The sequence below is a fragment of the Lacerta agilis genome, chromosome 4 (genome assembly GCF_009819535.1).
Source record: "Lacerta agilis isolate rLacAgi1 chromosome 4, rLacAgi1.pri, whole genome shotgun sequence".
Lineage (NCBI taxonomy): Eukaryota > Metazoa > Chordata > Lepidosauria > Squamata > Lacertidae > Lacerta > Lacerta agilis.
The window spans coordinates 54,603,284-54,726,151 of NC_046315.1; the positions used below are offsets into that span (position 1 = coordinate 54,603,284).

At 41.0% G+C, this 122,868-nt stretch overlaps 2 protein-coding genes across 3 annotated transcripts; both read left to right on the top strand.

Annotated features, from left to right (window-relative positions):
- Positions 1-726: 726 nt before the first annotated feature.
- On the top strand, positions 727-61,491 carry AGPAT3 (1-acylglycerol-3-phosphate O-acyltransferase 3). 2 transcript variants are annotated; one of them, XM_033147115.1, is made up of 9 exons: positions 727-851; positions 42,765-42,991; positions 49,499-49,668; positions 50,599-50,760; positions 52,296-52,449; positions 54,572-54,674; positions 56,770-56,845; positions 58,965-59,163; positions 61,188-61,491. In XM_033147115.1, the coding sequence occupies exons 2-9, from the start codon at positions 42,814-42,816 to the stop codon at positions 61,274-61,276; spliced, it is 1,131 nt and encodes a 376-aa protein (XP_033003006.1). In that variant the 5' UTR covers positions 727-851; positions 42,765-42,813; the 3' UTR covers positions 61,277-61,491. The 2 variants fall into 2 exon arrangements, with proteins under 2 accessions (XP_033003006.1, XP_033003008.1); XM_033147117.1 differs by lacking the exon at positions 727-851 and adding an exon at positions 10,349-10,445.
- Positions 61,492-77,677: 16,186 nt separating this feature from the next.
- TRAPPC10 (trafficking protein particle complex 10) lies at positions 77,678-120,670 on the top strand. The gene is made up of 23 exons (XM_033147118.1): positions 77,678-77,883; positions 92,568-92,649; positions 93,217-93,352; positions 93,708-93,904; positions 96,704-96,899; positions 97,309-97,420; positions 97,667-97,914; positions 98,595-98,741; positions 99,670-99,784; positions 100,621-100,697; positions 101,405-101,496; positions 103,534-103,674; positions 104,909-105,021; positions 106,389-106,903; positions 110,142-110,283; positions 111,600-111,758; positions 112,303-112,529; positions 113,039-113,139; positions 113,567-113,693; positions 114,905-115,075; positions 115,838-116,015; positions 116,364-116,558; positions 117,996-120,670. Exons 1-23 carry the CDS (start codon positions 77,730-77,732, stop codon positions 118,232-118,234), a joined length of 3,864 nt encoding a protein of 1,287 aa, XP_033003009.1. The 5' UTR covers positions 77,678-77,729; the 3' UTR covers positions 118,235-120,670.
- Positions 120,671-122,868: the final 2,198 nt, after the last annotated feature.

Genomic DNA, 122,868 nt, shown 5'->3' on the forward strand with positions numbered 1-122,868 from the left:
TCTTTAGATGGTGTAGTGTTGTCAAATCTTACTGCAGAATTCAGTGCCGCAGCTAGCCAAGAATGTACCATATTCCAAAAACTTTGATTTTGTAGACCAGGGGTCCCCAAACTAAGGCCCAGGGGCCGGATGCGGCCCAGTCGATTCTCAATCCGGCCCGCGGGCGGTCCGGGAATCAGCATGTTTTTACATGAGTAGAATGTGTCCTTTTATTTAAAATGCATCTCTGAGTTATTTGTGAGGCCTGCCTGGTGTTTCTACATGAGGAGAATGTGTGCTTTTATTTAAAATGCATCTCTGGGTTATTTGTGGGGCATAGGAATTCGTTCACCCCCCCCAAAAAAATATAGTCTGGCCCCCCACAAGGTCTGAGGGACAGTAGACCAGCCCCCTGCTGAAAAAGTTTGCTGACCCCTGTTGTAGACCTTGATATGCTAGATACATATGAAAATGTGATTATTTGTGTCTTGTTATAGGACATGATGGTTATTTTCATGTATAGTCACCAAAACCACTTGACTGTTCTGCACCTGCTGCGAGGCATTAATTTTTTAAAGCCCACAGCGTGTGTACAAGGATGAAGTGGTTACATTTAGGAAAAGTTGCTTAAGGAGTCTTTGATACACATATTTAAGTTTTCCCAAGTCCTGCTTAATGACCCAGCTCCCTGGTCTCTTTCTGTGAAATTAGAGCTAAGCCAATGGCAAAGTGAGTCTGTGACACTCCTGCCTGTAAAACTCCACTGTGACATCAGAACAGATCATCAGATCGGACACTGGCATCAGGAGGAGTAGGAGAGAGGGTGGCAAGCGCTCAGAGGGATGTGTTGGGGAGAGCAGGACTGTGACAAAGTAGGTTTAACAGTAACTGCTAATGGACCTTTGGCTATTTGTAGAATAAGTGTCCCTATTGTTTCTTTTTAAGTATTGAAGGTTATTACTTTTCCTTTAGATGATAGGTGTCGCTTTTGGTACTGAAAGAGCCATCACATGCCTTAAGGTCTAATGGAGGAGGCCCTGCTACCCAGGCAGGCAAGATGAGAACAGGGCTTATTATTATTTTTTACAGGGAATTGCTGCATTTTACAGAGGGGGAACCTAAACTGAAATCAGTGGAAAATGTAAGGAGCCATGTCATGGGTTGGTTACAATATCATCAGTTACGGTACTTGAAATGTTTAAAATAGACATGAAAAATTGTTTTTCGGACTAAAGCTCACAATTTGAAAAAGAACTTCTACAAAACAAAGAAAAGCTTTTGTCTAAAATGTACGATCTGTTATTAGATTGGGAAACAAAAGATGAGCTTGTCAAAGCCTCTATGACACACTGGGCAATAGATATGGGACAAAATATAGATTTTAACCTCTGGGGGAAACTTTGGAAAAGCGATTTGCAGTTTACAACATGTTATTCTTTGAAGGAGAACAACTTGAAAATGATTTACAGATGGTATTTAACCCTGAGTAGGCTTGCTAAGATGTGTAAGACTGAATCAGATAAGTGCTGGAGATGCAATGAGGTTGAGGGAACGTTCTTTCATATGTGGTAGACCTGTAAAAGGGTAAAAAAATATTGGGAAATAACCCATAATGAATTGAAAAAAATGTTTAAAAGTACTTAAAAAACAAAACGAAACCAGAGTCCTTTTGGTTGGGGATAATTTAGATGGAAATTCCCAGGTGTCAAAAAAGGTTTTTATGTATGCCACTACTGTGGCCCGTATTTTGTTAACCCAAAAATGGAAAACAAGTGAGGTTCCACCTAAAGAAGAATGGCAACTTAAGCTGACAGAATATGTTCAGTTTGCAGACTTAACATATAGAATAAGACAGGGGTCAGCAAACTTTTTCAGCAGGGGGCCAGTCCACTGTCCCTCAGACCTTTAAATAAAAGGACACATTCTACTCATGTAAAAACACGCTGATTCCCAGACCTTCCGCAGGCCGGATTGAGAAGGCGATTGTGCCGGATCTGCCCCCCCCCCCGGCGTTAGTTTGCCTACGCATGAAATAAAAGAACAAGAACATACATTTAGAGAAGATTGGAAGATGCTTATCGAATACATGGGGGAAAATTGTGTACTTTTGAAAATTGGCAGCATTAAGATAAATTCAGCAGTGTAAATAAGTTTTGATGGATATAATAATGGAGTACTGAATGGTTTAGTTTTTGTAAAATATGCAGGGATTTATGATATGCAAAAGGAACCATGGAAAGAGAGGAACAGAAGTCATTGATATTTTAAGGATGTTTAAATGAGTATTCTAAACTGTAAAACAGAAAATTTAATAAAAATTGTATATTAAAAGAGAGAGAGAGAGAGAACTGGGGTTTTCGGAGTGTGCCTAGTATCATGGAATACCTTCCAAGACTCACCAAAGTGTGCTATTTCTAGAAAGGATGCAGAACATTATTGCTTCTAACGACTCAACTGAACAAAAGTAATTGGCCAAAGTGGTTTGTTTTGTAGTGCATGTTGATAGTGGATTTACTGATTTTTTACAATCCGGTTTGAATCTCTGGAATTTAAACATTGTAGGGTGCAATAAACCAGAAGTTCAGTGTCCTTTTGATTTTGCTGAGGGAACTAGCATGTACTTTAATTCTCTTCCTTTGAAATCGAAGGAGTTTATTTTTTGCCTGGATTGCACTCCTTCTTGTGGTTATTTATTTATACCCCACCCTCATTCCTGCCTTTATAGACATTAATAATAATCTTTGAGCTGATGGGTGAAAATGTGTGGGTGGCAGCCAGGAACTTTTTTATCTGAAAAATGGACAGGCTACCCATGGGACAGAATGGCAAAGTGTGCAGGATTCTTCTTCACATATTTTACTGAGGGAGCAGTAGGAAAGTACTGTATTAGTGTTGGTAGAGTGCAGACTCCCTGTGTGCAGATATGTACACAAGTTGCATACAATAACTTAAATGGAGCACTTAACAGAAATGGTTAGGTGTGTAGACTGTTAAAGTGGGGGGGGGGGAGGAGTTGGAAATGCATTTTGAGGTTGCCTAACTCTTTCTGTTGCTAAGATGAAATTTTGTATAATGCATCACAAGGAATCTTATTTCACATCTGTGATTGCCCATTTTGAAGTATGGTTATTGACTCATGCTTTCACAGGTGTATGAATACCTAAGGTAAGACTAGGAAGGGTTCCCAGCTAATTACTTTGATAACTGGCAGACTGAATTCTGTCTTGTGATTTTCAAGTGGCCTGCAGACATAGGAGTAGATGCCAGAGACAAATTTGGAGGTGAGAACACAACTAATAAAATCTCAGTAGCTCATAAAGTTGAACTTTCTGCTTGCAATCGAAACAGCCCAGAGTTATTGAGATTTTGGGGGGGAGGATTGCCCAGAGTTGTTGAGCTTTTTAAGCCTCCTATCGCCCGCCCTATTGCGGCAGCAACAGCCAATCAAAACCAGCCCTTGCCGCAGCCACAAATAACACACCAAATAGCCACTGACAATCTCTGGTTCGCGGCAGCAACCAGTCCCACGTCACCCCTATGCATAATTTTTTACTAAAAAAACCAAAAACCCTCGTCTTATACACAGAAAAGTACAGTATATATGCCAATCAGGTATGAACTGTTCAGCTGATTAATTGGCTGTATTAATTTACTAAAACACTTGATTAAAAAGATGCTTCCCGATTAATTGGGGCAAAAACAAAATCTTCAGCGGGCGTCTGTTGCTTTTAAGGTGGTAATGACACATACAATTCAAACTAAATAATAAAATCTGAATAAATCCAATCCAAATCAAACCAAATAATTGCTCCGATCACTGTTCTTTATAATATGAGGTAGTATAACTTGTATCTTTATTATGGTATTCCTTTTAATGTTGTCATGATGTTGTCATTGCAAGCCACCTCAGATGAAGTTAGGTGGGAAAACTAAGTTGCTGTGGGGCTCAATCCATCAGGTGCCCCCTTTGGTGCAATTTCCGTAGGTTTGAGTGAAATTTCAATTGGAAGATGGCGGCACTGATTGTTGTATTCTATATTGGTTTTGTACCACTTTTTTCTATTTAAAATGCATCGGACACACCATGCCAAAGGAGACGTGCTCATACTCTCTCCTCCACCTCCCCACAGTCTACTTAGTTATTCCTTGGTTTCCATGTCTACTTAAAATTCAGTGAGACTTGCTTCTAGATTAATGTGTATAGGATTGCAACTGTGCTACTATTTTACACAGTTTCCTGGGAGTATGCCTTGTTGAATTAAGTAGAACCTCATCTCCAAGTAGACATGTCCAAGATTGTGTCGTAAATCTAAAGTTCACTGAAGAATTGCTGTTGATAGACCCTATTTTGTTCTGGCGCTAGAAGGGTAATAGGACTAAAGCTTTATTTGTAGAGTACCTGCAATACCCATGCAGTCCTGGCTCCAGTCAAACCTAATCTTTTGCTTTTGTGAGCATTAAATTCATGCTTGAAAAGAGTCTGAGTAGTTTCCACTGATTAATCAAGTGTAGCATTTTAAATCTCATTGCCTGGTAGAAGTAAAAAAGTGTGATAAAGAAAACCAACATTTCTGTCCCATGTTTGGCTAGTGAATCATTCTATTTAAGTTTGAATGGTGGCATTTATCAATAGGAGTAGGCTGTCAGGGTTGCTTGATATGCTAATAATTTGAGTTTTTCGTTGGCAGCAATTTATTGGATATCTGTAAATCTGTCCCCTCGCAAGGCATTTCGCTCACTGGAAATGCTTGTGGTAGTGGATCTCAGTTAATTTCACGCTGCAGAATATCGGTGGAATCTTGTTGGTGTTTTTAAGTTTATGAGAAGAGTTCAGATCCAGTGGATGCCTCCACAAACAAAATAAGAGTGGCGGTAATTTCTGTTGATTGATTCCCTGCCCTGCCTCCTCCCCCCCCCCCCCGGCTATCTCAGCAGACTTTGAAAATTGGCTCCAGAGAGATGGGGAAACCTTTCAGAAGGGTGGTGGTGGTGTGGAAGGCTTTAGTGGGTGGAGGGGGAGTGGTATAGGCAGAAATCAGCTCCTTTCCAGGCAGTTTTTTGATCAGAAGCCCTTCTGAAAGTGGAAGGGCAGCAATTGGATTCTACCCTCTGAAGGAATCAAGACTTTGGTGATGTGAATGATTTTTCTTACTCTTCGTTCAACCTACCAACAGTGCAGTGAGCACTGGTGGCTGATGCCCATTGAGACAGATAGGGCAAAAGGCAAGGAAGGTAGCAGCAGGTGGAGGCAGAACCAGTGACAAGCAGAGCCAATTCATTCTCGTTTTGTTCCCATCCTCCTGATTTCACATTTTGTTTCTTCATGAATCTTCCAGAATACAGTATTCACCAATTACAAGAGCCACTGGATAAAGAACAGCGAGACCTCCATGCGGGGGGGGGGGAGGTTCCGTTACCGAACAATAGTGAGGCAGGATGGAATATTACAAGTACTGTAGATCACAAGGTGCAGTGATGCAGGTCACTACCTCTCACCTCATAATATATATGCAACACTTGAGTGATCCATTGTCCTGCACCAGCGCTGCCAACTCAATTTGATTATGTGTCCTTGCCAAGCAGCATAAGAGCTCTTGCAATATCAGCATATTTTGGAGTGGTGTTTTAAACCCCTCCCCCCCCGGAGCCCAAAAAGTCACCATATACAGTATTTCTTCCATCCTCTCTCCTACAAGTGTCAAATTGATACTAGAAAACAAACACACACACCAGCAGACTTATTCATTTGTTTATTTTATTGAGAACGTTTATAACTCACCCTTCATCGTGATGGATTCCCATGGCAGGGTTCAAGCTACAGATTCTATGAAACTACATAAAACAGCCATAAATCATCAGAACCAACCTAGCAATAAGAGCAGCTAAAGTCAGAAAGCAATCTATCTGCCAGAGTTAAAACCCTAAAAACGTTAGCCTTAGATGCTAACTAGTTTATGGAAGCTGTGGAAAGCGTGTGTTCTCTGGGGTGGCGGCAGAGAGAGAAATGTTGCAGACTGTGGATGTTTAGAAAGAAAATCAATAACAGTTTGTTTGTGGGGCAGGTCCCAAAGAATCTTTAGTCTTAACTTGAGGTAATGCTACTGGCTTGTGTCGTTGCCAGGGATACCCTTGTCATGGTTGTCTAGGGCCTGTGATGGTGTCATTCTTCTAGTCTTTCACAGAGAAGGTCTGCCAGCTTGCATCAGTACAATACAGCACCTGCTGTGTACATCCCCATTGCGTTACTTACTTATCCCTGCACCGAGAATGATGGTTGTGGAGTTTTTGTCTTTTGTTTACACTTCTTTCCACCAAACATCACAGTCATTTTCAAATGCAGAATACAATACTGGCCTGCAGCTAGGCTTTTTGTTTTTGAGAGCCGCTTTCGAGAAGGGAGCTGGGGTGAGGGGTTACTGGAGCCCAATTATTTGGAGACAAACACCCTTCTTTCACCTTGAGGTTGGCTGTGTGTGTGTGTGAGAGAGAGAGAGAGAGAGAGAGAGAGAGCGCACATCATTCTGTAAGAGGCTTAGTTTGGCCCAGGAGTGTGTGTTGACCGATCTGCAATGTTTGACCTTATGCTAACAATCTACATCTCTGGCTCTTGCTCTGTGCCCTTTGTCTACCTGGAATGTGGTTCCAGGAACAGTAGAATCATAGAGTTATAGAGTTGGTAGGAATCTTGAGGATCATCTAGTCCAACCCCCTGCAATGCAGGAATATACAGTTGTTCCATACCGGAATTGAACCTACAACCTGTAGTTCTCTTATGGGGCTGCTTGGATAGAAGGAAGGGATATACGCTGTTCAGAAGGGCATTTCTGAGCAGCCTAGGAATTGCCTTCAGTAATTAAAGAAAACTGACTTGGACTATTCACATGTAAAATAACAGCAAAGTTGACAGGGCTCATTACTGGGGTTCAAGAATCACAGGTACTTCTTGTTGTGTTTCTTCCCCTTCACTCCAAGAAAAATCGAGTTTGTTGTTTGTTTGTTTTTTTAAAAAAACAACACTTCCTGTTGATCCCTTTTATACACGAGTTGCTCCTTTTTGGCTACGTAAGCAACAGCATTCACACCAGAAAATAAAAGGAATGGTTACGTACTGTGTCATATTGATGATGCTTGATCTGAAAAACAGGTTCTTTCCCCATGATTCCTTATTTGCAGAAAAGCAGTTTAAAAAAATATATATATAGTTTTATCCTGGTTTTCTACGGTCACGGAACCCAAGGTGGTCTACATGTGGTTCTTAGATGACCACCCATCCAGTCACTGATCACACCCAGACTGGCTTAACTGAGTGTGTTTTCTAGGTCGTCATTGAATTATTTCAAAGCAACCTATAAATATAGGTAGGTTTTACATATCTGTATTCAAACTTAATCTGAACCAGGTGATTTAAAAAAGTTAAATCTGATTTCTCCCCCCCTTTTTAAAGTTGCCCTGATTTTTTTTGGGGGGGGGGGAGTTTGAGAATCATTGACTTAAATAGAAATAATTTGATCAGAATTAGTCACTGAAACTTACTGCTTTTGTCCATTTCCCCCCATATAATCCTTCAGCCAATAATATATTTCTGTTGGTTAAACGGATGTTTCCTCATATTGCTGGCCTTCTAATATTTGCTGCCGTTATCCCCAGCAGGTTGCAAGGACTGTATCAGGTTCCCTCCCCCCTTGTTCTTAATTTCTTTTTCCTGGCATTGTTTCCTTGTTCTTTATTTGCTTCAAATATACAGAACTGGATCAACTCTAGATACTAATAGGAAATCTGTTCTCCATGCATGGGCCCTTTGTAGCTAAAACATTGCCATTCACAGACATGATGAGGGTATCAGCAGCTTTGAGGGAAATGTCAGGGTTTGGAGAAGTACAAGAAATCCTCAGGGGAAAACAGCTACCACCCAGTGAGCCTGGAATGCAGACTGATTATTGCTATCAGGGATGGGACCAGGAGGTGTGGAAGGGAGTATCATAGAAATGGGTATGGCTGCAAGGAACCCTGAATAGGAGCACTCCATTCTGCAACATTTTGCTGCAGTTTCGCTTATAGCATGCATAATCTAACCATATTAATGACAGCAGTTGCTTGTATACATGCTTTTATGAATCTTCCAATTAGTTTGGGGATGGTATCTTCCAATGCTGCAATTAACTCTTATTCTTCATTTTTTTTCCATTTCAGAACTTACATTTAGTATATGAGGTGATGAGGGCAACAGCATGATTTCTATATCAATCTTTTAAATCACTTTCCCCTCTTCTCCAGATTCATAATTTAGTACCTGCCATTAAGTTAGCCAAAGTTCCCCCAAGAGGCTGATCTGATGGTCTTGCTATGCTGGGCGGCTGATCTGCCAGCACTGCGCTAACAACGCAGTGTGGCCGAGAAACGTATACTCTCCCCAAGCAGTGAAGTCAAAAGCACAAGAACAGAATCACAATAATGCTTGCTAATGAAACCTCTACTTTAGCCATGCGTGGAAGGCAGCAAGCATCACATAGCAAGGAGTGGAATGACAGAATGGTGTTGCAGAACTTTCCCCACACAATGTACAAGTTAGAAGAGCCCACATATTTTTCCTGGCAGAGCTGCCTATGAGCCAGTAATCAGTAGGTCTCGTTCATGCAAGATGGAGGGCAGGGGAGGCAAACAACAAGGGTACCAGAGACACCACTGTGACATGACTAGTAGTTCCAGTGGGTTAAAACAATGCAATAGTGGATAGGGGGTTCGAATTGCAATGTAATTGTGGCCTTCACAAGGGACACATACTATTTAGCAGTGATAATTTTGGGTGGACGAAGGAGAAGCAGTTCATTTATTCATTGGTGACATTTTGATGACTATCCACCAACCAAGTCTTCAGGATGGTTTAAAAAACCTATGAATCAATGAAAAATGTTATCTGAAATGTGTAAATTGACATCTGTGGTTGTGTTTTGCCATGTAGGTTGAGCATGGCCATTTATTTGGCGATGCAAGTGTGTCATTGCTTGACCCCATATCTCCCCAGAACCAGCTGGGGCACCAGCTGGGTATTTTTCTCCCTCAGTACATGTTCACTACTATGGCCATGACCAAAATTTTGAGGTCTTTCTGCTGGTAACCCTTTAAGATTAGTCCTGTCATAGGTAGTTAAATGGCTGGTAAGATCAAGTATTAGAGTTGGTAGCAAAGCATTCTGCTTCCACAAATTTATGCACATATTTAGAAGACGAATACTGAACAATCGTTTGCCAAATTCACAGGCATATTTATATATACAACCTCTTTAAGAAAAATATTGCTGGGAAGGAAAAGGAAAAGTCTCAGATATTTTTGTGCCAAAATACGTTGGGGGAAAACTGGAAGAAGAGTCTCTTCTGATTGGCCATTGCCTTTGTATGCTTAAAGCTGAGTTTCATAGAGCACAAAGTGGCTTTTCAAATAAAAATGTAAACCTTTTTTTTTGAGGAGTAATCTGAAAATAGCAATGTAAGATGCTCGGAAGCTCAGGGGATAGCCGTAATCCAGTGCATATTCTTTATTTACTTATGGAAGTACTAAGAGTGTTAAGTGTGACACATTTGCTGGGGATTTGTTACTTTTCATAAAATTTAACTACATATCTATGTGAGTTTAGGGTCACACCCACACCCACCCGGCAGTGTTTCGCAGGTACGGTATGCCTGTGTGGTAAAAGCAGGAATGTGAATGGGATGAATTCTGCAGTGGCCATGTTTACACACTGTGCTAAAATATGGTTTAGTACTTTGTGCATGAGCAGGAAGAAGCTGATGCAAACCTTGGGAACTTGAATTCCACCCTCTCCTTTCCTGTGTGGTTGGGAGGAAGGCTTCACCAGAGTTTCCTTTCACTTTTCACCAAACTTTGATTGTCCTTATGTATGCACTAGAGATTGTGGTTTAGAACAACCCACTTCATACATTGGGGTTTGTCTTAAACTATTATCTCTGGTTCATATAACATGATAAACCAAGATGAGTGGAAAGTAAAAACAAAACCTAGGAAAGTCCTTCTCCTGGCCATATGGGAGCAGGGAGTGCATGATCCCAAGGCTTCACTTTGGCTCATTACAGCTTGTGCACCTAGGGCAAACCATGGTTTAGCATTACATGTGAACTGGGCCAGTGACTCTGCTTGAGGTGAAAGAGCTCCACTTCAGCAGTGCATAAAATGAGGTTCTGCAGAATATTATGGGAGGAGGAATAAATTGATTTCTTTACTCAGAATTTTCTGGCTGCTGTTGCTCTTGTTCTGATTGTCCTTTGCAGAGGTGTCAGGGTTCCTTTTTCTTTTCAGTTTAATTACAGAGAAAATAATTAACTTGAGCATTAAGTGGAGGATTTGGGACTTGTAAAAAAACATTCCAAAGAAAATCCTACTCTGTTCTGTTCCAAGAATATACTAGCCTCGGTTGAGAGACAGCAAACCCAGAAAGCATCTGTACCAAGGAGGTACAAAATTCAATTTTTAATGAAATTGTCTATTTCTTTTAGAATATTTACACCCTTTAAAAAACCATTGAAAGTGAAAGACATATGTGTAAAACGAGATGAGAGGGGGGAGAGGAGGGAAATGAATTTTGCTTGAGGAAAAGGTTTGTGGGTTGAGCAGTTCTGAATAAGTGAGGGGAAAGCTGGCATGGCTTGTACATACTTGCATAAAACACTTTCCCTTGTCTGAAGCCTCTTTGCATAATACCTTTATTGCCAGCGTAACAACAGTCAAACTTTGGAATTTCAGGGAAACGTAGAATATAGCAAGTGCTTTCCTGGGAATTTTTTTTATCTATATTTACAGAAAACTAAATTCTGATTTGACAAGAGAGGCATGCCTGTGGTGAGTGGTTACGTGTGTGTATGGGAAAAGACTAGTTTCTTCATCTGCAAAGCAGCGTAGTTGCTATGAGAGCAGGTTGGTGGGCCCTCTATTCAATTGCCACTTCAGCTTCCAGGTGGCTTTAGGCAAGCCACTGTCTCTCTGCCTCAGCCTTCCCTTCTTCAACAACAGGGTTGTTGTAAGGATAACAAAAATGATATCTCTGAAGCATTGTGTCAAGTTTAGGCACTATATTCATACCTCCCACAATATATTTTCTTATTTGGCAAAAGACAAAATCCCATTTATTTTCACAGGCCTTTTAAATCGTGTTTTTACTCTCTAGTACTATGCTGTGTTTCAGTGTGGCTGATTTACTCTGTGAAACTTGTTAGGCCTTGTACTGTGGCTTCTGATATTTAAGGTTCACCCACCTTTTTGCTTGACCCATATTTTGATTGTATTTCGTACCAGTTAGTTCCCCTGGGTCAGAGAGTTTTTCTCCTTGTTCTGTGGCTGTGCCTTGCGAAAATTCTGTCTTGCCCACCAAATCGAATTCTATCAGATGTGTGAAAAATCCGAAGGGACACTTTGCTTAGCTGAACTTTGATTCAGCAGGTAAGATCGAATTTTCCCAAGGCGCCAGCCATGGAACAACAAGAAAAGCTGTCAGACTCAGGGGAATTAATCAGTACAAAATACAATCAAAATACGAAAGTGTTGATGAAACCTTTTAGACCTCTCTGATTTAATAAATAAATAATGCTGGTGCTGCTGTATAGAACTTTATTTATATGTTTTTAATGAACTTTAAACATTTTGAAATCATTCTGAAGCATCACCCAAAGGAGCCTTTCCCATTGTGATACCCTCCAGATGTTCAGCATCAGCTCCCATCAGTTGCAGCCACCATGGAATGATGGGAGTTGTTGTCCAACGACATTTGGAGGGCACTACCTTAAGGAAGGATGGTTTGAAGATGGATTGTTATTGAGCAACTGATAAATAGAACGAGCAAGTAAATAAACAGATTCATGATGATTCGCACTATGTTATGCCCTAGAGACTTTGGGTGGGATCTGCTTTTCTTTTTGCATCTGTGGCACTTGCCCCTTTCCTTCAAGGATGAAGCATTTCCTTGTGATGAGGCTTGCACCACTTTGTTTAAAAAATAGAAAATAAGTTCCTGTGATAGTCTATACTTATGATTCATCAGGTCTACTAGGAACCTGTTGCTCACGTTAGCTTAAATGTACATATGCTTAACTGCGTCTGGCTACTGAGTTGAGACTTACCGTAGTTTAGTTTACAGATTATATGAATCCTGCAAACTTTTAGTAGACTATATGAAAGCAATGTAGAAACTAACAAGTAGTAGCTTGGTTTCATACATCTTACACTCTTGTACTGCAACACCCACAGTAATTCAATATCTCATTTCAGTTGCATAGACCTGAAAACCTGCCTTCACCTGATCCCTGTATAATAGCAGTGGCAAGGTAGAGTTTCTCACACTTTATTATATTGCTCAGCATAGCAATATGTCAGTTTTTAATGTCCAGAATTATATAGGAGAAGGTTTGACATTTGAAAGTTGCTTCACTGTTGGCATAATGTAAATTATGAATGCTTATTGCCTGTGAAACATTATTTGCATCACTCAGCTGTCCTCTGCAAGTCTGGATTCTGTTTTCATGCTGAAAAATAAGCTCTTCGTGTGCACATCTTACATAAGGTTGTGATATAGAAATTAATGAAAACACTTGTGTGCCTTTAAGGGGAGTGCCCGATGTAGAGAGTTTTGGGCTCTAATTGGTAGGATTACAGAAAACAGAGACTGGCTAGAGACGAAGTCGAAGAAAAGGTGATTATTTCAAGTTTCATACAACAGCTGTATCCAACTAAGTTATATTTGGAGTAGACTTGAAGTTAGACAAGTTCTGAGTACCAGATGCTAGGCACAAATAGCAGGGATGGACATTGCTTTCACATCCTGCTTTTGAGCTTCAATAGGATTCCAGTGTTGCAACACATTGGAAACAGGCGCGAGACCCTGTCAGCATATTGCATCCTTGCTCAGAGATCCCAACTGGCCTATTTATTATGGGACAAACTCAATGTGTTTTTCATTGTGTATGAAGCTTTTACAAATGCCATCTAATGTTGGTTCTGCCCTTAGTAGGGATATTACCTTTTAGTCCAGCACCACCTATGCTCTGAATGCCTGCAAAAAAACTTGTTTATTTAGGCACCAGGACATGTAATTGTATTATCGTTACTGCTTCTTGAGCTCTGTAAATTTCACCTATATTTCAAGGAGCTCTGACTTGCCCAGAACCTCACCCTGCATCCCTAGCAAATGTAGGAATCTATTTCCCAAAAGCTTCTTTCTTCCCAGCTCTTCTCTCCCCACCTTTCAGCTTAATGTTTTTTGTCCTTCTGCTGCTTCCCCATTTTCTGCCTCTAACCCCACTTAATCCCCCCTCTTTTTGCTTCAGTTCTTCCTCTTTCTTGCTTTACAGTGGTACCTTGGGTTACGAACAGTCCTGCTTACAAATGCTTCGGGTTACAAACTCCACAAACCTGGAAGTAGGTGTTCTGGGTTGCGAACTTTGCCCCAGGATACGAACGCAATCTGCTTCCGGGGCCGTGGGAGGCCTATGTAGGGAATGCGCGCCTCGGGTTAAGAACGCTTCAGGTTAAGTATGGACTTCCGGAACGAATTAATTTCGTAACCTGAAGTACCACTGTACTGCACTGAGGTTGGAAACAGTAGCAACAGATTAACACAGGCCAGGGTCCTGTTTCTTTACCAATGCACTGCTGTGTCAATCATGAAGATAGCAGTGTAGTCTGGCAGCATTTTTTTTTTTAGATTGATTTCACGATATAGCCAATTTTCATAGTTTTAAATACCCCAAAACTGAAAAACAAGCCTGCACTTCTGGAAAAAACAACACCCTGTAATAACCAATATTATTTTAGATTTTAAGATGAACAACTTAATTTCATTATTTTTTTCTTTTACAGATATGGATTGTAGGAAAGTTGTTCCCAGTAGCCATTCCCCCCCCCCCATGATGTCCAAAAAACGTAAAATTTTGTTACAACGCATAAGAGACCCATACATTTTATTCTTTGTTGAGAAAGAGCATGTCTTTGCAATAATTTTCACATCAAAAACTTTTGATTGCATCGTGCCCTAATGCTGAAAATTTTAGGTTTTCTAAACCTAGTTTTTCCACCAAAAAAGCTACATTTATACATTTTTTTAGGCATTTATAAAATCTTTTGAGTGCTCGTGTATTTTTTTCCTTGAAATCCTCATCATGTTATTGATCTCTGTGTAAAATTTCAAAGAGATCTGATCATTGGTTATGGAGAGAAAAAATAAAATGCACACAAGGCTGAGGATCTCGAGAGGGACAGAAACACAGATTTCACGAAACTTTGAAGTGCTATAAAATTAAAACCGTTAGAGATAGAGGGGAAAAAATTAAGGGGGTCTCTTTCAACCATAAGGGAAGGGTGTACACCAAGTTTCATCAAAATCTGAGGCGGTGGGTGGCGAAACCCTTGTTTTTTGCGTTGATTTGATGTGGAATGACCCTAAATCGCCTCTGGTGCAATGAAACACCGTGACAGAAACCAGAGCGCATGGAAACACCGTGTACCTTCTCACCGCAGAGGTACTTTTCAAACTGCTAGGTTGGCAGTTCATGTGCAGCATGAAGCAACTTGACAAGACTGCTTTCCCTTCAGCATGACGAAGTTCTGCAGTTGCTGTTTCATATGGTGGAATCTATGTAAAAGTTGGCTCTTTCATCACCACATGCTGGGCAAACTTTTTATCATGAGGGTGTTTATAACGCTTCTTTGATGCCCACACCATACCGCAAACCGCTCACGGAAACACTCGGTTACAAAAGAATGAAGAGCTTTTCTCATGGGAATATGGATCTAGGCTTTTTGGTGTAGGTGGACTGAAATTAGTGATAAAACTTGCAAAAGAGCCAACAGTCATGTCACCACCCAAAATAAGTTTAAATTTTTAAAAAATGAGAGAGAGCTTCTGAGTGTGGATTGATTGAAATTAGTGATGAGGCTTACAAAAGAGTTAACAGTCATGTAACCACCCAAAATAAGTTTAAATAAAGAATGGGAGAGGGAGAGAGAAGATTTCTGGGAATAAAATGAATATAGTTGGGATTCACCCAAGTTTTCTTTATTAATCATTTATTGGATTTGTTTGTTGCTTTATTTAACTAATGTAGTTAAATGTAAAAGCATCTCAGCCACTTCTAAAAGGCCACAGATCGTATAAGGCCATAGACCTGTTTATAGAAGAAAGTTTTTGCCTGGTGCCTGTAGATATATAATTATGGTGCCAGGCAAGTATCCCTGGGGAGAAGGTTCCACAAATGGGGAGCCACTGCAGAAAAGGCCTATTCTTGTGTTGCCACCCTCCAGACCTCTTGTGGACATTTGTATGTGAACAGAGCTTTCTTCACTCCCTGTGACATTCAGGAGAACACGCACAACAAAGAGTGACAATTGTTGCATCTGATAAGCTTGCACAGACTGATTTTTTTTTTTAATGGCTCAGAGTTTGAATTCCACCCGTTATTCTCTAATATGCACAGCAGTGTCATATTGTTCCCAACACTGAAGCTGTAGAGTTCTAGAACTGATGTGCTCTTTTTGTTTTGATTTCCAGAGCTAACACCATTTTAGTAGCAACACTTGCTGTGTTCTAGTCTCAGGAAAGCAATAGCTTCAGTTTGATTAAACATGTGCTTTGGGAATATAGTTGTGACGCATGATTAGGATAAAAAGCTGTGCTTTTCGTAGTCTCTTGAAACTTAACTGTTTGCTTTGTAGTGAAATTAAAATTCCCATTAAGTATTGCTGCTGCACATTCATTAATGTTGTTCCAGTAATTATTTCAGATGTATTTGTTTATTGTTCCAAGAGGTATCTGCAGGTCTCTTTATATATAATCACAATTCCCTAAAGATGTACATGGAGATGCTGGTTTTGATCCCTAAAGCTCTAAATAGCTTGGATTATCTTTAGGAATATTTTTTCCCGATACGAACACTGCAGGCATGCCCATTGACATTGCTAAACAATAACCTGCTCCACTTAGTTTGTGCTCCAGACGTTCTGCTAGGCCTACTGTATGCCTTTGTTTCCTGAAAAGTTTTTAGTTACCTCTTACGCACTATCAGTTTTTTCATTTGCTGTTGGTTATTTAGTCATTGGCTTGATTTCTAAGTAGGCTTCTGCAGACGGAAGAGACTGAGATCCTGCAGAAAATCCGACCAGTGGGTGAAGCAATTTTTTTTGATGATTTCCCTTCCCCTTTTAGCCCCTTGCACCACATTTCATCAGAATCTAAGAATAACCCTGCTGGATCAGACCAAATGCCCATCCAACCCAGCATCCTGTTATAACAAAGGCCAGCAAAATGCCTATGGGAAACCATTTTATACACAGCTAGAGACACTTTTGGTTGGCTGGTTATTGCCATGCTGGCCATAATCTCCAAAATCAATAAAAAAATTGCTTGTATGGACCACTGAATTCCATATGTTTCTGAAAAAATATTTCTTTCTCATTGCCAACTTACTTTCTTTTTTGGGGGGAGGGGGATACTGCACAACAGGTAACTAAAACCTCTTCAGAATACAAAGGCATACATACATACCTTGAGATTAGTCCAAGCTAATCTCTTCACCCGTAAACAGGCTGTGATATTAGCAGCAGGCTTATTATTAGCAGGGTTCTACTTTTAGGTCTAACTGTTCCCAAATGTCTGGTTCGGGGCTAAAGTCTTGAACTGGGTGTATGAGAGCTTCACAATCAAGTACTGTAATTCATCTCCAGTTGGCATTCTTGAAAGTGTGATTCCATTCATAGTGCGCAGCCCCTCGTGACAGAGTTACAGGAGCTAAACAGTGCAGTATATCGGTGCACCATCTGCTAAATTATGCTCACAGTAATTGAGTTCACACATCGCATAGGGGATATTGTGTGAGAGGAAAAGAAGTTTTAAAATATTATTTTACCCGTGATTCAAAGGAGCAAAGATTAATATGCAGCACCTGCAAAGTCTCTGTGTAGCTCATGAAATTTAATAGATTGCTTTTCATTAGTAAATAATTATGAGGAATGGTGTTTTGGTGTAGTCTGCTGACTAAAGAAAAGTAATTGAAATTTAACAATTCTTAAACTCAGCTATAAATCTGCAAGCTCTTGTTTTGAGTTCATTCTTCATCATAGTTTTGCTGCAGCTGCTGTTAAGCAGCTCAAGAGAAGATTCAAAGTTTGCCTGGCTTTGGCTACTTGAATTTCAGTCCGTTTGGATAGAATACTTCCTTAGGTTGTAAAGATAGGCCCTTGTAGATGTGTCTCTACTGCGGAATGTCTAGCTGTACAGAATGTTCTTGTTCACTCAACTTCCAATAGATGTTAAGCACCAGATAATCAAAGATAGTTTTAACACTCATCAAGAATGTAAGTAAAATATTAATGAAAGTTTCAAACACAAAGAAGGCAAAACTTAATCATTGTTGTTGTTGTTAAAAAACCGCCTCGTCTGTAGACTAAAGAAAGGCCCTAATTATACTTTCAGTGCAAATGTTGCAATGACAAAAAGGATGCGTAAGAAAATAGAAGAAATTAAGTTACTTAATGCAAAATATATTAATACTTGCATGTAATCAATGAAGTTACTTGATATAATTATACTTTGATTTTGCACTGTGTGAAGAATAACTTTCTTTTGTCTGTCCTGAATATTACAACATTCAGCTTCATTGGCTGTCCCTGAGTTTGCGTGTTATATATATTCCTACAACCATAAGAATGTGTACAGTTTGATACACATTAAAATAATGAAAAGAAATAGATTTTTTCCTACTTCTCTACTCATAACATTACACTTTCTCTTCCTAGAATATTTTTTGGCCAGTTTGTGGTCCTTTAGCAGCAGGTGTCCCTGCTGAGTGCATTACAGATAGTGAGCCATTCATCTGCAAATGCATACTCTTTTGAGCTATAGATATTATAGATATGTTATAGCCAACACTTTGCTTCAGTTTCCTTGCGGTACCTGTGCCATTTGAGTAAATGAGGCACGTGCAGTGCAAAGTTCAAAATGATTAAGCTCACAAGGATAGTTTTCCATATGAATTTGTGCCCCCTATCATTCAAAATAGCACTCTCCATTTCTTTAAATTTCAATTTATTATTAGCCTTTCTCTGCTTGTAATTACATATTTTATTCAGATGCAAGACAATTATTTGTTGCAGATCATGGGAAAAGTGACTTATGGGAAGATCAGGTAGCTTTTAAAAGGTTACTTGAGTAAAACATATTTTGTTGTTGAAGAAACATCAAGAAATAAACAAACAATCTGATTTAAGTGCAGACTGCATTAGGACCCAAGAGGCCTGAATGCAGAATACTAGGCTATTGCTATGGATGATTCCATGTAACTGGTGAAGATGGGAATGATGATGGGTCATTTATGCTTTACACAAGTAATATTTTAGATAAAATTTCTTTAAGCAGAAGAGGGTATACCCTGTGTCTCTGCTGAGGGTTTTTTTTTAAAATATATATATATATATATAGTAAAACTGTTCTGTAACCTCAGAGGTATTATTTGTTTCCCATGTGGGCTTTCAACTAATTAACACAGGGAAAACACAACCTCAAGTGGGTCTCAAGAGGACTATTATAAAAATAAATATTGTGGTAAGAAACTGTTGATGCATCTTGATCTGCAGCCACACAACCCTGGAGTAATTCACTCAGAATATCCTCTTCCACCTGGTCCTGTGCTTAGAATTATTAATTCTGAAAGAACACTCTGCACATACACTTTCACTGAGAGACTGGGAAATGTCTCTCTTGCTTGTCCTGGTTATGAAGTTATGGAAGTGTGGCTACCGGTAAATAAAGGTCACTTGGGTAAACGCTGGTGGAGCTGTGGTCTAAACCACAGAGCCTAGGGCTTGCCGATCAGAAGGTCAGCGGTTCAAATCCCTGTGACGGGTTGAGCTCCCGTTACTCGGTCCCAGCTCCTGCCAACCTACTATTTTGAAAGCAAGTCGAAGTGCAAGTAGATAAATAGGTACCGCTCTGGCGGGAAGGTAAACAGCGTTTGCGTGTGCTGCTCTGGTTTTGCCAGAAGTGGCTTAGTCATGCTGGCCACATGACCTGGAAGCTGTCTGCGGACAAACGCCGGCTCCCTCGGCCTATAGAACAAGATGAGCACGCAGCCCCAGAGTCATCTGTGACTGGACCTAACGGTCAGGGGTCCCTTTACCTTTACCTTAGGTAAATAAGACTGCAGTGCAAATGAGAAAGGCAGAAGGAGAAGAATGCTTTTGTAAACAATTATTTTTCTTCATCTCCAAGTTGCCTCCTTTCTCTTTAAGTCTATTGCATAGGCAAAATGTTTGCTATTGTTGGATATCTCACATGCATTAATACTGGATCCTTTGGGCCATTTGGGTGGTATTTGTGCATTTAAGTTGTTGCTTTTTCTTACATTGGACTTTGTTTCTCCCATCAGGCATTTAGACATTCATGCTGTGCTCATCAGATATGTTCTTTGTCGTTTTTGTTAAAATCCTATATACGTTGCAAAACGGTTGTGTTTTGAAACTTCTTGTGTCATCTGATTTCACATGTAAATGGATGTGATTGAAGCATGTTGGGTAAAAGCTGGTGTTCCATTCAATGAAGGATGGAACCACATGCAGGAATTGGTGGGATATATTCGGGGGGGGGGGGGGGTTGCTTGACCCTTTCTCCCCAAGCTGATTCTCTCTGCACAGGCTCCACAGGCCACACATGTGCCATCAAGTTCATTTTCATTTTTGTTGCCCAGTTTGAGGGGGGAGCAGTTCAAAAATAGCTTGAGGAGGAAATGTGCAGGAAACTAGTTACTCATCATATTTTAGAAATTGTATAACATACAATTTATGAATAATAATTGAATGTTTTCAGAACAAGTTGCCCTGGCTTGTTGAATTTTTTTGGGAGGAGGATTGCCCAGAGGCTAACAGCCCCATGTATCAGTTGGCCACAGCGATTGAAGATATCTCTCCCCTCTGTGCCCTACAGGTAGAGGCTGCATGGGGGAGGCTGCGTGTGTGATCTGTTTTTTCTGCGCAGCGTCTTCACGTGGCTCCATTTGTGCACCGGCGGCACAATGTAACACAGGAGGAGCACAAGGCGCGATGTTTCGCTGATGTTAAAGGCGCAGAGGGTGGATATTACTACAATCGCCGCGCTCCTGTGTAACATTGCACCACCTGCGCACAAATGGAGCTGTGCGAAGACACTGCACGGCAAAAATGGAATGTCTACAGCCTCCCTCTCTGCTCTAGGATGGGCAGAGTGGGAGGATGCAAGCAGACTATGGAGGCCGCACGGCTCGCCACTGCCAGGAGCTGTGACTGCTAGAGCAAGTTCCGCATTTATATATTTAATTGCTATATTCCACGGGTAAGACGACCCACGTTTTTAAACCTTTAAAAATGGGTAAAAAACCTCATCTTATAGACGGGAAAATACGGTATTTCCTCCAAAGCATCCATGGAGTGTCTTGTTGTAAATCCCAATGCTTGCTTCCACTTCTCTTGTACAAAGCACTATATAGTCTTCTTGCAGCAAGCTTTGTCAATATGTAACCTCCAAAGATTCTCTCTGCATATTCCATGAATCACAGTTGCTGTTGTTTTGTAGCAGTGGTTTTAAGTTGATAGCACTCGTTATTTCATGAAAATGTCTTTGCAAAACATTCAAGGGTCAGAAACCAGAAAGCAAGATAAATAGAAGTTCAAATTATCTCGCCTGCCTCCTGGATTTGCAAATAATGGTGAGTGATCCAGGACTGATAAAGGATGAAAACACTGGAGAAGTAGAGGCCTGTGGTAGTCATCTGTAATTTGTCATTTGCTGTGTTTATTATATTTCTTACCTGCGCTTCACTGTAAGGTCCCAGGAGGGTTACGACAATTTTAAAATACAGTATTAATGAAAATGGCCTGCAAGTTGTGATAATTGCAGCACTGTGGTTCATATTTCTGATTGTAGCCCTTTGCATTGAATAAAAAGGCCAAACCTGCATTAAAGTATTGTGGTAAAGGAAGTCATCATGTTAAAAATGCAACAGTGGTAGTACTTCTCTATTGTTGTTACTGCTTGAAGTTTACAAATGGAGACAAAAAGTCTGTTATTTCTGGTAGAAGATAAATCATTCGATCTCTGTTCTTAGATTTTTTTCCTTGGCTTTACCAAACTTAGTCTTTATAAAGTTATTTCCCTAAGTAATACCGGTATGTAGAAAAGGCACATGGTTCAGGAGAATTCAAAGCAGTCAGTGCTCAGTCTTGAATATAGGAATTAAAATTGCATTTCTGATCACTGCTGCTGTTGCTTTTAGAGAACCAGGACTGTAACTGTATCCCCTGCTGGAAAACACACACACACACACACACACACACACACACCCCATTGAAATCTTTTACAACATTTAATGAAATCAAAAGGCTGGCTAAATGGAAGTCCAGTGCACTGAGAGAAAACATTGAGATGGCTTTTTCTTTCAGTTTACACCAAAGCTTGTACATACATTTTCCTACAGATTGTGGAATTGAACTATGAAACAAATCCTGGACTTGCATAATTAGTCTTCGTCATCAGCATTATGCTTACTTGCCTTACTAACAGTCCAAAACAGTCTCCTCAGTTTAGCATTCAAACTACTAAGGCTGCAATCCTAAGCATGCTTCCTCACAAATCAGACCTGTGCTGTTTTGTTAACTCTCATGTCAGCTGATCTGTACTTTAGCGCCTGGTCGCTCAAAGGTTCAAAGCTGCCTTTTCACTAGATCCCTTCTACTGTGTGAGAAATTTCTGCTCACTAATAAGATTATGTGTTAAAGCAAGAATTTGGTCTGAATGGTAGTCTCAAACAGTACTTTAGTCAGAGAAAACAGTTGTTGGGAAATGCAGTACTGTCAAAGAAACTTCGTTCCCAGAGAGCTACAGAGCAATCCTTTGTGGGTTGTTACAGAATTGAGGAAATAGAAATTCTTTGTTTCCATTATTTTCTTCCATTATTGTTGTGTGACTTTATGGGTACTGATATTGCCCGAAGAAAGAGCTTTCAGTGAGATGAAGGCTGGTAGGAAGGTGTGATCCTTAAAAGCGTTACACATTTTAATCTTATCTGGTTTCACTGTGTTCTTCTAATCATATGTAACCAATGTAAGAAGTGCCCATCTTTTGGAACTTCTTGTTGTGAACTGGGTGTTTTTTAGGACTTTAGTCATATTCATTCATAAGAGAAGAAGAAGAAGAAAAACCACCTCCAAAATCCAGTTGGGGACCAACCAAAATATTACAAAATAGTTACAAACTTTAGAACTCTTTGTCAAGCAAGAAGCTACAGAAAGGAGGTGGTAGGATGAGGAGGAATAAAAAGCAAAGGAGTACAAGTGTCGTACATAGAGTCATTAGATAATGTTCTTGATCACTTTATTTCACAATGTGGTGTGAGACTGAGGAAATTGGCTTGAAAGGCATGGTAACATTTCTCACATGTATAATACGGAAATTAAGACTATTTAAACTACAGTAAACCAGTGAGAAAGATGGGAACGGTTGAAACATGTATGGGTATTAGTTATACATGAATATGCGTTATGAAGGAAATTACTCATAATGATTTGCCTAGAGGGCCATCAGGGGTTTGCTTTTTTTGCACGCAGCATTTTATATAAATTTATTTTGGAGTGGCTCATAAACTGGCCGTCCTTTAAAAAAAGACATTTGTAGTCATAAAAGTGCATTTTATGGGTTCTTAAGTGTTTGTATATATTTGAGTTTCACATTTCCTAAATATTACATATTCTAGTTTATTGCTTATCCTTTTGAGGTTTGCTGTTGTGTTTGATTTCATTTTGGGTATTTTTCCTCATTCTTTAGTGCACCACCAAGTACACAAAATTTCTGTGCATGAGAGCAAGTGTCCCTTTGTTCTTTGCTGCCATTAAGAAATAGGTAGTGGTTCCGTATTTTTCCAGTACCGGTACTTCAATATCTCCAGTCTAGCTGCTGATAAACAGTATGTGATCCATGTCTTCACAAGAGTAATAATCCTCATTGTCAGAAATAGGCTGAGGAAGCTGGCACTTGCCCACAGACAGCTTTCCGGGTCATGCGGCCAGCATGACTAAATTGCTTCTGAAGTAATGGAACACCATGACAGAGACCAGAGCGCACAGAAACGCCGTTTACCTTCTCACCATAGCGGTACCTATTTGTCTACTTGCACTGGTATGCTTTCGAAGCTGGGCCAGAGCAACAGGAGCTCACCCCGTCGCACAGATTCGAAATGCTGACCTTCCAATAGGCAAGCCCAAGAGTCTCAATGGTTTAGACCACAGTGCCACCTGCGCCCCTGGTGTCAGAAATGCCTAGTGCTTAAGCATGCATAATATCCTAATTCATTACCTGTTTCTTTGATGCCACTAATAAGATTGGGCATTTTATAAAAGTGCCCACCATGGCATATGACAGAGTACTCACACTCCCATAGCCTTTCCAACAAAGTTTTTAATTAAGGAAAAAAGGAAGATACCTTTCATTGTTTCCATAGCACAGTCTTTCTTAGTCAAGAGTTGTCATTTTTTCCTTTTTTTTCTTTTAGCTATTGACTGGTGAAAACTCAAGACAGCATAAGCTTCTGCGATGGTAACACTCCACTTTCTTCATAATTCGTTAATTTATTAATTTGTTACATTTTAGGCAACATTCAGTTTCACAAGGAGCATTTTCAGGCTATAGCATCGTTTGGGGGGCAAAGTCACAGAGCAAGACGTGTTTTCTGTCACTAGATAGTTTTATATTTTATTTATCTTAATGGACAGCACTTCTAGTTCCTTCCAGTTAGCATAATGTATCTCAAAGAATTATTTTGAATATGGATAGGTTTGAATAATGGTCTTTTATAGACCATGCACAATTTAGTTTTGTGAAGGAGCCTCTGGGAAGGGAGAAACATTTGTTGTTCAAGAACAAACTAGACAGCTCCCCTCTTCACAGGTACGTTTTTAGGTAGAATAGTTTTCTTGCAAGGCACAGCATATGGAGCTACCTTCTGTGCCTGAAAGAGAGGTCATGAAAACTCTGTTTTTATGGGCAATGCAAAGGTATCAGCTGAGAGCTCAACATCACATCTGTGGCTTTTTTGGCAAACTGAAGTATGCAATGGAGATTATGAAAATCTGAAGCAGAAATTCAATGACGTGCTCATACGGATATTGCCCGGAAGATTTGTGTAAATGCAGAAAACTTCCCAGGGGCCCATTTTGCCCCTTTTACAGATTTAAATGCTAACTTGTTGATCTGGTGGTTGCTGTTCTCTCCTAGTTGAGGGAAACAGGCCCAGTTTGATGTGCATATCCAGAACTGCATAGACTTCTGGTACTTAATTTCTTGACATCATTTACATACCGTACTTGAACTTTTACTAAATAGACTAGAAAATGCTGTTTCTTGGACGCATTCCTGATTGCACAGTTTATATTCTCAGTTATAGTAACAGCTCTTCATTTTCTTTCTTTCTTTCTTTCTTTCTTTCTTTCTTTCTTTCTTTCTTTCTTTCTTTCTTTCTTTCCCCATACCCTACCAGAAGAGTAAAGAATTCTGCTTAGTCTCAATACTGTGAAGTCAAATTATTATTGAGAACATAACTGGCAACACAATATAGTTAATATTGATGTACTTTTAAAAAAGTACATCTGATACAGAAGCCAATCTATACTAATAGCAGCTTTTTATTTTAACTCCTTTCCCCTTCTGCTATCCAAAGGTTTGGTATTACAGAATCACTATTAAATGTACAGTACTGTGATTTTAGACTTCTTAGAGATGTAAAATTTCCCCAATGTCCTTGGCAAACTCATTTCATTTATTGACTGAGTCCAGGGCTTGATGAGCTTCAGACCCAGATTTGTCTTCTGGGATGTCCACTCCAATGTCCAGATTCTGAACAATGTAGGCATTTTAACAGGCAATGCCTACTATGTTTGAAAACAACTGGCACTGACTGCAGTTGATCACGTATTTTGAAAGTGTACATGGCAAACATCTGGTCACAGATGTCTGCAACACCTTTAGTCTCATTATAAAAAAATAGAATGGTCACAGGCTTCAATTTGTTGTTTGAAATTACGGCATCTTTATATGTTGAAGAAAGGAGAATAACTATTCTTTTCCTTCTTTGGCAGATAGCTTACAAGTCTTGAATCATTTTCAAAACAAAACATGTTGTGTTCATGCTTTTGTATTTGTGGAAACTCTGAGGGGTTTTCTGGTATTTTTCCCAATCGTGTCAACCAGTCAGGTTGCTTACTAGCTGATCTGTTGGCTAGTGTCATGCTGCCGAAAAAGTAATCAGTTCTGTTTAAGCCAGAATCCTGTAAATGCAGCATTAATGTCTTAACCATGGTTTGGCCTAGGGTTTCAGCTGCTGGGGCACCTTTTTCCTCCCCACCCCCCATATGTCTGCATCATAAACATATGTTGTTTTGGAATTGCAACACATCCACAATTCAATGGAGCTTACTTCTACATAAGTGGATAAAGGATTGCAGTCTTAACCAATAATGTGTGCATAACTACTGCAGAAGATAAAAAAAAATCCTGTTAATGTTAAATGTTTATAGTAGGGCAGACTGTGTGTGGTCCTGAATGAAATGGGGGTAGGTATGACTGCATGCACACCATCATCTTTTCTGGGCTGGGGAACAACGAACCCTTGCTCTATCCAGTCTTCTCTACAAGACAAATCCCTGATGCAATTTAAAAAGATAGGCTACCACTTACATAAAGACATCTTGGGCTCATGGAATATCTGACCATAGTTTGACCATAGACAAATAATAATGCACTAGGCAAATAATAGATTTCCTTTGACTCACATCCCAACTGTACTGTTCTTTAACATAATAGAATATTATCCTTCTGTGTTCTTTGCTTATCCTGTGGTTTATCCAAGAAGCTCAAGTAGGATTATGTTTCACCAGTTTATAGGACTTAAGAGTTATTCCTCCCTGTTTTTTCTCTTCTGCTTTTTCTTATGCCCTGTTTCACTTTATCATAATACTAATAATAATTCTGTGTGTGTATAGCATTTAATATTGAAAGAACTACAGCTTTCAAGATTTCTGTTACTTTATTTTGAAATAGTAGATTTCACTTTTAAAAATGTCTGGGATATGTATGTATGTATTTTTGCAATCCTCTGCCATTCCTCACCACCATACAATGTGATATATTCTTGTGCATGGCAATTGGCCTTAAGGCGATTATTGGATTAGGGCAAAGACTCAGTATGTCAACACTGACACTATCATTTATTGCAAGGTATTTACAATTTTATTCACTTATGCCCATGTTACATTAATTTCTTATGGTGCTGGAGCTTTAAGAACTTGGGTGCTTTAACAAGATGCCTCTGTGACAAGAGGAGAAGATACCAGCCCGTCTCTCGTTGCCGAGGAAGCAGCTTTTAAGTAACAGCAATGTTTCCCGATTTACCACAGTGTGCTTTTGTCATCATAATCCTTCCTTCTTGTCAAGACTGATTTGTTCTTCAAGCAAGGGACTGTCATCTTCCTGTTTTTCCCCGTTGCTTTCCCCCCCCATCCCCCGCCACCACTTACTTGTTTTGTGGAAGCAAAAGTGAATTTGAAAGATGTTGGCAAACCAGTCGGGAATATGTTTGTTAGCTGGAGTTTGTGCGACGCTGGTTGCCCTGGCTTTAGCCTATTACCTGTACTGGTAAGTAGCAACTTACGCAACAAGTTCTGTGGGTTTCTTTTCCTCTTCATAAGGCTGGGATCACATGTCTTTTTGAGAACTTTGCTTGTATCAAATGTGGTTTTTAGTACAGTACCTTGTAACTTTAGATCAATCTTCCCCTTCTTCACAGTGGTACTTAGTATTTGTGGAGCTCAGGTGTTTTGAGAAATCTTTTGTGATGAATAGGTTCTAAAATATCATAGAAGAGGTCTGGCTTTTTAGCTTCCTATTGCTATTTACAGATTCTTATATCCACACTGGCCTTGAGTCTTTTTTGTTTACTACTAGCTACATAGGTGAACTGTACTATCTGCCTTAGGATGTTTTATAGGGATGAAGGAATTTGGATTGCTTTTATTCTTCTCTGTAGGGCTCCTTCTGTATCTAACCAAAGTTATTGATGTTGTAGAGAGAGAAACTATTCCAGTGCATATTGTGGGTGTAGAGAAACTGATAAAATGGCAATCCAGTAGGAATGGGAATACCTTCGTTCTCCTGAAGCTTGTAGGTGTACAGTTCCACCTAAACTGTGCCCTTAGACTTTGTCTTCAGGGAATGTGAGAATGAATTTCCATATTTAGTGACCTAGATCAAACAGTATATTGAAAAATACTGAAAGTAGGGCATCGTACAGTATTACACTTTTAAGCTTTACTTAAAACAAAAAATGGGAAATGTTCAGTTGTCTGTAAGTTTAATAAAATTAAAGCAATTTTAAGTGGTAGTCGATACATTGGGTGGTATCTAATGTTAGCCATAATCAGAGGAAACCCAGTGAAAGCAATGGACTTAAATAACCTATTTCCATGAGGCATAATCCAAGGATGGGCAAGTAAATTTCCACTCAAGCAACACGATTTTCTTTGCCCCTCCATACCCTCCTCCCAAATTTGTTCTGGAGGGTCCCCCAACATAGGGACAATGTCTGGGAGGCCACAGAGGGGATGAAAGAAAGGCAAAGGCCCACTGCATGATCAGAAGCTCTTCCAGTCACCTATGGATAGCACCAAATGCAGCTCATTTATATCCATGTGTCTTCTGTGAGCATGGCTTAAGTGGATACCTCTAATTATTTCAAGCATTATATACCTCAGAACATGGAGACAGGAGACAGCTTTTGTAAGTACTCTTTGATTCTCAATGTTTAGATTCAAGGGAAACATACAATGCTGTTGCCAAGTTGTTGTTTTTTTATGTTACCCCTAATGACCGGGCAATCCAACAAAAGCCATTCTTTTTATAGCCACCAACTTTGGTAGTGTTTCAATCCGAAACCCTGATAACCCAGTTTCTACAGGAACGCTTGAGCGTGTGTGTTCCTTTTTAAACATACCGGTACTTGAGATTTTCTGCCCATGTAGCTCTCAGCTCTTTTCAGTCAGGATGAACTGATCAGATGACACCAGAGATTGCTGACTACCAGCTTTGCATATTGGGAGATTAACCTGGTTTTGCTGTTATTCTGCCAGTGGTCTCTTGCTCTCATTGAGGTCAAAGCAGCCTGCTTAACTATAGGCAACAACTCTCAAATAACTGAGATTATGTTAGGTAAAAATATGGATCTCACAGTTTCTCAAAAAAAATGAGGAAGGCAATGTTATATGTGTGAGCCTCTCCATGCACTGAGCGTCTTGCTTCTTGGATGCAAAAAGAGTCTTGATGGTGTTAGTGCTGCAGTTAGGAAATAAGCCCTACTCTGGGTCTTGCCTGTTGCTTACTTTTGCAGTCCTGGGCAAAATATATTTCTATTCTCTTAGGCCTTTAAAATAGGGTTGTGAAACCTGTGGCCCTCCAGGTGTGATTGGACTAGAGTTCTCATCAGCTGCAGCCAAGGTGCCCAATGCTCCTGGATGATGGAAGCTGTAGTCCAGCAACACCTGGAAGGCTATAACTTCCCCACCCCCAATTAAAAACACGGCATTATTTTTAATTATTGATACTATGTCGCATTTTATCTGCTGATTAACTTTTCTCTGACATTTTATTATTTGTACGTCTCTTTGTGGTTCTGATATTTCATTGCAAGCTGTCTTGGGGAAGTCATTTGGAGAATGGGGTGTAAATGCCACAAATAAATGAATACATTTTTAGGGAATGGACTATGAAGCACAGGGCAGAAGCTGTATTGGGTTATTTTCTAGAAACGAGGAAAGGTACTGTGGTATTCTTCTAGTTCGAGAGCAACAGCCAGGTTTGGGCTATATATTACACGGCTGGAGAAAGCTGCAGCCCTCCAAATGCTGTTGGACTCCATATCCCATCTGCTTCATGTGGCCTGTTCAGTGAGCTGATAGATTGATAGCTCAGTCGGTAGAGCATGAGACTTTTAATCTCAGGGTCATAGGTTTGAGCCCCATGTTGGGCAAAAAGATTTATGCATTACTGGGGGTTGGACTAGATGATCCTTGTGGTCCCTTGCAACTCTACAGTTCTCTGATTACCTGTGGTCAGGGTGGATGGAAGTTGAAGTCCACCAACACCTGCAGGCCCATAGGTTCCCCAGCCCTGATTGATTGTATCCATAAGAGAGGAGCAGGAGGAGCAGTTGATAAGGAAATGCTCCTAATTCTAACAGCTATATGGTTGTCTCTGACTACTCTTGGAGAGCAGCCCTGTAAGTAATGGACACTAGGAAGATGCTGTGAGGAATCTAGTAGGGCTTTTGCTCTGCAGAATCTTGAAACACACAAGGGACACAGAAAAGGTCACAAATCGGAACTGGCACTTCACACCTGCAGAGGTTCTAGTTACAATAAGGATCTGATTCAGGGAGTTGATGGTGTCCTGTCAGCTTGGAACATGCTGAAACGCCTCTAGGACTATCCAAGTAGTTGACAACTAGATTAGTCTTGTTCACATTGATCAGTTACAAATGGGAACAATTCCAAGAAATGGTACATGACCTAACCTTCCATTGAGGGTTGTGCAGAGCATCGGAGGATAACTAAATTAAACCTTTTTCAGCAGTTGGTTTGCTTTCTGTGCTGTGTTATAGACAGCAATTTATTATTTGCCATTTTGCAAGTGTTTTCCCACTTCCCAAACCCATTCCTTTATAGCAGGCATGGCCAAACTTTGCCCTCCAGCCGTTTTGGGACTACAATTCCCATCATCTCTGACCACTGGTCCTGTTAGCTAGAGATGATGGGAGTTGTAGTCCCAAAACAGCTTGCGGGCCAAGTTTGGCCATCACTGCTTTATAGACTGAAAATTACTGCATTTTCAGATTGCAGTTGGAAGAAATGGGGAAGGAGTTAGAGAGAGAGAGAGAGAGAGAGAGAGAGAGAGAGAGAGAGAGAGACTGCAGAGCATCATATAGAAATATTTTAAAATGATTACTTGTTTGCATTTTGTATAAGGGCAATTCATAGAGAGCATGCATTTGTTAGTTTTAGGTGAAGACCCTTAACAATTCACATTTTATCTATGCTTGTATTTCCAGTTTGCATGCTTGGAATATTTTAAGAACTCTTAAAGAGGAGCACAGTTTGATTGGATCAAATGGTTATCCTATGTGTTGCTTGCTAACCTTTATATACTTTATATACTCTGTCAGATGTACACTATGTGTATCCAGGCAATCACTTGCCTTGTTTCTCCCACTTTATCAAATTTTGTTTGACTCTCCTTTTTAAAAATAAAAATCAAAATCATTTATATACAGTAGTTGCCTCTCCCTCAAATTGAAAAGCCTTTGTAGTTCTACAGAGAGTAATTGAGTTTATAACCTCTTGGCTTATATATTCTTTGGGCCAAGGAGTATAATTTGTGCACATTTTTTACTGGACTTGGAGAAATGAGGGCTTGGCCAGATTTGACCTCTGAGTTTCTGCACCGTGTGAATACTCTTGAATATATGACCCCCTTTTAAGAACTTGTTATTGCCAATGATAGCCTTTTAACCTGTCACTTAACAGTTAAAATAAACCTTCCTGATAGTATTTACAGCTTGTTCCTTCCAAAGGTTGATAACAGTACTAAAGTCAGAATTTGATGAAACGTGAAAATATAATTAGAGAATTATTGTGTATACACATGCACACAGAGGAATTCAGCGTAATGGCATAGCAATCGTTCTATCAGCACAAGCATTTTACCTCGACAGCTAGTACAATCCCCCCTTTCCTTCCTTCACATACTGTTCTGGGGGTTCTTCTGACCTCCCCAGAGCCAGTTGGGGGCACACTGGGGGTGCATGGGATGAGGAGGGGGGAAATCCCTATTACCCTACTGGAGGGCCTTTATTTTGTTAGTTTTACTGGTGATAATGCTAGCACTTTTGTTCCGATTTCTAACATCACTTTTACACTGCAGTTCCTATTGCATTATGGAATTGTGGATTTTTGATGGATATATTGCCTTGCTGTGCTAAATTTTAAATGGTGGGAAAGTACTGTATGCCAGAATACCACCCCAAATGTCACCATGTGAAATTACAGTGCAAAACTCCCATGGTTTTCTGAGTTAATAGGGTTGCAAACAGCCGCCGCCCCCCCCCCCCCCGAAACAAACAAACACAGAAACTAGTGCTAAACTTCCACTAGACTTCGTGAAGCAGCTTCTAAATCTTGAGAAATATAATATAAAATTCAGAAATTAATAAGTAAGGTTTGAAGTTGGTTTGATTCAAATACTTGACAAGGTTAACCACAGGTTGTTTGGTTCAGTTATCATGACAAGCTGTGTTTAAACAGATACTTAGGAACTGAAGGTTCCGGGCTTTTCCTGCCTGTGCCAGAGAGAGGCTAGGCTCATTCCCATGGCTCATAAACCAATGGTTTATGATGATGTCTGAATGCATCTAGTGTGACTTAATTCTGAGCAGAGATGCACTGAATTGTGGTGGGGGGAAATCAAACATAAGGCTCTCTCTGGAGCGAAGCCTCACATAAGCCTCACATAAGATTTATTGCCCATCAAACCATTCAAATATAACATTTACAAAATATCTTATGATAACTGTCCATTTTTTTTAAAAAAAGTATTGTCTTGAGTAGCCATTTGTGGTTATGTGAAGCACAGATTTCTGTATCTCTTTATAGTCAGGACAGATGGAGATGCTGAATAAATGAGCAACTTGCTCATTCAGTTGGGATATTGACAGCCCCAAATGCAGTTGTAGGTTACCACAGAAGACAGTGCAACTGTACTGCTGAGGACTGTTCTCTTAATAGATTTGGCGGGAACTTGAATGCTTTGAACTAGATGATACTGTGCCTTGGCTTAAACACACACACACACACACACACACACACACACACACACACACACTGGTTTGGTGCATATAAGGCAGCCCAGCTGCCAAGAAAACCAGATTCTTGGCTACAATGAGCCTTACTGATTTTCCAAACATACAACTTTTGGTACCACATTTGGATCCCTTCCAGTCGGGATTCAGGCCTCATCATGGGACTGAAACTGCCTTGGTCGCACTGGTCAATTATCTCCGTTGGGCTATTGACAAAAGTGAGAACTGTTTCCTAGTTCTGCTGGATCTCTCAGCGGCTTTTGATACCATCAACCATAACATCCTTCTGGACCGTCTAGAGGGGCTGGGAGCTGGGAGCACTGTTATACAGTCATACCTCTGGTTGCCTTTGCTGCAGGTTGCGTTCGCTACGGGTTACGAACGCACCAAACCCAGAAGTACTGGAACAGGTTACTTCCAGGTTTCGGCATGTGTGCATGCGCAGAAGCATGAAATCGTGCTTTGCGCATGCACAGAAGTGCCAAATCGCGCCGCGCAGATACAGCACTTCAGGTTGCGCTCTTTTCATATTGTGAATGGGCCTCTGGAATGGATCCCGTTCACAACCAGAGGTACCACTGTACAGTGTTCAGAAAGTGGTGGTGGGGGGTGAGTGTTCAGACTCCTGGGCTCTCACTTGTGGGGTGCCTCAGGGTTTTGAGCTCTCCCCCATGCTTTTCAACATCTACATACAGCCACTGGGAGAGATGATCAGGGGGTTTGGGCTGGGTGTTCATCAATATGCGGATGATACCCAGCTCTGCCTCTCTTTCAAATCAGAACCAGTGAAGGCCGTGAAGGTTCTGTGTGAGTGTCTGGAGGCGATTGGAGGATGGATGGCTAACAGATTGAGGTTGAATCCTGACAAGACAGAAGTACTGTTTTTGGGGGACAGGAGGTGGGCGGGTGTGGAGGATTCCCTGGTCCCGAATGGGGTAACTGTGCCCCTGAAGGACCAGGTGCGCAGCCTGGGAGTCATTTTGACTCACAGCTGTCCATGGAGGCGCAGGTCAGTTCTGTGTCCAGGGCAGCTGTTTACCAGCTTCATCTGGTATGCAGGCTGAGACCCTATCTGCCCGCGGACTGCATCGTCAGAGTGGTGCATGCTCTGGTTATCTCTCACTTGGACTACTGCAATGTGCTCTATGTGGGGCTAGCTTTGAAGGTGACCCGGAAACTACAACTAATCCAGAATGTGGCAGCTACACTGGTAACTGGGATCGGCCGCCGAGAGCACATAACACCGGTCTTGAAAGACCTACATTGGCTCCCAGTACGTTTCCGAGCACAATTCAGAGTGTTGGTGCTGACCTTTAAAACTCTAAACGGCCTTGGTCCAGTATATCTGAAGGCGTGTCTCCACCCGCATTGTTTTACCCAGACACTGAGGTCCAGTGCTGAGGGCCTTCTGGTGTTTCCCTCACTGCGAGAAGCCAAGTTACAGGGAACCAGGCGGAGGGCCTTTTCGGTAGTGGCATCCGCTCTGTGGAACGCCCTCCCACCAGATGTCAAAGAGAACAACGACCAGACTTTTGAGGCAGCCCTGTTTAGGGAAGCTTTTAATGTTTGATAGATTACTGTATTTTAATATTTTGTTGGAAGCCGCCCAGAGTGGCTGGGAGAGCCCAGCCAGATGGGCTGGGTATAAATAAAAAATTGTTGTTGTTGTTGTTGTTGTTTGTTGTTACCTACTTCTTAGATGGATGGGATGCTGGTGACGCTGTGGGTTAAACCACAGAACCTAGGGCTTGCCGATCAGAAGGTTGGCGGTTTAAATCCCCGCGACGGGGTGAGCTTCCGTTGCTCATTCCCAGCTCCTGCCAACCTAGCAGTTCGAAAGCACGTCAAAAGTGCAAGTAGATAAATAGGTACCGCTCCAGCGGGAAGGTCAACAGCATTTCCATGCGCTGTTCTGGTTCGCCAGAAGCGACTTTGTCGTGCTGGCCACATGACCCGGAAGCTGTACGCAAGCTCCCACGGCCAGTAAAGCGAGATGAGCACTGCAACCCCAGAGTCGTCCATGACTGGACCTAATGGTCAGGGGTCCCTTTACCTTTACTTCTTAGGTGTATGCCTTAGACTGAGGCATACCACAGTTGGAAGGAAAACTGATCAGGGACGGTGTGCATCTTATTTAAGGAGCTGGCTTTCTGAAATTCCCTCTTCTACACAACTGTTTGGGGGTGCAGGAGCTGTCTCCTCTTTTGCACCTGGCCACTTTCTTCTGTGTTTACAAGAAGATTTTGTGAGCACCACAGCTTCTGAACAGACTGGAGCAAATGGGAGTATAATATTTGTTTGAGGGGGTAGGGAAGAGGAAACCTAAATTCAGACACATAAATTCTTACTAGTATTTTTATCCTAATTTGGATAGTTGCAGTGTAATTCTATCCATGTGTATTTTTGGCAGTGGGACTTGTTTTAGGACTGCAGTTCTAAAACTGCAGAGCAAGGTGTAAAACGTAGGCTACTAAAAATTGCATCCTTTACCAAAAAGGTGTCTTAAAGAGCAAAATCTAGCCTCTGTCTCAGGTGGAGGTGATCTCCTGAGTAGTACTGCTCAGCCAACAGACACCCAAATCCATGGCCAGCCAGATGCTCCCTTCAAAGTAGGTAAAGGTTTCTAACCTTGTGTGATGCCAAACTCCACAGGTGTATCTGAGCCAACAATAAGCAATTGTTTGATATGCATTTGTTAGCAGGGTCCATTTCATATGTAGATGAAATGCAGAGAGCAACAGCCTGGTTGAAATTTGATTACTATGTAGTTAGTTGCCAGGAATGCTAAACTTTCTGGCACAATAGGCATAGCTTGATCAACAGGGAAGTGTACAATAGAGGTCAGTGTGCAAACTACAGAGAATTTAATATGTCCATTTTTGCTCATCTGCATGGGCTTCCTATTCACTTCAGTGCTGGTGATTTATCTTTAAAATTTTAAATAGCTTAGATCTGTGTATCATAGGGAGTGACTTTCTCCCTTGCATTCTTCCCCTTGCTCTGCAATTTTCTGTATACCTTCCTATTGTGAGCCTAGATTAGGGAGGAGAGAAGTATTTTTCCTTTAGGGGGACCCACTATTGTGAAGGGGGGGGGAACCCACCAACCACATTTCTACAGCTGTTAGTATTTGCTATATTGTCATTTTGAGTTGGATCCAGTCTAGTTGGTTGACTTTAGGTCCCACTGAAATCAATTACCGGCAATCATTTTTGATACTTTGTGTAGAAAAGGATTTTGTAAGTTGGAAAGGTTCAGGAAAGGGCAACCACAATGATCAAGGTTGCAGGAAAGGTTGTAGCATTTGGGGCTTGTTAGTTAAGAGAAAAAGTGAGTGAGAGACTACATGATAGAAGTTTGCAAAATTATGCATGTCATAGGGAAAGTGGCTAGAAGGAAGTTTTTCTCCCTCTCTCATAAACCCCTGAACTCATGGACATCCAATGAAGCGGAGTATCGGAAGATTCAGAACAGATAGAAGTACTTCTTCATATGGCACATCGTTAAACAATGGAAGATATGGCTTTAAAAGACGATGGCTTCAAATGAGGATAAGATTAATTTAGCAGCCACATGCCATGATGACTGCTCTGCCTACACAGACAGAGGCAGTATGCACCTGAATACCATTTTCTGGAAACAGCAGCAGGAGAGGATGCTGCTGTGCTCAGGTCCTCCCTTGCAGATGGGATACTGGGATAACAGGATGCTGGACTAGATGGACAGCTGATCTGATCCAGCAAGTTCTTCTCATGGTCTTATGGATTCTTTTTGTTACTTCAGAAGCATATGAGGCCTCACTCACACTGGAACATAAAGTTGTGCTTAACTGACGCAGTCTGTGCAGGTAGATCTCATCATATACGAGGGTTACGTTTGCAGCTAAAATGCGTGTAAGAAAAATTGCACAAGGCCAGAACAACCCCTGGAATGGCCCTGCATGACCATCCCTACCTGTCTGAAGCTGGCGCTGAATGGGCCTTGTCCCATACACAAAGTGGAGAGCTTTTAAGCCATGCTTTCCAGGCTGTGGGAAGGTAACATGAGGCCTCTGGGTGGGCCTGCAAGTTTTAAAAGCCCCTGTGTGGGGTCGTCTTGTGAAATCATGGGAGCTTCCCTCAGAGTCTCATGTGGCCTTTCCAGCTCTTTCCATGGCATGAAAGCACTATGTGGAAACAGCTTTTTAAGCCCCTTCTCAGCCTTGCTTTCCAGGCTTTTGGAAAGTCACGTGAGGGCTTCCACTAGATCTCAGACAGCCCTTTCGGCGTACCCCCCTGCTCTCCGGACCCTTTTTAATTTCAAATTTTCTGAAAAACCATTTCCTGTAAAATCAGCATAAGATGAGATCCACCTCTATTGTCAAATCACTTTGAAATGTTTTATATCAAGCAATTCATAAATAGAATTATATATATATTTTCCTATCTGTGTTTGCAACTCTTTCACAGCATATGAGAAACAAAGCTGTTTTCTTATGTGGAACAAAATAGGCACCATTCAGAATGCGTGGCTTTAACTGCAGTGTCTTTTTATGTCCTGTCTTCTACTTTGTCTTGTTGCTGTAATCCGCAGGAGGGGAGAGTAGTGTTTTGCTCTGGTCTTGCTTGCAGGTGTCCTGTAGGCATCTAGGGCAGTGTTTTTCAACCTTTTTTGGGCAAAGGCGCACTTGTTTCATGAAAAAAATCACGAGGCACACCACCATTAGAAAATGTTAAAAAATTTAACTCTGTGCCTATATTGACTATATATAAAGTAATTTTCCCACGGCACACCAGGCAACATCTCGCGGCACACTAGTGTGCCGCGGAACAGTGGTTGAAAAACACTGATCTAGGGGGCCACTGTGAAAACAGGATGCTTGATTAGATGGGCCATTTGGCTTGCAGGCTCTTCTTATGTTCATATTTGCCTTCAAGGACTCTCTCCCTGACCCGCCTGACCCTGTGCAGCTTGGCTTTGTCTTCAGCCTGTCAGCCAAGCACACACAGTTGGGTTGCTTGGTTTTGATTGTTGCAATTCAGCCCCATTCAGCTAATTGTTTGAGCTGGACATATTTGGGTGCACCGCTGTTAATTGATGCAATAGCATTGAAAGGGGAGAGCAGTGTCCCATCTTAGATCTTACTGTACGTATATGGAGAACAGCAGCTCAGAATAAAATTTGGCATGGTCTAAATTGCCTGCACGCTGGTTTGAACAGGGGAAAAGTCAAGTTAGGTGGAAATTGTAATGTGGAGTGCAATTTCTAAATTGTAGACCAAGGTCAAACATGTGAATTATTGTAATCCCTTTGAAGATGCAATTTAAAGAAGAAAAGCAGAAGATTGTTATTGTTGTTATTAAATTTATACACTGCTCTTCATCTGAAGATCACAGGGTGATTGTGATTTTAAAGAGGAAATAAATAATATGGGAAAAAATGAGAAATATATTTGTGGCAAAAAATGGGTAATTTGTCAGCTGTGTTGACATTTTCCTTTGCAGTTTCTTTTAAATTATCAGCTTTCTGGGTAAATCAGTTTTAGTGTTAGAAATGAGGCCATTGTTATTGATTGGCTGCCTAATAAGATACCTGTGAAGGTAAACCACCCTGAAAACAGATTTAAAAAATAAATTTAAACAGCAGTGGTATAATTTAAAAGACAGCTATGTGATTTGTACAGTTAGCTTTCCTTACCACAAACGTTCCTGCTTTGAGCAACATGTTAAAGGATGTCTTCAATGGTCATGGATAAAAGCATGCTCCAAAGAAACACGTCAGTTGGCAAAGTTTTGATGGGCTCGTTTTGACTGTCTGGTTCTTTTTTGCCTAGATTTTCCCCCCTTTTAAACCACTGAATAGAATATAAAATAGATATTAGGTTACTAATACTTGCATTCACTTACCTGGTAAGTTCCACTGAATTAAGTGGAGTGCTGTGATAAAATTTTCTAGAATTTCAGATTTGTGTGCACTATCTATGTGTGTGTTCAGTTTTGGAAATTGTAAGCGAAATTAAGCCACTAAATAAGACTAAGTTTGAAGCAGAATAGGGAGATCCTGACATATCTAACTAAGATGTCAAAGCATAAACATTACGGCTGCTGTATAGAAATATAATAGTGGCGGCTTCACTGTGCATTTGATCACATCAGAAATGCCTTGAATCCTGTTCCAGTTTGATCTCTTCACAAACGTTAGTTCAGAAGATCCTCAGACTGAAATTTAATATTGGGTTCATCACATTATGAGGCTTGTGATTTATAGAGCAGAACCACCTTTTGTTACTGTAACTGGTATCCCAGAATGAAACTCATTATTACTTTTGTATTTATTTTAAATCACACATGCTTTAGTAAAATTAACTTTTCTCAATCCACTGTTGCGATATCTGCCTTCTCTTTGTACTGTACTTCCTTAGGTTACTTTTATCTATCCCCATTGGATTCAATTGAGGCAAATGTAATGCTTTTTCTTTAAAACCTGCCCCTCCCCACATCCCCTCAGTGTATGTACAGTACTTTGAACCACTTTCCTTCCTATAAGAAAGGAAATAGGATATTCTCAAGTATTATTATTTCCTGCCCATTCCAAAGGGCTTCTTTAGAACTTTGAAAATCAACAATAGTAATATTATTTTTCCATTAAAAACACATATTACTTGATAGAGGAAGCACTCCAAATGTACCACTTTCCTTAGGTGAATGAGTTGTTTGTATACAGCCACTGACTCTGAAGCAAACCTCTTAACTTGGTTTTAGCAGTGCCTTGCAAGGTGATTTGAAGTCTTGACATGAAGACTTCAAAGTGCTTTACGCCTGATGTCATTGTGATGCCTGTTTTACTAAATGTGCTTTTTTGTCCCTTTTTATGTCGGCATGTACTCTGTGTTCTCAGCTCTTCAAGCCAGAAATATTTGGAGAATCTATGTAAATGGCCAGTTGCTTGGTCAACAGTGAGGTTGATATTAGTTCATTCTTTGTGGATCATTCATAGCCTTATCCTTCCAACTCTACAATTCTATCTTGAGTACTTGTCGTGACGTCTATATGCTGAAATAGAAAAATCAATGCCCAGAAATTACAGCTTAATATATGGCTTCAAGGACTTAACCTATTAGACTTCCTCCATGATTTGATTTGAACATTATTGACATTAACAAGAATATTTCTTTCTAAGCTAGCGGCCAGTTCATCCTCTGCCCTGTGAAAGAATGGCAGCACGACAGAGTGGTATTCATTTCAGAAATATCAAATACATTGCTTGGGAATTATAAATGCGTAATGGTGTGAGGAAGTAACTAATTATACTAGATTGCTGTTGCGTCTTGTTCACAGAGCCTTCTGTCAAGTTAGCTGGCTTGTTTTTTGCGGTGTAACTTACCCACATGTGTGGGCAACTGTGCCTTCTTGTTACCCAGTTGCTGTTTGCTTCTTGTTTCTGGACTTTAAATAGCATATCCAAAGGGAGCAGTGTGTCTGTTGAAAAGTGATAATTTTGGTGCTAAGTGCCAGGACTGCTTGATCATCATCAAGAGATAATTTCCTGCTAGTTGAAAAAAAAAACAGCACAATCCTTGGCATGCTTACTTGGAAGTAAATTCCACCATTATCTCTAATAAGTGACACAGGTTGAAATTATGTAGGTAGTGTGGAACAGACACAGGTTGAAATTATGTAGGTAGTGTGGAAAGCAAAAGGATGCTTACATTATGTAATGAAAATTTATATACAGTCGTCTGTCCGTGTCCGCCCCCCCCCCCACTTGTGCAGAGGTTAGTTCCGGTCCCCCGAACACATAAGTGAAATTGCATGAAATGGGGTGTGCCCTCTAAAAAGCCTCTAAACACCCTCTTTGCTGCTCTCTCGCCAATCTATGTAAAAAATACTGTCTCCCAAAATAAAACCAAAATTCAAGCTCTGGGGCTGGCAGGAGGCTGGAGTATGCGCAGGAGAGTAGCAGCTGCTGTGATACCCTGCACATCAGCTGTTAGGCGGGGAAGCTGAGCAGCCTAAACGAAGCCCCACTGCACCTCTGGTCTCTTTGGGGCTTCCCCCGCCCTCACTGATGTCCTCTTTGGGCTCCAGGGAAGGTCTGCTCACGAGCCACAAGGACTCTCCAGCTCTCTCCTGTCATTTCCAGGTTTGAATTTATTTAGGCTAACTATTTCTTGGCAATACGCACATGAGAGTCGATCACGTGTAATTGGGGGGATGCCTGTACACTATCTATCTGCCTATCTATCTACCTATCTATCTGATATAATTTATTTCATTGCCATCTGAATGAAAGTAGCTCAAATTGGGACAAACTGGTTGAAGTTCAGAGTGGAATGTTGCCTATCCCATCCTCCCTGCACCTACTTGTGCCTTCTCTAGAATGTTGGAGGAGCCTTCTAAATACTGGGGCTTAGGGTTCTGGGGTAGGTGGAAATCACACAAGATTGGGCTTGGATCGTAAGGTACTTAGGGAAGTACTGCCCTGGGCTGGGATGGAGCCCATGGGGCAAGACAACAAGGCGGGGCAGAAGCTGCAGAACCACAGAGTGTTCTGTGCCCAACAAAGGTTGAAAGCAAATTGAGCCCCTTTAAGCCTCTATTCGCATGGTGGAGAATTTGGATTCTTAGGGGGCCAACACCCTGATCTGAAGGCAGCCACTCCTGTGATTTATGGCCTACTACCTACCACCTGGAGTGGTGAGGTCTTGATGGAGGTATTTGGGCTCTCTGGCTCAGAGGAGGGTCTATGAAGGTTCTGGCTCTGTGGCTGGTTGTCACGTGTGATATTGTCAGTCAGGCTTAGGCTCAGTGGTCCCTTAATCTCCAGCAGCAAGGTACTCTACAGCAGTGGTCAGCAACCTTTTTCAGCTGTGGGCCGGTCCACTGTCCCTCAGACCATGTGGTGGGCCGGACTATATTTTTTTGGGGGGGGGGGATTAATGAATTCCTATGCCCCACAAATAACCCAGAGATGCATTTTAAATAAAAGCACACATTCTACTCATGTAAAAACACACTGATTCCCGGACTGTCCGTGGGCCAGATTTAGAAGGCGATTGGGCCACATCTTGCCCACAGGCCTTAGGTTGCCTACTCTGCTCTCCACCAGCCCCCTGAGCCCCATTCCAAGTAGTTCAGAAGGGGATCCTGAGCACTCCCAGTTAGGGGGCTGCAGGGGGGCAGGTGAAGAGGGACGCTTTCTGTCTTCAAACTTCTTTCAGTTAACTTACCTTGAGGTCCAGGCCTTTGCCACCCCTGCTTTGGAAGCCTTGGGCTTGTCTCATCTCACTCTTTCTCGCCACCTCCACGGTCTGACTCTGGAACGAATCAAAAGCCCACTCAGCTTTTCTGTGGCGTGAAAACCAAGGAGATGCATTCTTGCAATCGGAAGGGAGCAACTGATGAGTAGGAGTTGGAATCATTTTGCCTTTTTTAATAAGGAAACTGTCATTTTCCCCGAAGGACCACTTAGCACCAGGATTTTAAGACAGTGAAAAATACGTTTCAGGGCCTGGCTGTCGGGCTGTGCCTCTTCAGAGTTTTGTTCATTCCTATCCAGAGAGAGCTCAGCCACTAATCATACCTGGATGGCAACACGGTGAGAGTTGTGGGCAACAAAGCAGCCTGAAGAGACCCAAAGCTGAGAGAATGCAAGGTGCCCCTGTGCCTGTCACCAGGTTTGGTTTTTCTCCTGACCTGAAGAGGAAAAGGGTTAAGGTTGGAAGGCAAAAACAAAGTGTAGGTACGTGGAGACTCCATTGTGGGTGAGCACACTATGTGTGTCTGTACAACAAATGACAGCTTTCATGGTGTACAAGGGCTGTACCACGTCAGGCTGCAAGTGGTGGGTTACAAGACCGGGATGGCTATGGCAGGTCAAGGCCCCGAGCTCTCTTAACATTATTTGTCAGAATTGTGCTTGTGTGTATTGCTTTTTAATCAAGTACTGTTCCCTTCCCAGAAGCCCTATGCAAGCACGCCTCCCTTTTCCCCACTAACACCCAGCTAAATCCTATTTAGCCTTCTCACACACCATCGGTTGTTTAGCATAGCTTTTGCTTCCTCTCCATTTTCCATTTCCACTCATAACAAAGCTTGCTTCCCCTGACCCCCACCCCCACCACGTTTTTTTCTATGAGTTTGGAGAGTGGGTGCAGTGGCACATTTTTAGCAGACCTGGCACAATACTGCGCTTTTGCACATGCACGATATCGCCGCTTGGGTTGCGGACTTTTCGGAGTGCGAACGGCACCCCAGAACGGATCGTGTCCGCAACCTGAGGTACCACTGTATGCATTTGGCCCATGGTCCACCATTTCCAGATATTCACTTCCCTTACCTGTTCCCCACACCTTTTTTGTAGAGGGAAGTTACCTTTTGACTTTAGTGAATAGGAAAAGGTTCTGTTCCCCACCCAGCTCCCCGATGATTTGCAAGTCTTATGTATTCAGAAAGTGAGGAGGCTGTCTTACATTTTAAAGGTGTTTTTAAAACCATTGTTTACGTGTAAAAGCAAGACGGTTCTGTTTCACTGTTCATGCCCATGCAAAACATCATATATATTGTGACACCAGAAGCTGGAGCTTTTGGAAAAGCAAATTGTGTAGGAATTGCAGGTGTGCAAGAGCTGAATGGTTTCCATTTTCCCAACATGATCTGCAATATAGTGCTAACCAACTCTTGACCTGGATGAAATTGGCCTGGGGATGAACATGTCATTTATGATTCCCCAGCTGCTACTTGGCAGGGAGGAAATACCAGCATTCCCCTCCCCTTCTAGATAAGGAATGTTTTGTTTGCTAAGCAAGCTGTTTCTTTCATCCTTTTTCTGTAGGACGGTAATTCTGAGTGAAGGACCTTGCAAGCGCTACTAAGTGGTTATCATGGGCTTAATTGCGTTTCTGAAGACCCAGTTTATAGTTCACCTCCTGATTGGGTTTGTCTTCGTTGTGAGTGGGTTCATCATTAACTTCATCCAGCTATGCACGCTAATCCTCTGGCCTATAAACAAGCAGTTATATCGAAGAGTGAACTGCCGCCTTTCCTACTCATTGTGGAGCCGTGAGTATGCTCTGATTTCTATGTGCCAACTAGCAATGTAGTTTCTTCAGACTATAGCGGATAGGCCTCCTTAGGAGCAGTGTGGAACAATGTTTGTGGGTGCAGATGCTGAAACACTGATCTATAATTGCCGGTGCTATGCATTGGGGAATTGTTCTTGCACGGTAGACTTCTCTGCATGTACCATATTTTCCCCTTTTCCCATGTGCTTGCACCTAAAGGCAAGGGCTGAGGTGAGAACTCTCTGAAGCACTATTATTGCAGGAATGGCATATTGTGCAGAATATAGTGTCTCACACAAAAACACCTATCTGGAGGGGCCCTGTTCCAGCCCTGCTGCTGCCCTCTCATCCCTCCAGAAAAACCACTTTCCTGCATAGCTAGAATAGGCCCTTCATCCTTCCATGCTGCAGGTATCCACAAGAGGTTGGGTATTGATCCTTCCTCCTCTGGCATTGCTTTTAGTCCCAACAAGCCTTACTCTCACATACACCCTCTGTTGCCAGTGGAGGAGGAGATATGAAATATCCTGTTGCCTTGCTCCTCTTTCCACTCTTCATTTTTTTTGTAATTTTCCTGCTTACAGCTTTCCTACCTTTCCCCCCATATGTATATTTTATGTTTTCTCATTCTTTTCTACTGCCTGTTTTTGTTCATTTGTCTCATTTCCCAGTCCTTTAGACAGTCTTTTACTTTACTTTCAAATTTCTTGCACAAATGCCTGTTTTCTTACTCCCTCCCAGCCTGTCTACTCTAGTATTCACTGCAGTGCTTCCCAAGTTTGTAACTTGGGGCAAAAGTTTTTTTTAATGTCTTCCATTGTAGTCACATTGCATTGGTTATTCAGAGAGCCTGAGGTAAGACAGAAATTCCAGAGGGAGAGCCATCTCAGTTGTTTGTTTTTTAAAGCAAGCACACACACACAAAATAGTCTTGTGAACCTTAAATATTTACCGGTAACTGTTTTTAAATCTTTTACAGTTTAAAGTGCTCTAAGGGACAGTTTTTCCTCTGAAAAATTATTAAGGTGGAAAACAGACCTAGCAAACAATCCAGTTGAACTGGCTCATAGTGAACTGCTGCTAAAATGCTATTATTTTTTTTTGACTAGGTTATTCCAGGAGCAAGTTCATTACTGAGATCACTTGCGACATTTTTTGACATTGTCGCCTAAAAGCTCTCCTATTCGGGTCCTTATTTTGAAAAATGCCAAAGTAGCATTTCCACCAACCTGGCAGGAACAGGCTGGGGAAGGGTGCTTTTAATTTTTTTAATTTTTTTCCTGTCTTCATGTTTATAAGAGGCTACTGGGAAATAAAGATGAAATCATTTTAAGCATTAAATGGGCTTCTATTGTACCCAAGTGAGTTTGCACTCAAGGAGTTTTACAAACAACATGATCTACTAATACAGATCTTGTTGGACTCCCAACTCCCATCAGCCTCAGCCAGCCTGACCAGTGGTCAAGAATGATGGGAGTTGTAGTCCAACAGCAATTGGAGGGCCCTGTGTTGGCTAGCACTGCACTAATATCACTAACAATTTTTAAATTCAGACAATTCACTTTGTTATCTTTATCCATGAAGAAATGTTAGCTTTTTGCTGAATGGTCATTTCCCCTGCTATTCTTTCCCTTTGTTTGTTTCTTTCACTTACTCTGAGAACTCTGAATTATTACTATTACAAGGCTATCTCTACAAACATACAATTCCAGTTGCAGCTCCCATTCAGGGTGGATCTTGCAGATTGGCAGCTGACACTGGAGGGGTGTGTGCAGGGCTGGAAGGACATGGCAATTCAGGTTCATTAGGTGACCCCTTTAGTGAGACAGGGGAATAGATAACAAGCAAGGTGGTTGGGAGTTTTGTCTTCAATGCCAAAAGCTGGCCGTTTGGACTTGTTTCAGAAGGGACATTGGTACGACATCCTACTAATGATAGAGCTCGTTTTTGTATCAAGGCAACAGATTCAATCCATTGCATCTTCAGTTTAAAAATCTTGAGAACAATAGCTTCTTGGAGAGCTTTGAACCATCATAGTTAGATAGAGCTAGACTAGACATTCTGTTTCTCTGTAATGCAGCTGAGTATACAGGTCATCTCCCAAACCTGTTTAGCTGGTTGGCTGTGTGGGATATAGAGGACTATTGGTACCTGGAGGGGGAAAATAACTAGATTTTTATTTAACTGCCTTGCAGCTGTAAAGCAAAGACTCAGTAGAAGGTTTCTGGTATTTAGGTAGTTAAAATCCAGGTCTTACACCGTTTACACCCCTGAGGCTAGGCTGACCGTGATGACTGCTACGTTCTTGGCATTCTTTCTCAGGCTCTTAATCAGCACTGACTGAGCTGTGTTCATCCTGATGTTGTTGAACTACAACTCCCATCATCTTTGACCACACTGGTTGGGGCTGATGAGAGATGAACTCCAACAGCATAGGCAGGGACCACAAGTTTCTTGACCCTGCTTTAGAGGATGTTAAGTCAGTGGATTTAAAAATGCTGCAACTCCCCAATGCAGATTTTGCTGTGAAAAGTAAATTTGTGTTTGTAGTGAAAAGCTGCCCTTTCCCCCTATGTATACCAGCTGAAGCACCCATGCATTTTGGAGCTCAATCTATGCTTTCTAAGCAGGCTGATTCACACAACACTCAGTATAACACGTCTCTTGAGGACTCACAACTGAGCAGGTGAAGCGCCAAGCATTGCATTTAGTGTGATGTGGAAAGAGACGCAAGTCTCTGTTGATGGTGGTCCATCATGATCATTGCATACATGGTGCAGAATAAACTGACCTCTTTAGACCAGACCCCCTTTCCAGAATGCTCTTCAAGGATATCTTAATTTAACTTTTTTTTAAAAAAGGAGCTTCATATACATTGCACACTTTAAAAAACAAACAAACCCCAGTATAACTATTTGATGAGGTAATTTTAGAACCGTAAACCTTTCCCTCACCATGGGATGCCAGCCATGTGAAAGTCATTCACAGACCGGCTCCCTTCAGAGATTTGAAGCTCTTGCTGTGCCGCTCTTAACTAAAATGATCAGTGCTGCACTTCTCTGAAAAAGCTCCTTTCCTGTTGTAGAGCAGCACGGATGTTTCGTCTGACTTCCTGCAAAGAGAAAACACTTTGCTGCATATTTAATTCATGAGGGCAATCTATATTCCAGTCTTATTCATTCTAGCTACCTCCAGATGACTTAAGGAAAAAGGGGGGGGGGAGCTCAGCATGTTCAGTTTTTACTCTCCTAGCAACAATAGCTCCATCCAAGTCTAAATGGATAGTTTACCATTTGCAAGATTTTTGTACATTGCAGCTTAGCAAATTGTGGAGTTGGACCTTGTTACTTTTGATGTGTTTGAGTCCCTCCCCTCTGCTGCTTTTTTGTGTTTTTTTGCATAATCATTTTTTTAAAAAATGCCATGACATTCTTTTCATTTTAAGGCTAAGTGATGTTCCACTCTTCAAGTATTCAGACTAATAATAATAATAATAATAATAATAATAATAATTTATTTATTTATACCCTGCCCATCTGGGCTGGGTTTCCCCAGTCACTCTGGGCAGCTCCCAACAGAATATTATTATTAATAATAAAAAGCGATAAAACATCAAACATTAAAAACCTCCCTAAACAGGGCTGCCTTCAGATGTCTTCTAAAAGTCAAGATAGTTGTTTATTTCCTTGACATCTGATGGGAGGGCGTTCAACAGGTTGGAGGGGGGATTTTTATTAACTTGGTGACCAGCTGATTAACACAAAGCTAAAGTTGTTAAAATATACATGTGTTAAAATGTATTTAAAGTTTGTTTGTTTATTAAATTAGTATACCACCCTTTATCCAAAGATCATAGGGCAGTATATACCGGTAAGTTGTGATACTTAAGGCTGAACCTACCAGCATCACTCTCTGTCTCACTCCTCACTTCCAGCAAACTTCCCTCCCCCAGATGTTGCTGAACTACAACTCCTATCAGCCTCAACAAGCATAGCCAGTAGCCAGTGATGAATGGAGTTGTAATTCAGAAACATCTGGGTGGGGGAGGTTCCCCATTCCTGCTGTAAAGTATATTGTTACGTACTTCTCTGACTTCCAGTTTTTCCTGCTTTTAGACCACACAAGAATAAAATGCACCACTGGAAAAATACACCAGGAACCACTGTCAGATTTGTTGGGGTGGGACATTTCTGTACAAGGCTTAACAAGTAAAAAAAATTAACTCAGTTTCTAAGGTGTCAATATTGGAGCTGTAAAAGCTCGGGAAAAGCAAATGGATCTTGGGATTTCCCCAACACTAGTGAAGTCAGTATTTCAGGCTACAAACATTTCTGCAGAACCAATTCTCTGTTCCTTTTGCTCCCCCCTCAAGCTGTTGGCAAGAACTGTCAGAAAAGATAGGGAAATACTCCTGGAGTCTAAAAGTTCCTCTTCAGGCTGTCCAGTAGCAACAGAGGGTTCCCATCTTAAGAAAAGCAGACAGGCAAATAGTAGCTGTGTTTGCATAGCAATGTAAACCACAGTGAAAGTGCTCTTCCTCTAGCGAGAATAGAAACAACAAACCAACAAACCACCGTTGCTAGTTTAGTGTTACATCCAAATGAGAGATTGTAGATTTGTTTCATTCCAGATGAACCACAGCCCTCTCCCTGGGCAGAACACTAAGCCAGGGATCATAGTTTGTTGCTCACACTAGGAGAGAAGTGAAGTAGGAGTGATCTCTGTATTCCTTGTAGACCATTAACTATGGTTTACTGTAATGTGTGAACACAGACAGAGATTCCAAATGGTCTGGTGGGATCTTGGGTGCCTTTATTCATTGGGCTACATTGCAGGGAAGGAACAACATAGTCAGTTGTTGTTTGCCTACAGTTGTATGATGGGTTGTAATTTAAAAAAAAAATCAGACAGTAACAGAAATGCATCAGTGCTTGTAAACCAGTGCAGAACAAAATGCGGCCACTGCCCTTTTAAAAACACCAGAGTCTTTTATGAGTAATGCAGGTTTAAAACAAGTTCTGCTGCAGTAAGCTGCCATCTGAGCAGGGCCTTGGGTTGGTGCTGAGGCAATGCTGCTGATTGCTTACTCATGATCATTAAGTGACCAAATAGGCATTGAGACTGGAAAGGAGCACACAGTGGCTGAGATTGCATGCAAACCATGGAGCCACAGAGCAGGAATAGCGACTGCTTTGCTCCTCCCTCAGTCCTTCTGCTGCCATGCTACCCAGAGCTAAGCCGTGTCTTGCACCAAACAAACCAAGAAAAAAGGCTATGGCTACAGCTCATGGTTTGTTTAGCACAAGACATGGCTTGCCTCTGGGTAGCACAACCGCAGAATTGGGCAAGGAGCAAAGCAGTTGTGATTTTTTTGCTCTGTGTACTCGCACACTATAGTTTGACTAAGCGTTACAAGCAAAGTAGGCCATTGGGAACGTATGCTCTGTTTCTGATCCTCATGAGGGAGGGCCTAGGTGGCAAATTCCCAAATCTTACAGATACAGTGGTACCTCTGGTTATGTACTTAATTCATTCTGGAGGTCCGTTCTTAACCTGAAACTGTTCTTAACCTGAAGCACCACTTTAGCTAATGGGACCTCCCACTGCTGCTGCGCCACCAGAGCACGATTTCTGTTCTTATCCTGAAGCAAAGTTCCTAACCTGAAGCGTTATTTCTGGGTTTGCGGCGTATGTAACCTGAAGTGTATGTAACCCGAGGTACCACTGTAGTTCCCTTTCTGAGCCCACAGCCCAGCACTCCAAGCCGCCCACAGATAAGGGCAGCATCAAAGCAAGCCAGTTAGCCTACATCAAAGCAAGTGAATATCAACATATATGAGCTCATTGCTACAACAGCTAACAATTAATAGTGGAGTTATACTGACTACCAAGATGGCTTCTGGAACAGTTCACCTCTGGTTCAACACACCTGTTTACCTCTAGCTGCTATTAATATTACTGGGTTAGCTGTGGTTAGGCCCTACAGGGAAAATGTATGTTGCAGGACAGAAGGAGAGAGTGAGTGGAGGAAAGGAATGAACCGCCCTGTGCACCACTCCCAGTTACTTAATTATATAGTTAATTAAATGGCAGAGTTATGTTTGTATTCCAGCAAAAATTATTGAAATTGGATAATGCGGTTGGGTAATCATAACAGCTTTTGAAACAATGGTTGGTGATCTTCATCTTGATCAGAATGGTTGACTTGTTTGGCATTGGAAACTTTTTTGTAAACTTCGGCAAATTTGATTTAAAAGTGCTTTCGCAGCCCTGAAATTCATATCTTTTAAGACTGAAAGTGGAGCTTTTAAATAAAGAAAATTGTCATCAGTAATAAACTAGGGTGTTCAAAACAAAACTCCTGCAAATTGTATGCTTCTGCCCTGTATAGACAGTATATAACTGCACATTTAACAGAGTTAAAAAGGTTGGAAATAATAGTCTGACATATACAGTGGTGTATAACATTGAGACCTAATCTACTTTGTTTCCTTCTGTGACCTAGAATTAGTGATGCTGCTGGAATGGTGGTCTGGTACAGAATGCACTTTGTTCTCAGACCAGGCCACAGTTGATAAATTTGGAAAAGAGCATGTCATCATCATCCTGAACCATAACTTTGAAATAGACTTTCTGTGTGGCTGGACCATGACAGAGCGATTTGGCGTCTTGGGGGTGAGTGCATCAAACTTGTAGCCTTGTATATCTTTTAATTTGAGGGGTAGGGTCAGGCTTATTTTTCACCTTGGGAAAGGGAGGCAGCTGGGGTAGGTGTTTAAATGGTCACATTGGATAAATTTCCTTCCCACTAACAGCAAAATTAGATTCAGGTAGATAGCTGTGTTGGTCTGACGCAGTAAAAATATATAAAAAGAATTTTTTTAAAAATTCCAGTAGCAGCTTAGAGACCAGCTATGTTTGTTCTTGGTATAAGCTTTCGTGTGCATGCACACTTCTTCAGATACACTCAAACAGAAGTCACCAGACCCTTATATATAGTGGGATGGTGGGATGGGGTTTTTCCTCAGGAGGTTAGTAGGAGATGGGTGATTGACTCAATGGGTATGGTAAACCTGTTGATGACTGTTAATGACTGCAATTAGTCCTACAGGAAAAAGCAAGGGATAGTATGCAGATGATTAGCATATGTAATGAGACAGGAATCCAATCCAAAAGTAGGATTGAGCATTTCAGACTCAGACAGGTGAGACAAAGATTCACATCCCCATTTCAGTCCAATTGACCTTGGACCAATCTCTATCCTCCTCCCCTTTTACACACACACAAACATACATACATACAAACCAACCAACACACAGAACCCACCCTACCACATAGGGTTGTTGTGAGGATAAAATGGGGAGAAAGCCATGTTTTCTAGAGCTCTTTGGAGGTAGGATATACATGTAATAATAATAATAATAATAATAATAATAATAATAATAATAAAATTAATAATAATATGATGTGACTAGTAATTTCCAGGAAACAAAAAAACACCACCAACTTACAAGGCCGCTTCAGAACAGTTTTGGAAATGGCACTATTTGTAAATGATGTGTTGTAAACAAACAAATGGATACTATCTTGTGGTGTTCCTTTCAGAGTTCAAAAGTTCTTGCTAAGAAAGAGCTGTTGTACGTGCCCCTAATTGGCTGGACATGGTACTTCCTGGAGATTGTTTTCTGCAAAAGGAAATGGGAAGAAGACAGAGAGAAAGTTGTCGAAGGTCTAAAACGATTGTCCGATTATCCAGAGTATATGTGGGTAAGTTAAGTTTTGCAAGGCCTGTCCTTGGCACTTTGAACAAGATGGTAAAAGGTGTGGTCTTGCTGCATGGGGTGTGTGTGCGTGTGTCCATATTAAGATTTTATATACAAATCTGTATGTGGATTCATGTCTAATAGTATATAGCCTTCACTGTCTCACCTCAGGTATGTCTCTGGTTTAAACCCTTCATGTGTGCAGCTTATTCAATGAATTCCAGCTTTAAATTGGCAGGCATGTTTGTGTATGGTACAAAAGTATGGGCCGGATTCAACTAACTGGCCCAGTTAGCCTTCCACTTTCCTACCTTGAACCCCCTAAATTGGCTTGGTGGGGAGCAGCAGTCAGGAAAACCCCCAGAATAGTACATGGGGGGGGGGAGAGATCATTCCATCAGGCAAGCAGCAGTGCTTGAGCTGACAGAACAATCTCCTTAGTGGTATGTTGAATTTCTCCCTTTTTTTAGTATGAGGGACAGATTTTGCAGAAGTGACCCTGCAACATAACTGTATTTGGCTATAGTATTAATATGCTGAATAATAACACGCAATGCACAAATGGTCTGATGTGCTCCAAATTTACATGTTGGGAATCCATGTACACCCCCCTGAAAAAATACAGTTTTTAATATCTTTATTGGAAAACTAAGTGAAGAAATGACCCTAAAGAAGATGCTTTGAGCATGTGAGAAATTCTGAGGTATGGGCATGTTCTCATTCTAAATGAGTTCTGGGTCAGGGTCTCCTAATTGAGGCTGAGGCCTTAAGACCTAGGAATAGGTGGAATTCAGACATCAGCAAAAGTGCTGAGCCCTCTGTTCAAGTCAGGATGGGGACGGGAGGCAAAACACTTCAACAGAATACACCCAGCAAGCAAATAGTCATGGGTGGCAGTCTAGTGCTGGTTAAAGGTCTCCAGAGAGGGGGATAAAATAGTGCAGCAGGGAGGAGAGTGGCATTGAAAATCTCCCCATGGAAGATGTGGTGGTGCTCTGGTTCTGAGGTCCATGCTCTAACCATGCTGGTAAGTCTCCTCGTGTACCTGTTGCCAGCTCTGGGACTGGCATGGTACTGAAGGTGAGAGAGATTTGAGAAGCTGAGGGGAGTTCTGGAGAGGAATGATTGGTAAAAGCAATGGTGCCTGAGGATTCATCTCCCTTCAGTGGCAGCTGCCTGAAATGATCGAGGGAGAGGGTTTATCAGTGGCCACTAGGTACCATGGCTGTGTTCTGCCTCCATAGTTGGAGGCTGTATGCCTCTGACTACCCAGTTATTTGGAACCGCAGGTAGGCAGAGTGCTGTTGCCCTTAGGCATATGGTTGGCTACTATGAGAACAGGCTGCTGGGCTTAGATGGGCCTTTGGCCTGACCCAACTGGGCTCTTCTTTTGTCTCTGGTGTCATGCAATCTTTCCACTGATGCAGAAGTTTCTGAATCCAGATACTGGTCCCCAGCAAACTCTCCATATGATTTCTTTATTTGAGAAGTAACACTTGGATGTTTCTTCCACCCCTCCCCTCTTGGTCTTTTCCATAGTTTCTTTTGTACTGTGAAGGAACTCGTTTTACAGAGACCAAGCATCGTATCAGTATGGAAGTGGCAGATTCCAAAGGATTGCCTAAGCTCAAATATCACCTGTTGCCCAGAACCAAAGGTTTCACAACTGCCGTCCAGTGTCTCAGGGGAACAGGTATCTATTTCCTTGGCCTTCCTTGCAGTGTTTGTGGATGTGATTCTTGAGCGCATTCATTGCTGTTGGTCCCCAGACTATTATTATTTTCTTCCGTGGAAAATCTGTATTGACTTTAATGTTGACGTTTTAGACCGCTGAATTTTATTTCGTAATTAGTTCTTAATACGTTAATTAGTTCCCCTTTGAATTCAGAGAAATTAATACTGCTACTTAGCACTTCACATTTCTAAAGTGGTGTGCAAACATTGACTAATTAACGCTCCCAGTGTGCATGTGAGGTGTAAGTTCGTGTTATGCCACACAGACAAGGCTGTTAAATAGGACAGATGGCTGGCCAAATACAATTGTGGGTTACAAGTTTTGCTATGTCTTTCCAGACAACAGCATCAAAACTGTTCTGCAGAATATGGGGAGGTTAGGAAGATATAAAAAGTCACAATGTCCCCTTCCCTACTTACTGGTGGAAGGTTTTTCACATTATTTTATGCCATTCCTCATCCACATTCCTCTCCCTTCCCAATCTATCCAGGTGTTCTAAAAGTGTGACAGTGTTTTTTAAAGACTGTTGATAAAAGATTATGGAGCTTCCCTTTGCAAATTGAAATTACCCCCCACTTCCACTCAGCACAACCCAGAGAAGTATAAATGTGATTTAAATCTTGAGGAAATAAAAGAGTGTCTAGCTTCCACTTAAGTGCTTAAATACTATTGATTCAGGAGCACTTATTTACACGTACTTTCCTCTGGATTGTGTTTAATCCATAAGAGCCACTCGAATATAGGAAAGACAAAAGAGTTGAATCTGGATGAAGAACTGCCTTGAGCAAAACACTGCCTTGGATTAATTTCCCTTTTCTGCTAGATGGGAAGTATGTTAACACACATTTCAGCATGCTTGTGAGATTCGGAGAGGTGAAGATACCTTATATTAATCTGAAGAAGTGTATCTGAAGAAGTGTGCATGCACACGAAAGCTCATACCAGAAACAAACTCAGTTGGTCTCTAAGGTGCTACTAGAAAGAATTTTCGATTTTGTTTTTCCTTATATTAATGTTATTTTTTTCTTTCTATATGTGAAGTAATTTCCCTTACGTTTCTGCGAGTCACATGTAGATACCAATCTTCATGTATGTATAATCTCAGGGTTCTTTCACTTGGCTGCAACATGACTAAGATTCACACCCATTAGCTTAACACTAAAGCTGAGTTCAGATTTAATCACCAAACCACAACTTAGTGTTACATAAAGGAGGCTCTGACTCATGAGCTCCCTCGTCTCTTTCTCTTCCCTGTATGCTCAAGCAATCTGGTTCTCCCCATTATTTCGGTTTTTGCAACAAACCATAGTTTGCGGTTGTGTTGTATACAAACAGGGTAACTCGCTTCAGATGTCATGTTAAACCACTGTTTAGCATTAAATGCATGAACCTGCTCCCTGTCCCCTCCTCTGGCTTGACTACAAGGAAGAGATCAAAAGCATTCACTAACTATTGCGTTTAGCTTTATCATGTCCCCCCCCCCACACACACCCCACAAAAAGCGAATATCAGAAACCGTGGTTTGATCTTAGTTTGTTTGACAAACCATGATTTGAGCTAACTACCATTTCAGATGAAACAAACACTGCTTCTGAACCTCTCTTCACTCATGTGCCAAAGGAGGAGAGGGGCATGGGGAGTGCATGAACCAGAGACATGTTCAGTAGCAGTAAAACAGCGGGACACTTTTGGAATTTTGAGAAAGCAGTAAGATGCTTATTCTTTAAGCAGAGGCTTGACAGCCATCTGTCAGGAATGCTTTGATGGTGTTTCCTGCTTGGCAGGGGGTTGGACTGGATGGCCCTTGTGGTCTCTTCCAACTCTATGATTCTATGATTCAATAGAACTCAATGAAATGAATGTGGCTGGTCCTAACCCATTTAAATCCTGTGGGAATTGCAGCACGGTTTTGTGTTGACATTGTCTGGCCAGTGGGAGCATTGTACTTGGGAGAATGATGTGCTTCCAGTCTCAGGAGCCTCACCTCATTTGGAACTCTGTTTGTATGCCTTGTTATAACAATTAAATAAGTTGGGTCCTGGAGGCTAAAATAATGGTGACGTCTTCTCGTTTGCAACAGTTTCAGCAGTGTACGATGTAACGTTAAACTTCAGAGGAAACAAGAACCCCTCCTTATTAGGAATCCTTTATGGGAAGAAATACAAAGCTGATATGTGTGTCAGGTGAGCATGGCATGTGTTTGGGAGCATGGCATGTATTTCAGAGTTGTCACAGTGTCCAAATATGGTGATAAGCCTGCCTCCTTTTCCCCCATGTTCTTTCACCGCATGGATTTGGGATACTTCAGCTGTTCAGGCTTAGTATGGAAGAGCCTCTTTCCCACCATTAATATTAGAAGACGAAGGCTGTTGCACGAATTCTGTAAAAGTAATACTTGGCTCTGCCTGCCATTTCAGCGTCTTCCATATTTGGTTTGACAGACCCATGTGGTCGTGGGAAAGTACATTATGTAAAGCTCCATAGATTTGTACTGCCCTCTCTTAAAGATTGGTGAACTGCATAGTACAGTCATTCGTGTCTTTTAGATAGCCGAGTCCAGTCTGGCTCGAAGTTCTGAGATCCAGTTGCCTGCGCTTTCTCGGCTAGGCCTGCTGTTCAGCCAAATGAATGGATGTCCCATCTTCTCTGCTTTTGTTTTGTTCCGTAAAAGACTTGCCAGGAATGCTTTCTGACTGGATCAGCTTCAGGCGTATCTGAAGCAAGTTATTTCTACCCTTGTGATGATAGAGGCTTTGCCATCGCCTTGGTGCCCCACAGATATACATGTCATCATGTTTGCCACTCTCTTTGCTTTTTATGGCCCTAGGAAAAGAAGGATTATCTAGTTCCGGGCTGTCAAACAGAAAGCCCTGAAGGATTATGGGACTTTTGGGGATCCCCAAAGTGGTCCACAGCTCACAAAAATTGCTGAACCATCTCCAGACATTGCCCCTTGTACAGCTAATGGAATGACATGGCAGTGGCTGCCATTACTTGCCTCTCCCACCATAATTTTTTTTTTTAAAAGCAAGCATTTTTACTCACACCGGTGCTGTGTTCTGAAAGACATGTGCTTTTGGGCAAGGGGACATAGTTCAATGGGAGAGCACATGATTTTGTAGATTTGTAGAGTTGGAAGGAACCCCAGGGGTCATCTAGTCCAACCCCCTGTGGTGCAGGAATCTCAACTAGACAGGAGACCATCTACCTAAAAACCTCCAAGGAAGGAGAGTCCACCACCTTTTGTGGAAGTCTGTTCCACTTGCATCCAATGGTTTCCTGGTTAGATCCTGCCCCAAAGAAGGTGCTCAGAAAGACCCTTGGCTGCTGCTGCCAGTCAGAGCTGCCAGTGCTAAGCTCAATGGGCAAGTTGTGTTCCCAGTTTCCTCAAGCCAACAAGCTAAAATGGCATTATTTGTTATACAGCTATAACAGGGGCAGCCAAGTTCCAAAGAATCACAGTCTGGGTGGTTCCTCAACATAATCTCTATTGTCCTTTGTCGTTACTTAAGAGGAGATGGACCACAGGAATTTCTTCATTAACTTCTTCAAGTTCCTGTGGTTATCTGACCCAAGCTTTGGTCACCATTGGCCTTTAGCCTTCATTTGGTTGAAAGAAAGAGAATCATGCCACTATTTTTTTTTTAATATAGCACTTCTCAATAAACTCACCCATCCATTTTTGTACAAAGCAAGAAGTAAGTGTTCCGCTGCGCAACCTACAGGTGAAACTCGAAAAATTAGAATATCGTGGAAAAGTCCATTTATGTAAGCAATTGTTTTCATTAGCTACTGGAGTTTAATATATGAGATAGACTCATGACATGCAAAGCGAGATATGTCAAGCCTTTGTTTGTTATAATTGTGATGATTATGGCGTACAGCTGATGAGAACCCCAAAGTTGAAATTGTTAATTTGGGGTTCTCATCAGCTGTACGCCATAATCATCACAATTATAACAAATAAAGGCTTGACACATCTCGCTTTGCATGTTATGAGTCTATCTCATATATTAGTTTCACCTTTTAAGTTGAATTACTGAAAGAAATGAACCTTTCCACGATATTCAAATTTTTTGAGTTTCACCTGTATGTATTCTGGCTGTGGGCACCCCCTAGTGGCAAATTCATGGTACGGATGTGACAATACAGGGTTTTCACTTGAATTTGTGTTCATCTAGAGCAGAATACTCGGTATAAGTAGCATAGAAGTTATAATTGTGATGCTCATTCTTTATTAAATGCTCTTTATTGAACCTTTAAAAAAAAAAAAACTAGGAGGTTTCCACTAGAAGATATCCCTTTGGACGAAAAGGAAGCAGCAAAGTGGCTCCATAAACTTTACCAGGAAAAGGTAAATCACTTGTCCTGCCTTTAAGATCTTATGGAATAATATGCTAACTGAATGAATTCTCAAAGAAGACAGCGTTGTTATATCTGTAAGAGAGCAACTGGATGTGATATGGAAGATCCTTCATGGAAGATCTCCCATGGTTCTTTTAACATAAACATGTTTTCTACCACGGGAAAAGTGCTTTGGCGTTTGTCCACATTTGTACCTCAAGATAAGATGTGCAAAGCTGAATGTATATACAGTACTCACTGTTAAACCATGCTGATGCGAAATGTTGCTTCCTCCACAAATGGGGTCCCAGTCCTGTCTTTTCTGTATCATGTGAGTTTTACTGACCAATGGGGTTTCACAGTAGCAAAAAGGGGGGGGGAATGGGTATACAGTGGTGCCCCGCTAGACGAAAATAATTCGTCCTGCGGAAATTTTCGTCTAGCGGGTTTTTCGTCTTGCGGAGCGGCAATGGCAGCCGCGCTCCGCTAAACGGAAAAAAAAAGACGAAAATTTTTTGTCTTGCGAAGCAGCCCCATAGACTTTTTCGTCTTGCGGGGCGGCTTCCGCTAGACGAATGCCGTTCATCTAGCGGGTTTTTCGTCTAGCGAGGCATTCGTCTAGCAGGGCACCACTGTACTAACACTGAACAAAAGTCAGGAATCTTTGTTCTAAAGATGATACTTCATTGTATGAGAGAGAATACTAATTCAAGAGAAAACTGTAACTTCTGCTAATAAAGGTTCCATTCGGTTGGGTGGCCTGTTTTCCTTCATTTTTCACATTCATCCCTAAGGCAGCATAGATATAAAAATCCCACTGAAATCAATGGGGGCTGATTTCTTAAGTGTTTTAGAATCTGCCCAAGTCGGATCCTTACCCCCACCAGATAAAGGCTTTGAGGGTTCTGTGCTAATCTGATCTGCAAACTATGGTTCACCAGCGGCACTGTGCATTCTCAATTTGCTTCTTTACGCTGCTCTTGTCTGTGGAAATGGAAATAGTTGGAGACTAATTATGTATTGTATATAGCAGTTAAATCAGTGGGGAAAATAAAAGGTAACCAGATACAGTTGCAGCTCATTTGATGCAGCTCCCCTTAGGGGAATAATAAGCTTTAAACAGAAGATGGTTTTACACGGTAACAGCAACTTTCATGTAAGGGCTTGGTGCATGATAGACACCGAAGGAGAAGCCTCAAGAATGGAAGCACATGAGCCTGAGGCTTGTATGGGCTCAAGCAGTTCTAAAACCAAGGTTTTGGGTTACATGCAAATGCAGCCTAAGTTTACCACCTTCTAACTTTCTGCAACTGATTGTGTGAATGGGGCCCTGAATGCTCAGGGCTGCCTGAGAATAACTTGGGTTTATCCATTGCCACATACTTCTACGGACATGTTGTGTTTTGTTTAAGCGGTAGCTATAACACTTGATGAGACTAACAGTAGTTTCAGGTTAACACTTCATGACTAGGTTACATGAATAATGTAAAGTGTGACATTGACACACCTTTCAGCTTCCTGGGAGACTCTGTATTTTATTTATATTTTGTTTTCTTACCATATCCTGCCATTTTACCATCAGGTAAATCTCCATCTCCTATCCAGACAGTGATGGCATGTAGAAGAAGGCATAATGAATATGGAAAGGATTTGGTTGGCAATAGAGTAGCAGAGCCTGGTTTCACTAAAAATGTGTTTTTCTTTTTAAGTACCGTGTTTCCCCGAAAATAAGACATACCCTGAAAATAAGCCATAGCAGGATTTCTATGCATTTGTGCAATATAAGCCATACCCCGAAAATAAGACATAGTGATGCGGCGCCTCCCTTAAGACGGCCTGGATAGGCGTGGCTATGCAGCGTACCAACACGGAACGGTTAAAATAAGACATCCCCCGAAAATAAGCCATAGTGTGTTTTCTTGAGGAAAAAAATATTAGACAGTGTCTTATTTTCGGGGAGAAACGGTAATCATGATGGAACAGAAAATACAGACTGCTCCTGCAGCAACGAGTACTGGGTCACAGAGACCTGCCTCTGTGACCATATTAAAATGTACAGGCATTGAATAATATGAATGCACCTGTGTGTGTGTCCCCAAATTAGAAAGGTTTTTCTTTCTCTCTTCAAGGATGCTTTACAAGAGAAGTATAATCAAGAGGGTACATTTCCTGGAGAGCAAATCAAACCTCCCAGAAGACCATGGACTCTCCTCAACTTCCTGTTCTGGGCCACCATTGTCCTGTCTCCTCTTTTCAAATTTGGTTTTGGCATTTTTGCAAGCGGATCTCCTCTCCTGATTCTTTCATTCATGGGCTTTGTTGGAGCAGGTAATAAACGCCGAGCTGAATGTGTACATCTGTATCCTGCGATACAGCCAGACGCCACAGTCATTTGCTTAGCTTGTTAGCAGACTTGCAGTGAGGTGGGGAAGGAAGATTGTGTTAGACAAATAAGAACTGCATTCATCTACTTATCTGTACTGGAACACAGTGGTTGTTAGACCTAATAATTAGCACTTTGAGAAGTGTACTCGGAATCTTGTCCAGTCATACCTTGGTTCTCAAACAGAATGCATTCCGGGAGTCCGTTCAACTCCTGGAAATGTTTGAAAACCAAGGCGCTGCTTCCGATTGGCTGCAGGAGCATCCTGCAGCCAATCAGAAGCCGTGGAAGCCGCTCCGGATGTTCGGCTTCTGAAAATTGTTAGAAAACTGGAACACTCACTTCCGGGTTTCGGTCGTTTGAGAGCCGATTTGTTCGGGAGCCAAGGCGTTCGAGAGCCAAGCTACGACTGTATTTTGATTATCTTTCCCAATCAAGAGCTCTTGATAGGTTGCAATAAACACTTCATTTTCTTTTTACAGTAGCCCTATGAGAAGTTTAGGCTGAGCAACAGTTACTTCCCTAAAACCACCCAGACAAACCTAATACATTAACCCCTGCATCACATAGAAACCTATATATAGTTTTCTCCTTGTACTAAAGCCTGTGCTGCTTTAGGCTGCAATTCTGTTGTTGTTGTTGTTGTTGTTGTTGTTGTTGTTGTTGTTGTTGTTGTGCTGCTTTAGGCTGCAATTCTGTTGTTGTTGTTGTTGTTGTTGTTGTTGTTGTTGTTGTTGTATTATTTCTATATCACCCTTCATCTGAGGATCACTGGGCAGTTTACAGTATAAAAACACAAGTGCACAACATAGTAATAAAAACAATGCTACACACACAGTTTGAATGGATTGTTAAATATATTTTTAAAATTAGTTTAATTGTTGTACCTGCCCTTGCCTTTTACTCCTTTGAATCCTCATCAGATGCTTGATCTCTGCACTGGTGTTCTGTGCAGATGTAGCATTTAATGATGCAAAATTCAGGGTCCTAAGGGGCTTGGCTTTCATTCCAGCCCAGGGCCTGCGGGGCCTGCAGCACTGCAGATGTTGTTGCACTCCTGTGCCCATCACTCCCAGCCATCATGGCCAATGGGAATGATGGGAATTATAGTCCAACAACTTCTGGTAAGCCAGGGGTAGGAATGGGTACCAGTTCTGGTTTCTCTCTGTCTCTCATGTTTCCAACCTTAAAGTTAAGTTCTCCACATTTTCACATCAGTTTGCAATTTAAAAATAATAAAATCTGCAAATGGAGTGCACTTTTCTCCTAATATACATATCATACTATGCAATTTTGCCAATACATGCATTTTATTTTCCTTAATATTTAAATTTCCCATAATATGGTACATTTATGTATGTTGTTTTCACAAAAATATGTATTCATATGCACAGTTTACCTTAGTGTGTGCATTTTTGTTTACATTACTTGGCTAGAAAACGGCACTGCAAATTTAGAAAGATGTCTGACATTCAGTTTGTATATTATTTTGGATATTGCAAATTAATTTGATTCACTTTTAAATACAAACTGAATAAAATTTCTTCCCTGTCCCCTTTCGGTTCCTATTGGCTGTGTGTAGATAACTTTAAAACGAGTGAAAACTCAGAAGTGGAGTTTATGGGATTGGGCATAGTAGTACTGAGTGGGATTTCTTGTAGCTGGGGCTTTAGCATGCTGAGTTGGTCCTTCCTCTTTCTTGCAGCTAGGAATTTAGGGTTGTTATTTTTTTGGTGTAGAATGAATCAGCACAACACACACACATATATACACACACACACATCCATACACACACACACACACACACACACACACACACAGCGCAATGTGCATGGGTGTACATACACACATTATGTATATGCACACATTTTGCTACCTTCACTATAGTTTGCTTTACAATATATAACAGATCATTAATTGACAAGGAGTGGCGTAACTCAGTCATCTCTCTTTCCTTTCTGTTTTAAAGCTTCATTTGGAGTTCGCAGACTGATCGGCGTAACAGAAATAGAAAAAGGCTCCAGCTACGGCAACCAAGAATTCAAGAAAAAGAAATAACTTCAACAGATACAGTTCCAAACATATAACAAGACTATGGTATCAAATTAACTTCATTGAAAGAAAGACACTTAGAAAACTTATCTTTTTTTTCTTATTAACTGATAACTACTAATACTTGAGCCAAGACTGAAGAAATTGGAAGATTCAAGAGGAAGAGGAAACAATTGACTACTTACCTGCCCAAGGATCCCTGTGTTCATAAGTTTGGGGAGGGAGAAAAAAAAATCTGGGCTAACATTTTTTTTTATTTTTGGCTTTCTTGTGGGTGGGAGGGGGAAACTAATGGGTGTAGCTACATGCATCTTCAGATAACTGGTTTGTCTTTCAAGAGTACAACACTTGCTCGCAAGAGGAGCTTCTGAATGTTTCTTCTTGCTAAAAATAATTTAATATTTTCTTATTCATAGCATCTTTTTTTAAAAAACAAACAAGCAAGGCAGCATGAATTGCAGCAAAACACAATCTCCAGCTGACTAACAGCTGCTCCTCGGGGAGGAGGCAGTTTGGAAAAGCTACTTCATCCTTGCAGATGTTTTATTTTTAGGTTAATATTTATTCATTTCTGTACGCCCATGGCGTTCCAGTGGCAGCAGTACCTGACTGATAAGCACATACTTTGAACCAGGCACTAGAATTAATGCGGTTCCAGGCTTCCCTACTCGACAAACACATTCCTTACCCCTCATGCACTCCCAGCTGAAACAGGGAAGTGCTTAGCTCAGTTTCCTACGTAGATCTTGGACTTGCTATTTCTTTCTTTAAAAAAACAAAACAAAAAGCTTATATGACGACCCTGAAATTGTTACCAGTGTGACTATGGCTGCTCAGTCATTTCCTCTTGGCAGTACTTACCCCCACTGCAAAAAAAAGTCTGTTCTCAGAACCTCCTGTATGGCTTGTGGTGAAAAACAGCATAAAACAACAGAGGAACCTGGAAAGAAATTGTATTCAAAAAGCTACTAATTGTTGCAGATAACACAGGGTTTGTACTGTTCCTCTGCAGCCTTCAGCACGCTTACTTGGAAGGAAACTACTGATTTCAGGTCAAAATTTCTTCCAGGCAAATGTGTTTAGGGCTGGAATGTCAGTTTGCCTACATTATCACAGGATATCGCCAGGTCAACCAGCAATCAACGAAGCTTTTTTAAAAGGTTCAGACTTTTTGAGGATTTTCTGCTGCACATTAAGAGCTACCGGTTTGGTTTCGACAATCTCTGGCTCCGAAAACACATATAAGAGCTAAATAGAAAGGTTCTTGATGTGGTGGCTGCCCTCAGTCACAATGCATTGAGGTTGCTTCCCCGTGGAAAGCCATTTGTTTGCTTGACACAGCCTTCAAGCCAACCAGGTTTTGACTGGCACAGCATCTCTAGGTTTACTCCATATAACGAATGTTGGAGGTGAATGACTAGCCACAAAGTCTCCCTTCAGATACCATTTTGTAATTTGATTTCGGCATCACAAAAATGTTTGAAAGTATATGGCAGTGACATATATCATCTTCCAGTGCTGGGACCAAATTTTGCAAATCAGATCCACACCAAAAAACAACAACAACAACAACAGTAGGAATTAAGCTCTATAAATGGGATTCAAAGCAGATTTGGGCCCCCACTGCTCCTTATGATGTGATAATAACACACACACCCTCTCATAGCCAGGGGTAAATGTGTGACATCTTACTTTCCAAATGTTAGCATTTTTTAAAATTATTCTTATTTCTCACTTGCAGGAGCTCGTTTTGAGAATACTTTTGTTTGCAACTTGTCACTCTGAAGTTTGGAAAGATTCTTTGTGGAAACAGCTTATCTTAGCTTTCTCATGCTGATGAATGTTTGCTTAGGGATTTCTACATGAAAGGTTTTTGGAATTGTCCTGTGGAGCCATGATCAAAATAACCAATATTCAAACATGTAGAAAATGGTTCATGCAGCTAGAACATTGTGCTACCAGTTCCTATTTCTGCAGAGACAAGCCATTATTCAAATAAAACAGTTGCTTGCCTCTTCAGTGAGGGAACTACTATTGCAGCAAAAGAGCTTCATTTGCCTCTTAAGTCACAGCCCACAGTATCCATGAATTTTGCTTTCCCCCAGCATAACATTGTACTGTCAGTCCTGGAATCGGTAAGCTACGCTTCCTGAAAGGGGATAAAATCTACCCTGACTGTAAGGGCAGACAACTTATTAACTTCATTGGAAGTTGAACCTGTGCTTCTTGGGGAGAATCCAGCCATGACTATTTTTTACTTAGTAAATATATTCTGCTTTTTGTTTTGTTTTTAAACAGTTAGACAGCTAAACAGAGAACTTTCTTCTCTGTTATCTAACCAGAGGACTGAACAGGCAGGATTGTGTTTTTTAAAAGTACTTGGTAAATAACACTTCCTTGTTGGAAAGGGTTTTTTTTCTCTCCGTTTAACAGATGCTGTATAATTGCTTTCTGAAGAAGATGTTGAATATATTTTAAATGCACTTAATAACAAAAACAAAGTGGGAAAGTCCCCTGGCTGTGCATTACTATTACTTGTGAGCAAGGAGTTCTGTATTGATAGATAAGGCCAGGCACTGTAACAGAATTAAGTGGGGGACAGGTGGGGGTCGTGCAGGAAGAAATGTCGCAAGGAAACAAAGAGTGTACAGATCTGTTAAAATAGGTGTCCAGCCTCCACTTAGCGCGAATGGCTCCTGCTAAAAGGTATTGGGAGTAATGCATGTACGTTATTGAGAGAAAAAGCAGATATTTTCCTTCTGTTTTGTTTTCATATCATGACATATTGATCATATTTTGTTTTTGAAGACATAGCAAAGAATATACATTAATTTGTTTGCAGTTTTAGAAAGACATATCCGTTTTGAAAACTGAAGTGTACAACATGGCACAATCTAGTACATGGCAGCTCATCTTTTTGGCTTGAAATTTTGGTTTGTCTCTTCAAATAGTTTTTTATATAAATATGCAGAGTACGTGTGAGAGAGTATTACTGGAAACAGCAGTAAGTGTGTCTCATGAAGAATATCAAGCGGTTTGGATTGGAACAGTGAGCATAGATTTTATACCTTACACTATTTTCTTCTGGTTTAATAGAACATAGCTTGTATATTTGACTACCAAGCCCTTTGAGAGCAATAATAAACAAAATATATCATGAACTTTTCCTTTTCCTTTTTCTTTTGGTCTTTCTTCATTGTTCAATTTTAATCATTATTAGAATGTGGCAGCCCTTTCCCCTTCCTTCCATTGTCAGCACTCCATTTGTGTTTTGATGACTTGGATTAAAATGTAACTTTTAAATGCATAGGCTGGCATCCAAAGACCTGCTTGAGATTCATTCAAGAGTTTGAGCATGCCCCGTGAGGTTGGTTTGTTTTTCATTTTCTGCAGCCGACACAATGCCATATTGTACCCCTACCTTTACCTTGTGACACCTGAGATGTGTGCTTTCAGGACCCACCCTGGGACCTGCTGGTGAAGGGCAGGTAATAAATGCTGCTATTATTATTATTATTATTATTATTATTATTATTATTATTATTAAGCCAAAGGGAGTCTTGCAACACAGCACTGAGGGAAAGGGGTTCCTGCTAATCAAGAAACACATTTAACCTTATTCTTCCTCCAGGGACCATACCAAACTATCCGCACAGTTGTTTGGATCTGTGCCGTTGGCTGCAAGCCATTCGGCCGTTAGGTGCTCCGAAATTGTGTTGGTTTTAATGGGCGCTACCTATAAGTTGCATTGGCTCCAGGCTAAGTTAGTTCCCCTTGAAATCCATGGGACTGGAGTAATTAGCTTGTCTGATTTAATTGTATCTTGCCTGAAATTGCTCTGGAAGAAGAGCAGTAGCCCAGAACGTGTAGGGCGCATTACGTTTCTTGCCAACTCCTGTTTTGTTTTCAATGACAGAACATCGGCATTTGCTCCATTTTCATTATACTGCCAATTTACATACCGGTAGATGCCAACCTGCAGCCAGTGGGATTTTGTGGCACATCAGGACTGCTTCCTGGTCTGGTGTTGGCATTCAGTCCAATCTGCTTCCTACCTGCTATTGGCTCCCCAGCTAAGAGGTAAAATCGCCCCACAAAAAAATGTGCTGAGCAGCAAGAATACAACATTTTGGATTTGATATTGCTAAATAGTTTTCCGGTAGCTCACACGGTGGTGTCCGAAAGGCATGGTTTGTTCCATCACTGTGTGTACTTGTATCGTGCCCTTTTGTTGGTCTTCCTTCCTCTGATTTGTGTCCTGTTTCCATTCCTCATGCTGCTGCTCCTGTAGTCTCTTCAGCCTCTGGTTTCCTCTTCTTTCCTCTTCCATTTTGCTCTCTTTCTCTTGTCTCAAGCTTTAAAGCTTTTGCTTCTTAAACATAAAGCTTCCCATACTCTTCTTCCACCCTCTCTTGCTTCTCATCATCCTCTTATTCATTTATTGTTGCCAGTCTTCCTAAACCTATAATCGCTTCCTTTTCTCCTTTCCGTTTGTTTTAATTATTTCGTTTTTATCCCACTCTTCACTGAAGGAGCCTCAGGGCAACAAACACTGCTTCTCCCCAGTGCAGAGATTTAAGCTGAGAGTAACTGGCTCAAGGTCACCTAAGCCACATCCACACCATATGTTTAAAGCACGACTATACCACATATAGGGATCCAGGTGGCGCTGTGGGTTAAACCACAGAGCCTAGGGCTTGCCGATCAGAAGGTCGGCGGTTCGAATCCTAGTGACGGGGTGAACTCCAGTTGCTCGGTCCCAGCTCCTGCCAACCTAGCAGTTCAAAAGCACGTTGAAGTGCAAGTAGATAAATAGGTACTGCTCCAGCGGGAAGGTAAACTGCGTTTCTGTGCGCTGCTCTGGTTCACCAGAAGCGGCTTAGTCATGCTGGCCACATGACCAGCTGTACGCTGGCTCCCTTGGCCAGTAAAGTGAGATGAGCACCGCAACCCCAGAGTCCACGACTGGACCTGATGGTCAGGGGTCCCTTTACCTTTACCTTATACCACTTTTAACAGCCATGACTTCCCGCAAAGAATTCCAGGAACTGTAGTTTTAGGGTGCTGAGTTGTCAGGGGATCTCTATTCCCCCTGCAGAGCTACAATTCTCAAGAGTTCCCTGGATAGATGGTTAAACCACCTGGGGGTCTCCCGACAACCCTCGGCACCCTTAACAAACTTCACTTCCCAGAATGCTTTGACTGTTAAAGTGGTATAATAGTGCTTTGACTGTATTGTGTGGATGTGACCCTAATGAGCTTCATGGAGGCATAGGGATTAGAACCCAGTTTTCTCCAGTCCTAGGCCAAGACTCTAGCCTTACTACACTTTGGCTCCCTGGGGTCTTTACACTGGCTGCAGCCAAATTCTAGAACTGAATCCTGAGGTTCTTTCTCATCCTTTAAAACATTATCTAAATCTTCCCGTAGCCTTTCAACTCTCCCTTCTCCTATTTCCCTTTCCTTTTGTCGTAAAGTTTTAGAAGCAAGCTTGCAAGTAGGGGTGTATCTGATAGCAAAGCGACAACTGACACGTTACAACTTTCTCATTCTTTTATTGACCTTTTATTTCTTTTGATGGTACTAAGAACAAACCGGTACATTTTAAAACAAATGATTTAAATAAGCAATTACCGGTAGTGCTGTACTCTGCAATTAGGACTGCAGTCCTAGATCCACTTACTTGGGAGTAAGCCCCTTTGAACTCAATAGTACTGAAGACACAAAGGTTGCTCTGTGGGAAAGATATCACACCTGTCTTCTCTCATACCCAGGATGTGCTGTTCTGACTAGCTCCTATATTGCACCATGTTCTGTAAGGTGGGCAAAGGGTAGAACGTGATCTCAAGACACCTGTAGATAAAGAAGGGGAATGGTGTAGGAAGAAGCAATGTCCAAAGCCTTGGAGAACACCCACAACTCCCACCAGCCACAGCCAGCATGAGCAGTAGTCAGGGTTGATGGGAGTTGTAGTCTAGCTACACTTGCAGAGTCAATGTCAATTTGATGCGGTAAGAACTAATGATTCACCTTCACCCCATTACTTAACAACTAGAAAATTGGGTGTCCCATTGCCCAGCACTTTACAACAGGACTTGGGCTGACTTTAGTCTTGAGGGATCTGCTTACTAGGATTCCCGTGACCCCCCTAATAATGTGTTACAGCAAGAGGGCATGCCATTATTTGAAACAGACGAGCCACAAGTAATCTGCAATCCCGAGTGTGCACTCTTGCTTCAGAATATAAGAAGTGCCTTGCTGGATCAAACCTAGCTCATCCTAGGTTTCGAGAATCCCAGCAGATATTAGAGAAATTGGGCATGGTCTCAATGTTTCCAGGACAAAGTGCGCTCTCTCTTTTACTGCAGTACTTGCTGACGCAAAGAGGAAACATTTTCCACATCGTGTTTTGAAGCATAAGCCTTATGTTGGTATAAGATCTTTTCAATAATGTTTGTTGTGCAATTTTCAGCAGCTGCCAAAACTACATTATCAATGTTTTTATTTTAAATTTGTATTCGTCAAATGACAACCGTGCTTTAAATTCCAAAGAATGTAATTTCAATAAATCACATTTGTTCAAGATCTGCAATTCTCACTGGAAGTACCTAATGAGAACAGAAAGCTGCAGCAGTTCCCGTTACGTTATTGTTCGATTGCATTCGCTGGATTTTTACTTTCCATTGTTCCCTTTGTAATTCCACCCTTGTTAAAGGAAGCCCTCATAAGTAATGGGTGGCAAGCAGGGGGGAAATATGCACCTCGTACTCCTTAGCATTTTTACAGTGCAATCCTAGGCATGTCTACTCAGAAGTATTTACTGCATGGTAAGTGTGCATAGGATTGCCGCCTTGGAATACACTCTGTAATCCTTACTACTTCCTTGTAAAATTGGATCAATTTTATCATCATGTCCATATTGTACATCCAAGGGGCTGGAGCTGAAACATGCTGATGAGATGAAGGCCATTTGGTGAGTTCCCAGCAGAAGCCAAGATTAGATAATTTCTGTTTCATAGCTCAGCCTCTTAACCACTATTCTACACTAAACAAACAACAAGAATATATGAGGGTAAGTATTAGGGATTTGCAACTGCTCTGTATCAGGGCTGATTTTACCATTCCCTGGGACAAAGTGTGATGTCAACAAAGCACCATGAGTCTGATCGAGACTCCACAAAGCTTCTTGCGCTGCCACTTTTTCTGTATTCTGTTCTATACAGTATACCGGTATATGTTTTCCATGTCTCTCACTTCTCTACTCCAGGTCTGTGGAGAAGTGAGGCTTTCTCAGTTCTGCCTGCAGAGCACTAGAGGAGCTCTGGATTATTGTGGTTGGAGCAGAGCAGTAGAGGTTTTGTTTTTTTAAAAGTTTAAAGCTTCATTTAACAACATAAAAATAATCTGTTTTTTTAATCAATTGTCCCCTGCCTGCTTAAAAACAAAAATCCTCCACAGCTCTGCATTCCAAGTTGGATGGCATATTCTCCCAACACAACTAAGCACTGGGAAAGCTAAACTGACCAGTGTAAAGCTGCGAATGTGTTTTATTTTAAGTACAAGCAAGAATACACAACACTTGCCCATATATTATTTTAAGATAGGAAAAAGAACCCCACTTTTGGAAGTATGAAACTAAATTGGATTGTTGAAGGTGGCCTATTGCTGTCCCTTTTATTTGCAAGTCCCTTTTATCACTCCCTAGAACCTGCAATTTAGTAGGCTTAATCCACTTGATGCCTGCAAATTTCATAATCTTTAGCAAAAGGAGGGGGAATGGGAAGTTAAAGCTGTTTTTTGGTTACCCATAAGAGTGATTGGGGAATGCAGAGCTTTATTTTATATAGTGCACCTTGGAACCCGAATTGCGTCACAAAGCACACAGAAACTTCGAAACATCGTTTTTAAAAACCTGCACAGAGACAAGACCCATCTTTGAACCCATGCATACCCCCAGAAAACAATTTACATTAGTCATCTAGTTGTCTTCTTAGATGCACTCATGCTCACTTTCCTTTGCAATGATAAGGTCCATTGTCTTCTTCACAAATGTCAGCCGTCTCTTCCAGATTCATGGTCTCAGAGAAGACATTCTTTCTAATCGCAACAGCGCGAAACCTGACATACGCAACAGAGTTCTCTTTCTTTTACAGATAAAAATGCAATGGAAACAATATAAAAATGTTAAGATCAGAAATCGGCTAACTATTATGGAGAGATGTATTGTATTCTTAATCGCCTGCATAAGCCTGACGGAATAGAAAGGTTTTCAGCAGGCATTTAAAAGTTTGCACAGTCTGCTACTGGCAGTGTCTTCCACAAGACTGGGCCAATGACAGTAAAGGCTTAGCTTCTTGTTTTTGTCAAACAATCCTTGCCAGACTGAGGAATGGCCAACAATGCTTCAGCAGTTGATCTCTGTGATCAAGCTTGGGCCAAAGTTGCTCAGGGCTTTGTAAATTAATACAAGGACCTTGAACCTCAGAGTAGACAGACAGCAATGGTGTCACATATTGCTAGCCAGCTGCCTTCACCAGCAGCCTGGTCACCATACTCTGCACCAGCTGATGCTTCAAAGCCAAAACCAAGGGCAGCCCTACATTGCAGAAATCCAGCCTTGATGTTACCAACACAATAACTGCAATGGCCAGACTATCTCTGTCCAAGAACGACCCCAGCTTGCCAACCAAGTGAAGCTGATAAAATGCCCTCCTAGCCACAGGGGGCACCTGGACCTCTGATGTCAAATACGTATCTACCCCCAAGCCATGCACTTGCTCATTCAAAGAGAGTGCAGCTCCATCCAGAATGGGTAACCTGACTGTCTCCCATAGTGCAGATCTATGCACAGGGAAAGAAGCAAAGGTACAGGAGTGGAAGACCTCACACCACGAATCTCTCCTGTCTCTCCCCACTCCCAAGCCTCTGGGGGAGTCCTGAATAGCAGGGGCTGGTGGCATGGGGAATAGCAGAAAAGTGGAAGGAAAATCTTTCCAAATCAAGCAGAGGCACCTTGAACAAACGGAGCTCCACTCATGCGAGGTGCTGCCTCTGCCCAGTTTGGGGTGACTGGCATGTACATACTATTCTGGACTGCACTTGAATCTTTTAGGGTATGCTGGAAATATTTTACAATTTTGTTAAAAAGAAAAAGAAAAAGTGTTCTCCTCCCCCTCCCCTTCTACTGCCATGATCTAAACTTCAGAGGCCATTGCATGCCGAGGCCGATAGATGGCGATAACAAACTATGCAATATTACCTGCTGATCTACTGCTAGTTGTTACATAGGGAGTTTTAAGCAGCTGTTGGTGACCAGGTAGAAAGTTTAGGTAGGAAAACAAAATGCCACTTCTTCTTTACACATCCAACCCCCTGACCCTCTACACACAGAGAACATTTCTTTGTAAGGGCAGGGGATGCCCAGCCATGATGTGACATGCTTATTTTCGCTGTTAAACACATAGCCCAAGAAATATTGGGCTCCATTTGGGGAGAACAATGCTTCTGTGGAGGTCCTCCTTCTTCAGGAACATTAACAGCAGATGTACAGCCAGGATAGGCTTTTCCCTGTTATAGCCTCCTCCGTGGTGGACTAACAGCACAGTGCTACTTAGCATATGATGCCTCAGTTTAAATCTATCTGTACTTCATGCAGCTGCTGGGTGACCTTGGGCTAGTCACACTTCTTTGAAGTCTCTCAGCCCCACTCACCTCACAGAGTGTTTGTTGTGGGGGAGGAAGGGAAAGGAGAATGTTAGCTGCTTTGAGACTCCTATGGGTAGTGATAAAGCGGGATATCAAATCCAAACTCTTCTTCTTCATGGCTTTTAAGATGCCTCACTCTTTGATATGTTGCGGTTCCTCCTGATTGTGTACCACAAGTGTTATTTTAAATGCCGGAGATAGCATACCCTCCAACATCCTAGCGAGACAAATCAGTACATGACCTTGATGGAGGCCACGCCCCCACTCACCCAGGCCTCGCCTCCTTCTCGGCTATCAGCTCCCTCCCTCAGAGCTCACCACTTCCCCCCATCACCATCCCACTGAAGGCCCCTTACACACCTCCACTCACCCACCTTCTCAGCCACTTCAAGGGCCGCAGTGACTCTGCTTTCCAGCCGACGTACTTCTGGAAGCCATGGTTCATTTCTGGAAGCTAGCACAGCTTCCGGAAGGAAGAAGAAGAGGGGTTCCATCTTTCAGCCAGAGCACGGGGTCCAAAATGAGACATTCAGGATTGGGATCAGAAGGCCAGGGTGGTTTCTGTAAATCTGGGGTGCCCTTCCTTAAAAGGGACAGTTGCGCTGCCTGGAGATGGGAAGTTTGTGGATTGCTAGGTGTTGTTGGACCACAACTCCCATCAGATCCAGCCCGCATGGACAATGGCCAGGGATTAGGGGAGTTGTAGTAGACAACACCATCTAGAAGGATGTAGGATTCACATCCCTAGTTTTGGGTCATGCATTGGATTATGCTACAGACTGGTCTCCCAATTTGGCCATAGAAACCTTTTAAGATGTGGAAGTTGAAATGACTAACAGAAAAGCACACTGTTCAGCTCAGTGTGTTTAAGACCACAAGGTTTGCATGTGTGGCTTTAATTTTTCTTCTTTACTGTCGACTTCTTAGAGACCACAAAAAGGTTGGCAAGCAGAGGACAGTTACAGCAGCCCAGCAAATAGACCACAGGAACCCTGAGCAGAATAAGAAACAGAACAAATGCTCATAGGGATATATGCTTTTTAGTCATAGCAACCTTCTTTGATCTTAATTCAGCTGAGGCAAAGTGAGAGGAAACAGATTTGAGCTTAACAGATTGTGCTTTTTAGGTATTTTCCACATAGAGTGCTCCTCTTCTTCCCCCCTTTTATCTGAAAGCTGCAGCAACATATCCGCTCAGCTTTCTGAGGGTAGAATTATTATTTAAAAGATGAGATTGTATTTGTTTTGCATAATGATTTTATTCATAATTTATTATGAAGGCCTGGGTCGTTCTCATTGCAAGATCAATAAACAAGCTCAAACTAAAATGTTCCTTGGCAGCATTTTAATATCTAAAAACACAGCAGATTCATGTCTTCCCATCCAAACCTTTCTCCTAAAGTTTACCTCCTTTCCTCACAAACTGATAATATATGCTTACATAAGGAGCGACCTGTAATAAAATGTTAGTGCTTGCAGGGCTTTCTGTTTACTGTCCCAGTCTGCTAGCCACACCCTCAACCTGCTCCATTCATTTTCCCTTCCTACCTGGTTTTCCAACTCTCACTCCAACAACCATGTGAGTTAGGCTAAACTCAGAATTGATGACTGAACCAAGGTCACCTAGGGAGCTTCATGCAGCAGCGGAGCAAGCCGATCGGGCGTCTGGGGCAGCGCGCCCAGGGCAGGGCCAGCCTCCCGCATGGGCGGGGTTAGCTGCCTGCAGGGCCTCCGAGGACTATGCCTGCCTCCTCCCACTCAGGATCCCTACAGCTGAGGGGAAGGCGGTGGGCGGACCGTTTGGGGAGTGCAGAGCCTGCGGGGTGCCCAAGCCACTGCATCACTCCCAGAAGAGACACGTGGCTTGGGCATGCTGCAGGCCCCACGGTGAGTGCCGCCCGCTATTTTGTCACCCCCCCTCAGTGGTGACACCTGGGGAGATCCGCCCCCACCACCCCCTTCCTCCACCCCTGGCTTCATGTTCCAAGTGGGGATTTGGAGCCTGGTCTACAAGCTAATGCTTTGACACTACCCCTGGCTGTAGAAGGAACTGCTGAAGTGGTCAAGCCAGGCTCTCTCCTGGGTTAATGCCTTAGCAAAGTCTTTTAAGCATCTCTGCATGGCTAAAGGGTTTGTCAAGTACAGGTGTGTTGCCATAGAAACTACTAGCTAGTGGTGCTTCAAGAAGGGGCAGATCTTCCTGCCCACCCCACAATTTCTCCCATGTACTCAATTCTATATTATGCCCTATATCTCTCACCCAATGTATCATAGGTGATTTAATCAGTTTGTCTTTTGTCTTCCATCAAGTCACCTTCATTCTAAGGAAACCCAACCTGTGGTGTGCTGGCACCAGGGTGGCATGTCCTGTTCCATTTCACCGTCTGAGGTGAAACAGAAACATGCCACACTTCAGTGTCTCCATGGCCTCCCTTATTTGGTTGTGTGGCTGTACCCAGCAAGATCTCTCAAGAGTTCACTGAAATCTCATGCAATCTTGGTGAGCTTTCATAAGATTTCAATGAGCTGTTTCTGTTTCTGGCACCACTTCTCCACCAGTGGTTGTGGTGGTGGCAGGGCAGAGCAGGCAAGGCACCCATGAGGGGGCACCTCTTGGGCTTCCACCAGCCAAGGTGGCTACCTCAATTCACCTCATGGGTGGGACAGCCTCATGGGTGGGACAGTCCTGGCCAACACCTCTGAAGTCTCCCACTGCTCAGAGACTGAGGTATGTGCAATACTGATGTTGGAAGTAGGATTGTGTTTCTTGGGGCGTGAGAGAAACAGCAACACTCCTGGAACAGACCAACTTGATGTTCCAGCAGCTTAAAAGCATTGAACTGAAGATACAGCAGCAAGCAGAGCACCAAACACAGATGATGGAGTAGCTTAAAAGCAGTCTTGAACAGCAGAAGCATTATTGAGCAGCAAATGGAGCTGGAGAACCAGAGACTGAATAGGTCATGCCATCAGATTATGGGGAGCCTTGAAGGGGAAATTGGCGACCTCCGATATGAGCTTATGAAGACTCTTAAGTTCACACATACGAAGGTGAGAGCTCTGCCTGTTCAGCCTCTACGAAAGGTTGAGAATGATCCAGAAGCTCAGTTGCAGAGTAGTCAGATGGGGTGGCTAAGGAGATCAAGGGCAGCTGGAAGGCATAAAGATTGGAAGTCAGTTGTGGAGAAGCAAGAGACTTGGACTATTTAGGAGTCTAAAATGGGTAGCAGACAGAAGGAGTATAAGCCTAAATAATGGGAGAACAAGAAGCAAGAGATGGAGGAAGCAATGCCACAGAGAGCACTGTAGACACACCCAGAGCACATCCAGACTGCCCCCGCCATAGTATAACGATATTCTGTTTACTTTTCAGCTGTTTTAAAACAATTTTTACCTGCATACTTACTTGCGGAGGGTGTATACGTCTCCTTTTATATCAGGTCTTGCATGCTCTTGCTTAAAAACTTTATCGATAGTTTTATCAGCTTCCACCAAGTTCCCAGGAACTAGCACTCTCCCCAAATTACATTTCTTCTTTGAGAAACAGTTTAAGACCTTTGTGCGGGGGAGGTAGTTGCTCATATTTTATATGATGATGAAACATGAAGTGAAGCTGATTTGACCTCTTTGGAAGTTACCCAGAATTAATTCTTAAGAACACTCTTGTGCTTTCCTTTTGACACTGTTGCGCTGCTTCATGCCCAAATCAGTCTTCCCTTTTATTAAAGTCTCTTTCCACAAAACGCTACTTATGCCGTCCAAGTCATATACCTGACACCAGGTTGCCTAAACAGGGCAATGTTTCAACAGGGGCAATAAATTAAAAGGCTATTTTGTATATTACGCTTGTCCTATGAATGTCTCAGTATATTTGACATGATTATCTAGAAGAGATTGATTTAACTTTTGGAGAAGTTCTTGCAGCGTGACATCAAAATGAGTTCTAATTGTTTTCTAGGTGGCCTTGTTGCCTTACAGTTGACCATGCAGAAAAATGAAAAATAAAAAAATTATAAACTCTTCCAGACTATGCAGTCTTTTTCTCTCTCTCATCCCACTCTGAGCATAATAGGATGTTTATTTTAATCATTTCATGAAATTTATACACCTTTTTATTGTAAAAAACACCCACACCCTCAAAGCAATTTACAAAAAAACAACAGTAAAATCAAGAAAAATTACAACCTTACTTTAAAATATACAAAAGCTAGATAGAGAATATTGTACATTATTTATTAAACTACCCATTATGTAATGGTCCAGATGAGTTCGTTCTCTTAGAGCCCTTAATGAATTCCTAGACTTTGTTAAGGTTTGATACTTGTTATCCAATCAAAGCACAATATGTAACCCATAGAACATCTTTATTTGCTGTTATAACTTATAAAAGATGCAATAAATTGATGCACTCAGTTGCTATTTCTTGGACTGATGACCATCTGCTATGGTTTAATCTTGCTGGTGGTAGTTACCCTTTGAGCTTTCTGTCCTTACATCTGAACGATTCTAAGTATTCTATTTGAATTCTCATTTTGTATAATGTAATGTTTTACCCTAAGGTCAATAAACTTCAACCAAATATATTTATTAAGCCAAATATGTTCTAGCATAATAAGAATGATGCACAGTGCAAGCAAATTATTGTTTACATACACAAAGCAGTAAATGGAATTACATAGCGAGTCATTATTTATACAACACTATCAACATATAAGAGTAGACTACCTTCCCAATTGTCCATTCACAAACTGTCTTGTAATTGAAAAATTGCTTTCAGCGTGATAAAATTATATTTGTAATTATGCTTAGTGCTTTGAAGTAAAATGAAACTGTAGTGTGTTTATTCTGTTTTGATTTACTCGCATTTGCTAGAGACACTCTCAAATGCCTCTTACAGAAGCAGCTCTGAATTAATCAGGCACAGCTCCAGTAGGATTATTTGAAGTGCTAACATACACTTAGCAGAGCTATGGTCTTACAAGTCGTAAGCACAGACATACTACTTGCTAAATTGGGCAGCAATCAACAGCATATTTACACAAACTCTGAAAGTATCTTGTTTAGTTCAGTAGTTATAAGAGGATACTGTATTTAAGGAACAGTAGCCTTTAGTTTGCCTTGCAAAACAACTGGATCAGAGTGCTTGGACAGAATGTTGGTGCAGTCTCATCCTACACATATCTACAGTATTCACTTCTGAGAAAATTCAATGGACCTTTCTTCCAGGTAATTAATTGCACATAGGATTGGAGTATGGACTCTGGAACTTACTTAAATCCAAGCACTCTATCTTTAGGTCTCAGCTGTAATCATATATGTTGAATTCAGCAAAGCAGCCAAATGGATCCTTGGGTAACTCCCCCTGAAAGTGGTGGACTCTCTCTCCTTCTTTAAGGTTTTAAATCAGTGGCTGGATGGCCAGCTGTCTTGGATTATTTAACTGAGATTCCTGCATTGCATAGAATTCTACAATTCTATGAATTGCAGCCGATGAATGAATACAGGGCAGGGAACATTTTTTTTTGTTTTTTGTTCCAAATATTTAGAGTAGGCATCTGAGCCAGAAGTCACATTCCTCTTGATCATATGAATGAACTAATATGTACTATAAATTGCAAGTTCTGAACTATTACATTTTAACCCTGTTCTTCAAATGAGGCTCCCAGAACAGCTTACAAATCACTAAAAAAGAGGCAGTCCCTGCCCTTGAGCTTCATCTAGAAGGGCACAACACAAAAGCAAAATGGACGGGGGAGGAAAGAGAAAATACATGAACGCTGGCTAATGTTCTTAGTTACAAGTTCTAAAGACCAGTTGGGACAGAATAGCTCCAGGAGAGGAGGCACCTGAAGTTCATAGCCCTTTAGCAGCACAAATTGAGTGGCTCTGCATGCATCCCTTCTCTTTCTCCCTTTGCTGCAGGCTGATGCCAGCTGATTGTCGACGGAGGGAGGAGCCTGGCCCCATCTTCTGGATCTGGAAGGTCAAGAAGAGATGTGCAAGGCGGCAGCAACAAAGCAATAAAGAATGATGTACATGCAACTAACTTTGTTTTGTGTGATATTACAAGAACAGTTAAATCTAAGTAAGTGGTCATGGCGATGAAATAATAATAATAATAATAATAATAATAATAATAATAATAATAATAATGTTTTATTGTTTTATTTTATTGTTGTGCCATTACGCCCTATGCTCACATTTGCCCGGGGTAGGGAATCACCCCGCCAACCCTCCTCAGTATTAACTGGGGAGACCGACTGCACAAATAAACTCGCATAGTGGCAACTTTTTCTTCTCGGGACAGCCCTACTCACTCCCCCCCCCCCCCGCCTCTCTAAAGAGGAAACCTGCGCTTCTTCCACGACCCACCACTTCCTTCCTTCCGCGTTCTGTCCTCCCCTTTAAAGCTTCCGATTACTATCGGAGGTCAGCAGCGCCACCTCGAGCCTCCCCTTTAACGCCCGCTCCTTCCTCCGCCGGAAGCGGTAATGCTGGGTCCCGGCGATACAGGAAGCGGATGAGCCTGGCACTTGCCTTCCATCTGTGGGGGCTGCGCGCGAGGGGGGGCCCAGTTGGGGGTTTGGGAGGGGGGAGGGGCAGAAGGAGGAGGGCGCCCCCCCTTTTGAGGCGGCGGCGAGGGGGAAGAGCAGCGAGAGAGGTCGTGCAAGGAAGGTGTGGCGGTAGCGGCGGCGGGTCCATGGCGCGGCGCGGGCGGGGGAGCCGGAGCCGGGGCTGAGCGCCCTGCCCGCCCATGGAACCCGCCCCGGCGGCGGCGGCGGCAGCAGCAGCAGCAGAAGCAGAAGCAGCACCGGCAGCAGCCGGCGAAGGCGTGTTGGCGGAGGACGACGAGGAGGTGGAGGCGCCGCCGGTCATCTACACCATGGAGAACAAGCCCATCGTCACCTGTGAGTGACCCGAGAGTCGAGGAGGGGAAGGTGGGCGGTGGGCCGGCCCCCACAACGAAACCCCCGGGAGGGAGGGAGGGAGGACTGATGCTTTCCTCCTGCTGGGCTCGGTTAGTGCCTCGGTGGGCGCGCGAGGGTTCGACTCTGGCGGGCCCTTTCTCTTAACTCTGCTTCTGGAAGATCTCCTGCAAACGCCAGGAGTAGGGAGAGGGAAATCCACCCCCCCCAATACCCCACCTTCCCCCATGTGTTCTGAGTTGCACGTGTGTCTGGAAGACCTTCGAGCACCCAAGGGCCCTGCTGGCCACGGAAACCTTTAGCGCAGTGTTTTTCAACCTTTTTTGGGCAAAGGCACACTTGTTTCATGAAAAAAATCATGAGGCACACCACCATTAGAAAATGTTAAAAAATTTAACTCTGTGCCTATATTGACTATATATAAAGTAATTTTTCAATTTTTCCCACGGCACACCAGGCAACATCTCGTGGCACACTAGTGTGCCGCGGAACAGTGGTTGAAAAACACTGCTTTAGCGTATGTGGACTGGGTGGGTAGCCAAGAGACAGCCCCCCCCCAATCTTCGATATGGTCTGGGATGTGCGGTGTTTGCACATGTTTTAATGTATGTGCAGATTGTTGACAGGATGGATGTGCAGGTACCCCTCGTGCATTTTTATGCTTCTTTCACACCTTGCACTGCGTGGTTGTTCTCCCCTCCCCATTCTCCCAAATGTAAGGAGAGAAAAAGGGGAGTAAACCCAAGTTGCTGTGTCTGTTACTAAGCTGGGTTTTTCAAACCTCAGGTGCAAGTACTGTAGTATGTCTTAGTTGTTTGGTGTGGAGAGCTCAGAGCTACAAACATTCTGTATAGTCTTCTGTTACATATTAGCCAGTGGTTTAATTGGCCTTGCTCTCCTAATGAATTAGATGGGGCCCTGCGAAATGCTTGAGGCTGTCTAAAGTGTCTAATTAACTAGGTTGCTCTGTGGCATAAAGAAGTAGCAATAAATACTATAAACAATGTAAATTGTATGTTAAAGAAAATTTCTCCTGTTTCCTTCCAGCCTGATTTTTAAAAACCCCCCAAAGTTAAATTGTTGTAAGGAGATGTTAATAGGCTTGTGTCTTTGGGGACATGCATCAGAGTAAACAACAATGAAAGCATGGCTATGTGGACATGTGATGCAGCCTTTGATCAAGCCACAGTTCTTCAGCCTCAGTTTTGCAAATATAAAGAGAAGATAGCAGTATTCTCCTTCACATGATGTGTTTGAGGCTGTATGCAGTTACGTTGTATATTGCTTATGTTAAATAAGAAGAGTGGTGATAATGTTTGCAGGGTGTATTGGGAGGAGTACTGATCTATTTGGGCATGGGCCAGTAAGTGACTAACATTCTGGTAGATGTGCTTAAGATCATGCAGAAGTTTTTTTTAGCACTGTGATGTCTCTCAACCCAGATGTTTTGTAGTACTAAAAACATAGTGGGTTTTTTAAAAAACAAAGCAAAAAACAATTCCATAAAATTGGACAATTAACATCTACATGGGTTCTTCAGCTAAGTTTATTGAGAGTAACCCCACTGAAATTAATGGCCTAACTTAGTCATGTTAAATAATTTCAGTGGTTCTACTCTGAGTAAAATTTAGTTGAATATAAACTCCAGATTATCTAACCCAGTGTCGAACCATATTGTTATGGGAAAAGTAGATTAAAGGTGATCTAGTTCATTTGAAATTGACATAACTAAATTGCTCTCTGCTAATAATAAATTATTTATTTATTATAGATATATTAGCATTATATATGTGTGTGCCTGTACAAAATAAATTAGCATATATAAAACCAGCATTTATAAAACATTCTAGGGTGTTCAAAACACTACATGCGTGCTATTTCAACATTTTGTGCAATGACCCTGAAAGGTAAGTAAGGATATTATTGTGCCCATATTGAAGATTGTGTATCTTTATATGCATGTGCCTAATGCCAACTGGGAAATGTATGGCTTAGAAACATGTAATCTTAGGGATGTCCCTGCTCACTTCACCAGCTCTCAGGTCATTCTTAAATTTATATGGACTGTGGATTGAACTGTCAGTTGTAATTTCTTGTGATGACATGCAAGCATTGTTTTCTTGAGTATGGATATAAGGTTCAACATCTGTGTTTCTGTCAGTTACTTGCTAATCCACACTCCACTGTATTGCAGATCACCTTTTAATAAATATATATTTTAGCACTTTTAAAAAGGTTGCTTGTTTCACTTTTCTGGTGTTTACTAATGATAGTAAAACTGATAGTTGGAGGCTGCAATCTTATGCACACTTCTGTAGATGTAAGCTCCGTTGAAGTCACTGGGACTTACTTCTGAGTAAACATGCATACGATTACATTGAAAATCGGACTTCACTGCTTTCTGTGAAGTAAGTATTAACCACTTTGTTCTTTGGTTCTGAAAATGTTTTTCATAAGTCTCATTTAATTTGAGATTTTAATTGAACATTGAGTCTAATAGGGCTTACTTCCAATTAAGTGAGCACAGGATTGTGCTATAACTACTTTTTACATAAGCGCAGAAGAACGCAGCTTCAGAACTTGGGTAACTTCCTGGACCAGCCGGATACTTCTCAAATCTCACCATGTTTTAACTCTTGGCACCAGAGTTTGTGATTCATTTTATAAGAAAGTCAATTGTTGGCAAGAGAGGGGCACTCAAATATAACTCCATCCAGAGTTTTCATCTTTCCAAATTGCCATAGTTATTATATTCAGATAAGACTGAAGGGGGAAGGGGATGTGAACTTTGAACCTGTCAGCAAAAGTAAAACACAGAGCAGTAACAGTTTTAAAACTTCAGACCAACATCAACAATGGAAGGCAAACTGAAATAAAAATGGTATTTATGGCCCATTTAAAAGAGGCTGAAGAAGCTGGCAAATAGGGGTTGGTTCATTCCATGAGGTGGCGTTTCACAGCAGTGAAGTTTAATTGATCTTCACTGTGGGCCTGCAATAAAGGGCTCTGTGGCCAGTCTTAGAAGTTGTATAGGCAGTCCTTCAAACAATCTGGTCTCAAACCATTTAGGCTTTAGAGGGAATAACCACTTTAGTACCAAATCAGAAAACTAGTAAAGGCTGTTCTAGGAACAATGCAACCTGCACTGCCATAGATAATATAGAATATGGGAGGAACTCCCAAGCTGTATGTTTGGCCTTCAGGAGGAGTGCAATACCATCCATCACTATGTTTAGGGAACAACCATTTTGTATGAGACTGCTGACGTGTGTGCTGCTTTCGACCCCTGAAGGGGGCGGGGGGGGGGCAGAACAGACAAATGCAATGGCTGACTTGTGCATTGACTTGGAACGCAACTCCTGTGCAAATGGGGAGTTGCCTGTACTTCACCTAGATCAGAAGATTTCTATTCCCGCAGTTCCTCTATCTAATTGCAGCTTGATCTTATCTATCACACTTCCAGACGCCTTATACTAGTTCCCTGGGACCAGCAGATGCAAATGAGAGCCAGAGCTGTGTTGATTAAGACAGGACAGGGATTCTTTAGCTAGTATACCCCAAATTTTCCATATTGCAAGGGGGTTAGTAGGTGGTCTGTGGCTATAGGAATTCTCTGCATTCCTTGGGGTGACTATGGGAGCTGAAGGACGATGGCTAGGGTTTTGGCAGTCTGTTTCTTACCTGTGAGCATGCTTTGCCTTGGAGTTCTAGTTGCAACTTGGAATTCTTGGTGGGTGTTTGTTTTTGTTCCGAAGTCGAATAACTGCGATCACAAGTGTTATCCATTTGCTTTTTCCTGGGTGCTTGGGTATCAGCCTTGGCTGTTTGTTATTTTGTCTCAAGTACTTTCTTTGTATAATGCATGGGTAGGCAAGCTAAGGCTCGGGGGCCGGATCTGGCCCAGTTGCTTTCTAAATCCAGCCTGCGGGCGGTCCGGGATTCAGCGTGTTTTGACATGAGTAGAATGTGTCCTTTTATTTAAAATGCCTCTCTGGATTATTTGTGGGGCCTGCATGGTGTTTTCACATGAGTAGAATATGTGCTTTTCTTTAAAATGCATCTCTGGATTATTTGTGGGGCATAGGAATTTGTTCATTCTCCCCCCTCCAAAATATACTCCAGCCCCCCACAAGGTCTGACACAGAATGTCACTATGCTATCATATGCTATGCATACGCTATCATTCTAACACAGAATGTCACTATGCTATCACAACTTCACAGTGGTGTTACAACTTGGAGTTATGCCAGCACAAGAGATTTCATATTAATTCCATTGTCATGTAGGCAGAAAACTCAAGGACTAGGTTGCACTGTTAATCTGTTGAGGATATTAAAATTATTTGGTTTGTGAAGTTTCTCACTATAAGTAATCTGTTTGAATTACAAATACATGTTGGAAGTGCAATACTGTGATATTTTTTCCTGAGTACCTACGGCAAGAGCTAAACTAAATTTGTCTTGTTTTAATATCATGCCCTAGATTGTGTCCATGCTGTCCCATTGTTTAATTAGAGAAATGTAAGTTAGAAATACTGCTGTTCTCTTTTGGCTAGTTTGATAAAATCAAACACCTTGGATATAATTTTTTATAGAAAAGAAGTTCTGCATTTGTAGCATTTTATTATTTGAAAAGTTCTAAAATTGGTAACCAAAAACTGTTTAGAACCATCAGACCATTAGTTTGGCTGTGTAAGTGGAGTTAATGTTTTCCTGTTGCATGCTGAACTCTGTAAATATGTTTGCTACAGTGTGGCATGTTCTGGTGAATTCTGAGTGATAACAGTTTAGTTATTGTGAATTCCAAATACAGTGTGTACAGCGACAAATTCCAGAAGAGCAACTATGTTAATTTTGCAGTAAAAGAGAAAATAAGCATTGGTGACTGTTTGTGAACATTCATAGTCAAGAGTCAGTGGTTTCATTTGCATGTAAGGCAAAGCCACCTATGCTAAAACATGCATGAGTATAGTTTGTGTTTTTGTATAGTTAGGCAGATTAGATTGTGTGTGAGTGGTGGCAGCATGTTGGTGCTATCTTGCTCCATGCTTAGTTAAGTGGGGGAACAAACCACACAGTGACCAGCCCAGTCTCAACCAGCACTTGTGGTTTTTTTCTCTAAAATAAACCATAATTGGGAAGCTAAGAACAAACCTTGGCTTCAGATCAAGAGAAAGGAGAAATGTTTGAGCTGTGTGCATTACCGGTAGTTAATTTGTTAACAGTGGCCAACATCGTGTCTGAATGCAGTTAGTTTCTGAGAATGAGAATAATGGGGAGGGAAGACACAAGCAATCAGATAATTGCATCCTCGTTTTCATGGGTGTTGCATTCTGGGTTATAGTGCATGTGCGTTCTGCCTCCGCCCTGCCCCATTCCATCCACTCCCAGGACTGAAAACCGCGTGCACATCAGCAGTCACACGTGCCTTGAACACACAGAAAGTGGGAGTTGCCTGTACTAAGTAGAGCCAGGAGAAGAAACCTTAGCTCTGTTTGGGGTTTTGCACCATTGGTTCATCTCTTAAGGTAAAGGTGAAGGTACCCCTGACCATTAGGTCCAGTTGCAGACGACTCTGGGGTTGCAGTGCTCACCTTGCTCTATAGGCTGAGAGAGCTGGCGTTTGTCCGCAGACAGTATCCAGGTCATGTGGCCAGCATGACTAAGCCGCTTCTGGTGAACCAGAGCAGCGCACGGTCACGCCGTTTACCTTCCTTCCAGAGCGGTACCTATTTATCTACTTGCACTTTGATGTGCTTTTGAACTGCTAGATGGGCAGGAGCTGGGACCGAACAATGGGAGCTCACCCCATCGCAGGGATGTGAACCGCCGACCTTCCGATCGGCAAGCCCTAGGCTCTTAATTATTTCTTAATTATTTATAGGCTCTTAATTATGTTCAAAGCTATTTGCCATTCACTAAATAGTTGAACCATTGGTGTCCAGGAAGTTAATTTATTGTACAAACTCAGATTAGCACTGAAGGTAAAGTAGAAATAAATGAAACCCTGTTGAATTCCAGTCAAGGGGTTATACAATAGCAATGGGGTCATGAACAGTTCTACTAAACACTGTCCTGTATCAGAACTGGAAGAGCTGCTGCTGAAACTTAAAATGTGGCAGCTTTGAAATGAATGAAAGTTAGGACCAAACCAAGAGGCACAATGGTGGCTTTAAATGTAGGTAGGCTCATTTACCACCCACTATAGTAGTAATTTTTGAGTACACATTCAGAAGAAATAATTTCTAGATGCTACTACTAAATTGTACGAGCTCAACATTATTTTTAGCCTATTTGAATTCTTCAGTTTGGTGTGAACCTAGTGTAATGTTTTCTCGCTGGGAGTGCTTCTGGAATGCTGTTTCTTGCTTGTGAGTCTTTGCTGGAAAAATCTATGTGGCCTTTTACTTCCCTGTGGGTTTCCTCATGAGAGTCTTTCCAAAAACACTCCCTTGGCAGAAAATTTTAGAATCTACTCTTAGCGTACTGTTCAAAAGTTTAAAATTTTCAGCAAGTTGTGCAAGAAAGGCAGAGATTTGTCCTAGTGGGCCTGTTTAGATATTAGATGTTGGAAAATTACAGACACGAATACATTGATTTCTGATTACACAAACTCAAAGAGTGGATTCTTTTTGAACACCCCAGGATGTTGATTCTGTTACAGCCATGCTGTGTCTGCTGGATTTGTCTTATTAACTTTGTTGTGTCCTATGAGAAAATTTATCTGAGTTACTTTCTGTGTGTTAGTTTATCGCCTGCTAGTAAAACAGAATAATTTTTTAAAATGCATCTTTCTTAATTTAGAATTTATTACGCTGTTTTTGTATCATGATCCTCCTCCAAACAGGAGCACAGGGTAACTAACAACATAATGGTATATAGCAATACATTGAATAAAACAATACAGAATTGAAATCACTTACAAAGCTTAGTAGCAGTAGTCAACCACCTCAGCTGCTCCAAGAGATGGGCATGGCAACTCATGGAATCTTCAGCAGATCTGAACAAGAAGCCAATAATTTTGCACATTCCCTCTGGAATGGAATGCTTGGTTAAATGTTAATGGGATGATGATCCATGCTGTTCTGTTGTTCAAATCGTTCCTTTACATTTGGCATGATTTGACAACTTTCTATGAAAGTTAATTGTCAACACGTAACATTGGCTTGGTAAGTTCCCATGCCCACTTTCACAGTGTAAAGAGACTATGAAACTGGCTTGCCAACTGAATGTGAGCTTGTATGGAGCAGTAAAGCTGAAAACAGACATTTTGAGTTTTGGATCCAGTTGAAAGGCTGAAAAGAGATCACTGGTTGGCAAAAGCAGTTCAGAGGATTTAGGGTGTGGCAGCTCGGAGGTAAGTATTTCCTTCTGTTTTTCTTGCTTCTCCAGCCTTGTAATACCTGCTCAGTTGTGCCCATGTACATAAATCGAATTGTACAGATGTAAGATTGTACATAGATTGTATAGATTGTATAGATGCCCACCTAGCAGTTCGAAAGCATGTCAAAGTGCAAGTAGATAAATAGGGATCACTCCAGAGGGAAGGTAAACGGCGTTTCCGTGCTCTGCTCTGGTTCGCCAGAAGCAGCTTTGTCATGCTGGCCACATGACCCGGAAGCTGTCTGCGGACAAACGCCGGCTCCCTCGGCCTATAGAGTGAGATGAGCGCCGCAACCCCAGAGTCGGACACGACTGGACCTGATGGTCAGGGGTCCCTTTACCTTTACCTTTAAGTTTCCAGTAATCATCCAAAAGGAACAGACTGTTTTTTTGGAATTTGCTTTGCTTGGGGAAGTGAGTAGAACAAAACTGTATGCTTGGTTCATTCATAAAAGCCTTTAAACAATGGTTGGCCTCATGCTAGAAGCATCTTGCTATATTGTGAACAAGTTATCGCATAGGCAGTTTCTAGCTTCTCCTAGAGCAGGGGTGGTCAACTCCCAAGAGACTGTGAGCTACTTACAGAGTTAAAAACTGGCAGTGATCTACCCCCTTTTTTGGGGTTCAGATCAAAGTTGTTGTTGAGCTTTTTTTAGGGAGAAGGAAATCCCTGTTTTTGCGGGGTGCAGGGCAAAAAATGAGCTTTTTTAGGGGAGCCAAAGTTGTTGAGCTTCTTTGGGGAAGCCAGTGATCTACCACAGACGTCCAGTGATCTACCGGTAGATCACGATCTACCTGTTGGACGTGCCTGTCCTAGAGTGCTCTGGATTTTTAAATAGAAAATTTCAATCCTCAGCCTTCACTACACCAGTGGAGTAAATTTGTCACTAAATAGGTAAATTTTATATTTAAAGGAAGATGCCACAGTGCAATGATAGTATAGCATGAAGAGAAGCAGATCACTGCTTGCAGAACATGCCAGCAGTGCAGAATACTGGAGGAGGAACATCTAGTACTCATATTATGTAGGGCTGCTTCTTCTTCATCACACTTATTATAAGATCATTTGTTCTGAAAGGACCAGTTACAATAAGGAGGAGGAGGTAGGAGAGTGGCTGCTAGGCACATATCCCGGCTTGCCCCTGCGTAACAGATGACACAACTGGTAGTCTATTTACTGTATATTCTGGAGTATAAGACTACTTTTTAATCCAGGAAAACATTCTCATACGCTGGGTGGAGAATCTGCGGTCGAGTATATCTCAAACTCTATATTTTAACTGGAAAAGTTGGGGGTCGTCTTATACGCCCAGTCGTCTTATACGTTGGAAAATACAGTATTTTACATTGTCAATGCAGTAAGCCTCAACTTACACAAGGGTTATATTCTGGGATTCATGCCTCAAGCCAAAATTGTGCATAGTCGAAACACATTGGATGCAGTGGCAGGTCTAATTGCCAAAGTCTTTCCCCCCAGATACCCACTCCCATCCAACCCCCTTTTAATTCTGCCCAGCACATAGAGTTGAATGCACACAAGTTAAATGTGCATAAGTTGCAGGCTTACTGTGTGCCACCTTTTCAGGAGCTCTTTTTATGAGAAATGTGTTTGGTGCAAGAATACCCGTGAGTATCCCATGTGTTCGGTATCCCATGTGTTCCATTGCCTCCAGTTATACATCTTGTCCCTAGAAACGGAGAATATATGGTACATTTCTCTTATTAATCCTGTTGACTGTGTACCCTGCAAACCTGTATTTCAGCAATTAAATCTGATGTAGGACAGTAATTAGCTGTTAAGCTACTATACCAGAGAAGGTCGGTTCAGGAACCATAGACTTAACATTGAAATTGAAACTGCCTCTATAAACCAAAATTCCATTTGAGATTTTCACATTGCACATCTAAAGTGCCAAATATAGAACACTCAAGTATACAGGGGTGATAAGAAGAGGCTGTGGAGGAATGCTTCTCCTCTGTGTGCTGCACTTCTGCAGACTGTTCAGAAAAGGTGAAATACCAAGTTGCTGTAAACCTCTTAGGTTGAGCTGTGAAATTCTTCAGGGGAATGCTAAAAATTCTATTTTTATCTGTTGCTACCAATAATGTCAATACATAGTTGAAATCAACAGAAAATAGCTATTTCTTTGAATGTAATAGATACTGAGTGATTTTATTTTTTATTTTTGCATTTGGAGTGCTCCTGTCTGTTCTTCTGTAAACTAGTTTTTGTGCCTTTTTTATTATTCTAAGTATGTAGATATTTTGCATGTAGTGTTGCAATATTGCCTTCACAATCACTTGCTCAGTGGTCAGTTTTACAAATGTACAAGAAAGAAATAGATGATGTATGTCCTCCTTTAATGCTTTCAAATAAAGAGAAAATACCTAAAAGTAATGTTAAATCTTTTTTAGACTTCTAGCCAGTTCTGTTTCAGGTACTGTATTTTGGTCAGACATTACTGTTTTATGTATCCATTCATGAATCACATCTCTGCCAAAGAGCATCTAAAAAGCAACTTGCAGCCCTAAAACATAATACAGTCACTTTAAGAAAATCTAATCTTATCATTGAAAACACTTGTAGCACAAGCTTACCATAAAAATAGTACAAGAAACCTAAAGCTAGTCTGCAGACTAACATTTTTCTTAACAGAGCATTAAGATAAAACAGCAACACAGTTTTCATAAAAAGCAGTGGTAAAATCAGTCATATAACACAAAAAGCAGCAGAATAAAATAAAATCCCATTAGACCCAAATACAAAAATAGTACACATTGAAAATATCAGTATAGATCTATCAAGTACTAATTTAATCTGGTCACTAAAGCCTGGTGTGTTCAGAAGGATTATGATGCTTACGTTTTGGAGAGTTCTGGAGCAGCAAAGCTGATGAATGCCCCTGTGCCATGGTTGTACAGGCCAGGGACTTGATCCTCAAGCCTGATTATGACCAAATTTCAAGTAACATATGACCTAGCTACCACTTCACCACAAAACATCTAATCTACGTACCTGTCTCAAACCTGCTGTGTTGAAGGCCTTGCAAACCCAGGCACACCTGAGTCCTCTGAGACACAACAAAGAAGTTCATGTGTGGCTTGCTGGTGGCGGCAGCAATTGCAGCGCTCCCTGCTAGGGTGAGAGCTTCCTGGGCTTGCTGGTTGAACTATAGCAAGACGGATAGCACAGTGTGGTGTCCTCAGATGCTGTTGGACTCCAGCTTCCATTATCGCTGACCATTGGCTGTGCAGCCTGTGGCTGATAGGTGGGAGTTCAGCAACATCTGGAGTTGTCTACTATGCTATATATTATTACTTGTTTCTGTTCTATTGCAAATGTAAATATATTTGACTGCTGATTTCTCCTCTCCTCCTCCTCTGGTGACTAACACATAGTGGCCTGCATCCAGAGTTCCTGTGAATGTAATTTGCTTACAGGAACCTACTGCTAGAGGAAGCGGGCGGGGAGCTGATTTTTTGTTGATTCCTCCTTCTCCTTGCCCCCTGAAAATCTGCTCTGGAGACTTGGGGATCCCCTTTATGTCAGATAATGTGGGAGATTGATAGGGGGAATTGGAGAAAATTGCCTCCCTTCTGCAATAAACTTTTCTGTTTGCAGAACAGTAATTTGTGTGTTTCATTATTGTCTTGTCCTCATATCAAAATGTAGGGCAAATGTCTGTTTTTTTGACATTTATAGCTGATTCTCAGTGTATGCACCGTGAGCAAAGTACACTTGATATATCATAACAGCTTTAAGAGTCCTCCTGGATCAGACCATCTTGCCAACATTTTGATTCTCTCTAGGGCTTGGCAATATCAGGTTTTCAACATCATGATATATCACCAGCTATATAGCAATATAGCAATATATCATGATCTCTTAAAATAAGGAGGAAGGAGGAAATAAGGTGGGGAAGCAGCATCAGTAGTTGAGTGTTGATTCCTGGATTTAGATTGCTCTCTCTATATCAGCCCTGCAATAGCCAGGCAGCTACACCACAGGGTTCTCTGCGCCTGTTGTGCACACCAGTGTTAGAAACTTGGATATATAAGCTGGGCGCCAAAACGGTTAAACCAAGGTTATAGTTGCCAAAACGGACGGCCTTGTTGCCATTTCTCGGCAAGACAGCTCTATAAAGTCGTATCCTTCAAATGATTTACTGACTGTGATTGATTATCAGTTTAACATTGGGTTAGTTCAGATGGCAACCTTGAGCTAGGTTAAGAATTTTGAGAACTTAAAGGAGAAAAGTCACTTGATCCAGGAACAGTCCACATATATATTGGCCTATTCATGCCTTTTTTTCTTAATGCTGACTGCTCCTGCTCAGGCTGCTCAGAAAAATAGTTTTAGAAATCCATTCTGATTGTACAGATAAAATATAACTGATAGAATTCTACAGGATGGGTTATTAATGTGTGAAAACAGTCCACATGCAATGATCCCCAGGCATGCACCTCCTGATGCCCAGGCATCTTCACTTGGTTGCAAGTGGTTGAAAGCACCCCCTCCGGTACCCTCTACTACTGAACTGAGCGATATTGATGGTGGTAGGAATAATGATGGTGGGCCCAGCTAGAGAACTGGCATTTGCCAAAGTTTGCCATGGGTTTAGGAGGGGTGGGGTTGGTGGAGTGATATCATCTCAAAGCAAGAATAAGAAACTAATCAGGCATCTCACATCCTCTCCTGTCAGTAAGTGGTGATGGCCATAGCAATTGGATCGAATGTGTTCCAGTAAGGAACCTCTCGCATACATATGTTACACTGATAGGTTGTATACCAGCACTTTGCTGCTTCACAGCAAAAGGGAACGAGCTTTGATTGCATAAGACCTTAAGTGTCACATGGTGACCTCCAAACCCATATTGGGGACGTGCAGCAGTTTATTACTATGTGGGAAAGTCCCTCATGTACTTGGGGAATGTGTGTAATGCTTTTTAAACGAGATGGTTTTAAAGACTCCCACAGAAATTGTCGGGACATAATTTTAAAACCTTAGTTGACAGTTTCATCCATTATCTGCAAATAGCTGGCGAGAAAGTCCAAAGTGGAAATTGTGCATTATTTGAAAATATGAGATGCATTAATTTATTACAAGATAACTTGGGGGTTATTTTAGCTGAAAAAAATGAAAGTAAACAAAAGGTGTTGTCAAAGTGTCAATCTTTGACTTGTGTTTTTGTCATGGGACTTTTCGTAGAAAATGTAGGAGCAGTTGTCAAACGTGTTCTCAGTCTTTCTTTAGCTTTCCAATATAATCTTGGTGTTCTTTTGCTACTGCATTTGGATTTAGTGTAAAACTGTTTGTGCAGTTAGTTCTCCAAGTTGTGTAGTTGTAACCTTCCAGCCCATAGCTCCTTCTTGGCCTCTTGCAATAAAATATGTAGCTTATTCTGTATGCATAATTTTGGAGGTTTGTTTCACACAGAGGATGTTTGCAAACCCAGCCTTAGGCGACATTGCTACACTTCTTTTCCAACAAAATGCTAAGTGCCACTGCCTGCTTTTCCAGCTTTGTGGTTGCCTTGTTTAGAACATCCCACTAATCACTCCGATATCTCTTTGTGCACATTCCCACTATTGCAGGAAGACCACAACTTTTATGTTAATCCTTACTTAGCATTAATGAACCTCTGTTCTCAAAGCCTAATCTGCCAGCCTTGTAAATAACTTTGTAATCCTATCTGCCCTTTAACTGATACCCAGCCACTCTGCGCTTTCTTCCTTGTTTTCTCATCATAACCCTGTATTTTACTCCTTCCCTCCCCTACATGTGAAAAGACTACAGTATTGGAGCACTATTGTAATAGCTGACATCATTATTGTTCGCTATTTATAGGCGTACTTATAACAGAATTCTTGGGGCAGTTTACTTCGGGGAATAAGCCAAATTAAAAATTAATAATGAAAACAATAAAATATGATGTAGTTGAAAACCCAGGTAGCAGAGAGTAAAACAATTAAGAGCTAAAAGAGATTTAAAACACCCTGTGCAGTAGCTGATTTTAAAGGCCTGGTGGCAGGACCGCCCCAGCATTCTCGACTGTTTGCAGAAGGACAATGACTAGTCTCTTAAAAATCCAAGGGACTGGGCTCTTAAAAATCCAAGGGATCGCCAGAGCAGAATATTATTCTGGCATAATGTGAATCTTTTATTGGCAGAGAGACTGAAGTACACTGATTTGGAGAATTTCTAACATGTTGGCAATGGCTCGTACTTGATAATTGCAAAGATGACAGTAAGATGAACATTGCTGCTCCTGACAGAAACTTATTCAAAGAAATAGTGAGATGATTATTGCACATGCATTTTATTTTCATTGGACTCATAGTCTGATGGAAAAGGAGAGCTTAAATGATGTGGTATGAGAAACAGTTTTCCTATTCAGCATCCATTTCCTCCAAACCAAAGTTATAAAAGCTATTACAGTTTTAAGTACTCTGCAAAATGTAGTTGGAAGGACAGTTTCTACTGAAAAATTACAGAGCTGGTCATTTTCTATCATTACTTTTACCAGATTTTTAAAATAAAAACATTAAAATTGTGCCATTAGAACTCAAAGCTGCAGTACTTTTTTCCTGTGCCCAAAAATGATAGGCATGGTAGAATTTAGAAAACTTTTAGTGCAGCCAATTAAATATTAGTTATCAACTGATAATGATTTTACTTCATATATTAATACTGAATCTTCCTGTGTTCAGGCTTTTGTAGACAAAATCACACCATCTACGGTACATGCAAGAGAGTAGTACAGGTTTGGAGTAATTCAGAGTTACACACAAGTACAAAAATTATGTAGGGAAAAAGCCCTAAGGGGTAAAAGAGCCCCTGAACATCTCCACAAAAACTCAGTTTTGTGAAGTAAGAATCATTCTCTGAGCTAGGTAGTGACCTATCCAATATTGAGATGTTTCTTCTATGTGAACTTAGTTGCGGTGTTGCAGGAATTAGCATCGGCACAGTGGGATTTCCTGTGCCCTCAATGCCATTCCCAAATCTGCTCTGAGGTGTTGGGAGACCCCCAGAACAGATTTAAGGGGACGCAGTGGGAGAAGAAGGGGATAATGTTCTATTATGCAAGGAGAAGTCCATTGATGGAACGTTCACCTTAGAACTATGTTGAATACAACCCCTAATTGTATTTATGTTGCCTTTAGATTCTTGTTCAACACCTGCCAATAGCTAAGGCATATTGTCAAAAATGTCAAATAATTGGAACTTAAATGGATGATAGTCACAATAATATTCAGAATTTTATATTTTTGTTTCTCAGGTGCTGGTGATCAGAATCTCTTCAGTTCTCTGTATCCAACACTTTCTCAGCAACTCCCAAGAGAGCCCATGGAATGGAGAAGGTAATACCACTTTTCTTCATTATATGCATTGGGCAAGGAATCAGTGCAATGATGCACTCTGGCAGTCTCTTGGCAAGACTTGAGATGAGTTTAGAAACTTAGAAGGAATAGACATTGCAAGTTTTCAGAGCTGTGAAGTAGCTCACAATTGTTACACCTTTTACTTTGTTCTGTCTCATTGTCTTAAAAGTAGAACTATTCTAGCTAAAAGTTTTGGGTGGATGCCGAAAATGTAACTCCTGTTTCAGAATAGAATATGTGTTAAGATAATAGAAGAATGTAAATAGAAATCACTTGAAAAGGAAGCATTCACCTATTCTAACTGTCCATAAGATTCATGGTAAGCAAAAAATGGAATGTCTTCCATTAAACACTTCTGTAAGTTCAGATTTGCTTTTTGTAGGAGAAGGTAAGTTTACACAACTTTTAAATACATTGTACTACTGCATCTGGATTTCTGAACTGAGTATTGCCATCTTACCGTAGCCAATATATTTGCCCTATATGCTTTCTTTTTCTCAGCTTTGCTCTGTGTGTAGCAATATCTGTGTTCTGTATACTATTCAGGTCTTATGGGCGTGCTCCTAAGATGATTCATCTGGAATCTAATTTTGTACAATTTAAAGAAGAGCTACTACCTAAAGAAGGGAACAAAGCTCTTCTGACATTTCCCTTTCTCCATATATATTGGACAGAATGCTGTGTAAGTACGGGTGTGTGTTTTAAAACATGAACTAACAGCTAAGCAATTTGTAGTTAGCTTTGCTTTCTCTTATAGTTTGTGGGTGAACTTATTAAACTCAGGGGCAAGCGGAACTCTGTGCCAACTAAAATTATGCCTCATCTAGTTAGCAAAACTAGCGTTAACAGTGTGTATTTAAAGTAAACTGTTGAAGAATATTTTACAGAGAGATCTGTCATGTGAAAATACTAGAGTTCCTCCCCCCCAAATTCAGTTTGATAGTTTTAGAATTCCCCACCCCCTGGCATTCCAGGAAAAAGCATTTCAAGTATGTTTCAGTAAACCTGATGTTGTGTTTAATCTCTTATACCCTTAGGACACAGAAGTATACAAAGCTACAGTAAAAGATGACATCACCAAGTGGCAGAATGTTCTGAAAGTTCACAGCTCTATGGATTGGTTAATTGTAGTTGTAGAGTGTGATGCCAAGAAAAAAAACAAAACGAACATTCTTCCCCGAACTTCTATAGTAGATAAAATAAGAAATGACTTCTGTAACAAGCAGAGTGACAGGTAAGTAATTCTGGAACTTAAGAATTTTAATTTATTGTATTTGTAGCTGGACAACTTTTGATGGTCTTTCATCTGAGAAAAGGGTGGGGCATTTTGGGCCCTCTTCATGTTGCAGGACTCCAGCTCCCATCATTCTGACCATTTGGGTGTACTATTCGGGGCTGGTGAGAGTTGGAATCCACAACGTATCTTAGCAATGTAAGGTTGGACCCTTATTATATCCAAAAGTAGTGGGAAAGAGAAGCTTCAGAGTTTGATCTATTCCTACCATTAGAGATGCTGGGGGACTGCTTCAGATATTATGTTTGGATGTTGCCAGCATCATAGAAGTCTAGTTCTTGTCTAAGATTGTTAGACTGTCAAACATGGCTTAAATTTTGTATCTTTGTGGCAGCTCTTAGAAAGAATATTTGTTATTACTCTGAGTCTCTTCTAAATGATATCTAGTATTTATCAACAAACCAATTTTTCCTAGTAAGTTATGCGAGGGTAAAAGATAACCTTGTTGTACAAGCGATCTGATACTTCTTCAGGTATTAATGGGCTCCAACTCCTGTCAGCTCAGTCAGTAGTAGCTGGGGATGATTGAAGTTGTAATCAAGCAATGTTGGGCTGTCCACAGGTTTCACATCTCTGATTTAAAATTTGCTTGCTTATTTTAAGAATGATTCTAATACATGTGAAGTAGTCCTTTTAGTTTGTACTTATTTTGTAACTTTTGGAACACATGCTGTAGAACTATATAGTGTGTGAATATGTATACAAGGGCTTATTAGAAACCTGGACATACCACATTAGTTGAGAGGATTCCATACTAGGCATTATTCAGTGCTGCAGTTGCACAAGAATGCGCAAAACAGTTCCCCACACAGTTCATCGTCCATCCATCTGTCCGTCCGTCCATCCATTCATTCATATGTCGCCTATATGCCAAAATGGCTTCTACTATACTACTGTAGCCCCAGTGCTCCGAGGGGGCACTCAGGAAAGGTCTGACATGTAGGACAAGAGGAAGTGGGGAATTGGTGGAAATAAGGCAGCGGCAGCTCACTTTTATATTTATATATGTACATTTGTACTCTAGCCTGTCTTTAAAACTCAGACCAATTAGCAGTTGGGTAAAACATACACTTAACTTGCAGCGGAAATAGCTCTTGTTGTTACTCTCTGACAAATCACATAGTTTCTTAGGGTATAAGTCACAAAGTTGAAGTTCCATGGAGTCCATGCTTAGAAATCATTTGATAGGAAGAAACCACAGGGTTTTGTGACCCGTGAGTGTTGCAAAATAGGCTGGTGAAACAAAATATTTCAGAATATTTTGAAACAAAAAATAGTCTGTTGGATTTCTTCCAGTTTGATCACTTTCACAAAACTTTCCAAATGAAAATACGCATTCTTGTTCAGCCAGGAACAGAGCAAAGTGGCGAAGATTTTAAGTCTAGCTCAGTTGGCAGAGCATGAGACTCTTAAAGAATCTCAGGGTCATGGGTTTGAGCCCCACATGGGGCAAAAGATTCCTGCATTGCAGGGGGTTGGACTTGAATTCTGTGATTCTTCCTCTGGAAGAAAGCAGGGCCAGTAAGAAATGTCCACTCAAGAGGGTTCTGCCTTTTAGTGGGAAGCGGGGCGTGGAATCCAATATAGTTCTAAGGAGAACATTCGGCCAGTGCAATGATTCCTGTTCTGGCACTCTCCCAACCATCCAGAGCAGATTTAGGGAAGGTGCATGGGAAGGTGGGAGGGTAAGTCCTATTGTTCAAGTGAACATCCTTGCACCATGGGGCATGTCAATACAGTGCTGTTCAAATTTATTTTTGTCCTAATGCTCCTATGCAGGTCAGGATGGGATTGCTAATATTAACAGGGCCCCTTTTGAGCTGCCAATAGAGGCCAGGTTTGCTTGGGTCTCGCCATTTTCTCAGCCTTGTCTTTCTCCTCACACTTTTGCAGTTAGATAGGAAATAATGATGCACCAAAGCAGCTTGTATTTGCACTCTCCATTGCTAAAGTTGTGTCCTTGGGCGGCACTGTTTTTGGATATCCCTTTGCTGCCTGCTCTCTTATTGACTTAATCAGAATGGAAAGTTGGATACCCTGGATAACAGACTAGCCTATTTTACTAATATTGGGATATTTTTGGAAGGAGGACAGAGGTTGTGTACACACACACCCACACACACCCACACACACCATGCCGCATGTGGATATTATTTAGGTACCTCTGAGGAGTTCCTTTTGACCAAACCTCTTCTAAGCACTCTGTGTCCTTTTTCTTTACTACTTTACTTTATAACACCTCAGTGCAAGTGATCTGTCTTGGGTTTTTGCTTGTGAAAACCTTCAACACTGAAACCTTGAAACTGGGTGGTTCTCCCCTAAAGATGGGACGTCGCTTGTTGGCCCCTCCACTTTGTCTTAGGAGGAGCACTTTTTAATCTTTTACGTTTGCTTTGTTTTGTTGTTTATTTTTTTGTATTATTTTAAAACACCTTGAGACTGCTGGTGTGAAGCGACCTGTAACTATAACTAAACCCTTTCCCTGTTATTCTTGCTAAAAAGAAAGTAACCTCCTAGCAAGTCTAGTATCCCATTTGATTTTTCCATTCTTGACCAAGATATTAGTTCATCTAGATCGGTTGGTTAGAGCATGGTGCTGATAACACCAGTGTCACAGGTTCGATCCCCCGTAAGGGACAGTTGCATATTCCTGTATTGCAGGGGTCTCGACTAGATGATCCTCGGGGTCCCTCCCAACTTGTATGATTGTACAATTTTATGATTCTTTCCTCCTCACAGATGTGTAGTGCTATCTGACCCCTTGAAAGACTCTTCCCGCTCTCAGGAGTCCTGGAATGCCTTCTTGACAAAACTCAGGACCCTGCTTCTCATGTCTTTTACCAAAAACCTTGGCAAATTTGAGGATGACATGAGAACTTTGAGGGAGAAGAGGACGGAGCCAGGATGGAGTTTTTGTGAATATTTTATGGTCCAGGTATAGTAAAGCAGTCTATGGAAAAATAAACCTTTTAAAAACTAGTCTTGTACTGCTTGCATAAAACAATGTGTTTGCATTAAACTGTTTCCTTTAAACTGCGTAGAGCTAAAATCATGAGCAAAAGGTTTTGTTTCAGTGCTTCATTTTTCTTGCATGAGGCAATTTAGTTACCTTGCACAGAGCTTATAGGAAAGGCATCTAAAGAGGCAAACCAGTACCCACTTTGTACTACCAAGATTAACACATTTTCAAGAGTGAAGACTTTTTAAAAAAATTGGTATTCATTTATTTTTGCTGGGGGGCAGGCGGATACCAAGTACTGTACATTTTTTGTTGCTACAGTTTTGTTGCTTCCATTTTGTTGCACCCTAACTATTAACATATATTTTTCTTTATATATTAAAAGGAAGAATTGGCCTTTGTCTTTGAAATGCTGCAGCAATTTGAGGATGCCCTTGTGCAATATGATGAGCTGGATGCCCTGTTCTCCCAGTATGTTGTCAACTTTGGAGCTGGTGGTGAGTAGTTAAATCAGAAGTGTAACTGAGCATTTCCATGAAGAGATCTGATGACTTTTGCTTTGCAAAATTAAATCCGGGCAATCCAAGGGTTACAAATAATCCACTTGATTGTGCAAACTTTTTATTTCCCTGTAATAAAAAGTGTATTCAATAGAAAACTTTTAATACGGATGTGTGTAGCTTAATTCACATTACTTTAATGCGCCAGGTGTCATTACCTCTCACCGTGTGTGTTTTACATAGATGGGGCAAACTGGCTGACTTTTTTCTGCCAGCCGGTGCGAAGCTGGAATGGGCTGGTTCTTCGTAAGCCAATAGATATGGAGAAAAGAGAACTGATTCAGAACCAGGAAGCCACTCTGTTAGACCTGCGCAGTTACCTTTTTTCCCGCCAGTGCACATTGCTGCTCTTTCTTCAGAGGCCGTGGGAGGTATCTCAGCGTGCACTAGAACTTCTCCACAACTGTGTGCAAGAGCTAAAGCTCCTTGAAGTAAGTTTATGTAAATTAATCCATCAAGTGATTTAATGCTTAAATTTCCCCCCTAGCTCCTTGTTTTGCTCTGGATTATAGAGTGACCAAAAACAAGGGTGGGCAAAAGAGATTGGGGTCTGCGGGTAGATTTCTGGATGATTTGAAGTATGTCAGCAAGGATTCACACTCCTGGTCGTTTAACGATAGCTACATTTTTTAAAAATTTTTTAAAGTCTATTATGATGAGAAATGCTGGTGGAGGTGGGAACCAGGAGTAGATTTGGTGTGTGAAAGGACTGTGAGCTCAATTCTGTTACTAAAAACAAATTCCTGTTCCCAGCCGAGTGTCTGCTCATAGTTTTACATTGCCTCCAGACACTATTTTGCACCTGACTTCTTTCTGTTGGTTTTGGGGGTTCTAAGAAAAAGACAAACCCAAAGTAAATCCTGCAAGCCTGATGTCTTCCCAACCCTGGAAGCTTAAGGGTCGTTTAGGGTGGCAAGAACTTGAGCCTCCTTTGGAAAGCGATTAGCTAGTTTGTGTGGAAGTTTGTGGGATCTGGCAGGAGATGATAGATTGTCCTCAAGAACTAGCTTTGTGTGGCTAGTTAAAAGACATTAGTACTAATCAATACATTTTTTGCCTTATAAGAATAAATGTTGGGTCTGAACAGGGTCATTGTTGTTCTTATCTTTAGGTCTCTGTTCCTCCTGGCGCTTTGGACTGTTGGGTCTTCTTGAGCTGCTTGGAGGTTTTGCAGAGAATAGAAGGTTGCTGTGATCGGTCTCAGATTGATGCCAATGTCTCCCACACAGTCGGCTTATGGAGTTACGCCACTGAAAAGGTAAACAAAGGGAGTGATGCATGTTGCTGAACTGTCAGTGGAAAAGTTTCATAGTTACAATGGGAGATAGGCCAATATGATACTGAAGTTCTGCTTCTAACGGATCAGACAAATGTTTGCAAGGGCAGTGCACTCATTTTTCTTCTTAACCAAACACTGTACCAGGATACGTTTGGCTAGCTACATTCCCAGATAATGAACTTTTGTACTTCTAGCTGACAATCTTCCCCCCCTACCCAAAGACCCTGGCATGGGCATACAAAGGTAGTTTTCCATGGGTACATTGGGCGAGGGGATTAGCATGTGCTCGCCCAGCCCACCTGCTCAGCATGGCAGTCTATTCTCCACATCGTACACTGGACAATTGTATTTGCATAGGGGTGTACATGTCTGCAGTCCAATGTGTGTAGGACCTATATGTACACGATGCAGCTGGATTCATGTGATAAACTCCATGTTGGGATATGACCAGTTGCAAACAGAGGAATGGGATTTTACATGATTATGCAGATTATACAAATACTGTGAAGCACCTGGTTGGTTACTGTTTTGGAAAGAATGCAGAGCTAACAGACTAACTCAGTATGGTAGTTCTGTTGAAGGTGCCCTTGTAAGATTTTGGATGTATTGGGGTGGCGATGCATACATGTGACTTATAACATTGTTTGAAATGAATCTGTCAGGTTTAAGATGGTTTCTTTCATCTGGTATCCCACTCTTACAAGTTGCTCACATTTATTTTCTGGAAATATAGATGTTATTCACTGGAAAGACAGAAACTTAGCAGTTATTGAGGCGTTATGATTGTCAAAATAATTTTTTACGGTGTTGCAAGACTCTTTGTGTGACTTGGGAGTTAAAAATGTAGCCAGTGTTTTCATATTTCTCTTGTCATGAAGTACAATGACAGAACTTTATATTTCTGCAGTTGAAGTCCCTGGGTTACTTATGTGGACTTGTGTCAGAAAATGGGCCCAACTCAGAAGATCTTAATCGAACAGTTGATCTTCTAGCGGGACTTGGAGCTGAACGCCCTGAAACAGGTATTTACAGAAAATGTTTTATGAAACTATGTGATGGCCAATAAGTTCTCTTGATGTCAGTCAAGCTTTCGATGAACAACTGTTGTTTGCTTCAGTATTTGCCAAAGTTATCCATGTTCAGAGTTTGCTACTGAAATGTTTGTACTGAAAAGGAATTAATCTTCTCCACAGTGCATGTAGCTGGACCGTTTTTGAATACCACAGTAATTCTCTTATGCTATACTTACTGGAGTGATGGACAGGAAGTTTGTAACTCTGTAGTCAAATAACATAACGATGCTGGTAATTTGAGTTTCTTGTTATGTGTTTGATGTACTAATATATTCCTTCAGATAACTGTGTGTAGCCGCTACTTGTTTTTTAAATGACACTTTTAGTCTTGCTATACAGTGAAAATTAAAAGATCACTATTTCCTTTGAAAATAAAGAAGAGTAGAACTGTGTTCCTGTTAACATAAATAATACAATTGTAGAGTTGGAAGGCACCCTGAGGATCATCTAGTCCAATCCCCTGCAGTGCAGAAATAGGCAGCTATCCCATATAGGGATCGAACCTGCAGTCTTGGTGTTATCAGCACCATGCTCTAACCAACTGAACAAATTTTTTTTGCACTGACAGAATATTTGATATATCAGCTAGATGTGCCAAAACAAGAGCAAATCAAAGCCCACATTTGAGTTTGAATCATAGTTAGAAAACCCCACTCACCTAATATTAATATCTTAGTTCCTTAAAATATAGCACAGGATAAAGTGCAGTGTGGTGTCTTCCTGTATTAATTTTAGTTGCCTTTTGAAAACGGAAGTCTTACATCTGTGCTATTTTATTTTTGAAGCCAACACAGCACAATCTCCTTATAAGAAACTGAAAGAGGCCTTATCATCTGTAGAAGCTTTTGAAAATCACTACTTAGTAAGTATGCCATATATATTCTGCATGTAGACTCAAAATAAAGAGAACAAAATATTATTGAGTGTATAATATATTGGGTGTAGTCTTCAGTCAATATTTGCAGCAGAATACTATTCCTAGGGGTATACTAGTTTAAGAAATAGTATAGAATCATAATCAATGTCGGGAGGGATCTTCGATGTCTTGACTCAAAATGGCAGCCAGCACCCAAAAGTTGGCAAAAACCACTATCCCACCTTGGGAACCCTCGTGGCGAGTTTAATGGTGATATCTCAATAGGTGTCCAAACCTATAGAGACAAATAGACTTTCAAAAATACATAGCTGATGAAGATAACGAGCATAACATATTTGAATATATGCAGGCTGTGTCTGTAGTTAAATGTTTGTTTATATAGCTTTTTACATAGTCTCTTGCCCTGCATATGTTTATGCTGAGTGACTATAAACTCAGTATCTTAATAAAATGTGTAATTAGCTTTTTAAAATATTTGCCAGATTTCTTCTAAATTTTCAATAAGTAATCAACAACTTACAACAGTGCGAAAACAAAAACAAAAGAACGCAAAAGAACTTTTGGAAAAGATCTTTGTGCTCAATCTGTAGGATATATGCTTCTGAATATATTAGACATAAACTTTTGGAACAAAGAACTGTTGTAAGATAGCTTGTCCTAAAGCCCCTTGTCTTTTCTTTTATCTTATGTAGGATCTTTCCCATGCCACTATTGAAATGTACAAAAACATTGGAAGATCTCGCTCAGCAAAGCTCGTTGGAAAGGATCTGGCAGAATTTTATATGTAAGGAAAACTTTAAATAGTTGCCTTTTAAGGAACAAAACTTTTAATCTGAAAGGGAGAGGGGCTGTGGCAGTGCATCCTTGTTGATTCTCCTTGATATCTCAGCTTTTCATACCGTTAACCATGGTGTCCTCCTGGATTGTCTCTGATACGTTGTTACAGTTATTCCACTCCTATGTACAGGTCCCACATGGCATGCCTGCTGTGGGGTCCTGTGGGGTTCCATTTCGCCCTCATGCTCTTCAGTATCTATATGAAGCTGCTGGCCATCAGGGAATTGGAAGCAAGCTGTCAGCAGTGTAGGCTGTTGACAAATTCAGCTGTACTTCTTGCTGGAATATGGTGAGACTGGAAGGTATTGGGCTGGTGTCTGGAGGCTCTAGGGGGAAGGGTGGGCAATAAACTGCAGCAGCAGCAGGCTGGATGAGGGCCACTATAGTAAGACTGCATCTTGAAGACAGAAGCTGTGTGGGTAGGCAGATCTTTGGCCTGGGAACTAGATAGATTCCCTGATTTGGATAGGGTTGCATTCCCTTTGAAGGAGCAGGTATATAGTTGGAAGTACTCTTTGATCCAACACTGTCACAGGAAACAGAGATGGATTCTGCGTCTTGAAGTACCCTTTCCCACTCCATCTATCTTGCCAGCTACATCTGTTTCCACATAGAGGTAACTCAACTGCAGTGACTCATGCTCAGCTAACCTACTGTCTGAATTACTGTAACACAGTTTACATGGGGCTGCCTAAACAAATGATTAAGAAACTCCAGTTAGTGCCAGAATGCAGCTGCCAGAGTATTGTCTGGGGGAGCCATGGGGAATCGCATTAAAACCAATCCAAAAAGATCTTCAGTGGCTGGCTATATTTTTCCAGGCTGAATTTAAAGTCATAAATGATTTGGGATACAAGTATGTGAAGGATTGCTTCCCCTGTTACCAGCTTGCCCAGGCTCTTTGCTCTGGAGGGGATGCCCTTCTCAGGGTCCCACTGTTAGGAGAGATGCCTCATGTGGTGATACATGATTCGGCCTCATCATTGTTGGTTCCCGGATGGTGGAATGCCTTCTCCCTCAAAGTGTGATTGGCACTGACCTTGTTAACATTTTTGTGCCAAGTGAAAACATTTCCTGTTTGCCTGAGCCTTTCAGGGATTTTAGTTGTTCTCTACAATGAGAACCATCTCTAGGGTTTGATGTTGATTTTATGGACTTTTATCTGCTTGCTTTATTGACTGCGGTTTTAATGGAGATATAAATCACTCTGAGATCTTCGGATAAAGAGCAGGCTGAAAATATATTTAATAAAATAAATAATAAATAATGCACTTAGAAATTAAGAGACGTTTTAGGCACATGTTCTGAAAAATAATTGGAAACAAAAACAAAAACGACTAGGTTAACCAGTGAGCTTCTCTGTGCTGCAACTGCAAAAACATGCGCTCAAAATTGTGTTAGCTATCCTAATAATTAGATCCCTAAGCACCATTCCTTTATGTGTGTGTGCAGTGATATGGAATCTCAGACAAGGAAGGGGTATATGCTCTGTAGTTCTATCAAGATATGCACACAGCTTAATATTATCAAGTACTCTGAGCTGAAAAGCTTTCAAGGTATTCTAACAATCCATTGCATGTACAATGAATGTTAAGCATATTGAGTAGGGTATTAGTTATTTTATTACTATATATTTATCATTATTACAGCATAAAATTTACATGCCGCTTGATTGTAAAAAAAAAAAAATCAATGCTGTTTGCTAAAAGATAAAACAATAAAATCAAGAAAAATTCACAGCCATACTTAAAAACATATAAAAGTTTAAATACTAATATTGATTAAAATCACCTCAGCTTTCTAAGCATCTGGGTAGGCTTGTCTAAGCAAGAATGTTTTCAGCAGGTGCCGAAAAGAGTACAGTGAAGGCACCTGCTCTATAGTTACCTAATCTATAGTTCATGTTTGTAGCGGAGGAAAGGTTTCCATTTTTAAAAAATTGTAAACTGCTTTCCCTCTCCCTGTCTGTGACTCTTTTCCTAAGGAAAAAGAAGAGTCCTCAAAAGGCTGAGGTCTACCTTCAAGGAGCATTGAAAACCTACCTTGCGGAGGGATGGGCATTGCTTATTACGCATACACGGAAGCAGCTAGCAGAATGTCAGAAACAGCTCGGACAAGTGGAAAAGTATCCTTCAAAACAAAGGGTATGTCTTAGGTACATATGTGCTTCATTGGGGAGGGTGGGTAGTATAGCAGAGGGTGCACAGTATTGTCACCCAAGGATTGCACCAATAACCCTGGAAACTCTTCAAAATCAGTCTTGCAATTTTTTGTCAGAGGTTAGCTGTTGGAGCTGCCGGGCTTTGCACCGCCATAAAGGCCCTGGCATCGCTTTTATTTATTACTTATTTCTTAATACTTATATACTACTTGATAGTACCGTGTTTCTCCTAAAATAAGACACCGTCTTATATTTTTTTTCGCTCAACAAAACACAGTATGGCTTATTTTCAGGGGATGTCTTATTTTAACCGTGTCGCATCGGTACGCTGCATAGCCACGCCTCTCCAGGCTGTTTTAATGGGAGGTACCACGTCACTATGGCTTATTTTCGGGGTATGGCTTATTTTTGGGGAACGGCTTATATTTCGCAAATGCATAGAAATCCTGCTATGGCTTATTTTATGGCTATGTCTTATTTTAGGAGAAACAGGGTAGACTACCTTAGAAGTGGTCCACTGATGCCGTCGGTCTTCTCTCCCTTCACTCCCTAAATCTTATGGTGAACTTCCATAAGGTTTAGAGGGGAGGAAATACTATTGCGTGAGCAGACTTTGTTCTGCTTGCACATAACCCACTTAGCGCTATGTTGAATTACACTGCTAATGTCATGTATATACTAATAGGATCTGAACTGGCAATGGCTCTCCAGGGAAGAGAACTTGGGATCATGGTTGGTAGCTTGGTGAAAGTGTTGACCCAGTGTGTACCAGCAGCTAAAAAGACAAATTCCATGTCAGGAATAATTCTGGTTGCTTCACTTCAAGTCAAGAAGGATATTGTAGAGTTCAGGAAAGGGCAGCCAAACTGGTCAGGGTTGGAACAACTCCCCTGTGAAACGTCTGACTCTTCAGTTCCCTCACAGTTTGAGGAATCCTTATGAGCCTCCCAGTTTTAAGTAAACACTCCTGAGTTTCAGTTGGCAGAGGGGATGTGATGTCATAATTGATATAATTACTACTATTAAATATTCCTAAGCAGATTTGTTTTTAAATGTAGAATTAGGTGCTAAGATTATTTGATATTTTTTTAAAAAAAAACTTTAACATGAATGAAGTATTTGTCGTTGCATCAAGGTGGCATATTATTTGTGTGTGTGTGTATACTCCTTTCTCCACACTTCCTTAACTTCGTGCCAGCTATCTTCAAACAAGCAGTCTTTTAGCTGCTGATAATCACTTAACGGAAGAAGAGCGCAAACACTATTGCCAAGAAATACTAAATTTTGCCAAACAGCCATCAGAAGGTGAAGGTAAGACTTTCAAGAGAGACTTATTGTGAAACTTCAACTAGACCATCTTTCTTAAGAAGTTAGGGCAGAGTGGGGAACCTTAGGCCTCTCTGTCTAGCTGGACTCTCCCCAGATCACCAGACCTAACTTGGCTCTTCCTTGAGGTTTTGTTTTTCCCTGGCTGGAATATGTATTCAAACTCTGATAGTGCCCTTGCCTTGCCTTGCTGGAGGCTAGCATGGTGTGTGAAAGTATAAAACTACCCTATTGTACAAATTATATTCGTTGCTCTGTGCTCTTTTGCCTCGGTCTTTACCCACCATGGGCACTACCCAGAGTATTGCCCTGAAGGGAATGTGGCCCTCAGTCTGAGAAAGATTCACACACCTGATCTAGTGGCTTTTGGTTTTGAATGGCTTATAAAGCAAGATTAGTTTCATCATCTTGTAAGATTTCAACTTGCTCCTTTTTGAAGGAATAACATTTGAAGGAATAACATTCTATAGGTGATTTAATTTCTTTTTTTAGTTCCTTCGTTTTATTACATGCTGCCCTCTTCTGCCTACTATTTTGTTCAATTAACAGCTTCAGAAATTTACTAAAAGGATGCTGTGGCTTTAGGTATTGTGTGATTATACAGAGCTCATAACATTTGCAGAATTAGGTTGCAGAATTTAGTTTCCTGAAAATCTCTGCTTTCATTTTTATTGCACAAGTTTCTAGCCCATATGGTAGGCAAGATGTGTTAAAAATGAAGCTGAATTAGATTTCTAGTAGTTCGGAGATGGGGATTACATAGTACTCTACATAGTTATCTGTCTCTCCCCAGGATTAGGCCAAATAGAATAAATTATGCAAAGCATATAGATAGCATATTATGCAGAATATATTGTCCAAATGCAGAATTTGGCCTTTTTGGCACAATTAAGCAAAAGTGGTGGGCTGTATCCAGCATTAGTGATAGTCAGAGTAGACCCATTGGAATTAATGGACACGGCCAACTTAGGTGTATTAATTTCAGTGTATTTATTCCGAGTATAATTTAGTGTGTTACAACACAATATATATACTACAGCTGGAATTCACAGAGTACTTTGGATGAGCCCAAAGACTTGTATTATCCCAGGGGGTTGGACTAGGTGACTCTTGGGGGGGTCCCTTCCAAGTCTGCAATGCTATTATTCCATGATTGCAGGACCTCCAGAAATGTTTCCACTATGAGTCTGGAGATACATTGAAGCTTATGAATCTGTGTCTCTAAAGTTGTCTGTGTCCCTAAAGTTTATGCTCTTCCTTAGAGTTACTAGATATTAGCTGAATGGTAACTTTGATTACACTCATACGGTCAATAGAGTTTCACATGTATTTTATTTTATGTTTGTTTGCAGATCAGAAAGTTATACTGTCCATGCATTCCTTTGCACAGCTGAAGAATCTGCATTTTGACCCTCCTAATGCGGTGGTCCATGTGGGTGGAACACTGTCTATTGAACTGACGTTGGCAAATCAGATGCCCATCGCGGTGAAAGTGGATCAGATTGCTATTAATATCCATTTCAGCATTGAAAAAAATAGCTACCGGAAGACAGCTGAGTGGCTCACAAAACACAAGACTTCCAATGGTATTATCAGCTTTCCAAATGAGGTTGTAGGTCTCTCTCTATCAAGAAGTAGCTTGCCGATGTTGGAGTTGTATGAGATGTATGAAAGGAGCCCCTCGGATAATTCCTTGAACACAACAGGCATCATCTGCAAAAATGTGCACATGCTGTTGAGAAGGCAGGAGAGCAGCTCTTCCCTGGAAATACCCACAGGGCTAACTCTGGAGGATGGTGCCCACGTTTTAAAATGTAGCAACTTAATACTGGAACCAGGGGTCAATAACATAACTTTCAGAACCCAGGTATGTTCTTACGGAAGGCAAGCGGTAACCTGGTATTGCTCTCTTGCCTGAAATTTGCAACTCTGCTACTTCTTGCTTTTAGCCCCTCTCGTGCCTGGCTGGCCTTAACTTATTTAGAAGAAAGGCTTCCAGCTGTGCCAGGATGTCTGGCTGGTTCTGTGACAGGTATCTGTAGAAAATCAGGATTACTCTTAGCCAAATAGCTTTTAACACATTATTTTCAGTTCTTGTCACTTCTCTAAAGTTTAAAAACTTTGAGCTGCTTAGTTGAAATTAACATTCAATCTCTCTCCCAACTACCGTGCTCATTGTCAAAACAGTGTGCAGAAAATGGTTTTAGTCAAGCTTGCTGAGAATTAATTTGCAAGACGTTTAAAGTGATAAGCGGTCTCTTGATCATACAATAGTTTGTACCTTTAAAACTTTTGATAGCACAAAAAAACCCTGCACTTCAGCTTTCTCCAGTTCGCCAGCTACGGTCAATACTGTACAGAGATAGCCTGACCACTGTAGTCCATGCATTGCTGACCTCAAGGCTGGATTACTGTAATGTGCACCATGTGTTGACTGGCCTTGGGTGTGGTTCAGAAGTTCCAGTTGGTGCAGAATGCAGTAGCCCAACTTCTGATGGGAGCTTCTGGTCGAGAACATGCTACATGGTTGTTGGAACCACTGCACTGGCTGCCCATCTGCTACTGAGCCTGGTTCAAAGTTGTTACAGTGGTGCCCCGCTAGACGAATGCCTCGCTAGACGAAAAACTCGCTAGACGAACGGCATTCGTCTAGCGGAAGCCGCCCCGCAAGACGAAAAAGTCAATGGGGCTGCTTCGCAAGACGAAAAAATTTCGTCTTTTTTTTGTTTGTTTAGCGGAGCGTGGCTGTCATTGCCGCTTCGCTAGACGAAAAAACCGCTAGACGAAAAAATTCGTAGAACGAATTATTTTCGTCTAGCGGGGCACCACTGTATCATAATTTACAAAGCCCTGAACAAGTTAGGTCCCAGGATCACCTGAACCTTTATATCCCAGCTCCATCACTGAGATCATCTGTAGGAATGTCGGTCATTCCTCAAGTTGGTGAGGCTCATTAGACTGCAACAAGAATTCAAGTCTTTAGTGTCATGAGGCCGGTCCTGTGGAATATTCTGCCGATAGAGATTCAGCAGGCACCTTCTGTGCCATCTTCGAAAGACCTGCTGAAATTTGTTCTATCCCACCAGGACTATGCAGGCAGTTATGAATACATCCTTCCACAATGGTTAATTGATGTCTGTTTTTAACTGTTTTGTGTGGTTTTTATTACAATTTTGTTTCAGTGCTGTAAACCGCTTTGATAGATATTTTTTAATGACATAGTGGCATGCAAATATTTTAATAAATTAATAATATCATTGGCCTGTTCAAATGTTTAATTACTGCAGTGTCTTGAATTTCATAGGTACATACATTTTTAGTAGGAAAGAGTAGTGGATTGCTCACTTTTTGTCAGTCACTTGCTATATATTAGCCAATTTGTCTAAAATAGGACTAGGCTATTGTATGGCCTACATGTGCTTTCCCCAGCCAGTGTAGTAGAGCATACTTGGTTGCCCTGAAGCCACTGCCATTCATGCTCAAAGCAGAGTAGGCAACAATGGCAAAGCAACTGGAATTGGATTAAAAGTGGGTAGATAATAATAGACTAGACTGGTTTGAAATGCTTAAGCATTGTGCTTCTTTAGCTTTATTGTGAGTTCATGCAACTTTATTTTGAAAGAGTGCAATTAGTTGAAACCTCTGCTCCGCTATCCTCAAGCAATGGACATGATGTATCAGAAACCTTTCTTGTAGCATTGTGGAGTGCACAGTGCAGGTCTTTGTTGTTCCCTTTTTATGTTTCAGAACTTCTCTGCAAGCGAGATTGGCTAAATGTACTGTGCGTATCAGAGGCCAGTGCTAGCAAGCCAGAGTTTTTGGCCAAGGGACAAAATGTATATAGCCTTTGGCAGTAGTAGGTCAAGTGGTACACCTTTCAGTAATTTCAACAGAAGTACCATTCAATTACAGGCTAGCCACCTCCTGGCTGCAGACAGGAATTGCAAATAAATGAGTTCTGTATTAATATATTACCACAAAGTTCATGAACACGGTTTAAGTGGTGCTTGATTGTTGCAATTGTTGCTTTAGGAGTTATTTCTACAGAGAGCTCTGCAGCAACCGTAAACACAAATGTTGGCTGATGTTCTGAAAATACCACAAGCAAACATCGCTTAACAGCATAGCTGAGAACAATTGTTGCTTTAGGAGTTATGTCACCTTTGATGTAAAAAAAATACATATATGAATTTCTGCCACAAAGCAGACTGCTTACCAGCATCCTTAAATAAACCACACTTCAATATTTTTTAAGTTATTAAATAATCAACCCTTTCCCATTTTGTATAGATGGGTGCCAGTAGAAAAATAAAACTACAGTTGAATAACCTTGAAGTTACATGGTTTCTTTCTCTCACATACCCCAATTTGATTTTCAGCCTGCTATTTTTAAGACTGTGTGTTTATTATGCAAGAGTCCACATGTGGTGCAGTCAATTATAAGTGTAGGGGAGACATTAACTTAATAACAACACACCTCAAGCTGTTCGGACACTTGCTGTTCTATACATACAAAATCTGGATATACCAACAGCCACATGCTCAGACAACTATGCAGCCCTAAACTTTTATTATTGCAATGTAGCCTGTTTTGCATGAGTATATGTTTATATTAAGAATATAGTAATTACTATCTATTCAGTATTTTCTAGTGAAAATAGTCTCCAGGGGACTCAAGGTACTCACAGTATAAAAAACACCACATTAAATAATAATAATAATAATAATAATAATAATAATAATAATAATAATAATAAAAGAATTAAGTACAGAGATAATAGTAACCAATGAGAATTTCAATACAATTTGAAAAGCAACACACATATGCCCAAGAAAATCCATGTATCATAACTAACTCAAAGCAGACCTGTTTAAGGCCCAGCAGAGCATAATAGCAAAAGGAAAGTCTTTACCTGGTGTTGAAAAGATGTTAATGATATTTTTTCCTGTATACAAATTATTATTATTATTATTATTATTATTATTATTATTAATTCTGGTTTCTACATATGTCTCCAGGTGATTTGCAGAAATATGAAATGTTCTGTAAGATTACCTGGTAAAACTGGAATCCCTAAAGAATATTGTTTTGTATTTTCTCATAGGGCAAGGATCCTGGAACATACACACTCAGGCAGCTATGCATTTCAGTGGGCAAAATGCAGTTTGCTCTTCCTCATATTTACCCAATAGTGCAGTATGATGTTTACTCTCAGGAGCCACAGCTAAAAGTGGAGCCATGTACTGGTAGGTAAATTTGTTTGAAACTATGCATGTTAATTTCTCTTGCTATGTGTCTAAATTAGCTACTTTCCAGTTTGAAATGTATTCTGCAATTTATGAACTAATTTGGAGGACTAAATTCTCAGTAACTAGCTTGCAACAAGAGTCAAATATACAAATGCTTAACATTTTGAAATACACTATCTAATTTCAGTGTAATGTGTTTTTGCACTGCCTTGATCGTTTTATTGAAGGGCAGACCTAGATAGCTTTTTAATAAAGTTTGTCAGCTAGCTGCCATTGGAAATGGTTTGCTTGTAACCTTGCAGAACAGCTACATACCGGTAAATCTTGAGCAATTAGACATTCATGCACCTGGTGCTTTGGAAATAAATGTACATTACATAGTTTAACTTAATGAGGCCAAGGGAAACTTTTAATTGATTTTGCTGCTGGAGCCACTGTTCTTGCCAAGTAACTTCCTACAATATCTGTTGCAACATCTGAGTACATTCCAGGTTGTGAAAAATTGTGGAACGCATGCCTTGTCTTGCCTGACTTTCCTCAGTTTTGGAGAGGTTTTTTTTTGGCTGTTTCCAATTCAGGAAACTATTGAACTTCTCATTTACTTAGAAGAACTTCTCAATCATGGAAGATGCTGAAATACAGCCTTAGCTGTGAAGGCTCTTGCTGCGGAACTTGTTCCACAGCTGAATCCACCAACTTGAAAATTATGTGTAGGGTTTTCCCTACTTAGAGGAAGTGAAGTTTGTATTTCACATAATTATTTTGATCATTAATATGCAAAAAAGGAGGGATGCTGGAGGATTCCTGTTTCCTCTGGGAGTGAAGCTACCCTTTTCCCCTGCATACCAATTTAAAAACCAACATATGCATGGGTCCAGCAGCACAACTGAGCATACTGTGGTTAAGTTACTAGCTACTCCAAGCAGCTGTAGAATGTTAAAGAGAGAAGGTGGCTCCCAGGCCTTGTTGCAAGGACATTATTATTTTTCTTTTATTATAACACTGCAGATTCTGTCTGTCTGTCTATGCACGTAAACAGGACACATGGACCCAAGCCAACATCTGGAAGCCAAGTTTCAACCATGGCTTCATATTTTGGCTTTCTGGCTAGCTATCAACCACAGATTCTCACTTTGGACATAATGGCTACCACACATGTTTCCTTTGCTTGCACAAAGGGAAGGGCGAAGCAGGAGCAATCTTGGTGTATAAACCAAGATTTAATCATCCATACATATGTAGCCACTGTGGTTGTTCTGAGAGAGCAGAATTAATTGTTTCTCTTCATCACTACTTTGTGTGCTTTTTTCCAGACAGCCTTTTGGCTGGGATTCCTCAGAAGGTAAAATTTACAGTGACTACTGGCCATTATACCATAAAGAATGGAGATACGCTCCAGCTAAGTAATGCTGATGCCATGCCAATTTTGTACCATCCAGAGAGTAAAGCTGTGATTTACTCAAACACAAAGGGTATGTAGTTTCAGTATTATACTAATATTAGTATTTTGATGAAAGAGGGCTTCCTGCAGCCAGTATATAGAAATGCCAGAGGAGCTGGCTGGTAATTGTAGGTGTAAGAACTTAGCCTCCAATTTTATATTTACTTCTTAAATCTGTTTTACTGTAATAGGTTTAAGCTTTTGTTGATCACAACCTCAAGAAACCCGGTACAATGTAGTATGGTAGAGTGGCCAAAGTCTTGAGATCATGCTTGTCTCCAAGAAAGGGCATTTGATGAATATGTTATAACAACTGCAAAAAATTACTTAGTGGGTTAATTCAGACAAATATCAAGTCATGATTTGTGTTAACAGTATAAGGTAAATCATACTTTTGTGGTTTCCTTTCTTCTTCATCCGTACTGAGAGTCCTAAAAAGTTACCCCACACAGTAAAACCCAGTGTGGTTTGTTGGTTTAGAGGCAACGCCACACTTTATTTTGAGGAATACCATGTATTTGGAGTGAAGTGATTAATCTTAATTATAGTTTAATTGATATTTTATGCAATTGTAGAAAAGGCATCGGAAGCATCTCTAATGATCCAGTCGTCTGAGAAAATCACAAGCATCAGTTTACCAGTGGCTCCTGCTTATCACGTGATTGCCTTTGAACTCGAAGTCTTGTATTTACCATCAACCTCAGTAAGTGTGCTGGAGAACGAGAACCTGGTTAGCAAAGAGCTTCAGAAAAAAGGCAAAAAGGAGATGTCCTACAATCGTATGGCTACAATTGACCAAAAAGTAAGTTGGCGTGAATAATATAATACTTTATAGTCCTGTTAAAGTAGTTACTTCCTTTGAGATGGTAAATTGATTTATTACACCCAGAGTATTAGAGGAATGCTGTGCTCGTTGGGACCACAAAAGAAAGCTGTGCAGCAAAATATTTTTAAATGTAAATATATTTTCCTCTGTGAACAAAAGCTGCATCGCAAAACACAACATTTTAACCACAGCTTTTTGTTCTTGAAATAAACAAAACATCACCTCCTGAAAGCAAGGTGATTATTTGTAACTTCATTCCTGTTCTAGCTACCTTGCTTTAAAGCAAATTAAATGTGCCTGATGTACAGTGACTGTAGAAATGCAAGGAAATAATTATGTATAAAAAATACTCTGATTTTGCTTTATGTTCTTATTTCCCTTCCCAATAAAGGGTACACTTCTTAAGAAATATTGCAACTATTTGAAATTAGAAAAATTAAAATTTAAGTAATAACCTGAATAACTTTATTTTGTCTTGCCTGCAGGTAACCATTGATTGTCCGTGGTCAATTTACTCCACCATTATTGCACTTACATTCAGTATACCCTTTACGGCCAAACATTCCTTGTTATCAGCAGGCAAAAGGTAACTTTCTCAAGGTCTCTCTCTTAATTCATCATAAAGATATGTCTTATTACAGCTACAGTTTACAACACAACATGAATGGGCAAGGAGTTTTGAACACCTGGCCTATTTTCTCCCTCCTTTTGGGCTTCATAAATCAATGCCATACCTGTTTACTTGAGAGCACAAATACATAGTGATATGGTAGGGTATTTTTTGATTTCACTTTTTCCAATGGGAAACTAACATAAAAACATAATCCAGACTTTGAGTATAGTGGTTTGTTTAATTTAAATGTAAATTTAGCATGATTAAACAGCGCAATGAATATGTAGACCTCATTTTCTCTATTATTTAAGCTTATAGCTGCAAAATATATCTAAGTAAAATATATAACAAAGTAGCTATTTGCAATATTAAAGAAATGTGTTTTCCTTTTTATTTTTAGGAAATACATACAGGTTTGCGTGCAGAACATGTCAGATATCTCTTTTAAGTTATCTGACAGTAGTCTTAAAAGTTCTGGCGTTTGCACAGATTTAAGTCTTGATCCTCTAAACTCCAAAGCTGAACAGGTAGGCTTTCTCACATCTGTTGTTTTCTTCATAAGCATATAGAAAAAGCATTATGAACCTCAGCTCAATGGAACTCATTGACTGTGTTTGAATGCCACACTAAACTGTTAGGAAAACATAAATGAACAAAGCTTCCTCACAAGCTCACATGCTACCTTGCTCCCATATTTTGCTCCTGCACGGCCAGGAAAAGGAGTTAGAAACTTTCTCTTCCATTTTTGGTTAGCTGTGGCTTGTCATACTCAACACCATACAAAAGGGAAAGGAAAAAAGAAAATGGAGTCAGGTTTCAAGTCCTACACACACAAAAATTGTGGAATAGCAATTCCTGGAGATAGTTCTGCGAGAGAAAAACCAAATAGCAGTTGGTTGCAGCCATATTGATGGAGGGAGACTCGTGCACAGAATTCTCACAGCATAAACCCCAGCTTTGCTGTTCACAGCCCAAATTATGCCTGCTTCCCTCCTCCTTGCTCCTTCCAGCACATGCTGGGAGAAAACAAATCACAACCTGCGACATAGCGATACAGTGGTACCTCGCTAGACGAATGCCTCGCTAGACGAAAGGCATTCGCTAACGAAAGGGTGACTCGCAAGACCAATTTCCCTATGGCCATTACTCACAAAATGAAAACGTTTTGCGTTTTTTTTCTTCTTTGTAAAACCGCGCTTCCTCCGACCGTGCTTCGCAAGACGAAATTTCCGCTATACGACAGCACTTGCGGAACGAATTAATTTCGTCTTGCGAGGCACTACTGTATGTCAGAACCATGGATCATGGTTTGTTTGGTTCCAACAATCCACAATCAATAATCCAAGAACAAATGTCGTCCACACCTAGTGTTTTGGGAGCAAAGCAAAGCACAATCTTGGGTTTGGATGTAACACTAAGCTAAGCCTTGTGGTTTGCTTTCTCCCAGCATCAGCCAGGAGGGCTGAAACAGACACAGTTTTGCTTGTGTGTAGTTAGCCGTCATAACTAACCAAAAGAACTAGACATTTGTTTTAAGTAAAACCAATGTGAGGGATCCAGGGTTCTGAGCAAACTATTCAGCCTTGGGGGAAAGGGGTTGCTGCATGCAGTGCTGTTGACGAATGCACTGTCCACCCCTGTAGAAATGTTTTTGTTTTTTTTAAATAGTATGTATATTCTGTTCTTTGTTAGCTAACACCAGAGTGACTATTGACAAACTCATAACTCTCTCCTTCAGCATATCTACACTAAGCAAGCAGTATTCTTTGTATGGGAACTGAAGTGGACAAAAGAACTTCCCTCATCTTTGCAATGCCAGTTTTCAGTGAACTTTCGTTCAGCTCCTTCTGAAGAGCACTCACTTTCTCTGAAGCCGTACACTTACGAATTCCAGCTGGAAAACTTTTTTGTAAGTTTTTGCCACGCTGACAGCTAGATCAGATAGGTTGGAGATTTTCCAGAGTGGAAGCAGGCAGATTCGAGGAATCCACATTAAAAGATGGGGTGGGGTGGGATGGGGCTTTCAAATGTTTATTTATTTAACAGTATTCATTTACTGCTTGACATTATCACACAATCTCAAAATGGTTTACAGGAGTAAAAATTTAAAACCCCATATTGTAATACTGGAAGACTCACAGGGTTGGCTTTTGCCAGGCACTTGCAACATTGAGACCACTTGATCACTGCTTGGCAAGTGGCTCTTACTGCTCCTGCAGTGTCTTGAGCGGATTATCTGTGGATTGTCACAACCTTGTGGCATTTTGGGGCCATTGCTGGACTTTCTGATAGTGGCTAGTGGTGGCGCAGAGATTTCCGCATGACAACAGTGCCCCATGGGACAAGCCATTCTAGATGTTACAACCTCTGTGTGGCGCAGTTGCCACATGATGATGTTTTAGGAAGCCATCGTATGTTGAAGGTAATGCTTGGTACTTGTTTAGCATCAATAGGTTTTGGGCTTGTTTTTACGATACAGAGTTTATTTTCAGGCTTTCGCCCTAACTTTTGTGGCTTGGTCCTATTTTTTATGGAAGAGTAGAAGACAGACTTTTTCTCCTACCCTGCCAATCTCCTTTTACTGATAGATTATCTTTCTTAATCAGTTTAATTGTGGAAATGTTTAACCTTGTGTATATAATGACCATGAATATCATTGTGCTTCTGCCAGACATTATATAATGTGAAAGCTGAGATTTCCCCCCCATTGGGGGCAGAATATTGTAAAACAGGCTCGTTGTGCTCACTGGAGGTGTCGATCACCCGCCTTTCAGACCTCCTGGATGTGGACAAAGATGAAGCATTGACAGAATCTGATGGTTACTGCACAACAAAGCTAATGTATGAAGGTAGGCATACTAATTGGACTGCATTTTGTGTGGTTTAGTCACTCAGGTCACCCAAAAGTGTATGTAACTCTAATAGCCAAAGAATTGATCCCCCCCTCCAATTATCTTGAATTAAGTCTATAGTAATTCTTAATATTACAGCTATCAACAGGATTTTAAATATGTGTATGTATCTTCATCAAATCATTTTGTTTGTATGGCATCACTGACTATCTCATGAAGCTTGTAAAAGGACTACATCAGACATTTTATATAGTTCCCTCATAAGTATGGCTTATACAGTATTAAAAATGAAAAATGGGTCTCAGTAACCGTTTCCTTTTAATAGTGTTTTCTCTTTTGTTTCAGTTGTAGACAATAGTAGTAACTGGGCAGTCTGTGGGAAGAGCTCTGGGGTAATATCTATGCCAATTGCAGTTCGGGCAACCCACAAAGTGCACATGGAAGTCATGCCTCTCTTTGCTGGATACCTCCCTTTTCCTGATGTTAGGCTATTTAAATACCTCCCGCACTACACTGCTCACTCTATGCAGCTCGATGCAGGTAAGAATGTATTCCTTTCAACGCTTCGTTTAAAGGCCTGAAACACAGATAATCTTGAACAGTTTATTTAGGTGCTTATGTGAATGTTTAAAATGCGCTAGAATTTTTCAGCTGAGAAAGTTGGAAAGACACGTTTATCCTGATTTTCAGCAAGAAGGGTCTCCCAGGGTGGCTTGCAGAATATCAGTAATGAGATTGTTGTTGTTGTTCAGTCGTTCAGTCGTGTCCGACTCTTCGTGACCCCATGGACCAGAGCACGCCAGGCACGCCTATCTTTCACTGCCTCTCGCAGTTTGGCCAAACTCATGTTAGTAGCTTCGAGAACACTGTCCAACCACCTCATCCTCTGTCCTCCCCTTCTCCTTGTGCCCTCCATCTTTCCCAACATCAGGGTCTTTTCTAGGGAGTCTTCTCTTCTCATGAGGTCGCCAAAGTACTGGAGCCTCAACTTCAGGACCTGTCCTTCTAGTGAGCACTCAGGGCTGATTTCTTTGAGAATGGATAGGTTTGATCTTCTTGCAGTCCATGGGACTCTCAAGAGTCTCCTCCAGCAGGCTTATATTTGAAAAGACACAATTCAAAAAGTAAAGGTATTGGGAGAGATGAGGAAAACAGGCACTAACACTTAATTATAGTTCTCGTGACCAGCTGGAACGGGAAAGATTAGGAGAGGAGTCACACATTGCTGGTTTTGCAGCAGAGTCAGTGGAAAGGCTGTGCACTTCTACCCCTTTTTTTCCTATCTGCCCCCATAGTCTGATGGAACGTCTGCTGATAGAGAACGTTTGCAGTCCCATTGCTCATGTAGCTTGATGGCATGGCATAGCATACATTATGTGCAATCATTGCCTTGGAATGCTTTCAGCGCTCTTATGCTTGGGACTGGCAGATACTTGAAGTATGATTTAACAGTTTCTTGCTCTTGTGGGAGCTCTAGTAAGTGCACAGAAATCTATAGTGCTAGGGCTTCCCCATTCACTGCAATGCTTTATTTACTGCATTTGTATGCTGCCCTTATGCCAGGGCACTCAGTAAATCACTAAAACAAAAATGAGGTACAGAAGATGTAACAGCAAAACAGCAGAATTGTTCCAGACCTTTGGTCCTTCCAGGAGTTGATGGAATGGACTCCCTGGCCTGGCCTTTTTTGCTTCCCCTTCTGGGCACCCAAGTCTGTAGCCTGTGGAGAGGTGGAAAAGGGACTGCCCTGAGTGAGCACTCTCAGGCCAATGGCAGTTTTTTCAGGAGCTGATGGCATGAGCTGCCCAGCCTCGGGCTCTCTTCAGTCTTTTTAGCACAGATTTTTAAAAGTGTTTCTGTAAATAACAGGTCATGCAGTGACGTCTGATTCCTTCTAGGTGATGAACCCTAAATTGATTATAGTTCATACTATAGATGCACATGGAATAAAGTTTTGCATTTTTGTTTTTTAAACAGATAGTTGGATCGAAAATGATAATCTCTCTGTGGACAAGAATATGGATGATCAAGCTGACAGCAGCAGCATAAAGAGCAGAGGCAGCATACATTCAGCAGCCAGTGCAGAACACAAAGGTTTACCAATGCCTCGGCTGCAATCGTTTTCTCCTGGACAGGTCTTCAATTCCAGCTCTGGCATGCAAATCCTTGTCATTCCCAGCAAGGATGATCACATTCTGGAGGTCAATGTCACATGACAGCTCTCTGTACATGTGCATCGACATGCACATGAGACTTGAAAATGAATGCACTTTAAGGGATCATACCTGATTGTTCTTCATTTGAAACATTCTAACGCTAACGAGGCCTATGGCAACTCAACACTTACTGGCCCTGGAAGCATCAGACAATTGTATCAATTTAAATGTACAGTGATGCTTGTGTCAGCTAGTTTATATTGCTATTTTAGGGTGTTTGTGTAAAATGAATTTTGGGGTTTCTCTCTCTCTCTCTCTCTCTCTCTCTCTCTCTCTCTCTCTCTCTCTCTCATCCTGCTGGTGAAATAAAGGATACTTACTGCAGTTTTCTCTTTATTTTCGGCAGCTTCCAGAACTGCTATTTTTTCCGGGGGGAGTAATTAAATTTCTGTTCAAAGAAAATTTCAGGTTGACATACAATAAGCCTTGCAGTGTAGCTGTTAATGACTGAAGTGTGTGCCTTTCTAGTCACACAACTGTTTGGTTTCCTGGACCAGGATAGCTATCCAAATTTCTGTATAGTAATTCTTAATCCTACAGCTATCAACAGGATTTTAAATATGTGTATATATATTCTTGAGGACTTAACTTCTTCTGTGCCTTGGGATACACATGAAACTTATTAGCCCACTCACACTCTTGAATGCATACCATATAGAGAGCCATTACTTAAGCTCACTGGGGAAACACATACACCCAGAAGCAAGTAATGAAGTGGCACATAAGTGGTTAAGTTGGAAGTAAAGTTTCACTGAACAAGCTTCCCCCCATGTTTGATATTTAAAGTATTTAAGGTTACTATATTGAGTCTCACTATATAGCTTTTATTCAATATTTCACTTGATATTTTTTAAAACCAAAGTTTATTTGTTTCTCCTGTCCCAACTACTGTTAACTTATTATTGACTACAGAGCCATATAACTATATATATATATATATATATATATATTTGCACCTTATTCTAAAGTAATCTGAGAAGAAGCAAATAAAGCCAAGGATTACTTGACCGCTTTTCCAGTCTGGTTATGAGAAAATTTAAGGTCCTACTTTTGAACCTCTTCTGGTCCAGCAAACTGCAGTTACACCATTTCAACTGATTACTTTCAGTTGTAAATTTATTGTACAAATGATTATTTAAAAAAAAATCTAAACTAAACTTAACTGATATAATGTCTGTGTATAATTTGCTCCCGGAATCAAGGACGAAATAAATGTGTTTTTATTGGTGTGAAAATCAAAGCTTGTAAATAAGTCTAGTGCATATAACTTTTTCCAGCTCTCAAACTGTGTATTTTTGTACATACCACATTTCCTTAAAACTTGTGGCTACAATCCTAGCTGCTGTTCACTCCTGTTATTGGCTCACACAATAATTCTCTTCTTGCAACATATGCAGCCTCTTGGGGAACAGCCTTCGTTGTATGAAAAGCTTTGTAGGAACACTGAGAATTCTTGGTTCTTTCCATAGGTTTTTAATATCTTTGAGGCAGGAGGCAGTAGCAAACCAAACTTCAGTTCTGAAAAAGTGCTATGTGTGTTCCAACACCGTGTGTATCTGTTAATTCTTGATTTACTTTTCTCATGTCTTAAGAGCAAACGAGGTTTTATTTTTAGAGGGAGCAAAAAGCAAGCACCATGTTTCTCATGAATTTGCCAGTACTTGGTTTTGAAAGTTAAAGTAAGTTGAGATTTCTTTTTGGAATTAGAAACATACACTTGTTATTTGGGCACTTCTTTTCTTGAAGTTATAATGGGAGGTTTGCTGACTGTCTCTTTGTGTTTAATTTGCTATAATTAAGTTAGGGAAAAATGTATGCAACCCCTTAAATGTTTTTCAACAAAATTGCCTCTGTACCTTCTTTCAGTTATAAGAATTAATGAGACTACACAATAGTCATATGTACACACTTCAATTTTCCATCTAAATGATAAAATGTATTTAAACTTGTTATGGCCCTTCTACATTGAATACTTGTGAACAACAGCTTGAATGTTAAAAGTACATTTCGAACGTGGTGAACAACCTGATACCTTGATTTTCGGTCTTTCACAAGAAATGATTTTATTAGCAGTTAGTGTTGATGTGTTTTCTCTGGTTTGGTTTTAGAGCACCGTAACATTTTTATGCTTACGTTGAAATGGTGGACTTCACTAAAATGCAGCAGAACCATAGTCTAATCACTACTTCAGGAGACTACATGTGTATAATATGGAGAGGGGATTGGTTTCTGGGTAAAGATGTAAATAATCAATTTGCAATATGTGTATCTGAAAAATTAAGGATTATGCTATTTATAGATCTCTGTCAAGCTTGTAAATACTATCAAATGGGTTAAAGGAGTATAATTTTTGTGAATTTCACAGGTTTATTTGTGACTGGAAAAATTAACTCCTACTATGGAAATTAAAGTTCAACAATGACATTTGTGACACTTCCTACTTGTAGTTCTGTAAGACTGTTACACTCCACAGAGGATTTAAACACAGAAAAGCAAATTGTAGGGAAAGGATATTCAGAAACACAATTACCCAGTCTTATTTCTGATTTTAATGGTGCCATGAAACTTAGGGAATAAACGGTCAATAACCCCCACCCCCCCAGAAAAGCCAACCAGTAGGAAAAAATGAATAAAAATATTGAATATTTTAAACAAAAGTTGCTTATAGTTCTGACATTCAGCTTTCCTTTATATGTTCCTTGGTTTGAGATTTCTAGGTATTAAATGGCTCTAAGCTGAGCTGATCAGTTATTTTCAGGCAGCTTTTCTATTAGTAGCATCTGCTGGCTCTCAGTTAATTTATTTTGCAGGACCAGGCTGAGCTGCAAGAGTACTAATATACCTTAAGATAATTATATGGTGGTGCACAAGGCTTAACACATGCAGCTACTTTAGCTTCACTGTTTTTTTGTTTAATCCTACCAGGAAGTTTTATCCTCTCATGTTCTCCTGATGTTTCTTGGTATATTTGGGGTATCATATATGTATGTATCAGAGCTTTGGGAAGCAAACATTGTCGTTCCTAGTTTAAGGAGTCACTACAGATGAAACTTGGCACCAGCTTATTCTGGCAACTACTTTAAATGATGTTGACTCTTGCAGTATGAGGAGTCTCTTTTGTGAACTGGGTGACAAACCAAAGCACTGCTACCACATCCTGGTTCAAAAGGCAATGCTTTTTGGAGGAAGCCACCTGCTAAATGCCTGCTTGTTGAAGTATTGTACATCAGAATGGTTGCTCTGTATCTACACCTGACATGGATCTTCAGCTCCCAGATCTAGGAATGATTTTCTCCAGAAGCACTACCTACTGTCAATGGTTACTGTTGGAAAAAAGTACTGCAGAGTGGAATGTGAAGGGAGGGGAGTAGAGTTCATACTGAGATGAAAGTTTCTTTAAAATAGAAGCCTTCGATCTTTTCTTACCTGGGATTCACTTTTAACCCAAATAAGCATTTGGGGACTAATTTACTTTAAAGATGATTTTTCTTCCAGTTTTACATTTTAACTTGGGATAAAATTAGTTGTACACTACAAATAAAAGTGACAATATAAAGCTGGTTTATCTAGTTCATACTAGCTTACAGTACTTGAAAACCAGACTGTGGCAGGAATCTGGAATTCATGAACTAAATCTTGCTGGCTATCTCTGACCTGTGCCAAGAGCACCCTTTTAAAAAACAGTACTTGATCCAGGATTGAGATTCCACCCTCAATAAATCCACAAAAGTTTTCCATCTGATATACAGTACAGCTCATTATTGGGTTGGGGTATTATTTAGGCGGGGGTGGGGGGTTGTTACTGATACTATTTTTGTATCTTTATTTTTAGAGTTATGATTTAATGTGAAACTGTTCTCTTTAGTTGTGTACTTTTTGATGTGTCTTATTTATTCTTTGTTACTATTTTCGTTATACTGTACTATACATTTTTTAAATGTTAAGTCACCTTGAGCATGGTTTTAGCTATGGAAAGGTGGCATACAAATAAAATTATGTATGTAGGTATCAGTCATTATGACACTTCGCACAGGACCAACTTTTGGTATTAATTTTAAAAATTACCCTTTGTGTTTTAAAAGGGCTAAAATAGTGTGTACATCATCTACTTACGGGAGAGGGTGTAATAGGTTTTGGTGCCCATGCCAAATGACGGTGAGATGCTATCCTCTCCGGGCTTGACTACTAATAGGCAAGAGTGAAGCAGCTTATTTTGGATGTCACGGGAGGGTAGAAATTTGCTAGTTTTTTATTTTAAAAAAAACAACTTATATTTTTACTGACAGGGAAGCTGGGGTTCTCCGTGGGGTTTCGGGAAGAGCAAGGTTTCAGATGCCAAAATAACTTCGCAAGTAGTAGGTGTCACGCTTGCGGGTAAGAAAGTGCCATTTGCTGCTCGGCTTCAGACAGCAAGATGTCTTAGTCTGGCTTTACTATCCGCAGTCAAAATCTGGGCTCTTGACTTTATAAAAGTCCCGCAGCACGCAGTAGAGCTCTGTATCTCTTTCGGTAGTGGGGCAGCTGGATAATTTTAGACATCGGATTTAGTGGCTTATCCTTTTCGGATGACCACGTGCATTAAGTAGTGAGCCACAAAATGACACCTCTCCCGATCTCTACCTCATCCTTGGCAC

Coding starts and splice junctions, on each gene's coding strand:
- AGPAT3 (XM_033147115.1), top strand. CDS start 42,814: ATGGGCTTAATTGCGTTTCTGAAGACCCAGTTTATAGTTCACCTCCTG. Junction 42,992..49,498: donor TTCCTACTCATTGTGGAGCC/GTGAGTATGCTC, acceptor TCTGTGACCTAG/AATTAGTGATGCTGCTGGAA. Junction 49,669..50,598: donor AGCGATTTGGCGTCTTGGGG/GTGAGTGCATCA, acceptor TGTTCCTTTCAG/AGTTCAAAAGTTCTTGCTAA.
- TRAPPC10 (XM_033147118.1), top strand. CDS start 77,730: ATGGAACCCGCCCCGGCGGCGGCGGCGGCAGCAGCAGCAGCAGAAGCA. Junction 92,650..93,216: donor GAGCCCATGGAATGGAGAAG/GTAATACCACTT, acceptor TATACTATTCAG/GTCTTATGGGCGTGCTCCTA. Junction 115,076..115,837: donor TCCAGCTGGAAAACTTTTTT/GTAAGTTTTTGC, acceptor TGCTTCTGCCAG/ACATTATATAATGTGAAAGC.